The sequence below is a fragment of the Argentina anserina genome, chromosome 6, assembly GCF_933775445.1.
Source record: "Argentina anserina chromosome 6, drPotAnse1.1, whole genome shotgun sequence".
Classification (NCBI taxonomy): Eukaryota; Viridiplantae; Streptophyta; class Magnoliopsida; order Rosales; family Rosaceae; genus Argentina; species Argentina anserina.
The window spans coordinates 35,333,943-35,441,293 of NC_065877.1; the positions used below are offsets into that span (position 1 = coordinate 35,333,943).

The following is a 107,351-nucleotide window of genomic DNA, read 5'->3' on the forward strand; positions in this document are numbered from 1 at the left end:
TGACATGGCTCGGTGTATTCTTTTTAGTGCCCACATGCCTAAATACCTTTGGGGTGATGCTGTCATTACTTCCGCCCACTTTATTAATCGTCTTCCCTCTCGTGTCCTTCAAGGGAAAGTTCCCCATGAGGTGCTTGCATCTCATGTCTCATTACCCTCTTTTCATAATCTTCCTGCCCGTGTTTTCGGTTGTATTGCTTTTGTTCATCTTCCACCACATCAGCGCTCTAAGTTGGATGCCCGGGCGGTTAAATGTGTGTTTGTTGGGTAGGGAGGACATCAGAAAGGGTATCGGTGCTATCATCCCCCTACTCGGAAGTACTATGTCACTATGGATGTTACATTTTTTGAGGACATGAGTTATTTTCCCTCTTCTGATACTGCTCTTCAGGGGGAGAATTCATTTTTTGAAGAGTTGTATCATGGAGAGGGGGAGACAAGTGAGTCAGTTGATATGGTAATAGGTTTCGTTGAGATTACCAAAGCCACACATGCTCCACTTGAGGTCGTCACTCAAGAGATTCAGGCACCAGAAGCTGACAACACAACTGCCCCTCATGACTCACGTACAACTATTTATACCCCTGACCAATGCTCTCCTGGTACAGAAGATCACTCACCTGAGGTTAGTCATTCTATTAGAGCTAATAGTAGACAATATGTTTTGCCAAATATGTCTACTCGGGGTCAACCAACAAAAAGATATGAACCTACCCTTCAGACTAAAGCCAAGTATCCGGTAGCGAATTTTATATCTACCAAAAGATTATCTAAGTCATATAAGTCATTTGTGAATAAAATATCTATTGTATCAGTACCTAACAAAGTGCAGGATGCATTGGGAGATCCAAAATGGAGAAAAGCAATGGAGGAAGAGATGGAAGCATTACAAAAGAACAATACTTTGGAACTTGTACCTCCACCATATGGCAAGAAGACTGTAGGATGTCGTTGGGTGTTTACAGTGAAGCATAATCTAGATGTGTCAATAAGCCGGTATAAAGCACGCTTAGTAGCGAAGGGATTCACCCAAACATATGGCATAGACTATGATGAGACATTTGCACCTGTTGCAAAGATAAACACTATCCGGGTATTGCTTTCTGTCACTGCTAACTTGAACTGGCCACTTAGGCAGTTTGATGTTAAGAATGCATTCCTTCATGGAGAACTAACGGAGGAAGTATACATGGATCTTCCGCCTGGATACGTGGCCGCTTCTCCAAGTAACTCCGTATGTAGATTGAGAAAGTCTTTGTATGGTCTTAAACAGTCACCTCGTGCTTGGTTTGGAAGATTCTCACAATTCATGAGGAAGATTGGCTACAAACAGAGTAATTCAGACCACACGTTATTTCTCAAATATCAACAAGGGAAGGTAACAGCCCTAATTATATATGTTGATGATATGGTAGTTACTGGGAATGATATTGTTGAGGTGGATAGATTACAGAAACAGCTTGCCACAGAGTTTGAGATGAAGGACCTAGGTACACTCAAGTACTTCTTAGGCATTGAAGTAGCCCGGGGTAGTGATGGTATCTATCTGTGTCAGAGGAAGTACATCCTTGATCTACTAACAGAGACAGGTATGTTGGACTGCACTCCCATTGATACTCCTATCGAGCAGAACCATCGGTTAGCAGAGTATCCAGATCAAGTCCCTACTGACAAACCTCGTTATCAAAGGCTAGTTGGCCGTCTGATTTATCTATCACATACCAGACCAGATGTTGCGTATGCAGTAAGTGTAGTAAGTCAGTTCATGCATAATCCCAGCGAGGACCACATAGATGCTGTTGTAAGGATCTTGAGGTACTTGAAGTCAGCTCCGGGGAGAATAGTAATGTTCTCTAATCACAATAAAATCCTTGAAATTTGTGGCTTCACAGATGCAGACTGGGCTGGAAATATTACAGATCAGAGATCCACATCAGGGTACTTTACCTTTGTTGGGGGTAATCTTGTTACATGGAAGAGTAAGAAACAAAAGGTGGTAGCTCGATCTAGTGCTGAAGCAGAGTACAGAGGAATGGCTCAGGGAATATGCGAATTATTATGGCTTAGAAACTTGCTACAAGATTTGGGTATTAAACCTAAATGTGATATGCAGTTGTACTGTGACAACAAGGCAGCTATTGATATTTCACAGAATCATGTACAACATGATCGTACAAAACATGTGAAAGTTGATCGTCACTTTATAAACGAGAAGCTAGACGCGAAGATCATCAGTTTTCCTTTTGTTCCTACGGAAGAGCAACTTGCCGATATGCTCACAAAAGGAGTATCTAAGAAAGCTTTTTATGACTCACTTGGCAAGTTGGGCATGGTTGATATGTATGCACCAACTTAAGAGGGAGTGTGAGTGGAGGGTAGTAGGTATAGTGGAGGGAATCACGGGTAGTAGAGTGATTAGTGTGAATTAGTCTATATATACCATTGTAATCTGTATATGTATTCATCAATTCAAAGAGCAACAATCAATATCTTACCAATGGACTCTAATCGGATAATGATTGTTTTTAATAGCGGTTTGATGAACAATATGGGAAGAGGTGGAGTTTCTGATATGGTATGTGTCTTCTCTTCTCAATTGTCACACACACAAATGACACAATCAGTGATCTAGATCTCTCTTGACCTTTCTGATATGTTGTGTACACTATTACGTACAATTGGCAATTAATCCCGTTTTTTTGTGTCAATGACTGATGCAGAGCAAAATGATCCCCTTCTTCTACTTGGCTTGTGCATCATTCCTTGCTTGTTTCTTAGGTATAAGCTAGTGTGGTTTTCTCTTGTTTACTTCGCAAAAGTTAAATCATTTCTAATTCACAACTGAGTTCTATTTTGATCTTTTGTGAATGTAGAGGGGTTTTGTTGGACAAGAACTGGGGAGAGACAAGCTACAAAAATGAGAAGAAACTATTTGAAAGCGGTGTTACGCCAAGAGGTAGCTTACTTGGACTCTCATCACACAAGTGCCACTGAGGTTGTAATAAGCATGTCAAATGACATTCAGATCATTCAAGATGTTCTCAGTGAAAAGGTGATTCTCCTGTTTTAAAATTTACATTATACATGATTGAATTTTTTTTTTCCTTGTCAACCTATGTGATCATCGCGTATACATAATACTTTTTAATTAGATTCTAGTAGAGTAAGCACATAATCATCTAACCCTCATTTTCAAATTTGAGTCAGGTGCCAGACTTTGTGAGTAAAGCCTCCAGTTTCATTGCAAGTTACGTGGTAGCATTTGTATTGATGTGGAGGCTGGCTTTGGTTGGACTCCCCTTTCTGTTGCTTCTGCTACTTCCTGGTTGGATGTGTGGGAGAAGCTTAACAAGAATAGCAGGGAAGAGAAGGCAAGAACACATTAAGGCAGGGACAATCGCGGAACAGGCAATATCATATATTAGAACAGTTTATGCATATGTTGGAGAGAACAAAACTATTACACAATTTTCTGCAGCTCTTCATGGTTCTGCTAAGCCGGGGTTGAAACAAGGCTTGGTTAAAGGCTTGGCAGTCGGTAGCACCTACTCTATCTTTGCCATTTGGGCTTTCATGTCTTATTTTGGTAGCAGAATGGTCATATACCATGGTGCTCTAGGAGGGACTGTTTTTGCTGTTGGTATTTTTTCACTAGTCAATGGAGGAATGTAAGCTGTTATTCTATCATGTTATATCTAAATCAATGAGAATGTCGACTTATCTTTTCATGTCTACTTAGTTAAGTTGGTCGTGTGGTAACTTTCAGGGCAATGGGTTATGCTCTATCAGACTTGAAATGCCGGACAATTGTCACTGCTCATCAGTCATTACTGCCGGATTGTTGAGTGCACAACTTTTTTTTGTTTACCAGAGAAAATTAAGTTACTGTCCGTAAGTATTAAAGTGTACGTATCAATGGATTCATTGGATTGATTCTTTTAGCATTAGAAAGTAGTACTTTTAACTCTCGGGAGCTAGCTATAAGAACTACGTACGTACATCACTGGCTCTGAGTTAGATACATATATGTCATGATGATTGTTTTCCACTGGTTAAAGTGTACTTCATTCTTCATTTCTTCATGAACTTAATTGCTTAATTCGATTCATACCTCATCATGTCAAGCAATGAGAGCCTTGTAGGGTAAGAGAAGATTATCCATCAGTTGCAGACTGGCGGGACCTTCAGTTAAGCAGAATTCCATTCGTACTGATGACTCTTCGAGCTATGGTATCTCAGTATCTGGTTATTTTGGGAAGGTGCTGACTGGTGGAGATCGTTGGATGACTATTGAAACTCAACTTTCCCATAGACAATGATTAATATGCTGTCATCTGATCGAGCTATGGTATCTCAGTATCTGGTTATTTTGGGAAGGTGTTGTCTGGTGGAGGTCGTTGGATGACTATTGAAACTCAACTTTCCCATAGACAATGGTTAATATGCTGTCATCTGATCGAGCTATGTGTTATGGGCAAACACTTGTAAGGCCGCAAACAACCTTGTCCAAGGTTATGAGTCATGACTATAGCCGGTTACTTACGTGCTAGTGGTAGTATTGTAATTTATAATTTATGTAATTTATTTTACTTAGTAGGTTCATGGTGGGAGGTTCCATGTTCCCTTATGTCAAGTCTAGTTTTGCAAAATATGCTATTATAAAGAGGGGTTACTAGTCGGCGACAGTTAAAGTACATAACTAGTATAGGTAAGCATATGTACTTTTTCCTCCCTTACTGTCTTATCACCAATAAAGAGATGAATTATTCAATCAATAGTGCCTCGTGAGATCATTTCTTGTTGCCTACTCGATTATTCACTTGTTCATGAGAGTGTCCCTTACAATTATATTAATATCATGTGGTTTCATTGTCCCTTCTAAGGTACTTATTTGGCTAACTTGTTTCTCACTCAACGATTAACAAGTGCCGCACGAGCCTACTTATGCTTTGCAAAGTCGGCTCATGACACTATGGTATCTCAGTATCTGGTTATTTTGGGAAGGCACTGTCTGGTGGAGGTCGTTGGATGACTATTGAAACTCAACTTTCCCATGGACAATGATTAATATGCTTTATAGAGTGAGATTTTCCAATTTGGAATGTGAACTATTTATGGCCCTCCATTATGTTGTTGCCCTGATATTCTTGTAGCATCAGAAAACACTTGTACGTACACAAAATACCTAATGAAATCATACTAAGCCACATCCTTCACACGTATTCTTCTGTATTTATAGATTCAGTCGAGGCTGGTCCAAAATGTTAGAGGGTCCGGTGAGAAATTGTTTTTGGACCCTTCGTATTTATATAAAAGAATTCATATTATTATTATTATTATTATTATTATTATTAAAATTAGTGTTACAAAGAAAGTTGCATATATGCTTTTAAACATAACTACATAAGAATCATGATTGTCCGAAACTCTTAAAAGTTAAACGGTTATTAGACTAAAATTAACTATGACAATTTAGAGTAGAATTAAAAACTAGAAAACAAATGAAGGAGTTTTAGGGAATAAGAGGTTGATGAGATCACCTGGTCAGTGCAAAGGAGAGAGATGAGGAGAAAAACCAGAAAACAATATGAAAAAAGAAACAAAACAGTAGAGGGGGGACTCGAAGTCAGGACCTCTATATTGCACCAAACTTTTTGGAAACACCATAGCCAACTTCGTCGATGACCTTGCTTTGCTATTGTAGGATATTTTCAAAATTATATTTACACATTTGTTTTCCCACTTAAGAAAAAAAAAATTCAGGACCCTTGTTGGCTAGAAAGCCTTGTGCGGCCGCGCCGCCTTAACTGCCACAGAGCCGACACTAGATTCAGTAAACATTTTATAACCGGCACGTAGATCTATTTAGGACCAATAAGGTTAACAATTAGGGTTTATGAAAATGCTCGCATGCATCCTCTAGCAATTTTACCACAAGCACTGCTAGCTCAAAGTGACCATGTCGTCCGGTAGAAATATCATTATGTAAAATATCCACAAGGGCAATAGAGCCCGTGAAGAGCGTTGGGAGTATGATGGTGCTGCCATTGTAAGCTTAACATGATTGATGAGGACTATAACTACAAGAATTCAATAGTTTCCAATAATGTATATCCATATAATGCCACTGCACGCTGATTGCACTATACATAACTAAAGGATTTGGCACTCGCTGGTAGATAATTACCAGAAGCAAATTTGCTCCCCACCCTTATTTCTCCACCTTCATTCCCACCCACATATATGCATGACATGTGTCCATTTGATTTAATCACTCTAACCATGGCAACCTACCCCGGTAGAGCCTAAGGTGACATGGTTGATGTATGAGGAGTTGTGTGTTGAGTACACGGATGGGGAGATTAGGGCAGCGTTGTTTCATATGTATCCTACAAAGGCTCCTGGACTCGAGGGTATATCTCCAGAACTTTTTCAAAAATATTCGAAGACCAGTAGTCTTGACATTTGTGTTGCAGTGAAATCGTTTCTGACCTCTGATTCGTTGTTGAAGGGTGTCAATTTTACCCATGTTTGTCTCATTTCGAAGGTGCACTCACCTAAGCAAGTTTCTGACTTACATCTTATTTCTCTATGTAATGTGGTGTACACGATTTGTTCAAAGGTGATTACGAATAGGCTGAAAAAACATCTAGTTGAGATTATTTCACCTTTTCAAAGTGTTTTCATTCAAGGTCGTCTGATTACTGATAACTCTTTGATAACTAATAAAGTGTATCATTATATTGATATTGTGGATATTGATACAATTATGTCTCTCAAGCTCGATATGAGTAAAGTTTACGACTGTATGGAATGGTGTTTTTTAGAGGTGGTTTTTCTTCGATTGGATTTGATGATCAATGGGTGAGATTGGTTATGCAGTGTGTGACGATCGTAAGGTATTCCTTTTTGGTGGAAGGTAAACTATGTGGTTCAGTGCAACCTACCCGCGTGTTGAGGCAATGAGATCTTTTGTCACCTTATCTATTTGTGTTATATGCTGAGTTGTTTACCGCTTTGTTGAATAGGCAGATAGAGCTTGGTATCCTTCGAGGTGCTACTATTTGTATGGGTGCCCCAGTGATTAATCACTTGTTGTTTGCAGATGATAGTTTTTTATTTGGACATGCGTCTGTTGAGGCATGTCTTGCTATTCAGTTAGTTCTAGGTGTTTATGAGGTAACGTCAGGTTAGAAAATTAACTATGCTAAAAGTAGTATTGTGTTTAGTAAAGAAGTTTCTGAGTCCGATAACTTGTTTATGGCCAATATATTGGGGGTGGAGATTGTGGAAAAACATAAATATTTGGGACTCCCTATAGTGGTAGGGCGTAATAGAACATATACTTTTTCTTTCATTGAAGGTTGGCATGGAAAGATTCTTAGTGGTGCTGGGAAGGATATTCTCATTCGGGTGGTAGAACAAGCTTTCCCAGCTTATGCTATGAATTTTTTGTTACTTCCTAAATCATTTTGTCATGCATTACATCAGATGTGTGCCAAGTTCTGGTGGGAAAGTAAGTTAGAAGATCAAAAGATTCATTGGATGTCTTGGGAGAAGTTATGTCGTCCGAAAGAGGAGGGAAGGATGGGATTTTTAGGATCTTTATGCTCATAATTTAACTCTTCTAGCTAAGCAGGGTTAGAGAGTAGTGCATAATCCTTCTTCTCAAATTAGTCGCATATTTAAGGCTCGGTATTTTCCTCAGTGTGATTTTTGAAATGTAGCCAAGTCAATTAATCCTTCGGCTTGTTAGAAAGGTATTTTTAAAGCATGTGACTTGTTGGTTAGTGGTACTCTTTGGTAGATAGGAGATGAGGCTGATGTTGATGCATGAAAGATTCCTTGGCTCCCTAGGCTGTGGGACTTTAGGCCTCTGGTGAGGTTGAGTAGTAGGTGTGGGCTGGTGAGTGACTTCATCATAGCTAGTAGGTGTTGGAACCGAGTTTTTTTAGAGGAACATTTTCTTCATGAAGATGTGCAGTTGATTTTGGAGATCCTAATTAGTCAACATGGTACTAGTGATCATTTGATTTGACATTTTGATAATAAGGGTCAGTTCACGACCAAGTCTACTTACCAGGTTGCTCGGAGGTTGGTGCATGGAGATGTTCTTGGGTCTACAGCTGGTGATACTATAAATTTATGGAAGAAAATATGGTTTTCGACTGTGCCGTATAAGATTAAAGTTCAGTTCTAGAAAGTGTGTTCTTCGATTTTACCTATTTTTGCGTTGAGATCCAAGCAGATGTTTATTCCGAATGGATGTTACTTTTGTAATGACGAGGATGAAACTATGGAATATCTAAGTAGAGATTGTTGTTTTACCCGGGATCTTGTGTTGTCTTTCCCGGAGTTGAGATTTGTTTTCCAAGATATGATGACTCAAATGACTGTTGTTGATTGGATGATGTGGTGTGCCTCCTTGTTGACTAGCGATAACTTTGTGCTATTGTTGGTTATTCTATGGTTGGCTTGGAAGGAAAGAAATCAGAGGGTTTGGCAAGGTAAAGTCAGTCTGTTGTCGCATGTGTTCTTTCAGGGTCGTACTTATGTTCTATGTTCGTGTGAAGAAGGTAACATGGGTCTTGTTAGACAGCCTTGGACCCCTCCCCTACTGGGTGTCTGAAGGCTAATTTGATGATGCCTTTGATGTTGGGCGGAGGCATGGGGCATATGAGTGGCCTTTCGTGATTCTACCTCTACTACTGTGGGAGGTATTAGTTGTAGGGTGGATCATGTTATGTCCCCTGAGGTTGTGGAAGCTTTAGCAATGAGGATGGTTTGTTCATTTGCTGTGGAGAGAGGTTTGACTCCTATTATCTTTGAGTCAGATTGCCTCAAGTTAGTTCGGGCTACTCAGAGCCCATAGATGGATGTCTCTGCTTTCAGGGTCATTATTGGAGATATTTGTGGTAGTTTAGAGGGCATTTCCTCATCTTATTTTACTCATGTCTACAGAGAGTCTAATGTGTTGCTCATAAGGCTGTAGAGTTAGCCTTAAAGAGTGGTGATGCTTATAATTGGTTTGGAGATACCCCTCCCAACGTTGAGGTTCTCCTCAACACTATATAATTATTTGGTTCTTAATATATCGTCGATTTTTTAAAAAAAAACATAATTTTGTAATAATATATAAACTATTGTTTCATAAATCAAGTTCTTATTTGTTCTAAACAAAATAGTAAATTACATTATCATGAAGTACAGAAGAGACTCAAGAGAGCAGTGGTTACCCAGACATTTCAAAAAACAAAATCAAGATTTATGTCTTCTCAAAAAAGAAAAACACAAATTTTTTATTCTAAAACAGAGAAATAAAAAGGCTCTATATTTTAATATTGAATCTGTTCACAAGACTTTGTGAAAATTTGACAGAACTTGTTTCTCAGTTTTCGAAGAAAGGAAATAATAGAAAAATATTGATTTATTAGAAAGTAATTAATTTATTATTTTAGAGGTTATCTTGTTAATTATGGTTAGAGTAATTAAATCAGATGGACACATGTCATTTGTATAGATGAGTGGGAATGAAAATGGAGAAATTAGGGTGGGGAGCAGATTTGTTTCCATAATTACCACTACCACTCTCAATTGGCTAACGTATACATGCGCTTCCCTAACTATGATTGAGAAAGCCTCCCGACAACTAGAAAAAGATGCGTACATTGTGATGGAAAGAATATTGATAATTTGAAGTTACATGCATTGGAGAATTTATGTACATCAAATAAAGCTTAATTTGTATTATTTAGCACTGATTTTTCATGTAATTTCTCACGCATTATATTATGTGGAACTTAAGCATAGGAAAATATAAATAGCATCTACTTTAAATTACCACTCCAAAGTGTAAATCGTTATCATACTTAATTATCAGGAACTCATCTTGTTGAGAATCTCTATGATCGATCTTAAACAAAAATGTACGTCTTGATTCAAGATGTAAAAACCCTAGAAACATAATTAATCACATGAGCCAATTTAGAACTTGCTTCTACCATGCATGCAGAATTTTGGTCAGTAATATATCTGTTCCTTTTTTCCTTGTTATTATTCAGAATATTTTCTCCAATGGTCATGAATGTAATACTACTTTCGTTTTTGTTACGTGCATGAATGTAGCACTACCATATATAGTTTCTGGTCTTCAATTTTCCTTTATTGTTAGCTAACCAGAAGCTATGCAAATATTATTCTTATGTGCAGAGAATCAAAATGACATGCAAGCTAAGCTATGTTACATTGAGTTCCCATGTAAAGAAGCCAGCCATTAGGTAAAGGATTTTAATTGAATATATAGTTCGATCCGATCCGTAAAGTTTCCAGATAAAGAACCACATTATTGATCTATGAGTAAAGAACGACCTAGCTAGCTAGCTAGCTGTAATCAAATGAAAGTATGGAACTATATTGAAAATTTGAAATGACATTACAGCAGCAATCATATTCGCAGGCTCGCAGCCCACTAATTAATTTCAAAATATATATATGTCCAACTGAGTATATGATCAGTCACTATTTTCATGATGAAGCATCTATCCATAGTTTTTCTAAAAAGAATATGAGTACTACTCAAATTGTTTGCCGAGATCGATCTAGCTATCAAGTTGATACTGGCCGAACTACTAGATTAGGACTTATGGACTTTATATATTCCAAGTGTGCGCAGGTGCAGAGAGTTTACGTGCTGAGTTCCGGCTTAAACAAGTACCGATCTCGAAGGTGACTAACAATAACATGATAGATACAAGGCTAACGAGGTGAAGAATCCGTGCCTGATTCAATGATTCATGACATGCGCGCATAGCTTAGCTTGCTTCAAATTCCCAAAGTTGATCATCAGAAATTCAACCGTCTGCCATGGCCAGTAGGACAGTTGGGGGTGTGATTAGGATGGTATAGTACTGTGTTATCTTGTCATTGTTGTCAACCATGTGTGCGATGTCTAGTAATTGAACTGTGACATTTAGGATCAAAATCAGAAAGCAACAAGAACATATATACCAGAAGTTATTTTGTCTTACAAGCATATATATTAATACTCTTAATATTAGGCAAACTGCTACACTACTCTATTAGTAATATGTCGGATCACTACACATATATAATTCATATTTTTCGTAGAAAAGACCACGTCATATTAATTTATATATCACATAATAATCAGAAATTCTTATACAATTAAGACAAACGTAGACATGCATACTAATTTAAAATATATATATATAAATTTATGATTCATTCTGAAACGGTCTTTTATTTATTAAAATCCATAAATGTGCATGCACTGTTCCTGACATACAAACCTACATGCAGGAAAAATGAATTAGTTGATACTTGTTTGTTAATGTAACTTGTAGACGTAAATATAGAGCTTGTGATTGTCATGGAGGATGGAGAGTATGAAAAAATGAAGGTCATTCTCTGTATAATTTTAAATGTATAGTCATTTGTGTAGAATCGTATGCAAGTACGTCATTTCCTTTCCCTTGAAATCCTCTCCGCCTCTAATTCCTTGGGCAAGAAAAAGAAAGACTAGCTAAGCTATAAAAAAAAAACAGGAAGAGAAGGACTTGTCACACCAATGACACCATGTGAGGCCTGGAACTGCTGCTGCTTAGCCTTCGATCATGATCCAACAGAAAAAGAGTGAAAGGCCTTATTCTTTTACAGAATACAATTGACAACGATAACAAACGTGTCAATATCTGGTTATTGCATATTATGAATGCCACGCATTAACTTGCTTCAAAGCTTTTTACTATCGAGTAGCAAATGCAGAAGATCTCAAGATCTGAAACAGGGAGACCTCGATCTAGGGCAACCCCCTTTCTAAATCGACCACATGACAAAACTTGGCGGCCTCAACTCCCCCTCAAGTACATAAATATAAAAAGCACAATTTCCAGAGATATCAATTCGACCAGTTGTTTTCGATGTTAAATATCTCTGATGCGATTACAGTACTCTCGAATTGGGGATTGGGGAAACATTTATGATTTGAACCAGGTATCATAAAAGCCACATTTATTTCATATAATTTTCGTATACTTTAAATACTAGCATACGTACAAATGTACAATATAGCATTCAAACCAGAATATAGCAATTCGTACGAGTAGAAACAACGGCCGGCAAATGGATGGATCATGCTTAATTAGGGTTGGCAATTAAATAATAAGAAATTAGGGTGTGTTGAAATCGATTGGTTGATATTCACTCCACCTGTGACTTGAGCTCAAGCGTAAGCGCCACATCATGAGTTGCATGTTAGGGGTAGGGTTCAAAGTTTAAAAAATTAAGGGGTAGAAGCTGGATTTCGGTTTAGCTAGGGTTCAGTTTGATGGATGAAGAAAGGTGGCTTAGGTAGCTAGGAGCTAGGGCGTGCATAAGATAACAGCTTAATTAGTCTTTATTTTTAGTGAAGGATGGCTGGAAATAAATTATGTTATATTAAAGGTTTGAAAAAGCGTTAGGCGGTATACATGCAGACAATTGATTTTTTTATCGTCTAAGACTGCATATGAGCGCCTAAGACTACCTAGACGACCGTTTAATTCGTAAAACGCCGAGGATGACCACCAGGGTAAAAATCATGGCAGTGACCGGCCTCCTAGTACCTAGGCGGCCGCTTTTTAGAACAATGGTTATATCACTTATATGCATAATATATACAAGAAGAGCATACACCCGATGTGTGTGATAAGATATTTTTTTTTAATAATTAGAGATTTGTTGCAAAATAGTGGGAGATAATGGGTGGTTACACAATGTGAAAGTTATCAACAAAAGAAAATATTTTTTTCTGTTTTTAGTTTTATTTTTACATTTTTATTCCTGAACTATTTCAATTAATTTTAAATTAGTATATGATATATGAACCTATACGTATTTTCACATGATTTTTGGTTGACAGACTCTGTTTTGGTTATAATAGTATAGATATATATAGTCACACTCACATACTGACTGCTTTCGCAGAATAAAAATGAACCAATCATTCATTATAATTAGATTAAAATGAAGCATATCAAAGGGGTTGAAAGAACTATACACGTTATTGCCCATTTGCCCGTCCACAGCCAATTCATAACACATCTTCATTCCTTTTTTTCAACTAACACCCATCTTCATTCGTTGCTAATCTTATCAGCCTGTTAAATACCTGCAAGTTTACTCTGTTCATCATTCCAACCTTGATCACAAACCCATTTCTCTACTTTAAAACTCCTCTCGACATCTCATCATTCACTGTTTCTCTTTTGATATTGAAATTTTTACACTAAGTTTCTTAGTTTGTTGCATAATTGAAAATCATTCACCGAAAAATCGTGATTAAATTTCTATCAATTAGATAATTAAATTTCATAATTTGAAATCCAAAGAATCAATCTCATACTTAAAATTTGGGATCCAAAAATCAGATCAAAGTCATGATTAAATTTCAATATCAATTAGAGAATCCAATTTGTGATCTTTACAACAATCTTGGATAGTTTGAATCGGAAAAAGAATGAAATTTAGATTTTGGTTTAAATAGAATGCAAAAAAAAAAAAAAAGGAATTGAAATCTTGATTTTAGAAATGTTCATCCACTAAACTCAAACCCAAATTCTCATGAATCTTCTAAAATATTAATTGTTCATAACACCAACCTCATCAATTGAGCTGAGTGACCCAACTCAAAAAGATTAGCAAAGGGAGGGAGCAACGAGTGAAGATGAAGATGAGTGTCATAGACGTAACAGAATAAAGTTGGGTAGGAATTGGGGGTGGATGCAAAATAGTTAATAGTGTGTTATGTTCTTTCAACCCCTGGATTTGCTTCATTATAATCTAATTGTTGTGAACGATTGGTCCCTCTTTGTCCCACAAGTGAGCGGGACTATATATATTATACTTAGTACATACAAATGGTGACTGGTGGCTTAGCTGAGTTAGCTCATCGAACATGCATGACTTAAGATTATTAGCAATCCAATCTCAAGTAGCTTGACTATTTTATTTCTGAATTTAGCTGTAATAGGAACCACGCAAATTAAGGCAAGCTGTTAGTATGACTCACAATGGATGATATATATAATAGTTTGGAAGATTTGTCCACAGCTTATATAATTAATTAAGCAGCTAACTAGGCTAACAATACTGTCATATTGTTGTCCTGAACATGACTTAATTAGATAGCTTATTCTTAAAACTTTTATGGCATAAGGAGGCCATGATCGAATATGATAATATATATGAATTATCATTGTTTCTATAATTGTTGATGCATCCATCGGTGACTTTTTTTGGCATTGATCGAGCCATGTAGGTAGTATGCAATATGCGAATAAACTTGCTAAAAGCCTAAAACGGAAGCTGTCTAGCTATTTGAAATTACGTTGATCATGAGTGTTTTACCAATGTCTAGCCATCAAAATAATAGTATCCAAGCTAGTCTCTTGTAGTGTAGCTTAATCAGGTAAATCTCTACTATTATAAAGCGAACATCCTTCAAAAACCACCAAATTGTGTTTTGCCCAAATACATTTTATCAAACAAAATTACACAAAATAATTGTGTTGAAAAAATCAAAACGGATAAGTCTTCAAAAAATAAAATAAAACATGTAACGGCAAATAAAATCTGTTTTTTTTTTTACATCTTTACATAATAAACTCGTGCGATAAATTAACACGTGCATTGCACGGGTACGAGAATCTAGTCATTATAAAATGATCGATGTACTATAATGAGTTCGTAGCCTACACTTATGTTCTAAGAAAAATGCTATAGTGCACTGTTAGGGTGCCATAATATGCGATCTTGGTGCCCGTAATTAAATTGTTGCTAGCTGAACAGATCCATCCGACCCTCGGTTCAGTAGGGTCTCCACCGGCAATAGATCGAAAGCATATCATACAAGCATTTCGAATAGTTCTAAGTTCTAACCTAATTTAAATAACAACCATGGTGTTACAGAGTTACAGACCCACTTAATTGGTCACTCATGCGTTAACTACTGCAGTACTGCTCACTCGATCACTTCGATCTTTTAACTCACTTGTTGAAGATAATTAATTGGCCACTTCTATAAATTTGTAGCTGAAATAAGATTGCAATGCATATGTGCAATTAAGTTTCAAATTAAGATATCACATAACAATCGGGCTGTGATAAGATTAATTCTTCTAATTTGTTCCATATTTCCATCTTATAAATTATAATTCGGACGAAATTCCAAATATCAGATCAACATAACCTAGTTGCAATACCGCATAATTAACCTACAGATGCCTATCTACTAAGTATAATCAGTACTAATCAGCTAGCGGGGGAGTATTAGGTATGCTGATCTTGGTCCCCCTCCTCATCGTCACTAATGACGTTTTTTTGCAGTGGATTAATTTTTTTAAGTCAACCCGAGAATTTGTTTTCTCCTCATCTGACGATCATTGTTAAATCATCATCCAGATCAATTTTAAAGAAATAGACCTGTCACCTGTCCATATACAATACCAAACCCTTAGCATACACTAACCTCTGCACACGGCACACCTATATATACATAGCTTCTCTCTTCTAAATTTGTCAGTAGCAGGTTAGGTCAGAGCTCTGGCATAATTTCATAGCAATTACATAGACGTGGGTCGGTCTGAGATAGATTCTAACCATTACTGGGTTCCTCAGGGAAAAGGAAGTGCCCGTTCTTGGGTTCCTGAGAGAAAAGAAAGAGTAGTCGGAAAAAAGGGAGAGAAAATGGAGAGCAAGAATAAAGGTGGCTCTTCGGTACGCTCCGTTTTCATGCACGCTGATGGTGTTGATAAACTCTTGATGGCCTTGGGACTGTTCGGAAGCATCGGCGACGGCTGCACGACGCCTCTGGTCTTGTTGATCACTAGCCGCTTGATGAACAACGTCGGCGGCGCCATATCTAATGCTCAAGATGCTTTCTTGCATAGTATCAATAAGGTATATGATATATGCTGCAGTAATGGTATTGATGAGTATGCCTACATGTATACATAATATATATATATATACTTATATATGACTACATGAATATCTAACTTGGGTTCTGATTTTGTGGTGGACAGAATGCAGTGGCACTATTGTACTTGGCTTCTGCATCATTTGTTTGTTGTTTCCTAGGTGGGTTTTTCTTCTTATATCGCCAATATTATCTCTTTCTCTGGTGCAAGAACCAATTAATTTAAATAGACTTTTTTGCTTAAATTAGAGGGATATTGTTGGACAAGAACTGGTGAGAGACAAGCAGCTAGAATGAGAGTGAGATATTTGAAAGCAGTCCTAAGGCAAGATGTAGGATACTTTGATCTGCATGTCACAAGCACCTCAGAAGTTATCACAAGTGTCTCTAGTGACAGCCTCGTGATTCAAGACGTCCTTAGTGAAAAGGTTTGATATTTATTATCATTCTCAGTACGAAATGTAACTTTAATTTGTTTCTAATATGCTCTCTCAACATTTGATGAATTGCCACCTCCAGGTTCCAAACTTTGTAATGAACTGCTCTATGTTCCTTGGGAGCTATATTGCGGCATTCATAATGCTGTGGAAGCTAGCCATCGTTGGGTTACCTTTTGTGGTACTTTTAGTGATTCCGGGTTTAATATATGGACGGACTTTGATGGGACTGGCTAGGCAGATAAGGGATGAATACAACAAGGCTGGCACAATAGCAGAACAGGCACTGTCATCAATTAGAACCGTGTATGCATTTGTTGGAGAGAATAAGACCATAACAGAGTTCTCTGCAGCTCTTGAAGGATCAGTGAAGTTGGGGTTAAGTCAAGGCTTGGCAAAAGGCTTGGCCATTGGAAGCAACGGTGTCGTTTTCGCCATTTGGTCTTTCATGTCCTACTATGGCAGCAGAATGGTCATGTACCATGGCGCTAAGGGAGGCACTGTTTTCGCCGTTGGTGCTGCAATAGCTGTTGGGGGATTGTAAGATCTTGCAATCTTCTACATCACTAATTTCAGTTATGCAGTTTGAAAAATGAATGCAAGTACTAAATATTGTTCAATAAATTGATACAGAGCACTAGGAGCAGGCTTATCAAACTTGAAGTACTTCTCAGAAGCGTGTTCAGCCGCTGAACGAATAATGGAGGTAATTCGGAGGGTCCCTAAAATCGACTCAGACAACATGGAAGGAGAAATACTAGAGAACGTCTCAGGGGAAGTTGAATTCAAGCACGTTGAATTTGCCTACCCGTCAAGGCCGGAAAGCATCATCTTCGTAGACTTCAATTTAACAGTTCCGGCTGGGAAAACCGTGGCATTGGTGGGTGGTAGTGGCTCCGGAAAATCGACAGTGATTTCGCTGTTGCAGAGATTTTATGATCCCATTGGGGGAGAGATACTAATCGATGGGGTGGCCATAAACAAGTGTCAGCTCAAGTGGTTGAGGTCACAGATGGGACTTGTGAGCCAAGAGCCTGCTCTGTTTGCAACCAGCATACAAGAGAACATACTTTTTGGGAAAGAAGATGCTACCATGGAAGAGGTCATTGAGGCTGGTAAAGCTTCTAATGCTCACAATTTCATCTCTCAGTTGCCTCTGGGATATGATACTCAGGTTAGTCTATTATTGATCGATCTGCTGATGCTATTAGATATCTCTTTTTCTCAAACGACCAATTGCTGCTTTGCATTTAGTCAAAACTAGAATAATACGGTTCCCCACCTTTTTATCAATAAACAGAAGAATCCAATATGCATGCGCAGTTCTACTTCCAGTTATAAAATACTAATTAATCGTGCTCCATGAACACTAATTTTCTAATTATGCTATATTCTTTGCCTTCAAATTCGATGTATCAACACTGTTATATATATATATATATATAATAGATTATGAATCTATATATGAATGTTTTAACTTGTAAGCATATCGTAAGCTAGTAAATAAGAAATAAAATAAGGTTATTAACTCATAGCTGTCTTAATCTGTTCGCTAACTACTTTAATTGGTAACATAGTTTATTACTGAATTTAACAATGAACTTATGTTTGCCATTTAGTACATAGGACTTTTTTGTGGTGTATTATTACGTTGATACATTATTAGGTAATATAGATAAGTAATCCTTGCTTCTTATGAACAACACGATTCTGTACAGGTGGTGTTACTAATTAAGCTATACTAATAGTGGAGTTGGTCTACTTCTATACGTCAGAGCATCTCTTTATTTACTCTCCTACATAATACGTATGAATAAATAATTCATTATAGACTTTCAGCTAAGATGCGTGTTAGTATTAAACTGTCAACGTATGGCGCCAAATTCGGCGCTGGAATTCTATGTGGCATGTCACGTCACATTGACATGTCAACAATTACAATAATCACACAATGTTATTTTTAAATGAAAAGACAATCTTATCATTGTTAATCCAATCGTTCTAAATTATTATAAAATATTTTTTTATCATTTTTTTATCACAATAATGTTTTTAAAATATAATTACGACATGTGATATATACGACATTTAATTTATTCATTATGATTATTAAATTATGAAATATTTTCGTTTTTCTTAAAGAAATATTTTCATGGAGATATATAATTCGGATACCTTATTTATTTATTTTTAAATTTCAAATGATTTAGTTACCTTACAACATTTATTTAGATGAACATTTCTAGTAAGATTCTTTTGGTTTTTTCTGAAAGAAAATATTATTTTATTAGGGTATAATCGATTTAAGGGGATAAGTAAGGTAACATATGTTATTTTTTCTAGAGTATACATATCTTAATTAATATCATATTTATGATTTATGACTTTCTAATATTTAATTTATTTACATTTATGATTAATTAATAACTATAATTAATTAATAAAATTACCATATATGCAACCCATACACACATATATGTATAGATATATTTCACGCACACACATCTATATACATATAAAATGTATATATCTATATATTTATATATTTCAAGCATACTTTGTAAATATCAAATTTTTTATATTACATTTTTCAAAATGATATAAACAAGAACTACAATTTTTTTTATAATAATCTAGAGCCGTTGGATTAACTAGGATAAAATTGTTTTTTCATTCAAAAATGACATTTTGTAATTATTGTAAATTTGTAATTGCTGACATGATAATGTGATGTGGCATGCCACGTAGAATTGTGGCACCGGATCTGACGTCATATTGTTTCGCCAAAATATTTTCTGTCAACATATTTCAGCTAAGGATGGATAAATAATTCACTTTGCATTATGCACGTGCCACGTACAATTTGTAAACAACTGCACTAGATCAAGATAATTAATTAAGCATTCTTTTACTTCAGATGAAATGTCAAATTACTTGGAGTAATTAACATACTCAGATTTTGTTAGTTTTTTTCGACTAAATCTAAAAGTACTAAAGATCTAGAGAACGTACGTTCAAACTGCTGCAGGTTGGTGAGAGAGGTGTTCAAATGTCGGGAGGGCAGAAGCAAAGAATAGCCATTGCACGAGCAGTTATCAAGAAACCACGCATCCTTCTCCTAGATGAAGCAACGAGCGCATTGGACTCAGAATCGGAGCGTGTAGTTCAAGAAGCTCTGGACAAAGCAGCGGTGGGACGGACGACGATCATCATCGCTCACCGCCTCTCCACCATCCGAAACGCGGACATTATTGCCGTCGTTCAAAATGGGCAGGTCATGGAAATAGGCTCACACGAGGAGCTATTCCAACGTGATAATGGTCTCTATACCTCGCTTATCCGCTTACAACAGACAGAGAAGCAACCAGAAGAGCAAGGACATTACGCATCGTCGTCTATATCAAACCTGGACATTCGCAACACAAGCAGCCGTAGGCTTTCTATAGTCAGCCGCTCGAGTTCGGCCAACTCATTTGCCCAGGGTCGAGCTTCATCAGTGGTTGCTGGGGAAGATGAGATCGTAGAAGGGAAGAAGCTACCTGTCCCATCTTTCAAAAGATTAATAGCTTTGAATATTCCGGAGTGGAAACAAGCCCTTTTGGGGTGCTTCAGTGCGACAATTTTTGGTGCAGTTCAGCCAGTATATGCATTTGCTTTGGGATCAATGATATCAGTTTATTTTTTGACAGATCATGATGAGATTAAGGAGAAGACGAGAATCTATGCACTTTGCTTTCTCGGGTTGGCCATTTTCTCTTTGTTGGTTAACATTTGTCAGCATTACAACTTTGCCTACATGGGAGAGTACTTAACTAAGAGAGTTAGAGAGAGGATGCTTTCCAAGATCCTTACATTCGAAGTTGGATGGTTTGACCAAGTTGAAAATTCTAGTGGTGCCATTTGCTCTAGACTTGCCAAAGATGCCAATGTGGTACGTATACGTACTTTATCTCATAGTCTCATACTATATACATTAAGTTAATAAATATCTGAAGTGAAGGATGAAGTTGTCTTATAAACGAGTGTTTTGATTATATGTTTTCAGGTGAGATCTTTAGTGGGAGATAGGATGGCTCTGCTTGTTCAAACCATCTCAGCTGTGACTGTAGCCTGCACAATGGGATTGGTCATTGCATGGAGACTTGCCATCGTTATGATAGCAGTGCAACCAATTATCATTGTGAGCTTCTACACCAGGCGAGTTCTGCTCAAGAGCATGTCCAAGAAAGCCCTCAAATCTCAAGATGAAAGTAGCAAGCTGGCTGCAGAAGCAGTCTCCAACCTGAGGACCATCACTGCCTTCTCATCTCAGGATCGCCTGTTGAAAATGCTTGAGAAAGCCCAAGAAGGCCCACGTAAGGAGAGCATCCGACAGTCTTGGTATGCGGGTATTGGGCTTGGCTGTTCACAAAGCCTTACCACTATCACTTGGGCGTTTGACTTTTGGTACGGAGGCAAGCTCATTTCCCAGGGCTACGTCACAGCCAAAGAGCTGTTTGAGACTTTCATGATACTGGTGAGCACCGGCCGGGTTATTGCCGATGCCGGAAGTATGACTTCGGATCTCGCAAAAGGGTCGGATTCCGTTGCTTCTGTATTTGCAGTGTTGGACCGGTTCACCAATATAGAACCTGACGACCCGGAAGGTTGTGTGCCCAAAAGAATAACAGGTCACATAGAACTTCGTAATGTACATTTTGCGTACCCAGCTAGACCTGATGTGATGATCTTCAAAGGTTTCTCAATCAAAATTGAAGCCGGAAAATCAACTGCATTAGTGGGACAAAGCGGTTCTGGAAAATCAACAATCATCGGATTAATTGAAAGATTTTATGATCCATTGAAAGGGGAAGTGATAATTGATGGTCGGGATGTGAAATCATACCACCTTAGGTCATTGAGGAAACACATAGCACTTGTTAGCCAAGAACCAACGCTATTTTCAGGTACCATAAGAGAGAATATCATATATGGCGTATCGGATAAGATTGATGAATTGGAGATTATTGAAGCAGCAAAGGCAGCCAATGCTCACGATTTCATCTCAAGCCTCAAGGAAGGGTATGACACTTCGTGTGGAGATAGAGGAGTGCAACTATCTGGGGGACAGAAGCAACGCATTGCTATAGCAAGAGCCATATTGAGGAACCCGGTGGTGTTACTATTAGATGAGGCGACCAGCGCGCTTGATAGTCAGTCGGAGAAGGTGGTGCAAGATGCCCTAGAGAGAGTGATGGTGGGGAGGACTAGTGTGGTGGTGGCGCACAGGTTGAGTACCATACAACACTGTGATCTTATCACTGTCCTTGATAAAGGGAAGGTTGTGGAGAAAGGGACTCACTCGTCTCTTTTGGCCAAAGGGCCTAAAGGTTCATACTACTCATTGGTTACCCTCCAAAGGACTCCATCCGCATCAGAGCTTACCAAATTGCCATGATCGAACCCTTTTTTCGTTTCTCCATGAAAACGTTGGATTCTGAAGGCATACGATTCCTTGTACGTAGTAGTGTTAATTATCGTACGTATACCTAAGTACTGTGTATGTATGAATGTATGATGATGATCAGCGCGTGCGATTTGCTTCTCTTATTGATGATGGAGTAACAAAGTTTATAACTGTTGGTCTGATGCCATATATCAATACATGATGTTTCCAGCTTACTGATCATAAGCATGTATATATAATTATATTATGAATTGTTTTAAGAACAACTGTACATTGTAATTTTATTACGAAATGAAGCAAATTAGCCAAGCTACGTACAGATTACAATTCATATACGACTTGTGCAACACATCTTTCATACGTCCAATAAACTTAGGAGTTAGGACCTTACTGGGCATTATAATTAGTTTGTTAATTAAAAGTTTAAAACCCTTCGCAGACGACCTCTCTCGTCTTCTTTGCTGTGGAAATTACCAAAAACAAAAATTATCAAACAAGATATGCATTCATGAAGACGGGAGCACATCACATGTGCCAAGAGAACCATGTGCCAAAAATGTGCCTACAATAAAAAACCGACACGTGGAATTCCACTTACCATAACCTAACCAGAGTTAGTAAATATATTTTCATTCAACGAAGTAAAAAATGAAATCTTAGCAAAACTCCGGCCTTGACTTCAGGTCATAATACTCTTTTACTCTTTTTCTTTTTTCACTCACCAACACGCAGATGTATGCATTTCATGAGCCCAGAACTAGAATCATCTAATCGCCATGGGTAGTGACTAGTGAGGCACGCTGAGAATTTAAACTTAGACCCCCTTTGAACTTTTGTAATTAACTTCCCTTCCCCGGCGACTCCCACCTCAGAAAAAAGGTCGTTGGCCTCATGAACAAGATCATTGCGGCTTCAGTCGATACCCGGCTCGATTTATACGCGACGATCCGAAAGATAATAATGGGTGTCGACATTGATAGCTTGAGTTCGATCAAGACCGCCAACCCGATTGAGCAGGATATGGATTTGAGGAGAAGAAGATTAGGAGAGAAAAAATTGACGATGAAGTGGAGAAGAAGTAGAATTTGATTTGATACAACCCCGAGGATAGGGGTCATATAATCAATCCCACTTTATACTGGGAAAGAACAAAAACCATAGCCATCTATATTCTCTCTTTTGTTTGCAGATGATTATAGCACAAACCAAAATTTACGAGTTCAAGCATAAATATATGTTTCTCTGCTCCATATCCCGACCCACCCTGCTCCAAACATCTACATGCCATATCGCCTCCGCCAAAACTCAGAAGCCTTAAAAATCCACCCGAGAGTCAACATACCGGAGAAAGCCATGGCGGCAGCCGCGAAACCCAACCCAACTCCAAAGCCTTGGATAGTGGATGATGGGAGATGGTGTTTTTGTCTTTCTTTTATTCTTAAAAACAAAAGAAGAAAAGAAAATTCAAAACAAAATGATTTTAGCTTGACTATGGTTAAGTGAACGGAGTGGAATTCCACGTGCCGGGTTTTTATTGTAGGCATATTTTTGGCACATGGTTCTCTTGGCACAGGTGATGTGCTCCCCCATGAAGACATGTTCAAAAAAGTTTGTTTTGTACTACTTGGACGTCATTAGTCTAATGACTCTAATCACTCTAATGACTACGTATTCCACATTTCCACGTACGAGCCAAGTTATAACCTATTAGCCTAAACATCGATCAAAACACCAGACTCAGAGAGTCAGAGTTTCGATGTCTATTGTTGATTGTATATCTCTTTTATTAGAAAAATAATCTGTTGTTAACCTCAAGCTAGACCCAGATGCTTTTATTATCTGATTTAAAATTTTTAATCATAAATTAGCTGAACCGCCTGAACGTACTGGATCCTCGTCAGTAATGGCTTAAATATTTATAGTCAATTAACCGTGATTAGTTTTTAAACATCCAGATTCCTTTTATGCAAGGCCTGTCATCTTCATGCTATATGAATATCATTGAGCTGACGAGATCTAGTCACTCTTTGATTCCTCAGAACAAAAAAGAAGTGTGGAGTAAATGGGGGAAGAAATAGAAGTGAAGAAGAAGACATGTGCATCATCTATCCGGTCTGTTTTCATGCACGCCGATGGTGTCGATAAAGTCCTGATGATCTTCGGGTTGTTGGGAGCCATTGGAGATGGCTTCTCAACTCCTTTTGTGTTGCTAATCACTGGCCGCTTGATGAACAATATCGGCGGCGCCTCAAGTGACGCTCAAGGTGTTTTCTTGCATAACCTCCAAAAGGTACTCTTTAGATTTGTTTCAGCTTAATTATACATGACAGTTTTGTGTTTTTTTTCTTTAACTTGATTTTGATTTTGTGGTGGACACTGGATCCGGACAGAATGCAGTGGCACTATTGTACTTGGCTTGTGGAACATTGATCAATTGTTTCCTAGGTGGAGTTCTTTTCTTCTTCTAGTTTTACTAAAGATTGATTCATGTTTTGGAGAAGAGCAGATCAATATTATTAGTTTGAATGGACTAATTTGTGTAGAGGGATATTGTTGGACAAGAACTGGTGAGAGACAAGGAGCTAGAATGAGAGTAACGTATCTGAAAGCTGTTCTTAGGCAAGATGTGGGTTACTTTGATCTGCATGTCACAAGCACCTCTGAGGTGATAACCAGTATCTCTAGTGACAGCCTCGTGATTCAGGACTTCATCAGTGAAAAGGTGAATATATAGCATCATTTTGAAAGGGAATTTGATTTGGATTATGAAGCTCGCAAATCTCAAAAAATGTTTGATGATGTATTATTATTGCCACCTTCTTAATTAGGTGCCAAACTTTATAATGAACTGTTCTTTGTTCTTTGGGAGCTATGTGGCGGCATTCATAATGCTGTGGAGGCTAGCCATCGTTGCATTTCCGTTTGTGGTGCTGCTGATAATTCCGGGTTTAATTTACGGTAGGGTTTTGATGGGACTTGCTAGGCAGATTAAAGACGAATACAACAAGGCTGGCGCAATAGTAGAGCAGGCACTATCATCAATCAGAACTGTTTACGCCTTTGTTGGGGAAAAGAAAACAATTTCAGAGTTCTCTGCAGCTTTGCGAGGCTCAGTGAAGTTGGGTTTGAGTCAGGGTCTGGCAAAAGGCTTGGCCATTGGAAGCAATGGCATTAATTTTGCTATTTGGTCTTTCATGTCGTACTATGGCAGCAGAATGGTCATGTATCATCGCGCGCTTGGAGGCACTGTTGTGTCAGCTGGTACTGGAATAATACTCGGTGGATTGTAAGAACTTGTTTCACATCATCAAACTCATATAAGAATTTTAAGTAAAATTCCAAATGCATGTGTTTGATAAATTGTTTGAACAGGGCATTCGGAAGAGGGTTATCAGACCTTAAGTACTTCGCAGAAGCGTTCTCCGCAGCAGAGCGGATAATGGAGGTTATTCGGAGAGTCCCCAAGATCGACACAGACAACATGGAAGGTGAAATGATAGAGAACGTTCACGGAGAAGTTGTATTCAAGCACGTTGAGTTCGCATACCCTTCAAGGCCAGAAAGCATCATCTTCAACAACTTCACCTTAACGGTTCCAGCTGGGAAGACTGTGGCATTGGTCGGTCGCAGTGGCTCCGGAAAGTCGACAGTGATTTCTTTGTTGCAGAGATTTTATGATCCAATCGGGGGAGAAATACTCATTGATGGGGTGGCAATAAACAACTGTCAACTCAAGTGGCTGAGGTCCCAGATGGGGCTTGTGAGCCAAGAGCCTGCTCTATTTGCAACCAGCATAAGAGAGAACATACTTTTTGGGAAAGAAGATGCTACCATGGACGCGGTTATTGAGGCTGGTAAAGCTTCAAATGCTCACTATTTCATCTCTCAGTTGCCTCTGGGATATGACACACAGGTTCGTACAGTTGAGTTAGTTCTCTTCTTGTCATTATCATGATCGATCAATACGTTATTTTTCTACGTTACGTTAACACTCCATGTAGACAATTTCCATCAATGTTTGTAGAGAAATGCAAGATTAATTGTTGCGAGCCGACCTAGAAATTAGAGAGCAACCATGCAAATTACTTGAAAGCTATACATGTTAATTTTCTTCTTTCCATTGACCCAAAGATCAGATTTGTCTAAAGGTGATGAGAATTCATTTACGAATTGAACATTTGACAATTTTCTTCATAATTGTTTTTTAATTACGAAATAATTTTTCATGACATGCACGAACCTGATCATGTTTTGTTAACAACAAATTACTGTCACAGTACGTACCCGGTTTTAGTGCGTTCATTTGATGATTCCAGTCCAATGATCAGGGTTGAGAAAGTGCTAAAGGTAAAGTTTTATTAACTGCTGCAGGTTGGCGAAAATGGTATTCAAATTTCGGGAGGACAGAAGCAAAGAATAGCCATCGCTCGAGCAATCATCAAGAAACCACGAATCCTCCTTCTAGATGAAGCCACCAGCGCATTAGACTCCGAATCCGAGCTTGTAGTCCAAGAAACTCTGGACAAAGCAGCCGTGGGACGTACGACGATCATCATCGCCCACCGCCTCTCCACCATCCGAAACGCCGATGTCATTGCTGTTGTTCAAAACGGGCAGGTGAAGGAGACAGGCTCACACGACGAGCTATTGCAACGTGAAAATGGTCTCTACACTTCGCTTGTCCGTTTACAACAAACAGATCACGCACATATAGCATCATCCTCTATTAAGGACATGGACATTCATGACACGAGTAGTTGTAGGCTTTCAATGGTTAGCCGTTCGAGTTCTGAAAACTTGCTTGCGGATGGTGGAGCTTCTTCGGTTCATGTTGGGGAAGATGAAATCACAGAAGTTAAGAAGCTGCCGGTCCCGTCTTTTCAAAGATTGATGGCCTTGAATTCTCCGGAGTGGAAACAAGCGCTTTTGGGGTGCTTTGGTGCGGTATTGTTCGGTGCAGTTCAGCCCTTGTTTGCATTCACCCTAGGGTCAACAGTGTCTGTTTACTTCTTGGAAGATCACGATGAGATCAAGGAGAAAACGAAGATATATTCTCTGTGTTTTGTTGGGTTGGGTATCCTCTCTTTTCTAGTTAACATTTGCCAGCATTACTACTTTGCTTACCTCGGAGAGTACTTGACTAAAAGAATTAGAGAGCAGATGCTTTCAAAAATTCTTACATTTGAAGCTGGGTGGTTTGATCAAGATGAAAATTTTAGTGGTGCCATTTGCTCTAGACTTGCCAAAGATGCCAATGTGGTACGCATATTTAATTTTACCAACTTTTACTTAATTGGTTAGTATCCTATATATGCATGTCGACTTTCAATTGGCAGATTTTTACTAGATTGTGTTTTATACATGCATGCATTTCATAATTTACAATTGAGGAATGTACGCCTCTTCTTGCAGGTGAGATCTTTAGTGGGTGATCGGATATCCCTACTTGTACAAACCTTCGCATCTGTCACTGTAGCAGGCACAATGGGATTGATCATTGCATGGAGGCTGGCCTCAGTTATGATAGCACTGCAACCCATCACCATTGTGTGTTTCTACACCAGGCGCGTCCTTCTAAAAAGCATGTCAAGTAAAGCCATCAAAGCTCAAAATGAAAGTAGCAAGCTAGCTGCAGAGGCAGTCTCTAACCTGAGGACCGTCACCGCCTTCTCTTCTCAAGACCGCCTGCTGAAAATGCTCGAAAAGGCCCAACAAGGGCCGCGTAAGGAGAACATCCGGCAATCATGGCTGGCTGGTATTGCGCTTGGTTGTTCTCAAGGTCTGAACACTATTATCTGGGCTTTTGAGTTTTGGTACGGAGGACAGCTCGTTGCCAAGGGCTACATAACTGCGAAAGCACTGTTTGAGACGTACATGATATTGGTGAGCACGGGTAAGGTCATTGCGGAAGCAGGAAGTATGACTTCGGACCTTGTGAAAGGATCGGACGCAGTTGCGTCCCTGTTTGCTGTGTTAGACCGGGTCACAAAAATTGAACCCGAAGAAGGTTGCGAATCTATAAGTATAAAGGGTCAAATAGAACTTCGTGACATATATTTTGCCTATCCTTCTAGACCGGACGTACTGATCTTCAAAGGATTCTCAATGAATATTGAAGCAGGAAAATCTACGGCATTGATGGGACAAAGTGGGTCGGGAAAGTCGACAATCATTGGATTGATCGAAAGATTTTATGATCCAATGAGAGGGGAAGTGATAATTGATGGTCGGGATGTGAAATCCTACCACCTTAGATCATTGAGGAAACACATAGCACTTGTTAGCCAAGAGCCAACGCTATTTTCAGGTACCATAAGAGAGAATATCATATATGGCGCGTTGGACAAGGTTGACGAATTGGAGATTATTGAGGCAGCGAAGGCAGCTAACGCTCACGATTTCATCTCGAGCCTCACGGAGGGGTATGACACTTCCTGTGGAGACAAAGGAGTACAACTATCTGGGGGACAGAAGCAACGCATTGCTATAGCCAGAGCTATATTGAGGAACCCGGTGGTGTTATTATTAGATGAGGCGACCAGCGCGCTTGATAGTCAGTCGGAGAAGGTGGTGCAAGATGCCCTAGAGAGAATTATGGTGGGGAGGACTAGTGTGGTGGTGGCGCACCGGTTGAGTACCATACAACAGTGTGATCTTATCATTGTTCTTCATAAAGGGAGGGTGGTGGAGAAAGGGACTCATTCGTCTCTTTTGGCCAAAGGGCTTAAAGGTTCTTACTACTCACTGGTTACCCTCCAAAGGACTCCATCAGTATCCGAGCGAGCTCACGAAAATGCGGTAAACTGAGTACCCATGAGCAGGTAACCACCCGTTACCTCACATGCAGTACTAAGGCAGACAGACTAGAGCTCTAACTGTATCGTAACTTTCGCCCGGCCAAAGGCTAGGTTCCGACTTGCCAAACACGTACAATAATCTCACATCATATTGTACCAAATCACGTCCGAAGACAAATCAATATTTTAACAATCTCAATGTTAAAATCACGTACAATAATCTCACATCATATTGTACCAAATCACGTCCGAAGACAAATCAATATTTTAACAATCTCAATGTTAAAATCATGTACAATAATCTCTCATCATATTGTACAATTCAAATCACATGCTCAATACATTCACAATAAAATAATAACAGTATATTATATAGCAAACTATATATATTCGTACTTATTTACCATTATACAATATATATATATAGTCCACTATATCTTATACATGTCATATTTCACAACACATGCTCAATACACAATCTTCCGCCATCAAAATGATCATTTCTAATGAATTAATAACAGTATATAATATAATGAACTATATATATATGCAATTATTACCATTATACAGTATATATATATAATCCACTAAATTGTATACATGTTGTAATTCATTATTAAATACTTTTGCAAAATCTTGAATCACCGCGAGGGTAGATTCGTAAATATGTGAGATTTTACTCACCTTATTGACTTGAGCGAAATTCCACAATTCCCGAAGATAATTCCTTTCCTTGATTTAACGATCACCTTGAAAAGATAAGAAAAGAATTTAGAATCGTTTCGTAAACCTTTAAATGCCGAAACAGTAATAATCGGTTACTGTTCAGCAATTTTCGGTTTTACGAAGTTACTGTTCAGTGTTAATGTTACTATTCACGGTTACTGTACAATAAACAATTAATACGTATTTTCTGTACGTATAAATACTATATACGTATTTCTGTATGTATAAATACTATATGCGTATTTCTGTACGTATAAGTACTATATACGTATTTCTGTACGTATAAATACTATATACATATTTTTGTACGTATAAATACTGTTTAAATGTAAATACAATCTCAGTAAATAAAATTTACTAAATTACCCTTTTACAAATTACTTTTTACATTTACTGAAAGTAATTTATATTTATATTTACCGTAAGTAAAATTTAATTACATTTACCGTACGTAAAAAAATTTACATTTACATTTACCGTACACCGTAAATTACCAAAATACCCTTCTGTCAAAACTGTTCACACCGCCGCACGTGGCGGCGCGTGTGGCACACGCGGCACCTCCAGCAGGCGGCGCGTGGGGCCCACGCGCCGACGCCCCCAACGGCGCGTATCACGCCACCGCCGGGTCCAATCTCTTCTCCCCCTCCTCCTCTTCCTTCCTACAACATCAGACCCTTTCTAAACTCATCCACGCACTCCCACGCGCCGCCTCTAGGCGGCGGTAACCCTAAATCTCCTCCCCCTCCGATTTCTCCCAAAACAACTCTGATCCAACAATCAAGCACATCAATCGATCTATCTATCAAACCCTTACCTCGTGGGGGTGCAGCGATGCCGTGAAGACCACCGGAGAGGCTCGTGAGCACGGGGGAGTCGAACCGAGCCGAGGGCGTGATGGTGTCTCGATCTGCGCCTTGCTTGGTCGCAGGTGGTGCCAAGTAGGAGAGGCGGCGACAGTGAGCTAGTCCCCGTGCCCTATCTTCGCCGGTGACGATGCGTGAAGCGGCGGTAAGCTCCGATCTTGGTTCTTGTCGAAGCTCGTGGCGGCGAGGCACGGTGCGGAGGACTCGGGGTCGTTTGCGGGGGAGCTCGCAAGGCCGTAGAGAGCGGCGGTGCAAGCCACGAAGGACTGAGGGCGGTGATCGGGGAGAGAGCGATTCGGAAGGGAGAGAAGAAGAGAGGGTCGGGTGAGAGAGAGAGAGGGGGAGGCGGAGAGAAACTGAGGGGTTTCCTGTTATGGAAACCCTAGTTAAAAAAAATTCCTTTTTATACTAGTTTCCAAATCGGAAACTAACTTCCGACGTGAATAACTTTTACGTACGATGTCCGTTTCGAACGCGTAACATATCCACGAACTCGTATCGACGAGCTCTACAACTTTCGTGAAGAAAGTTTTTGAAACCGAGCGACGGAATAACAGTCGATATAATCGTTCGGAAACGTAACGTTTTCTTATTAAACGTTCTCGGAACGTTTCCGTTTCCGTTTCGTAAAGTTTGCAAACAAACAATTTCATTTTAATTGAATTTCATAACTTTATAGAATTCAATTCAATTCAATATTGTTCTAAAAATCTAGGGTTATTACAATACCAAACTGTGACAGAGGAAGATATATGAGTAGCTGAGCCTCAGCCCCCCACTTTTTTCTTTTCGTTTCTAAATGATATAAGAAATGTAAAATTCTAGTATACATTAATGTATGTTATATATCCTACATCAAATGGTCGATATTGTTTTGTGACTGAGGTCAGAAAAATAATATTCGTTGTCAACCATTGGATGTGGGATATATAACATACATTGATGTATAGTACATTAACCAATAAGAAATGAAATAAAAGAAAGAAGAGCAATTTGGGCCTAATTAATTAAGCCCAACCCTAATCAGACTCTCTTTAATCTAGGGTTTTTAACTGTAACCGTGAGAGGTACTGTTCGTATAGAGTTTAGAGGCACGAAGTCGAAGTAAACGAACAAATCTGTGGGGCATATTAGTAATTGAGTCTTGTGCAATACTTGAATTCTATGTAGCACGGACACGGACACGGACACGATTTGATACGTAGACACGACATATAGAAATTTTTTTGGACACGTCAATTAAAATTATTTTAATATATATTTATTTATTAAAAAATTAATTTAACAATTTGAAAGTATTTAGATATATATATATATATATATATTAAAGTGTGCATAAATATAACAAAAACTGAATATGTTGGAATTGTTGAGGATTTGTTTGATTCTTTGGATGACCAAGGTTCGAATCCCACCACAAACATTCTTATTTTTATCATGAGTTTCTCTCCTTATATATATTAAAGTGTGCATAAATATAACAAAAACTGAATCTGTTGGAATGGTTGAGGAGTTGTTGGGTGCCTTGGATGTCCAAAGTTTGATTCTCACCATAAGCATTTTCACTTTTATTATGAGTTCGCGTGTCCACACGGACACGCACTACGGACCCTTGTCCGCGTGTCCGTGCTTCATATCTTGAATTCCTCTTGAGTCTTTACCTCTAATTTGTTGAAATGTGATTTTGTATTTGCAGGGATGAGACAACCACTTTCTTCTTCGACGAGGGGCTCGTAAGTTTTCAACGTACTGCATTATCGAATTATTGCCTGATGTTGGAGTAGTAGATTGGAAAGACTATATACAAGTAATATTATTCCAGTACGTTGGAGAGCACGATGAAAAGTTTGATAAGTTATATATTTTTGTTTACGGGATCTATTAGTTTGATCAAGGAAAGAAATCTAATCTTCCTGTGGTCGAAGCAAAAGAAGATCGAGTTGATATCGATCTTCCATCTTTTTTCATTAATGTTGTTGGTGATTACTGATCAGGCATTTAGGCGTAAGAACTCATTGTCAAGACTGAAGAGCATGATTTATTGTCAATTGTATTGGCAGAAATGAGCCTCCCCAAGTACCAGGAGGAGGAGGCGTGATAGGTGGAGTAACTACTGTGGGAGTAGTTAGCGTCGGTGTAGGACTGTAGGTGCCTCACGTAAATTGACGACGAATGATGCTCTTACATACCTCAAACTACTCTCAAAGAAGTGAAGGACATGTTTCACGTGAGATTTTTTAATGAGAATTAAGACTATTATCATTGTACGTGTTATATGTCCATCATTTGCCTTAGAGATAATTTTTTGTTTAACACCCATTTTCAATCAACAATTATATTGAAATTTGGGAATATGGGTCATAGCTTCATAGGGAAGCAATGACAAACTGATGAATCAAATTTTTTTGGTGCATAATTTCAAGCAGCAAAGTGTTTGACATGAGCATATGTTAATCCTTCACCAGTTTAAACTCGTTATTGATACATATGCAAACGCTTCTTTGCCAATGATGTTGGTTTTAAGTTCTCCCTTCGTTTGTATCGATCACCAATATTATTGTTTTTACCCCATGGTAAATTAAATATTCCATGTTTCTTGGATGATAATTAAGGTTAAATCATGAATTAAAGTCTATTTAGCACATATTAATCAAACATGAAAATTTGATTTTTTAAAGGCTCGAGCAAGATGGGGTTTGGTTTTTCAGATGTTGTCTCAAGGACAGTTGGGATTAGATATATATCTTCGTACAAATTAATATGATAGGGATCTGGACATAGGTAGGTACAACATGCAAATAAGGGTAACACCATGCATATGAGGGTTTTCACGGTTTCAATGAGAATTGTGGTACAATCTTATTGTGAATTTTGACAAGGATAATTATGATTTTTCCTCCTTTAATATGGTCATTTTTCATTAGTTTGTGGAAAGATGGTTCAAAATCAATTCGAATACCAAAAAATGGTTCTTTCTCATAATTTCTCATAATGGTTGTGATCAATTAGAGTACCAAATGCTTGAGGACCATCTTGTTGAAGACTAGTTGAAGACCAAAATTGTCAAACATGAAGAGTAAATCACATTTACGAATGTCCTAACTTTTTCAATTTGAACAAAAATTTGACAATTACTAAATTGGCTGAAAATTTGTACAAGTAATCTACTTAATTACTACTAATTTGATCTACTTTGATATTAAATCACTATTAAATTGGCTGAAAATTTGTACAAATAATCTACTTATATAGACTTAAAATCTAAATGGTTGAGATGAAAAAAATATAACCTCTCTTTATTTTCTTACTTGTATTTCATTTCAATAAACCCTAAATCCTATTATGACAGGGCCTGGTTTTGATATGTGGGTAGTGTTCATTTGCTTCCGTGTCTTTTGTTTTTGTTTTTGGTTACATGCTTCCGCGTCATTTCAATTACAATAGTTTTCATTTTCAGCTTTCCCCCAATTCATGCTATTGGGGTGAATGCAGCGCGGAATATTCATGATGGCAGTAGAAAAATTTCTCGCGATATATAAATATAAAAAAACGAAAAACTTGGTCTCGTCTTCTCTCAACCTCCTCTTATAAATTTAAATTCTCTCTCACTTTTTTTCTTTCTCTCTTTATTCTTTAACGCCGAGAAAAAGATAATCAAAATCCTCTTCATAATTCTCTCTTCTTTTTCTTCATCTTCCTCTCCATATGAACCGATTAGTGTTGGTTTTGCTACCGGGAGAGATTTGCTCACAGTAAAAAAGTAACTATTTCTCACAATTCATCTGCACAGAAATGGCGTATTTGAGTTGATTTTATTCGATTGTAATTTCAGATTGTGGGTTTTTCAGTAGGGATAAACAAAATTAGAGACGATGTTTACGCTGGTGGTGGTAGTGGCGGCGACGGTTCTTCTGAATTGAAACTGTTGTTGGCTTCTTAGCGTGGGGAGTCGTGAATCTCTCTCTCTCTCTCCTTGCTCTATGCATGATTTAAGAGTGTTGAATTGCTTAGGTTTTGTGTGGATTTATGGCATTGTTTTGTGGTTTTGATGAGCTTGATTGATCATTGTGCGGTTGTTTTTAATTAGCTGGAGGTGCTTTGGTGTGGTGGATTTGATTTGATTGCTTGTGACTGATCGTATTTCCGACGCTTGAATTAGAGTGCTTGCTTTCGGGACGTGAAATTGAATAAACGCTAGGGCTTAGATTACTAGGTATATGTGTTGTTATAAGTAATTAGGCGTGAGATTATAGTTGTCAAGAGCATGTAGGTAGCATATGCATTTACATGAAGTTGTATTGATGTGACTGCATTGAAATTCTCGATGTCACATGTGTTAGGGACTAAGGCAATCATGTTGTGTATATGTATGTGCTGATTTTTTGTCAATTGTTGGCAGAAATTGGCCGCCGCAAGTACAAGGAGGAGGAGGAGGTGTGATAGGTGGAGTAGCTACGGTTGGAGATGATTCTCATATGTCAATTTAATTGGTTGAGCCTCCACGTCGGAAATAACCGATCAGCTGGAGTTCCTCTTAGATGTTATTTATGACTATTACGTTGTAAAATTTTTTGGCTCAAATTTGAGATAATATTTATGAAGATCAGTAAAAGTTCCTATTTTTGTTATATGATCACGTACTGCAAAATATCTAATTCTTTTGTGACCGGATGATCATCATATCAGTCCAAATCAAGACACATGTGATTACAATGTAATTAATTCTCTTTTGTTTCTACTATGGTAACACTTGTTTCTTGCACTCTCCCATGGTTTAGGAGCAAAACTTTAGTTGACAGTGTCATCTCTATCGAACATATTGATTGATGCAGACCTTTTCGATGTGTTATTTATCAGATAACTACCTATCGAGGCCAGTGCATGTCACTTGGGCTAATTTTAGGGACATATCTAGAATTTAATGGGGCGGACTACAATTTTGGGCGAAATCCAAAATTTTTTTGTTCAAGTTTACAATATACAGTGTATAAAGTTCATATAATTAAAAATAAATTAAACTTAAATATTCCTACAATTCCCTATAATCTTAAGTTCTTAACTAATCAACATAGACAAATGCTCAATCTCTCATTCGGCCATTCTCTAACATACCACCAAATTTCCAATCATTTCAAATCGATGGCACTAATTCCCTACAATGTTACCAAACTCAAATAGGTAAATAAAATACTCAATCTCTGATTATAATATATTTAGCTATTCAATAAGACAGTAGCAAGACTAACACATTAACACCCAATTTCATATAATCATATTCCAAATTTACAATAAAATCTGTTTAACCAACAAAGTGAACAAACCCATATACCCACCAAATTTCAAAATCTAATAATTTCATAATTAGTATCTAATTATTCTAATCAGTATCTGATTCAATTTTAAAAGAATTTAGAAGAGAACTGGAGAATAGCTAAATTTGTAGGTTATACAGTAAAACGGTAGAAGTATAGATGAGAGCAGAGAGACTTCGTACAATCGATTGGTTAAAATTTTTTTTTTTAATAAAGAGTTTTTTTTTTCTGGATAAAAATCTCACATGGACTGGATCCGCCCTGATCGTGGCGGCCGTGATTTTTGAGGTTTGCATGGAACATATCACTTCACTCCATTATGATGTATAACTGTGTGTTAAGATGGCCACTTTTGCCGTATTAATGATAAATGGGAGTCTATTGTGAAGTGAAAAGTTGTGTTCAAACATATCTACCGGCCATAGTAAAAAGTGAAAAAGTAACAAAAACATCTCGATACGACCGAAGAAAAAGGAAAAAGAAAAGAACCATGTAATTAATTAATGCAGGAACATTAATGTGAATATATAATAGACCACCGGCCAGAAACAAAAACCAAAATTAATGTTGTTGGGTTTTGTCTGGCAGAGATGGCGGGAATACCAGACGATGTTCCTGTTGATTCTGAAACCAAAGCTCCCTCTGGTTCTTCAGCTACTCACTCGTGAGTCTATCTTTGTCCTCTGCATGATTTCCCTTCTCTCCTTGATTAGATTGTATTTGTTGGCTTTAATTTTGTATTGTTTCTTGGTTTAATTTCATCACCAATGTGCTGTGTAAGATTTTGGTTTTGTTCCCATGTATGAGAGTTCAAGTTTTGTTGATTGTTGCATTCAGAAATTTGGGCTGTAATTTATATGTTAGGTAATGCTTTGAAGAGGAAGCTTTTAATTTTGTTTTTGTGTTATTGGGATTCTGAGTTGAAATGAGGAGTGATTTGGGTTTGGAGGGTTGAATTGGAGTGATTGGTTTTGATTCTAGCAGATTTGGTGTTGAGAGAGATGAAATCACCTAAAGAAGTTTGCTTTTGTTTTAGGGCTTTTCTTGATTTGGTAAAGAGGATGTTGAGGAAGTAGTCTGAGAGAAAGTTTTGATCTTTCATCTTCAGTTATTGAAAAAAATGTAATATTTTTTCCTTTTTTCCGAACACAAGGATTGTTGAAAACTTATAAGAACATATGGCGGTAGAAATAAGAAGTGTAACTTGTAGTTTTTTGAGGTTCCTGAATTTATGGTGCTTGCCTTTTGATCATCTATTGAAACTCTGTGTTGTCCTTCAGTTTAACACTTGGCTTAATTGGTGGACAGAATGCTGAGGAGTTAGTGTTGGGAGAAACTTTAATCTTTCATCTTCAGTTTCAGAAAAGTTGTTATCTTTTTCTTTTTTAGAGGACTAGGTCTGGCAGGTGTATTTTGTATATATGTATAGTATTCACATTTTTATATACGAGGTTCCACAAAGTTAGGGTGTTTCATTGGTTATATACTGAGTTTTATCATTTTGTGTTGGCTGTGGAGAGATAGGCCACCTCAGATATCTGAAGGACGAACTGCAAGACGTGTCGCACCAAAATTGACCAGTGAAGATGCTGTAGCATATCTCATAGCAGTGAGGAAAGCGTTTTCCGAGAAAAGAGATGTATATGAAAGGTTTCTTGAGATCATGAAAGATTTCAAAACTCATAGGTATCCTGTATCTCTTTGCCACCTTGTAGTGCACATGGTTTTGTTGAATTATATGCTGATGTATTTCATGATTATGTCTTTGTCAGACTTTGCAGAGTAGATGTCACTGCGAAAGTAAAGGAACTATTTGAAGGGCGTAATGACTTAATCATGGGTTTCAATGCTTTCTTGCCAGAGGGTACTGAGATAACCGTTGATGAAGATGAGCCTCCAAAGAAGCCAGCTGAGTTTCAAGAAGCTATCGATTTCGTAAACAAGATAAAGGTGAATGCTTCTTCTTTTGAAGGGAAGTGATTTTTACCACTCCATATTTGTACATTTACACTCCTTTTGGAAAATGACCTTTAGTTTCAAATTGCTAAATTACTTAGGATATTATTTTGCAACACTACCTCTTGCCTTTCAGTCTATCAACTTCTTTATATTAACATATCAACATGAGGGGAAATGTTCAGTAGAGGTGCAGTTTTATTATCCAGTGTTTAGCTTGTAATTTGTAAATAATCTTCATCGTTTGCGAGAGGAATATAGCTAGGTGGGGTGGGGGGGGGGGGGGGGGGGGGTATGCAACAGGAGATGGTTGGCTTCACCACCAGATCTTGTAACCCTACTCCGTCTTTAATCAGTACCCAACACGAAGCCAACTATCTCCTTGTCGTTTCAACTAGAGAACCAAATGCCAAAACAACTATAGTCCCTCTAACTTTTACATCCCCAGAACCAATATAGGCTTTATACATAACTAGGTCACTTCATAAGTACAATTATGTTTATCAATGTGGAAGCAGTCGGTATATTGTTCCCTCTGGACCGAGGATCCCACTTTGAGCTCATCACCCATTTCCCTTTCTAAGAATTGTCAGTTCCCTCATCAATGGACACTGTTATTCTCTTCTCCATCTGTCATAGCTGGTTGATAGAAGGATAAAGTTTATGTTTCCTCAGTAGGACTAAGCAATTTGGTAAAAGAACGTGAGGAGCAGTGTGGGTTACCGACATGGTAGAATTAGCTTAAGAGAACAGGAGTGTGAACTTCGTGGAGTGCTAATAACAGCTCTCTAACCTTTCCAAAAAAAATAACATAATAACAACTAGTGTGGTGTGCTAATATGACGTACCTATTATAAATAAAATATGATGGTATTACTTGCATTTTTATTGATTGTTTGTTATACAGTTGCGTTTCCAAGATGATGATGACCGTGTTTATAAGGCATTCCTGGACATACTGAACAAGTATCGGAAGGAGGACAAGCCCATTTCTGAGGTTTACCTTGAAGTAAGTATATGTTATTTGTCACTTTTTGAGTCTGGTAGTTATTATAAGTAGTTCTTATTTTATATTTGTTTTTATGATTTTATCAAAAGTAATTTTCATATGTTCTGAATTATTTACATCAATCTTCAGGTTGCTGTTTTATTTGATGACCAGCCAGATTTGCTTGACGAGTTCATTAAATTCCTACCGGATTCAAATCCTATTTGATTTGGACCAAAGGTTAATACTTAATTATGATTCTTTTGAAGGTTCATGTTCCTGCTTTGTTATAATGTGTTTAATGGTTTGCTGGCTTCTTTCCTGCAGCAGTGTGTATGCGGATCGTAAAAAAGCAGGGGCCATGATCGTAGGCTTGATCATTCTGAACCGCATGGAGCAGTAGTAGGAAATTGGGGCAATGGTGATGGAGAAAGTTTGTGAGAGTAGAATAGGGATAGGAGAAATTTGGAGTGTAATCTCAGAGGGTAGAGTAATATTACTCTAGGAACTACAGCTTAGATTGGTGGATTATCATTTCTTACCTCACCCCTTGTATGCACATCATTATTTTTGTAATGGAAAATGCAGTTAAGTCTTTTTTGTTTTGTTTGAATAATTAAGATTTGGTTTAATGCTGTCATCTGTTACAGACTTACAGGTGCTTTAGCATTAAGATTTTTCCATGTTTTCGATCAAAATCTTTGCGTTTTTAATTCTCCTTTTTTTTTCTTTTTTTTTTCTGGTGCAACCCTTCCCCTCTGTCCTGTGTTTTTTTTTTCTCTTCCATGTGTTCAAGCTGATTGCTGACCGAAGGTCCATTGCGTCAAGTAAAGGGAATTAACTATCTTTTCAGTTTGACTGCATCTGCATTTCTGGTGTTAAAGCTAATATATCTGTGAACGTATGAAACTGATACTGGTAGGTTCAGTTTGATGTAGCATGTATACCTGTACATCATGTACTGCAAACTCCCAAAGGATGCCATCAGTTACTACTTACTACACCTATTTTATAGGGCAGCTTGACACAAGATCGATAGGGAAACAAGAAAACATGGATTATGTTTCTAGGCAATTCCTGCCTTATAGTCCATGTTCTATGCTTGATGATAACTAGAGTATATAAGTACTTAATCTTCAACCCAAAATCCCAAATGAACAAAAAAGGAAAGAAAAAAAAATGAATCTAATAAATCAAGGAATGAGAAAAAAGAACAATAATTAAGAATTCTTGCAATACATGCAAATGAGGCAATAACGAGTGTAATATTATCAAATAATAATCAACATAGCATTTGTCTGCCGCGTCACTTATCAGTAAACTACGATATTGTACGTGTAACATGAAGTTCACATATAGTACCCATCCATGGTTGTTTTGTTTGAATGTCATGCAACCAAAAATCAATCCACCACAAATTTCTAATAATTTGACTCCTTAGTTGGTTGCTATTTTTTACTTTTATTATGGTAAAGTTTCTTCATAAAACTCATTAAAGAAAGTCTAGATACACATGATCCAAAATTTCCTTCATCTTAAATTCACAATAATTATAGGGTCATATCCATCTAACTATTTGCTAGTCGTATCCAATCCACAAGACTCACACGTTTCTTTCTTCTCCAAAGTGCACCAAATTCGCCTAATCCGTGTTCCAAACAAAAGAAAAAAAAAACCCAAACTATCTCGCAAATCTTATTTTCAACACATAATATTATATATATCCACCATGAGATCCATAACTTGTGAGAAGAGAGTAGTCTCATCTCATGTTCCTTCCAAACCCTAGTTCCATGTACCTTGAGTAAGTTGAATACACTGTCACAATACCACTTCCAGAAACAAAGCATCATCAATCCAAAACACCAGTCTCCTCCCCCCCCCCCACAAAAAAAAAAACCACTAAAATAATCTCTAAAATCCGGGCTACACCCGATCCGCCCCGGCCCACAGAAACACAGAGACAACAGAATTAAACTCCGGAGTTCCACGTACTCAAAAAGAAAAAAACGACGCCATTTTTTCTTTCTTCCGTAAAATTTCTCGCGTTATATAAATATATAAAAAATCGAAACGACGAGACTAAGTTTCTCTCGGCCTCCTCTCACAAATTTTAATTCTCTCTCACTTTTTTTTCTCTTCCTCTCTTTAACGTCGAGAAAAAGATAATCAGATTCTCTTCTTCTTCTTCTTCTTCTTCTTCTTCTTCATGTGAAGCGATTAGTGCTGGTTTTGTTACCGGGAGAGATCTGCTCACAGTAAAAAAGTAACTATTTCTCACAATTCATCCGCACAGAAATGGCCTCTCTCAGTTAATTTTATTCGATTCTGATTTGAGATTGTGGTTTTTCTTTTCGGTAGGGATGAAGAGAATTAGAGACGATGTTTACGCTGGTGGTGGTGGCAGTGGAGGCGGCGGCGGCGGTTCTTCTCAATTGAAACGGCCGCTGGCTTCGTCGCGCGGGGAGTCGTGAGTCTCTGAATCTCTCTCTCTCTCTCTTTGCTCTATGCATGATTTAAGAGTGGTGAATTGCTTCGGTTTTGTGTGGATTTCTGATTTTGTTTTGTGGTTTTGATGAGCTTGATTGATCATTGTGCGATGGTTAATTTGTTAATGAGGTTAATTAGCTGGAGGTGCTTTGGTGTGGTGGATTTGATTTGATTGCGTGTGACTGATCGTTGGATTTTGTTCAGTTCTCGAATTAGAGTGCTTGATGAAATAGGTGCTTTTGTTTTGAGCAGATTTGGTTTTCGGGAGATGAAATTGAATAAACGTTAGGGCTTAGATTCGTAGGTTTCTGTGTTGTTATAGGTAAGTAGGCGTGAGATTATAATTGTCAAGAGCATGTAGGTAGCTTATGCATTTACATGAAGTCGTATTGATGTGACTGCATTGAAATTCTTGATGATGTCACATGTATTAGGGCGAATATGTTGTGTATGTGTATGTGCTGATTTATTGTCAATTGTTGGCAGAAATGGGCCGCCCCAAGTACAAGGAGGAGGAGGAGGAGGAGGTGTGATAGGTGGAATAGCTACGGTTGGAGTAGTTAGCGTGGGTGTAGGTGCCTCACAGAAATTGACGACGAATGATGCTCTTACATACCTCAAAGAAGTGAAGGACATGTTTCAAGACCAAAGAGAAAAGTATGATATGTTTCTTGAAGTCATGAAGGATTTCAAGGCTCAAAGGTAGAACTGTACCCATGACATTTTACCGTGTAATAGACTCGTGGTTTGTTGATTTAGTTGCTGATGGATTTCTGCATATTTACTGTCTCCTGCAGAACTGACACGACAGGTGTCATTGCAAGAGTAAAGGAATTGTTTAAAGGGCATACCAAGTTAATTTTGGGGTTTAATACTTTCTTACCAAAGGGTTATGAGATAACTCTTGAAGAAGTGGAACCAAAAAAGACGGTTGAGTTTGAAGAAGCTATCAGTTTTGTAAACAAAATCAAGGTGAATATACAGTATGGTGTTCTTCTTCTTTCCCTTAATCACCTACTAAAGTATATAACTTACTGTTTAATGTGGGATTTCTGTTCGGCAGAAACGTTTCCAAAATGATGAGCAAGTATACAAGTCATTCTTAGACATACTGAATATGTATCGAAAGGAGCACAAGGACATAAATGAGGTTTACCAGGAGGTAGATTTGATTGTTTAGTGTCTCTGAGTTATTGTCCTCTTCTTTTTGGCCTTCAGAGAATATCCCACCCCATTTTCTTAATAGTTTATGTGAACTTTCAGGTTGCTTCTCTATTTGAGGACCAACCAGATCTGCTGGATGAGTTTACTAGATTCTTACCAGATACATCAGCAACAACTTCAACTCTTCAGGGGCAATATGGCCGCAATGCATATGCTCGTTTTAATGAGCGGAGCTCTGCTACACCAACTTTGCGGCCAATGCCTATTGACAAGGTAATTACTCCAACATAATGTTTTCTTCTGCTTCTTTTATATATAGTAATTATTAATGCTGCCATGGCTTCTTTCTTTACAGCAACGGAGGCGGGATAAAATTTCTTCTCATGGTGATCATGATATTAGTGTTGATCGTCCTGAGCTAGATGATGACAAAGGAATGATGAAAGTACTGAAGGAGCAGAGAAAGCGTTTTCCTGAGAAGGAGACTAGGGATAGGAGAAATCGTGACCATGACGATAGAGAAGTGGAGACTGACAACAACAGGGACTACAACTTGCAGCGTTTTCCAGAGAAGAGAAAATCTTCAAGGAAGGTTGAAGGTTTTGGAGCGAATAATAACTTTGCTCCTTATGATGACAAAGACACCTTAAAGAGTGAGTCAGTCTTGCTATACAATGTTTGTAGTCGCTTATTGACAATTTTTTTCTTTCTTTCTGAAATTGGTGCCATGGTATCTTTCTACTCTTGTTGACATATCATAGGTCAAAAGATTTGATAGTTATTGGACAATGGATGTTGACAATAGTTCAAAATTCACATGGTTCATGTTCTTTTGGTGTGAAGGAAAAAGATACCATAAATGTGAGACTGATACCCTGGCCTGAGAATTTGTTATATGGTTATCTTGTTTGAATATTAGTTCATAATTCAGAACTAGCTCTTATTGCCCTTTTTGTATCATAAGAGCAGCAGTTTTCAAATGGAGGTTGATGTCCCTCTTTGCGTACTTTTATTAATCCTCAGTATGCCATTAGGTGGCAGCTTTTCAAAGTTCTAACAATTTAGCATTTGTTTACGAAGCAATTGTGCTCATGGTGGTTTCTCATCTTCTCTCAGGCAAGTACAGCCAGGCATTCAGTTTCTGTGAAAAAGTTAAGGAGCGCTTGTGCAGCCAAGACGACTACCAGGCATTTTTGAAATGCCTTCATATTTATAGCAATGGGATTATTAAAAGGAATGATTTACAAAATTTGGTATGTGCTACAATGCTACACTCAATTGAACTATTTTGATACAGCATTGTGTTTTAGCCAAGTAATTAGTATCCATGAGGATATAGCTTTGTTAGTTTTTTGGGGCTAAACGTCTTGCCTGTCTCAGGTGACTGATCTATTGGGGAAGTATCCTGATCTTATGGAGGAATTCAATGAATTCTTGGAGCGCTGTGAGAATATCGGTAGCTGTTAAAAACACCATTACTTCAACACGTTTTCTTGTGGTTTTTTATGGTTTAGGTTGTATCTAATTTGAATATATTTGCAGATGGGTTCCTTGCTGGTGTAATGAGAAGTATGTATATTAATTCTCCCTTTCCTATAATATTATTTAGAATTTATATATCTGTTGTTAGAATTATTACATTTTCTGAATGGAAACTCTTTGATTTATCAGGAAGTTGTATTTCATGGTAATTGGAGATCTAATGTTTAAAATGTTTATTGCAGAATCTCTGAATAGTGATGGTCATTTATCGCGATCGGTGAAGGTGGAAGAAAAAGACAAGGAGCCAAAGCGTGAGACAGAGGGAGTTAAAGAAAAGGAACGATACAGGGAGAAGTATTGGGCGAAATCTATTCAAGAACTTGACCTCTCTAACTGTGAGCGGTGTACTCCAAGCTATCGCCTTCTTCCAGAAGATGTATGACTTAGCTGTATTCTCATATATAGGACTGTGTATCATATCTCTAGTGGGAAATTCACTGGTGCTTGTCACTTTGCAGTATCCAATACCCTCAGCTAGCCAGAGATCGGAACTTGCTGCTCAGGTCTTGAATGACCATTGGGTATCTGTGACTTCAGGAAGTGAAGATTACTCTTTTAAACATATGCGCAAAAATCAGTATGAAGAAAGTCTTTTCCGTTGTGAAGATGATAGGTAAATGTAGTATATGTGGTTTCCATAATATATTGTGATAGTACAAGTGAATCAGTAACCTCTCCTGTTCAACATTTTGGTATACATTTTCATGATGACCAGCTTGCATACTTTATTTATCACACATTCATGTAGATTTGTTTCAACTTTGTAATGTATGTTTTTTTAGCTTAATTTATGTAATCCCAACTCATTTATGGTGATCTGTTCTCATTCGTATTAAACTTCTAGGTTTGAGCTGGATATGTTGTTGGAGTCAGTGAGCTCAACTTGTAAGCGAGCAGAGGAATTGTTGAACAGCATGAATGAAAATAAGCTCAGTATGGAAACTCAAATTCATATTGAAGACCACTTTACCGGTTAGTTTATATAAGCTGTTCTACAATTCTTTAATTGATAAGTTAAATCTGGTAGTCAGCTGTGCTGGTTTTCATTTCTCTTTGCTGTTTGTTGTAGCTCTGAACATAAGGTGCATTGAACGATTATATGGTGACCATGGTCTTGATGTGATGGACATATTGCGGAAAAGTCCTACGCTTGCTCTGCCTGTCATATTAACTCGCTTGAAACAGAAACAAGAGGAATGGACAAGATGCAGAGTAGATTTCAACAAGGTGTGGGCTGATATATATGCCAAAAATCATTACAAATCACTCGATCACCGAAGCTTTTATTTCAAGCAACAAGATTCAAAGAACTTGAGCAGCAAATGTAAGTTTTTTATTTTATTTTGGATGTTGTGGTCAGCTGCATATATAATCATATGCTTTTGTGATTTATTTGTAATTTCTCGTTCATATATACTAACCCCATTGATGAATAGATTTGGTGGCTGAAATCAAGGAATTGAAAGAGAAAAAGCAGGTAGAGGATGATATTCTTCTGGCTGTTGCTGCTGGAAATAGGCAATCTATAGTTCCACATATAGAGTATGAATACCTTGATATCGGCATTCATGAGGACTTGTATAAACTTGTCGAATATTCAACTGAAGAGCTTAGTTCAACTAAAGAACAGTTGAATAAGACTATGAGACTTTACACTACCTTTTTGGAGCCAATGTTGGGTATTCCTTCTCGGCCTCATGATGCAGGGGATGATGAAGATGTGGACAAAATTAGGAAGGGGGCTATGGATTGTACTACATCAAGTAATGGAGAAAGTGATGGAAGTCCTGGTGGTGACACTACCATGGTAAAGCCAAAATCTGGGGGTGATGAAGATGAAAACGCTTTAGAAGATGTGGCAATATCTAGGACTAGTTTGGCTAATGGAGAGGCCTCAGCCAAAGAAGATGGCAGTTGGGACCCGGATAATCCCTGCAGAGATGACTTAATCTGTAATGACATTCGGGTGGAGAAAGAACAAAAGACTATGGGTACCTCTGATAAAATGCTTGGATCAAGTAAACCTATTGCCTCCATCGATCGATTAGGCAATTCCAGTGCATCATGTGCAATTGGAGGAGAAAATAATCATGGCAGAATGAGCTTGGAGGTGACATCAGGTCTGTATTTCGTTTCTTAGATTCCTGTAATTTAAGTTTTGTCATTCGTTTTTTCTTAAGCCATCTATGGTTCAATATACGTTTGCTTCTTGAGTTGAAATTGCAATGAAACTTTAAGTTTGTTTTTGATTTTAGGGTCTGTTGCAACTACCTCAAGACCATATGAACCCATTACTGAAAATGAGCAATCAAAGAAGACTAGTGCTGATACTGCTGTTCCTCCATCAGAGGTATGATTACTGAGTTTTGCATCTTTGAGGCTCTTAGTTTGGTTGAAATCATCAACCGGTTTTGCATTAGGTACTGATATTCATTTTGGTGCTTCAGGGTGGTGCCATTGCAAAACCTGCTGCATTTGGTAATGGAGTGTTTACAGAAATCACTAAAGGCAACAGTGGTCATGAAGAGTCTGTGGGGCCCTCTAAAATTGAGAAGGAAGAAGGTGAACTATCACCTGTTGGTGATTATGGGGAGGATAACTTTGTTGTCTCTGGAGATGCTGGGGTGCAGGCTTTGCCTAAGGAAAATCATGGTGCTGAAAGGCAATATCAATCTGGAAACAGGGAAGAAATAGGCTCACAGGATGCTGGAGAACATGATGCAGACGCTGATGATGAGAACAGTGAAAATGTGTCTGAGGCCGGCGAAGATGTCTCTGGCAGTGAGACTGCTGGTGACGAGTGTTCCCGAGAAGAGCATGGAGAGGAGGATGCTGAACATGATGACGTTGATGGTAAGGCTGAGAGTGAAGGTGAGGCTGAAGGGATGGCTGATGGGAACCTTGTTGGGGAAGGCTGTTCCTTGCAATTACCCGAACGTTTTCTTATGTCTGTGAAACCACTTGCAAAGCATGTATCCACACCTTTAGTTGATGACAAGAAAGACTCTCGTGTTTTTTATGGAAATGATAACTTTTATGTGCTATGTAGGCTTCATCAAGTAAGGATGCACCTTTTTCTTTTCTTTTCTTTTTCTTTAATTGTTTGCATTTGAGTTTATATTCTGTATTCAGGTGTTAGAGACATACTGTACTTATAGCTGTTTTTGTTTTTGGAATTTCGCCAGATTCTATACGAAAGGATTTTATCTGCAAAATCAAATACAGTAGGAGCAGAAACTAAGTGGAAAATTTCTAAGGATGGCAGCCCTTCAGATGTTTATGGCAGGTATATGCACTCCAACTTTATCATCTATATGGATTATAATTGTGGCAACTGCCCAACACATTTTTATCTTGTGATTTATACTGTTACTTTTGTGCAGATTTTTAAGTGCACTGTACAATTTGCTGGATGGATCTGCTGACAATGCAAAATTTGAGGATGAGTGCCGAGCTATTTTTGGAAACCAGTCGTATGTCTTATTCACATTGGACAAGTTAATTTATAAATTTGTTAAACAGGTATGCTCACATAATGTTTTTTATGGGTTGTGGAAAGTTTATTTTTTGTGAGTCTCTTTTTCTTTTTCTTTTTCTGCCAGTAGTCTGAATTGGATTTCCTTATGCAGCTTCAAGCTGTTGCAACTGATGAGATGGACAGTAAGCTTCTTCAGTTATATGAATACGAGAAGTCTCGGAAAAAGGGGAAGTTACTTGACTCTGTCTATTTTGAAAACGCACGTGTCCTTGTTCACGAGGAGAATATTTACAGATTGGAATTTGTAAGTCATCCGTTACTTGACTTCCCAACCCCAGCCCTAAAATTTCCTTTTTCTTTATGGTTCGTTTTAATGATCTATTTTCTTTGGCTTACATTTGTAGTTCTCTGCACCCTCTCGCTTGTCCATCCAGCTGATGGACAGTGTGAGTGAAAAGCCCGAGGCAACAGCAGTTTCTATGGAACCTAATTTTTCATCTTATCTACACAATGATTTCCTGTCACTTTATCCTGGCAAAAAGGAGCCACATGGAATTACCCTGCAGAGGTAAAAATGTGCACTTCAATTAGCCACATGGAACCTAACTGTTCTTATCTCGCAAAGATTGCAAGAAGAGTTGATACATTCTTGAATAATTTTACTTCTGGAAGAAAATAATGGCAAAACAATTAGGTCCTCATCTTATAAAGATATTACATGCTTAAAATTATAGTACTTGTTGAAGTAAATAGTAATAAAAGATGACGTATTTTAATTGATGTAGGTCCTCTTGCTCATATCGTTTCACCTAACTTGCTGTTTTACTCTTGTCTAGAAACAAGCGCAAATGTGCGGGGGATGATGAATCCTCTTCCTTTTCCAATGCCATGGAGGGCGTGCAATTAGTCAATGGGTTGGAGTGTAAGATAGCTTGCAACTCATCCAAGGTATCTCATAGATTGCCGTAGCATGCTCATTAAATTACCTATCACCAGTTGCTTGTTATCAATACAAAAAATCAATTTCAATTGTTTTTGAAAGGACTTGTCACTTTTAAGCATCATTTCATGTTCTATAAATATGGTCATCCAGGCAACCTTTTAATATGCCCCCGTTTATATGTATTGTCTAACTTTAAAATCGTGGTCTGTAAGTACTCCAGCAGTAGAAGGAAGAGTAACTGCACAAAAACCATGAACAATTTGTGTATATTCTATTTTCTTCTTGGGGGTGGGGGATAACGTAAGAGTATATGAAAGAAAACCATGAACCAGCTGAGGAAATTATATTTGTACATTCATGCATGTTATGTTCACAAGGAGCTCTATTCATCAAAGTATCATGTGGCAGATCTCTTATGTCCTTGACACAGAAGATTACTTCTTCCGTATGAGAAGGAAAAGGGGAAAGTCATCGGAGTCCAGATCACCATATTGTGATCAGACGAGGGTACAGCGGTTCCACAAATTCTTGTCCGTCTCATTATAGCTTAGAATTCCTTTGAGACTGGAAGCTCAAGGTAGACCCGAGTTTGAAACTCTTGCAGAGGATGTGTTTCATCATTCTTCGTCTGCTACAGTTGATCAGTGTGAGATCTAACCCCTGCTTTCTTTGCCTGTAGAAGCCGTGGCTGCAGTGAAACCAGAAACACTTCCCTGAGGTGACAGGTACTTTATTTCTGACAGACCGGAGAAAGAGAATGGTCTTGTTCTGGTCAGAAGAGTGGTCTTTGAGCCATTGTTGTGTATATAAGGTTGGTGTATGATAATTCCGTAGAAAGGTACTGTTGTTGATCTTGTCGTAGATAGAACCCTTCATAAGCACACTGTAAGTGTAACAAAATTGGTGAAATAGCAGAAAGCCCCAAGTTTTAAGGAACCCCAAGTTCTCTACCTTCCAATACAAGTCAGCTTCATACCCAGCAATTTGCAGGCATTTCTGCATCACTATTCTTTTTACACCAGAAAGTTGTTTTTGCAGATCAGGTTATTTATGTTCCTATGTAAAATAGTGTAACAATGTAACATTATTGTATCAGTAAGTAGTTCAAGAACTCAACTCGGTTCTTCATCTAATATATTGTACGTTTTGCTTTGGAAAAATCTGTGGTTCATGGTAAATTTGATCTTCCAGTTTTTACAGTGATAGAGTAAAATCAGTAAATAGTTAAACCTGTGGTTCATTTACCGTCTTCCAGGTTCAAACTCCGACACTGATAGGATTCTCATAATCAAATTAGGTTTCCCAAGATCCATGTTGGATTAGGTTAATCTAAGGATTTATACTTATATTAGGTTTCTTTATAATCCAAGGTTACCTACACTTACGCTATAAAACCTTAGAATCGGCCCGGACCGGAGGTAGGATTATATCTCGGCCATAAGTCCATAACGAACTAGATCTCTTTGTTTCACGGCATGTCTTTCGAAATACGAGCTACCTCCACTTTAGGTCTTTAGCCATGCCTACCTTCTCACTCCAGTTGTGAGGTTTCAGCTCCGCCACACTGCTCATATCCCGGTTTACAAAAGTGCCCTTTGCTCCTTCAGAATTAACAAACTAAAAAATTGTAATGTTTGGGATGGTTTTAGGCTTTTAGCTAGTGTATTCCCCTAAAATGTTCTAATTGCCTCAAGAATGATAGCTGCTACAAAATTGTTGATTTCTAAAGCTTTCACTATGTTGATAACTTGGTATCCTTATCAGCTTAGCTACTAACAAATTTATGACGTGTCATTAAGTACGAAATATTTTCAATCATAATCCAGACCCATTTTTCAACACTTGCATAAACAGCAAGACAAGTGGTTTGTGGTCATTCTCTTTACTACTTTTAGTTTGGGTGTAAGTTTACACTACCTAGAATTTTCGTGATACTTCATATTCATTTTAGTCCATACTTCCTATATTTACTTATTACAATTTGAGGGCTATTTTGATCTCTTTACTCTTCTGCATCAACCATTAATTTGCAGAAGATGTGAATGTGGCCTAAACGTAATCTCTTAAGACCATAAATATGGTGGCTTGATGCCCTCACCGGTGCATGCCGAACCCTATTGAATCTCCATCATTACTAATAAAACCATAAGCTAAAGCGTCCAACTTAAGACGCAAAACCCGATCTCTCCAAAATCTCAAGACATGGTAAATCAGTAAATCCCCAAAACCCCCAGGGGCATTATGGGAACATAACGAAATATATAAAAGCGGCGGAGAGTGTGTGCTGAAGCATTCGTGGCATCCACTCCCTTCCTATCCATCCATAAGAACTCGTTTCCCTTCAATTTCACCAATCCCAATTCCTCAATTCTCTTTTATCTCAAGTTAGGGTTTTTTTTTTTTTTTTATCAAATCAAAAATCACAATGGATTCTATCTCATCCTGCTCTCCTGTTATCCCCAAAGACCTGGCCAAGAAGAAGAGGGTAAGCTCCACCGCTTCCACTCAATTTGCCCTATCTGTGGTTGCATGTCTGCTTTGAATTGAAAAGATTGGATTTGGATTAGGAATTGGCCAATTTGTGTAATTTTGGATTCAGGGTTGTATATTTTGGGAATTGAATTTGTTGATGCTTATGAGGTTTATGTATGACAGAGGTTTTTGTTTTAACAGACGAACCGGTTAGCGAAATTGAAGCAGAGCAAGCTCGATGTTCGCCGTGAGCAGTGGCTTTCACATGGTATGAGTTTGCGTTCTCTTCAATTTAATCCAATTCTCTATATTTTGGTGGAAAGTTTGTATTTTTTGTTTTTCGTGTCTTTCGATTTTCAATAGAGACATCTGTCTGTTTAGAGTAAATCGACATGGTTTCTGTGTGAAATGAAGATGATTTAATTGCTAGAGGTGGAATTCAATTTATGTTGCTGTGGAAAATGGTATCAGGTGGAACTGTATGTTTATATCCACAATGTTAGCTAGCATATTGGCAATGTCTGCATATGTTATCCAATTGGGGGGATGGATATAGATGAAGAGGATATTGGGTTGATGGTCATAAACCCTAAACAGTGGAATAGAAAGAGATCTTTGGTGGAAGGGTTTAGGGTTTATACCTTTGTTCAGTCCAAGTAAGGGCTGGTCTCTTTAGCTAGAGTTAGCGTTTGATGGTCATTTTTTTTTTACCAGTGAAATGCAAGAGTTCAGGAGTTTTTGATCATGATGAACCCTAAACATTAATCACATGGAAAAAAAAAAATCTTTTACTGTTCAAACTTTTCTTCCCCTCCTCTGAAATGGAATTGTTTTCTATTTTCTGAATCCTATATAATCAATTTATTTGGTTTGTTATGCAGTCAAGAATAAAGGGCACAAGGTGAACGCTGATCGGAATGATGGATCTCCTACATCACTTGTGCACGTGGATAATGAGCGGAAAATATTATTGGACAACTTGGATACAAGTTCAACAAGAGGGTCGATTGATAATTCAAGCATCCATGATAGTGATGTGGAGTCTCTAATGAGCAGCCCTTGTGGAAGCAGTTTGGATCGTACTGATTCAGTAAAGAATCTAAATGAGAGCGGCACCAGTGGTTGCTCGGAAAATGTGATCGAGGTCACCGACGATGGGTGTCTGGATGACTGGGAGGCTGTGGCAGATGCTTTAACTGCAGAAGAGAATCAACATAACAATCTGTTTGGTTTTCCTGCCACAACCGAATTGACGGTTGAACCCACGAGTCCAGAAATCTGTATTGAGAATCCTGGAGCAGAGTTATCAACACCAGAGAACGAAAACAAGCTTTCTGAGTCATGGGTGAACACTTGTGCTTGGCGACCTGACGATGCGTCTCGTCCTCAGGGTCTGCCAAACTTGTCAAAGGAGCATAGTTTCATGGTGCAGTCAGACTGGCATTGTGGTCACGGAGCCATCACCTGGACATGGCAAAGTATTGTTCCGCAGCCTTCGTCTTGTCCTATATGCTATGAGGATTTAGATATCACAGACTCGTGCTTTCTTCCATGTTCATGTGGTTTCCAGCTATGCCTTTTCTGTCACAAAAGAATTTTAGAGGCAGATGGGAGATGTCCAGGCTGCAGGAAGCAGTATGATCATGTAAATGAGGTTATGAGCTTTAATGGAGGAGCTACAACTTTTAGAGTAGCTTGATCTTGCACTGTGAGTACTTATATCGATCCTAGAAAGAGTTTGTTTTTTTAATTGTGTATATTTCGGCTTCTCTCTTTACATTAACGAGAATAATGAAAATGCTGAGTATAGTGATAGAACTGAACTTGAATCTTGTCTGAAACCCATCTCCTGTATGATGTTGCATATGTCAATTAGGAAACTAATGCAGTTATATGAATACATTGGGATATTATAGACTTCCTAAATAAGAAATTCAAGTTCATCTTCCTTCTTACTTGTCCTGCTCGATTCTTTTTTACCTTCTGGCAAACTCATCACCTCGGATTCTCGTTACTTTCAACTCTGGAGCTGCCAGTTGGTGGTGTCGAGGCAAGTGCCTGATGCTATTGTTCTTGTTCTTGTTCTTGTTGCTGGGGTCCGTGAGTTGCCGCCCTTGATTGGTATTTCTACAAGAATTAGGACCCCAAAATATTCGACTTAGCTACTAGTCTAATTTACCACAGGAATTATTCTCATGTTCTTGCTTAAATATATCTGTTAACCAGAATAAAGAAAAGAGAAACAGGGTATGTTCTGTAGAGCTGTCACAGCTGTCCATGTGGCCTCTTAATATTCTTGGCAATTAAGCTATCTTGTTTTTGTTTCCCTTCCCTTTCAAGACATTGCTTTGGAACTTTCTTTAAGCTAATATTTATAATTTTTGATTTCGTGTGTGACTGCGTGATATCACTCTCATAGGTTTAGTGAAAATAGTTCGCTCTGTGCTCAACGCATTAGCGTAAACAAATACGCGGCTACGATCCCATGTTAGTCTTTAACTTTATTAACAAGCTATGTCTTCTCAAGCCTCTCATTTCCATTTGTCCATTACTTGTTAATACCATGAAGAGTCAAACAATGGCCTTGGTTTAATCTAAGAGAGGTTTACAAGTCCTTGAATTCACATAAGATTCTAGAAACTATTATAAACTTCTCCAACTTCCCACTCGCACCTATTAAAAATCAATAATTTCTTTGTTTATATGGTCAATAATAACGTATATATACAAATTTAGTGTTCTTAATAGAATAAATATACGTTTCGTAGCATGTGGTCACATGTCCATAAGTGATCGGAGCCCTAATAAGCACACCAACCTGATCAAACCACGTGGTCACATGGCTCTCTTTGTTGAAGCCACCTCGAAGCTTTCCAGCAAATTCTTAACGTTCAAACTTGAAAAATACAGACGCGTTTCTTTCTGTTGAGCTCATTTTCTATAAGCCGTGTTGGGTTTTCGGTTCCTTCTCATTGACCATTTCACTACTTATAGTCGTTCCTCTCCTCTTTCTTTCTCATTTACATTCCCCCCATCATGTTTTCAAGAACCAGTTTCTTGGTTCTCTTCATCTTCTTCTCGCTCGTCACTATTACTCCCACAAATGCAATCCGATCGTTCCCAGAAAGATTAGGGTTTTCGTTCTTGCACCAATTCTCTGAGGCCCCTGAATACACAAACGGATACAGCTGCCCTGTTTTGGTTGTCGACAGTTTTCCAATGGCGTGTGATCCCTCTCTTGTTCATATCGCAATGACTATTGATTCCGAGTACTTGAGAGGCACCATAGCTGCAGTTCACTCTGTTCTCAAACACGCTTCTTGCCCTGAAAACATCTTCTTCCACTTCATCGCTTCAGATTCTAGTCCGGTCAGTTCTGATGATCTTACTCGAGTTGTCCGCTCCACTTTTCCGTCGCTCAATTTCAGAGTTTATCAGTTCAAGGAGAGCCTAGTCAGTCATCTGATCTCATCTTCCATTCGTCAAGCTCTTGATAACCCCTTGAACTACGCAAGAAGCTACTTAGCGGATTTGCTAGACTCATGTGTGGAGCGTGTGATCTATTTAGATTCGGATGTTATAGTCGTTGATGATATAGAGAAGCTGTGGAGGACAAGTTTGTCAGGGTCCAGAGTTATTGGTGCGCCGGAGTATTGTCACGCAAATTTCACCAAGTACTTTTCCGGTGGATTTTGGGCGGATACTGAAATGTCCAAGGTCTTTGAAGGGAAGAGTGCTTGTTATTTCAATACAGGTGTGATGGTGATGGACTTGGTGAGGTGGAGAGCGGGTGATTATACGCGAAAGATTGAGAGGTGGATGGAAATTCAGAAGGAGAAGAGGATTTACGAGCTGGGTTCTCTACCGCCTTTTTTGTTGGTTTTCGGTGGAGATGTTGAGGCTATTCACCACAGATGGAACCAACATGGGCTTGGTGGTGATAATGTGGTGAATAGTTGCAGGTCTTTGCATCCAGGTCCTGTGAGCTTGTTGCATTGGAGTGGGAAAGGGAAGCCATGGTCAAGGCTTGATATGGGGAAGCCTTGCCTGGTTGATTTTCTTTGGGTGCCGTATGATCTCTACAGACACCATGATCATCATCATCTTCACCACCACCATCATGAACAGCTATTGGCAGTTTTGTAAAAAATGATTCTTTTGTTATTGATTTTGATTCAATTCATTGATAGCTAGGATATGTATATAGGGAAGAGACTGAACATGTAAACAGGGAGAAACCGTGGAACACATTGTTCCGTTTAGCCAAAGTAACATATTTTTTGACATCTTATGGTTTTCATGGTTTTATTTGGGCAGAACTGTTCATTAGACAAAGATGCTTGCGCAAGGTGTCTTTCAGTCTTTGATGAGATGAGATTTGCAACAGCCAGTACAGAAATCTTTCTAACACTTCTAAATGTCTCAATCAACTAATTATTGGCAATAATGTACGGAGCATGCCAGAGAAAACAAATAACTTCTTATGGGCATTTCCCCAAAGTTGGTCAAATTATGAGTTCTTCTTAGATACTTCCACAAAACAGACCATTTGAAATTTTGAATGACCAATTTCAATTTATTGGGCAGTCTATAAGATTTTGTTTTGTATGCACACTGCACTGCCCTCTGCCTCCACAGTAAGGGCTTAACTAGATCTAGATTCAAGAGCTCTCCAGATCTGAATTAATTGAAACTCACAAAATAATATAGGGTTAAGTGATCAAAGCAGCGCGCACCAAATTAAGCTTGAGGCTAGAAGCCTAAACCTCGTTTGCTTTCTATACGAGCATCATGTATCCAAATGTGTTATGAGTCATGACTAACTCGATCAAATTTCGTAAACTATTAAATTAAAAGATTACATGGCCTCGAGAATTTGGATCGATTTCATGACAGTTGATTAAGTTGAGATTTTCGGTTTCCGGGTTTTAAATTTACCTTTCAAGGTATGACGGATAATAATCTTGCTCATCACAATTATTTTTCGTTGGATCTGAATCCACTAGTTACACAAGGAAACATATAATTGCCACATTCCTTGAGGGTATATATTATTTCCTTTTTGAAAGGAGGATAGTACTTATTTCCTAAATTAATACAGATTTTTTATTTTTACACCTTGGACGGTAAGGAATGTTAAAGTCCACAAAACCCTATATAAGGGACTTAACTCTCTCAAACAACACAACCCTAACAATTTAACCCAAGTTTTTTTGGTGCAACTTGACAAACCAAACGTGGCAGCAATAGCAACCGCGAGAGGGAGCGTGGTTCCGATGAACCCAATGACTCAGGGCGGTGGCAAGCTGCTGAATGAGAAGCTTGAGTTTTTACCGTCGGATGATGTAGAGCCGATCATGAGCTTTGATCAGATGAACCTCAAGGATGAACTCCTCCGAGGCATCTACAACTACGGCTTCGAGAAGCCCTCTGCCATCCAGCAAAGGGCCATCAGACCCATAATCGAGGGCCACGACGTCATAGCTCAGGCTCAATCCGGCACCGGAAAGACCTCCATGATTGCCCTAGCTTCTTGCCAAACTGTCGACACCTCCTCCAGAGAGTAAGTTCCCCAGCTAGCTAATTTGTTTGATTAGATTTTACTTTGAGTCTATAGAGTTAGGGCTCATAAGCTTTTAATCCTTTTATCAGTTTATGATTCCCCAAGTACATGTTAATGATAGAGTACGATATACGGACACTACTAATTAAATTGCACCGGAAATAAATAACTACCTGAACCCTAGAATGCAATCGACTCAACCACAATTGGATTGTTAATAGCAGACTTTTCCTTTCAGCAATTATAGAGCATAGCATTTTTTTCTAAGAATGATAAAGTTTTCATAGCAATTTTGTTATTTGGATTACTAATACTATCTATATATGATGAAGATTAGGGATAATATTGGGGCATGTTGTACGTTATGTGTTTAATTAGTTACGTTCTATTCTAGGGTTCAGGTATTGATACTGTCTCCAACGAGGGAATTGGCTGCACAGACGGAGAAAGTGATACTGGCAATGGGAAATTACATGAGTATTCAAGTGCATTCCTGCATTGGCGGCAAAATCGTGGGTGAGGATATCAGAAAGCTAGAGAACGGAGTTCAGGTAGTGTCTGGAACTCCCGGTAGAGTCCGTGACATGATTCAGAGGGGAAGTCTGCGCACTCGACACATTAAATTACTAATTCTTGATGAATCTGATGAGATGTTGAGTAGAGGATTCAAGAACAAGATTTATGAAGTCTACAGACATCTAAGAGATACCATACAAGTTTGTTTGATCTCTGCCACGCTGCCTAATGAAATTTTGGAGATGACCAACAAGTTCATGACTGATCCTATTAGGATCCTGGTTAAACGTGACGAGCTGACATTGGAAGTAAGTACTAAGTACACAAGAGAATAATGTTTGATGTTTTTGATGGTGAGGCATGTGCAATTAGTGATTTAAATGCAAATTTGTGTACTAAATGTGTGTATTCATGGCTGCAGGGAATCAAGCAATTTTTCGTTGCAGTTGAAAAAGAAGATTGGAAGTTTGATACTCTGTGTGATCTCTATGATACGCTTACGATCACACAAGCTGTTATTTTCTGCAATACAAGGCGAAAGGTGGACTGGCTTACTGAAAAGATGAGGAGTAGTAACTTTGCTGTGTCTGCAATGCATGGAGATATGCCTCAGAAGGAGAGAGATACTATTATGAACGAGTTTCAGAAAGGTCTTTCCCGAGTCCTCATCGCAACCGATGTTTGGGCTCGGGGCATCGATGTTCAGCAGGTTTCACTGGTCATTAATTATTTTCTTCCAAACAATCGAGAGCTGTACATACATCGGATTGGTCGTTCCGGTCGATTTGGCCGCAAGGGTGTGGCCATAAACTTTGTCAAGAACGATGATATCAGGATCTTGAGAGACATTGAACAGTACTATAGTACCCAGATTGACGAGATGCCCATGAATGTGGCTGATTTACTTTGAGCTTAGGTTGGTAGTAGTTGGCTCGTAGCAGATTTGTAGTGAAACTATATCGAAAACATACGTCACACTTTGATTTACCCTACCCATATCTATAGTTCCTAATAAATAACGCTATTTGGATGCCACTAGCTAATTTTGTACTGAATGGAAGCATATATGAACCATATCCTGCTTAATGTAATTGAGGAAGAAGTGATGAATAATTTATCGTTTACTTATATGGAATACAGTTTTATGATCAAACAAAAGAGCTCAGTATTAGGATATCCTCTATATTGTATCAGTATTAGGATATCCTCTAATTAGTATATATCCTTATTTGTACATGCAAAAAAAACATATCCTCTATTTAGGATATATACTAATTAATACGTTACAATTGTATTAGGACTCTCTTTGTCCATGCACAAAACATATCCTCTATATATATGCGCTTGCTGAAATGCGAACGAGAATCTCTGGAGGCTAAAGCAGATCGATGGAAGACGATGACCAGCTAGCGGGACGCGAATTTCCCATTCCAGACGTGATCATAGTTGAGATTCTCTCGAGGCCACCAGTAAAGTCCTTATGCCGCTTTAGGTGCGTATCAAAGCCTTGGCGTTCTCTAATCTCCGACACCAAGTTCATCGCACTGCACGACAGGAAAGCCCTAGAAGATAAACATGCATTCTTAGAGAGGCGACGAGTAATATTTACAGTGGCAAGAGAAAAACCATGCCGTTGTCTTTACTCTTTGGACGTAGATGATTTTCTCTATCATAATGGTTTATTAAAAGCCACCGAGGTCGATTTTCTTGTAGAAATATTTTCTGCAGAAGATCGTATATCCCGAAGACCCCTTATCGATATGTATCGCACTTACAACTTGGTGTTGTTTTCCTGCAATAACTTCTTGTTGTTGTTCGATAGGAGATGTGGGTTTTATTTGGTTAACCCCGTAACCAGGGAGATGAGAAAAATACCAAAGATGTCATGGTGGACACCTAAGCTCGACCGGTCCTATATTACCTTCAAATCATGTGGATTTGGACTTGATTACTCCACGAATGAGTAAAAGGTGGTTACCGGAGCATTGGTCCATAGCCGTTATAAAACAGTAAATTATGGAGTCGTGTTTAGTGTCTAAAGAATTCTTGGCGACATAGAGGCACCCCTACATGCTTTTCTCTTTTAATGGGGGGTTTTTCTAAACGGAGCTGTCCATTGGTTGGGGTGGTCGACGATGGTAATTGGAGGTGGCCGTCGACCATTTCCACCGGTAATATTATGTTTTCTATTAGCAGAGGAGGAGGTTCACGAAATTCAACTCCCCCTCTTATTGGATGAATATCGGCCATGGTCAATAAAATTGGGAGTGTTTAGAGATTGCCTATGTATAACTTTCATGGCTTATACCCCATGAGTGGGATCGTGATTATATTGGTCTGCAGTCATATAATGAGTTTTGGGTCATGAAAGAATACAGGGTGCGCGAGTCTTGGACAAGAATGAGGGTCTGCATGCCTTATCATCGATTGTCACATTTCGGTTTCTCTACAAAATCTCATGATTTGAAGGTGTGTAATCTCAAGAAAAGGAGGACGAGAAAGAGAATAAATAGACCGATTGTGTACGACAAATCGCTCGTTATGTACGACTTCGAAACGGACAGTTTTTGGAACATTTTAACTCTTGATAAGCCGAATTGTATACTGAGGGACTTATACTGAGGGACTTTTTCCAACTTATTGATCAAGAGCAGAATGGGAGCCATATGGCGAGTTTGGCCCCGATTTGATCAACGTAAAATCAGCTTTAGCTGTTGTGAGAATAATTTCGTGTTAAAGTGTTGTGAGAATAATTGTGTTAAAAGTGTTAAAGTTATAAATCTTTCGTAACAAATGTATCTGCAAAATTTTATTTTACGCGGTTCTACATGGACTGAGGTGGCAGAGTTCGGACTGTAACACTGAAACCATCATTAAGGTGCTACTCGTAAGAAAGAAACTAAGAAGCTTTTCATTTGATAACAAAAAATAGTAATACAGATGAACATGAAAACCAGAAAACTTCTTATAGATGAACATGAAGAATATACACGCCTTCTATCTTTTCTCTCTTTACAACAATCCGACAACACAACTCAAATGTAATCTGTTCTCCAACCCTCTCAAATGATGACCTAACAACATACACCTGCCAAACAGTAAGAGAAACAAATAGTCAACCTTAAAGAGTCTGAGTGAAACTAGATCCAATTGTAGGAATGAAGAAACTGCACATGGTTACAATGTGGAGCATGTGCCTTTCCCTACGTGGACTTCCAGAAACCAATTTCAAACGGGAGCAAAATCCACACACCCATCTTTCACTCCATACTCTCTAAAGAACGTTTGCTTTCTTTTAGTTTTTTCAACTCTTACAAGGACAGTTTGTAAAGTAGGAGGGCGGATTGGGAAGAAGAACGATGATAAAGTTCTTACCAGAAAAGAAGCTTCGCTAGGTAATCTCGTGAAGTCCGTAAGGTATCACAAAGTTCGCCATCAGAATCTAGAACATTCTCTATATTAGCTTTAACTAAATCTTCCTCAAATTCTGGGGATTCTCCATCCTTAAAGAATCTCTGCAGTATATTTTGAACAAGTTGATGTATAATCTCCTCGACCTCTAATGATGACGGCCGAGATAGCTCAGTCACCTGTTTAAACAATAACCAATAGTGTCATAAGACTGGAGCTTGGACAAAAATCAACTGCAAAGGCCGCAAAAGAACAGTGATTAATTCATAAAGGGTTTAGCTATTTTACCATATTAGAATCCAAGAACCGGAGATAATCCAACAAATCATTTCTGTGTCCTGTGTCAGATTGTAATTGCATATTTTCCTGCTTTTGAGCTTTGAGTTCCTGAAACAGCACAACAACACATTAACACGTTGCAGAAAGCTTAAGAACCAAATCCCAGACTGTTAATTTATCTCATACAACATTTAAGTTCACAAGGCCTTTATGACAGTAATCAATTAAAGCAGAGTCCTATAGCCTTACATCTGTGGGGATTCTAGGTGCATATCAAAAATGTGCATTGCATACATGAGGGCCAAAAGAAAGGCACATTACAAAGTGTTAAAAACAAGATGTAAAAACTCAAAGTTGGAAGCTCACAAAATAAAGCACAAGAAGCTCTGATCATGCTTTTCAAACGTAGAATGAACAAGTCATCCAACCCCAAACCCACAAAAGAAGAAGAAGAAGAAAAAGACCGGAAAAAAGCTTTAAAGCTAAAACTTGGAAGCTCACACGGAAAGGAAACACAAGCTTTATAATCCTGCACTCAAAACTAGAGACAGCAAACCAACAACAAGGTCCAAACTTGAACACAAAATTCTTCTTCATCACTTCACACAATTCAAGCAAAATGAACCAAAAACTCAACGACATCAAACGAGTATGAACATTTCCAGAGAACAAGCTCACCTCCTTAACATTAGTTAACTCCGACTGCAACCTCTGGATGTAATTCAAAGCCTCCGGCGACAAATCTCCGAAAACCTGAGGATTTAATGAATCCAAGTACTGATTACTCCCCTTAATTCCATTCTCACTATCTCCTTCCACACCATCAACCATCTCGGGACTCTCATCGAGCTTTGAACAATCCAAATCCACAGAATCATCAATAGAAATGTCAAAATTCCTCATCAACGATATCCTATACTCCGCGTTCCACAGTGTATACCTAAATTCAATATTCCAATTCAATCAAATTTTGTTCTTGAAATGATCGAAATTCGGAAATGAATGAATATCGGAATGTGAATTACCCGGTGATGATGGAAGAGGCGAGGAGGCGATCGAGCGGCGCTCTGCAAACCCTAACGGTGACGGAGAACTGATCGGACGGAAGCAATCCGAGCATGGTGGAGATCGTCTGCTTCATCGAGTCCTTAGCGGAATCGGAGACGCCTTTGGAGATGACGGAGCTGTCGAGCGGCTCAATCCGCTTGAGCATGTTGGCGATGACGGAGAATCCGCGGTCGAAGCCGGACTTGCGAGTCGAGACGAACTCGTCGGAGACGCCGCCGCCGTCGACGCCGGAGATGAGGCATAGGACGGGGGAGGAGACACGGCGGCGCTGGGCGAGGAAGGAGGAGGGGAGGGAGGGGCGGGCGAGGAGGTGGTGGCGGGAAACCGGAGGCGGTTGGTGGTGGAAGCGGCGGGGATTGAGGGAGAGGTCGGTGATGCGGGAGAGAGTGAAAGCTCGAGCTGCGGCCGCCATGAAACAACTGGCTGGACTACTGAGCTCACAGGTTCCTCGGCGAATCTTTAATTATCTTTTCGCAGCTTGACCATTTTTGGTTTTGTAGCTCGCGCGTTGGTTGGCAGAATTACCCTGCAATTTGAAGAGAATTACGGATTCACCCAAAAAATAATTGTAATTTCACTGTAATCGGAGGCAAATCCAAACACCATTATTATCTGCACAATGAACTAATTTGTAGTCCTTACAACTATGACTGTATGAGCACACCAATTCATTTGCAAACTTAAGTTAGCTTCAATGTAGTTTTAAAATTCTCCATTCAAAAAGAATAAACGGGTCAATTGTAAATTTCTAACAAATTTTGTGAGTCGAAATTCTATAAATCATATTTACAATTAGGTCGAAAAGCAATTTAATTCTCTAAGAAGTTTTACCGTCCACATTGTTGTTACATGCTGCACTTGGAAAGAATAAGCGGGGCAAAGACGTAAACAAACTTTTGATCAACTTCTCTTAAGTGGGGAAAATGCCTAAACCAATGTGTGATCAACTTCCTCATAAGCATGTGGGTTTGGTAGTAGCTACCAACTACCAAATAGATTGATTTATAAGTGATGAATTATTAGCGTTATACGTGGTTCACATTGGGTTTAAGTAAAATGAAGTGCGTTCATGGTTTGTCATAAGATTAATAAAAAGAGATTAGATAATCAGTTGATATAATAATAGTAGCGAAAATCATTTTAGATTTGGCATCTAATTCCTAATGACCAAACAGAAATAGAGGAATGATAATCGAGATTTGAGAACCAAGTATGAAGAATCTGCGGTAGGTCCAACTAAGCTTCAACAACACAGGAACTTAAAAGTGGACCAATTTTTGGTGGCAACCGGGGAAAATTGGGTGTGGATCAGAGACTACCTCCGACGTCGCTCCAAGACCACAAATGGAGTGATTTGACCATTGTAATTCAATTGTAAGTAATGACAAAAGATCTGTATCGCGTTTGCGGTAAGTAGGAATTCAATTGAGATGCATAGATGTGATCAGATTTCATTGAATCCAACCGAGATCTCCGATTCTGAGAGTGACCTGATGATTCATCCATGGAAATAAGCAAATCGCAAAATGGAGAAACCATAACGAGGGGAAACACACATTGGACTGACAAGCTCCATCCGGATACAAGTTTACAACACCAAACCACAATGTCTCACATCAGATAAAAGGGCTGACCAATACAAACCGAAAGTATTTCAAAATGAAAGCAAGAGAAATGTGTCCTAAGATACCGGCAGTCTAGTTCACAAGAAGACTAATGACATTAACTGGAAAGTAGTAATTAAAAGAGAAAACCTATGCGTCAACTCTGCTCACTTGTTGCCACTCGCCATCAACAGACTCCTTCCACAATGTTACTTCGTTCATTCCATCAGCCACGGCCAGTAGGTTTCCTGTTAGAGACCATGACACTCTCCAAACCGGGGTGTAAAAATTCTTCAAAATCTTGCCCTGCCATTGATCGCCTTCTTTGGCCACAGTCCAGATAATCACTGTTCCGTCCTCTGAACAACTTGCAATGGTGGACTTAGGAAGTCCCAAGTTGGGTGCCCAGGCTACATCTCGAACCCAATCATTGTGCATATGAAGAGCAGGGAAGCAATCCATCTTCCACGTCTCGTTGTACAATTTCCACACCTTCACTGTATTGTCACAGCCACCAGAGACCAGCTTATAAACAGGTTCAAGTGTGTCAGTTCCAACTAAAGAACCAGGAGCCATTGCTGGGGCCCATGAAATGGAGGTTACTCCAACAGGGTGTGCTTGGTCTATCCTAGTGGTGTCCCAACCACCATCTGCCCTAGCAGTGAAAACCGAGATGTTCCCATCAGAAGAACCACAAGCTAAGATGAGGCCAAGTTCGTGAGGCGCCCAACAAATGGAATTCACAGATGTACTATGCTCATTAAAAACATGAGCCTGTTGCCACTCATTCGGATTACCCTCCTTCCAAATTATCACCTGGCCATCATACGAGCACGAAGCAAGCATCGGCCCGAACTTGGGATGCGCCCAACCCACCTGCCATACAGGACCTCTGTGACCTGACAACGTCGCAAGGTGCTGCGAACCGGCATTGCTTCCGACACCAATTATCTTAATAGTGGTATCTGACGAAGCCGATGCCAGACGCTTTCCATAGTAATCCATTGCAACATCGTGGACAACATCCTGGTGACCCGTTTCAATCTTCTGCCCCGGCATGATCAACTTCTTCTCTCGTCACAAGTCCCAAAACCCCACTCACCTACAAACCCTTGCCTGTGTCAGTCTCCTTAAATACTTCCCCTGCATCCCAATTTTCGCAATACCACAATTCAACATCGTTCAGTTTATATAGTATCTCTTGGCAAATCACAACACAAAGCACAAATCATAAACAAAGAAAGCTTCCACGATTGACTTTGAACACTCAAGCACAAAGAAGCTTGAGTTCTAATCATATAATTATAATTATACCAAGCAGAATTCCAAACTATACAAGGTCACATATAAACTTAAAATCATATAATTCGAGGTTGATTATAGCCATAAGATAAATTCTGTTAACTAACGAGTTCAGAACAATTAGGGATACTTAATCGAAAGATCCGAAAACGAAGTCAAATAGATCTGAAATCTAAAATACGAGTAATCAGAAACAGAAACTAATAGCATAGAGTCGAGAAGGAAGAGACGATTTATACCAGAGGCAAGAAATATAGAGGAGACGGCGTCGTTTCGTATCGGATCGGAGTTGAGTTGAGAGAGATGGAGCTGCTGGACGAAGAGTGGGCTATATTTCAGGCTGGGGCGAAGCTCAAGGCGTGCGTTCTTATTGTGAGGTAGCGTTTGGGGACGGGCGGTGTTATTGTGATGATGTTTTAGAGCCAATCAGGATGCAGCATCAGTAATATGGCAAATGCTAAATGGTTTAATCTCGGACCCAATAATAAGTTTATGATTGATATGGTAAATTTACACCTGAATTTGTTATTATTTCAATTTATCTCTTAAATTTAATAAAAATAACGGATTTAATCTTTATTGAATTAAGTTTTTTCCTTCTTTTAAAAAAATAAAAATAAAATTTCATTCAATACATATGATATCTTCATTTACAATTGAGTTAAGGATGAAGGCGTTCACATACAATTTTAAAGGTCGTTCAAATAATTAATTATTTTTTCAAGATGGACAAGATGCTAATTACCTCCACACACCTCAACCATTCCTGACCTAGCTCTTAATTGATTGTCTTCAGCATAAATCTGATGTACCTAGGAGGATTTATAGTTTCATACTCTAGTTCATGATATCTTTCATCTGACAATTGAGTTTGGTTCCATCAATTTTCCCCATGTCTTAACAGGATCCACTATATATGAAATAATAAAAATCAGTAGCACAATAGACAATTGGTACTTAGGGCTACTTTCAGCATGGATATGACCTTTTTTGCCTTAGCTAATTACCAACCTGATGTTTTGCGAGAAAATTATGAGAGGAGATTTTTCTGTTTAGTTTACACTACATTACCATTAGAGGCAAGATAGTTGAAATAGAAAGTTTAGTTTTGAATCATTTTTTATCCTTTCATATAAATGGATTCAACGCATAACCTAATTTTGGCCATGAATAAATAGCTGAACAAGCTAAATCATTTTATGTTCGATTGATACTTTTTTAGTTGTAATATGCTAGATTCTTCTAGGTATAAGGCAAAATAGATGTGTCTAATTTTGATTGTGTTTCCTTATAACATAATGATTCATATTTGATAGGGCAAATTTGATTAATGATCAAACCTGAGATGGTCAGATTTGAATTATGTGTGGAAATAAGTCGCTAGTGTTGGACTTTCAATTTTAAAATGATCCTAAACTAGCTAGTTCTGAGTTCTTCAAAACTGGTATACAAGCAAAGATTTTGTTTTCGCTATTGATTTACATTTGTTGTTTATTATTTAGTTATTTTATTACCCACCAACCGGCCGCTTCGTTATGCGAACTATTACTCTGACTCGAAATCTTTCATGCAAGCTCCATATATCTTGTTGTTATTTTATACTTTTTAAACTTGAAATTCTTCGTGCAGGCTCCATATTGGTGTTATATTCACAATAGGAATAGGAATGATAAACATTGTGTGCATCATTTGGAGAATGTTCCAAGCTAGAAGACAATTGGAAATGGAGGTAGACATGCTTCAATGATAGTGAATAAAATGTGGATACAATACCAAATTGGTCGTGCAACTTTTTTGTCAAAAATTGTTCAAATTTTCAACTACGCTATATTGTCATCTACTTTGTTGGATGAATGAACCAAAGGGATACTAAAGTGGTACTTCTCACCCTTACTGATCAATTGTCAGTTTTAAAAAAAATAATCTCATTCATCCGTTCATCATAAGTCGCTCTTACTATTTCATGCTGAAAAGATACCATATCTACATGCTTTCTCAAGTACAATGCATGCACACAAATTTTTTCATATGTTGGAACTATGTTAATGTGAAGATTTTGATTGATTGTTTTCTAGGACAAACTTTTTTATCATTGTTTTTCATATTTGATTCTTATATCTTATTGATTATTTTGGTATTTTTTTTAATGTTTGCTGCATCTTTTTTTTTTTGAAAGAATATTTTTATTTTTGTTGAGATTGAATTATATAAAGTAATATCAGTAGCCATGCTCTTATCTCACAGTTATATGCATAACGAATGTTGGTATCATGAGTATATAATCATCCAATACCATGCTTGATTTATACTCATATTTTATAGAGTAAAATCTAATCATCTCAGATCAAAGTAAATGGAATGAGTGAAGATGAGGTGGAGTTGGTTAAGTTAGAAGAACTAGAAGAAATAGTTGTGTTACTCACGAAAAGAACTTAGGTAAAATTAATTATTACTTCTCATCTAAATAAAATATTTCATTAAAAAAAGAAGTATCTTACTTATTGATATTCTTTACATTTTGATAATTGTCAACGATGTTTGATGATTTGTGGAGCTGAAAATACAATTGTATACATGACAGTGAGAATTGATGATCAAACTTGGGACATGTCATATGTGAATTATGTGTGAAAAGCTGATCGTGCTAGACATTCAATTGAGAAAGATCATAAAAAACCTAGTTTCTAGTTCTTTATAGCCTATGTACAAGTAAATCTGGTTTTTATTGTTATTGTTTTAAATTTGTTGTTTGTTAGTTAGTTATTGTTTTACATTTTTTTTATCGAAATTATTGCATTACATTTTAACTTGAAATTTTCATGCAACCTCTATATTATTATTATTAATGCTGCAATGATGGTGAAAAAAAATATGGACAAAATAGGAAAATGATGTAGCTTCTTTGTCAAGGATGATTCGAAATCTCAATCATATATGTTTTTTTTCGGATAAGTGATCCGGAGGAATACTAAGTGATATTTTTCACTCTTATTCAATTTGTTTTCCTTCAATTTTTCCATAAGCCCGTCCATCATAAGTTGCTCTAACTATTTCATATTGAAAAGTACAATATCTACATGCTCTCTCAAGTACTATGCTCATGTTAACTTTATGCTGAATTATTGAGTTTTGCACATCAACCCTTTCATCATATCACTCTTATAATGTACATGCTCCGACAAATACTTGCAAAAGAAAATATATGCAAAACCTTTTGTCAAACAATGCATGCACACAAATTTCTTCATATGTCGAAATGATGTTAATGTGAAGATTTAAATTGATTCTTTTTACGACCAATTTTTATGCCTTGTTTTCTCATATTTATCCTTATAATTCGTTGGTCAAGTTGGTATTTTCTATGTTTGCTGTATCTTTTTGTTGAAAATAACTATTTTTGTTATTAGTAACTAGGCTATTATCTCTCAATTATATTTTTTATATGCATTATACGACCAATTTTTATGCCTTGTTTATCAGATTTATCCTTATAACTTCACTGGTCAATTTGGTATTCTTTATGTTTGTTGCATCTTTTTGTTGAAAGCAATTATTTTTGTTTTTAGTAACTACACTCTTATCTCTCAATTGTATTATTTATATGCATTATGAAGGATGGTGTCATGAAATCATCTAGTACATGGCTTGATTTATATATCCTCGTATATAAAACTAAAATCTAGTTAATGTCAAATCTGCTCGTGTATCGAGGTCAATGTATTAGGTGAAGATAAGGTGAAGTTGGTCAAGTTGGAGGAATTAGAAGAAATGATTATGTTATTGTTATACAATCGTTAGTGTTGTGTTTGGATAGAGGAAAATAATGGAGAATTTAATTAAATTTCAGAAAATTGATATTGCTCATCTTGTTTATGTTGAAATTTTAAAGAAAGTGTAAATTCTATTGGATTAGATAAATGAAATTTGAAGCTTGTTTCTTTTATTTTACATTAAAAAGAGGTGTCATTTTTCAATTCTTAATTATTTATATGCAATTCTAACTAATTTTAAAAATACAGGGAATAATAATAATAAAAAAGAATTATCAATTCATAAAATTTTCTATTCCTAAAAATAAAATTATCATGAAAATAAGATTTCAAGCAAAGTAAGATTACTCTGTCCCAACACAACACAATATGCTGGTGAAAACTATACGGGTATTATAGGGATTATAGGCGATCAAGAAATGAAAACTAGGCGGGAGCTAGGCGGTTGAGAAAATTACGCTAGGCTTAAACTTATGCTGGGCGGGATTTAGGCGGACTTAAACTTGTGATGGGTGGGAATTTAGTGGGGGGGAGGGTTGATTTCTCCTATGGTACTCGAAGTATGGCTACTTGGGCAATTTAGTACCTGATGTATGAAAACGGACAATTTGGTACATGAAGTTTTCATTTGTAAGCCATTTTAGTACCTCAATCAATTTTGATCATATTTTAGGGTTATTTTCGTCATTCTAGCCTTACACTCATTAAATTCACATTTTCCTTCATTTCTTCCTATAATTGTGGTCTATTTGGAGATAATTAAATTGATATATCTACTCCACTTAACATTTACTTCGCATATATCAAAAATAATTTTTTTTCATATACTTATTGTATCCTATTTTTTGCAAAGGAAATAAATTGCTTTTATGCAATTGTAATTTTTATTGAAATATATTTTTAAAATTACTTATAATCAAAATTATTTTAGATTGATAGCTACATTATGAAAAATTATATACGTAAATCATCACAGATACTAAGTGGATGAGTTATCAAAATTTTAGTGATAATTTAGAGGAAATTTGAAGGTATTATGAAAAAAATGAAGTAAAAAATTAGAGATAAGATGATGGAAATAACCCTGAAAATATGGTAAAAATTGACATAAGTATTAAAATGACTTAAATTTAAGAACGTTAGGTACTAAATTATCCGTTTTGATATATCAGGTACCAAATTCTTGTAGTGGGTGCGGAGTTTAGAAAAAGACTTTTCCACTTCAGCGGGCCCCACCCCACCATCACTAAACTCTCACAGTCGCACTTGACACTGGAGACTCGGGTCAGTCTCTCAGAAAATTCAAGATCCCTATTTCGCACCAAACAAATGGCCTTCTCGTCCTTCAGCGCTCGCCGCGGAGGCGCGTGGGCCCACTCGCTCCTCCCCTCCACCACCACCGCCGCCGCCTCCCCCAAATCAAAACACTCCCGGAAGCCCCGCCGCCGCCTCCTCCTCCGCGACTTCCTCCTCGCCAACTTCTTTACCATCGGCCTCTCCGTCTCCGTCTTCTTCTTCCTCCTCCTCCTCCTCCGCTACGGCTTCCCCCACCCCATCACCGCCCGCTTCTCCCCCTCCTCCAAGTCCTCCCGGTCCCCGATCCGCTCCTCCAAGCCCCGCAAACCCCTCACCCGACGACCCGGCCCCAACGACTCCTCCGGCGCCGCCGTGGACATCACCACCAAGGAGCTCTACGACAAGATTGAATTCTCCGACCTCGACGGCGGGCCGTGGAAGCAGGGGTGGCGAGTCAAGTACAAAGGCGACGAGTGGGACTCGGAGAAGTTGAAGGTGATCGTGGTGCCTCACTCGCATAACGATCCAGGCTGGAAGCTCACGGTGGATGAGTACTATGAGAAGCAGTCTAGGCATATACTCGACACCATTGTTGATACTCTCTCCAAGGTCTGTGAGCTTCTGAATTTCAGTGAATCGTGACCTTTCAATTTGTTAAATATCATTTTTCGCTGTTCGAGTTTTAGATAAGGTCGGTGTTGTAATGTACTTAGAGGTGTTAATGGTTGCGATGATCGTTGAGCTTGTGAATGAATGGAAAGCATGTTAGAGCTAGTTTTTGTGGTTGTTGTTGTTTAGAATTTGGTAGCCTTTAGGGGATTTTGAGTGGAGTGGATTTTTTTTGGATGTGTAGGATGCTCGGCGCAAGTTTATATGGGAAGAGATGTCGTATCTGGAGAGGTGGTGGAGAGACTCGGCCGATGACAAGAGAGAAATGTTTACCAATTTGGTGAAGAATGGTCAGCTGGAAATTGTTGGAGGTGGCTGGGTGATGAATGATGAGGTAATCGTTTGTCGATGTTTTGTAGAAGTTTATTCGATTGCAAAGCTTAAGGTTCTGTTTATGCACATTTACGACTAGATGTGTGTATGTTGTTACTGGATTGGAGTTTAATACATTTGTTCCTTGTGTTGATGCAGGCTAATTCGCATTACTATGCCATAATTGAACAGGTATGATAAGTTTTCTTTCATTTAGTGATGATAGAAATGCATTTGCTCTAATGGTATGCATCTTTTATGTCACTAAACTGCTGCTTTGATTCTTTGGGTATTGGATGGTCAGATCACGGAAGGAAATGTGTGGCTGAATGAGACTGTAGGTGTTATTCCTAAGAATTCTTGGGCAATAGATCCATTTGGTTACTCACCTACCATGGCATATCTTCTGCGCCGTATGGGTTTTGAAAATATGCTCATTCAGAGGACCCATTATGAGCTCAAAAAAGAACTTGCACTGCACCAGAATTTGGAGTATATTTGGCGTCAGAGCTGGGATGTGGATGAAACTACTGATATTTTTGTCCATATGATGCCCTTTTATTCTTATGATGTTCCACACACTTGTGGGCCAGAACCAGCCATATGTTGTCAGTTTGACTTTGCTCGTATGCGTGGCTTTATGTATGAACAGTGTCCTTGGGGAGAATATCCAGTAGAGACCAACCAAGAAAATGTGCAGGGGCGGGCACGTCTACTACTAGATCAATATAGGAAGAAATCAACACTATACAGGACTAATACACTTCTTGTTCCTCTTGGAGATGACTTCCGCTACGTTAGCATAGATGAAGCTGAAGCTCAGTTCAGGAATTATCAAAGGTTATTTGATTATATCAATTCTAATCCCAGTTTAAATGCTGAGGCGCATTTTGGAACTTTGGAGGACTACTTTCGGACCCTTCGTGAAGAGGCTGAAAGAATTAATCACACACGTCCTGGGGAGATTGGTTCTGGTCAGGTTGGAGGTTTTCCTTCTCTGTCGGGCGACTTCTTTACTTACGCTGATAGGCAGCAGGACTATTGGAGTGGTTATTACGTATCAAGGCCTTTCTTCAAGGCTGTTGATCGTGTACTAGAGCATACGCTTCGTACCGCCGATATGATGATGGCTTTCCTGCTTGGGTATTGTGGGAGACCACAATGTGAAAAGTTGCCTATCGGGTTTTCATACAAGTTGGCAGCTGCAAGAAGGAATTTAGCTCTTTTTCAGCATCATGATGGTGTAACTGGAACTGCTAAAGATCATGTTGTCCTGGATTATGGGACCCGGATGCACATTTCCTTGCAGGACTTGCAGATTTTTATGTCTAAAGCTATTGAAGTACTGCTTGGAATGCGCCATGACAAATATGATTCTTCTAACCCTTCTCAGTTTGAGCCAGAACAGGTGAGATCTAAATATGATGTTCAGCCTGTTCATAGAGCGATCATGGCTCGTGAAGGAACCCGCCAAACAGTAATCTTTTTTAATCCCTTGGAGCAGATAAGAGAGGAGGTTGTGATGGTTATTGTTAACCGTCCTGATGTTACTGTTCTTGACTCGAACTGGACATGTGTCCCAAGCCAAATATCCCCTGAATTGCAGCATGATAAAAGCAAAATCTTCACTGGAAGGCATCGTGTCTACTGGCAGGCTTCTGTTCCTGCACTGGGGTTGCAGACATATTATATTGCCAATGGGTTTGTTGGATGTGAAAAGGCGAAGCCAGCAAAACTTAAATACTTCTCAAAGTCTAGTTCTTTCTCTTGCCCCACTCCATATCCTTGTTCGAAATTAGAAGCTGATGCGGCTGAAATCAAGAACAGGCATCAAACACTCACTTTTGATGTCAATCATGGTTTATTGCAGAAAATAAGCTACGGCACTGGATCCCAAACTGTTGTGGGTGAAGAAATAGCTATGTATTCTAGCTGGGGAAGTGGAGCATATCTTTTCAAACCTGATGGTGATGCGCAGCCTATCATCACGGCAGGTGGGCAGATGGTGATCTCTCAGGGACCATTGGTGCAGGAAGTATATTCTTATCCAAGTACACAATGGGAGAAGAGCCCCATTTCTCATAGCACCCGTCTCTACAATGGAGATAATACTGCACAGGAGTTTCTCATTGAGAAGGAGTATCATGTTGAGCTTCTCAACCAGCAGTTTAATGACAGGGAGTTGATAGTTAGATACAAAACAAATATTGACAACAAAAAAGTATTCTTTTCTGATTTAAATGGCTTTCAGATGAGCAGAAGAGAAACCTATGATAAAATCCCCCTCCAAGGCAATTATTACCCTATGCCCTCTCTTGCATTTTTGCAGGGATCCAATGGTCAGCGGTTTTCTGTCCATTCCCGGCAGTCATTGGGTGTGGCGAGCCTTAAAGTTGGATGGTTGGAGATTATGCTTGACCGTCGGTTGGTAAGAGATGACGGACGTGGTCTTGGACAAGGAGTGATGGACAACCGTGCAATGAATGTAGTCTTCCACATCCTTGCAGAGTCCAACATTTCTTCTGCATCAAATCCAGTTTTGAACCCCTTGCCATTGAATCCATCTCTTCTTTCCCACCGTGTTGGTGCTGGCCTGAACTATCCACTGCATGCATTTGTTTCCAAGAAGCCAGAAGATTTGTCAGTGCAACCACCCTCGAGATCATTTTCACCTTTAGTTGCACCCTTACCGTGTGATCTGCATATTGTAAGTTTAAAGGTTCCCCGGCCTTTAAAATTCTCTCAGCCGCCACTTGAAGATTCAAGGTTTGTCATAACATTACAGAGACGAAGTTGGGACCCTTCATATTGCCGGAAGGGCAGATCTAATTGCGCTAGGTTTGCTGAGGAAAGTGTGAATTTGCTTAACATGTTCCGGGAGCTCACTGTATCAAATGCGAGAGCCACTTCCTTGAATCTTTTACATGAAGACACGGATATGCTTGGTTATATTGAGCAGTTTGGAGATGTTGCCCCAGAAGGTCAGGTCCTAATTTCTCCCATGGAAATACAAGCTTACAAGATGGAGTTACAGCCACACCAATGAGTCTGCTAGTTGCTGATTTCATTATTCGCAGTCTCCTGGACAATGCTTCAACGGGGCTCATAGCTAAGAGCAATGACACATCACAGGCTTACAAGTTGGAATGGCTACAATTGAGTGTTGTGACTTCTCAGATCCCACTATTAACATATTCAAAAGTGTGGGATTATATGTTTGCTGCCAAAGACTCGGGGCAAAGATAGTAAATACGGAGTGGTGATGCATCGGCAAGTCTACCATCCAGGTTTAGCTTAACAAATACCTAGTCTATTGAGATACATGAGCTTGGAATTCGTTTTGTTGAGACTTGTCTCGTGCTTACGAATCCCAGAGTTACAGGGTTTGAACTGTTGTGGCTTGATCTATGCACTGATTTTTCGATTGAAAACATGTATTTTCACACATTTTGTACTAATCAGAAGTTCAGAACAGGTGAGACTTTATAAATATGATCACCTGGAGATGTTAACAGTTGTATTTTTGATTGCACAGTATGAGCCATTTTTCCTTGTTTAATTTGGTTTATAACATGTTAGGCTCCAGATTGGCATGAAAATACGAACGGATGATCGAAATATTAGTTAAAATCTTCAATGTACTCGTTGCAATGATGGCTTAAGGTAGACATGAACTCTCTAGTAAATACTCATTCCTAAGATACAAGCTAGATAGCTCTGCTGAGTTAAAGAATTCGATTCTTTAAAAATGCAACATTGCAGTGATTGCACTGTTCTTAGCTGAGGATTGAAGCGCCAGAGCAGCTAGTTGTCTTGCTCGGTTTCTTTTAACGACACCGGCATTTTTTATGATCGGAAAAACCCAGCAAAACAGAAACTGGAAGCTTTCTATTGCCAGTCCAGTACTCAATACAAGTTGAGTTATCCGAAGTAAGGGAATCATGGAAATTTTTGTAGTATAAAACTTGACAAACCAACCTGACCTGTTCCGAAGAAGATAATAGACCTGTCGCATTGCTAATCCAAGAGATACGACGTGAGCTACCATGACGCAAAGGTCACTCACACTCCCCATTCTCCACTTCTTCTCCTTCAAAAAATAACCATCATCAGCTCCCGATCTTCCTTCGCCATTAACACCCTTTAAGGATTTGAAATGGTAGAGAACATGGCCGAATTCATCAATCACAGGATGACCTTTGAATCGAAGAAGAACAGGAAACATGTGTGCTTCCTCATGTATCGTCATTGTTGGTGGAGGATCAAGAAACGGAGAAAGATGTTGGGCTGCAACTACACCCCCCTTGGAGGCTATGCGATGTTCGATCAGCTTCCATCTCTCCTCTTCGATCTCGCTATTTGGATTTTCGAATTCAAATTCCCTTGCCAAAAGTTCTATAGATCGAGTTATAAGGCTCTGAACTTTGCCTCCAACTCCACTAAGGATACTCTCTTCATCTCTCTTCTTCGATCTCGTCATCCTACTCCGAGCAAAACTTTAAAGCAATTGAGGAAGAGAACTCTGTAATTTCTTAAGATTGTGGACTTTGTGGTAGCGAGGATCTATGGCCCTTTATGTACGCTAGCTAGTTGTATCTCATGCAAAGACTACTTCATCCAGGACTCCTCATGTGCAACGTTATCATCCGAGTTGGTCTCTTGCATTATCTTCTATCAGCTTATCTCATTCTTCCCTACGTAATTATCTAGTCAGTTAACACTTCCTCATTATGTTATTCACAATTTCATACCATGTGTTCTATTGTGCATGATTATTTACACGTGATGATGAAATTCCGGAACTGATTGCAGAGAAATCTGTTGATGGTGGAGTAACCAATGTGAAAGAGATTGCAAAGACTGCTGCTGCTGCAGTTGGTTTTGGGATTTTGATCAAAGATTAACAGATGATTCTTTCATCGAAATATAAATTTAACTATCAAAATTGCTATTATATAAGTTTATAAGTCACAAAAAATGATCCTCTTTCTTTACGGGGATGACTGTACCGTCGAATTATATTGCTGAAAAAAAAAAGTTGCCTATATGTTACTTGTGACTCAATTTTACAACATTTGTCTAAGCAAAAATGATACAACATCGCCGTTAGCCAGAATTATTCAAGCATAGAGGCAGGGCTGCAGACAGAACTAGGAGGCCTTTGCAATCTCTCTCTCTCAACCTCTACAGAATGATCTCCTCCTGTACACTAACATTAAGAGTCTTGTGTGGGAGAACAATGCTGTTAATCACCACAACTTCGTCTTCAACTGTTACTGCTTCTCCTGCCAAAAGAAAAGGAGAGCTAATAGTTTAATACAATGATCTTTATTAAAGTGCACATCAACAGCATAGGATTATAGAAAGTAAAATATTAAGAAATTGGGCATGCATACCAAGGATGGTGATTCCAAGCTTCGCATTGTAGTCTCCTTCGGCCTGAACCAGTCAATACAAGTTTAGTTAGCAGCACAAATTAGGAGTGATCGGGACTAAATCTTAAGTAAATAACTCAACAGAAATAGTAAGCTACTTATGTTTTCAAGCTAATTCACTACTGCTTCCAGCCTTCTACGTAATGAGTCTCCAAAAACATCTTGGAGATAAGTTTTTCTATCATGTCAAAACTGTAGTTTTGGTCATCTAGGATTTCCGACTTTTCAAGATGTGTTTTTATCCGACTATTTCGGTTTAATTTCTCTTTTGAATCTAACAGAATTTTGTTTATGCCGTGACTAGACTTGCCTGGACACGTGACCATTTCCCAATAGATGACTTCCATCCAACTATAGAATGTATAACAACTGCATTTTCCTGCCATTAAGAAAAAACCTTGAGTTCCCAGCATGGAATAAAACACAAACTTGAAACTGTGGTTCTAGGATACTGTATCCATGGGCACAGCTTTAATACCTTAATTTCAACATCATCCAAGACAATGCAACTTATAAGCCTCACTCCCGCACCTATCCGAACATTTGCTGATAGAGATACATTGGGACCAATCTGTGCACAAAAGTGAATCAAACTTTAGAAGGAAATGCCACAGAATTAAATCCATATTATCAGTAATGACTAATGAGTTGATATATCCATTCATCCAGCCCTACTTCACCCTAACATATGCATGTGCTACTGTAATCAGGTTACAACAAAATGGGGTATGCCATACACATATAAAAAGACATGACATGGAAGTGACACTACCTTAGCACTAGGATGTACTTTTGCTGATGGATGAATATAAACATCACCAACAATGGTGGCATTCTTGACTCCATCTCCACTAGCTAAAAGATGTGAAGAGGTGTAACGAAACTGATAAAGATACAAAGCCGAACACTTCAATGCCATTCTGTAATGTAAAACAACGATTTTAAGACTTGATAATGATACTAAATCATAAAGTGGAACAATCAAGTTATTAGGAAACACACTACCCTGGAGTCTTGATTTGTTCCCAGAAATCTATGGTCTCAAAAGTATATAATTGCTTCTTTCCAGCTAGAGGCGACAAAATATCTTGATCCAATCTGACAAAATCTGTAGGAAGATTCCTGTAGAACAAAGTGTAAAGTAAGATCAAAACTGCCACAAGGCTAGTAATAATCCAAAGATGTGAAGTAAAGTACCATATAATTGTGATTCTTTTGTGTGTGCTCAACAATGTATGTCCTCGTCATTATGACACAGCACATAGCAGTGACACCATTCACTATGAATACATGTTGCAATGCTTTCATGCAACAACTAGAATTTTTCTCGGGTTTTATTAAGAGGTCGTTAATTATGGAAACTTGTACAAAAAGATATCAACTCTTACAGAGGTAGTTAACTGGATACTATTCGGAACCCTGGTCTACACGCATGACAGGTAAACAGTTCTTCAATGGAAACTCACACAAGAACTAGTTATAAGTTCAATATTTGAACCCTCTAAGTAATAAGCTTGGAGAAAGAGACAAACCTTGTAGCAGACTGGAGGGCTTCAAAACTGGAAATACGGCGTAAATTAGCTGCATGATAAAATATAAGTCACTGTGTTGAAAGGGACAAACATCTTATTGCATATGGTAGACTGAAAAAAACAATCAGATGTGGAATAGAAGTCAACAAATCATTAAACCACATAGATCTTACGACATATGACACAGGTGAAGCAAGACTTTTGCAGTTTCATTGCATCTTAGCCAACAGATTAACTTATCAAAGCTACAAATAATTTTATCAGTCACATGGCTATTTAATTTGCATCACGATTCAAGCCCCGAGACATGATTTTGATATATTCTTTGAAAGTCTGATATTTGCAATTAGAAATAGTAAACCAGAACATACAAGTATTATAAAGGGTTGCTGACATGCTACTATCTCTTGAAGTACTTCATATAATGACAAAGATGAATGCAGAAAAACACCAAGACCTTTCATCTGGCAGTTGTAACTCAGTTTACAGATACATCTTTACTTGATAGAGGAAAAGGAAATAAAAAGAGAAAAACAGGGTGAGGCCAAGATTATTTCTAATCATCACACCAAGAAACTTGACAATACTTGCTAGAAATTAACCCAAGGTACAAACCAGCTGACATGTACTGAAATGGACTAACCTCTACCTTCCCGGTGACTAGAGACATCTTCAACGGCATTAAAAACATCAGGGGTGAATACATAAACACCACAGTTGATCAAATCACTCACCTGCATATCCAGAGATATTTAAGGTTTAGAAATTGCGACTGGGAACAAGCATTTAAAATTGAAGTCATCAAACAAACAAAAAAGAACTGTGTACGTACAAAAGTCTCTGGTTTCTCGGTGTAATGCAACAGTTCTTTGGTGATTGGATCAGCAACCAACTCACCAAACTCATTGGCAGATTCGGCAGAAACCTGCAGACACAGTCGAAAAGAAAATAAGGAATAATAATAACATCACCATACATGAAGTAGAAGAATTCATCAGTAGGGATTGAAAGCAGCTTGTCAAGATACCAACCTTGATCACTAGCATTGTACCCATTCCACCATATTTTATATGAGCCTCTGCAAAATCAAACAACATCCGCAAGCAGCATCATCAATTACTCCTTCTAAGTCCTCATTCATTATTCTAAACAATACTAAATTCTATTTGACCAACAAATAGCTGAAACAAAACATACCGAGCATTTCTGCAAGCGGAAAACTGCAGCACACATCACAATTCAGCAAAAAGATATGCGACTGCCAAACAAACAACATACATGTAAGTACAACATTATCACACACACAACACTACAATCCAAGACAAATCAAGCAGAGAAGCCATACCGGGCCGTCTTCCATGATCAAATCTTTAAAGTAATAAATCCCACCAGCTGAACCATGTGGTTTATCCTCTTTCAAGTACCTCACAGGCACTTTAAGCTCATTCGAAATCGAAGAAACATAGAGTGCAAACTCACGCTCCTCATAAAACCCAATCAGAAATATCTGAGCCAAATTGGGTATCTACAATACAACAACACCAACAATTCAGACAACCTAATCCAGCAATGCTTGCAAAATCAAAACCCCATTAAGAGAAAAAGCTGACCTTTTTACAAGCTGAGATTGGATGATGAACCATTGCTTGCCCTGCCAACGGGAAAAGCGGTTTGGGCGTGTTGAACGATAGTGGCCGGAATCTAGTACCTGACCGGAAAATCAAAAAGCTCAGAGAAACTTGATAAAGATCAAAACTTTGAAGATTGGAGGGAAATTGAGATTACCCAAGTACCTTTGGTGGGGCCTCCGACCATGATGACGGCGACGACCTTCTCTCCTGAGCTCTCCATGCCGGAAATGGAAACCCTAGATCGTGAGCTCCGGAGTAATTGGGATTGGGATGGAAGCAAAGTTGGAGTTAAAGGTTGAAACTTTGAAGAGAAGTGAGAGAGAGTTGTGTGCTATTCAGTGTCCAAACTCGGATGAGATTTGAAGTATCTGTTAAAAGACTTTGATAGTACTTCTAGTTCTCATGTACTTGGGATCCCGAGAGAATATTATTTGAAACCAAAGGCAGTGACCAAAACGACGTCGGGTGGCTCAATTTGTGTGTACGTGAAGATTCTGAGAAGTTGATCTCGTTTTTAGAGAATATGAAAGTTTGATCATGAAATAATTTCACTTAGTTAGGAAGTGAGGTAATAATGAGAGGTAAAATTCACAAAGCTGTTGACATTCGATCATTTGAGTGTGTTTAGAGAACGAGGTTACATATTATTGTTTGATTGTCATTCTATTAAATTATTTACATCGAAGAAGAGAGTTTAAGCTATATAATTCAGCCCTGGCAAATGTTTTAAGGTTTGTACATGTTTTTGGGCCATGAGTTGCATATATATGGTTTTAAGGAGACACATATAATCATCGGTGATCGTCATGATTCGCAGTGAAGTATATGTGATCTTGAGTGTTGACATGAATCTAGGTATTACATCCTGAATGCAACATCATGTTCTTGCTCTCTAGCTTCTTGGTTATTTGAAGGTGTTTTTGTTTGTTTGTGTGTACTTGACTTGGCACGTTTTCCATTGTTCATTAGAATTAAGAACCAAACACCTCGGATTTTATAAGCCTGAGCACCTATTTAGCACTAATCACAACCAATAATTCACCTATTTTATTTGGTTTTTGAATTGACGGTTAGTTATACGCCTAAGGCACAAGAAACAACCAAATTCCGGTAACGTGATGCATGGGCGCATACCAGCTCGACCTCTGGTGCAATTCAAATACGTCTCCAAGCAATGGCTCTCTCTTATCTCCGACCCAAATTTTGTCACCGCCACACCCTTCAAAACCCTCACTCCTCCATCTCCGGTGTCTTAATTTCCAAGTACATCTTCTTAGGCATTGCCTTTTCTTCCATCCCTATTGATCTTGATCATGACCGTAGAAGTATAATGAGTTTGGCTCCTGTGTGATGAAACTACTTGTCGATCTGTTTGCTGTTGACACGGCAAGGATTGTAATTAGGTAAATTGGTAATCATACATTGTCAAAAAGAAAGTTGGCAACAACTTAACGTAACTCTTACATGATGTCCACGGATGAAGTATTTCCGACATGCTTTGAGCCACGTTAAGGCGGCCACCATTCTCATTAGCACCGTCTAACCCGCGTTATCAAGGAGCTTGAATTTAAGAGAACCAATTATTCCATTCCTAAATTTCTCTAAAGAAGGAACCAAAAACCTTCGTGATCGAGTGATCTGTAAGCTGCTTGATCGGCAAGGATTTTTTATTTTTATTTTTACTTATTAATGAAAGTTCTGATAAGGGAGGGGCGGTGAGTTTCCGGTTGTGGCGGTCTCATTCAGACATGTTTGGGCCCATGTCACTCTAGATTGCTGCAGAGGAGCTGATATCTCTTCATCTTTATCAGTACAGAAAAAATGTATACATGTACACAATTTGATTTTTTAATTTCTGTTTCATGTATTAATGCGGATTCGATCTGGTGGTTTCTGGAACCATTAATTATCATCATGATTCATGAATGCATGTACATTCAGTTTCCTGAGTAATCTGTGTGATCGAGAATGAATGAAACAAAAACACAAACGCATATAATGTCATCATCTTAATTTGATTGACGTAAAGTCGTAAATTAAAACATAATGTCGACATGCATATCTCCTTCGGTTTACGTAAAGAAAACATGGAGCAAGTTAGTGTGATCAAAAGCTAATATGCGATCAAAAGTCGGTCTTTTTTCTTTTATTGTGGCAATACGTACGACCTAAAGCTGATCATGATAGAAAGCAAGCTTATTGTATATATTACAACTTTACGCAACTCAATTGAATTATCTTCAACATTGAAAACTACACAGATTGAGTTCTTCAATTGACGTTTGTAAAAAAGGAAAATCAGACAAAGCAGATGTACTTCCATCGATCTAAAATACATATGTCTTTCCTCTCTCTCATGTATCATCTGTTTTCTAGCTCTTGCAATATAGTGACCGTGAATCACACCAATATAAGCAGGAAAGCTTAACTACTATTCTTCACTACACCCACTTCAACATTCTCTTTTAGTTCCCGACCTCCCGCCACGCGCTATCAACAGACTGACCATGCCACCGGATCAACTTTTATATAAAATTTCAAGAAGGTCGCCTCATTAGTTAATTGATCGAACGATGGCGCCTCAGCACTATTACCTTCGAGGTTCCACAGTGCAGAATGACTAGAGAAAGAAGTGAAGTTGATGACAATTGTAGCTAGCCATGGTCAGTGGAAAACATATGCAGCCGTGGAAAAACATTTCTTGCACATATGAAACCTCCTGGCTCCTGGGCATGCAGGAGCTCATAATCATGCGTAGATCATTAACTTCATAACTGTCTATGCATGTATAGACTACTTTCAGTACTTTGTAACCAACATACAATACACACGACTATGTCGATCTAAACCTAACCGGACCAAAGCCATCGGCATGCGTCAGTGGTCAGTGTCTCTGAGCTGAAGTACTGTTCCGGAATGCATAATATAGTGCGTACTAGTTTCGGATTTTCGGTAAGCAATATATTAATTGTACGTGCGAATACATGTGAACTTGACCTTAAATGTTTTAAGTAAATAAATTTGTGCAAATAGATGTGAGTTTTTGAAAGATGTATATATAAGTTTCATAAGCGAAATACTATTTAGGTTGTTTTGTGCACCAAGTGATGACCGATCGAACCAAAGAATATTCAAGCATTGTGCGCACTCATGTCTCTGGATGTTGCTTGCATACGTGTGTCAACTCAAGAGAATAAACCCACACAGATTGATAGGATTAGTTTTACACATTAATGTTTGCTCGATCTATAATGCTCTAAGTCGCTCCAAAATGAAGAAGAATTAAAGTAGAACACTAGTAGTCGTACTAAATTAAGTTGAACAATTCGGCACTACTCGATAACAAGCTCGGCCCTAGAGATCTATCATGTCGTCTGCTGTTAGTGATTAACCTCTCCAAAGACCTTTCACTATACTACAAATCAGTAAGTGGCTTAAATAGTAATCCATGCCATAACCATAAAGAAATTAAGTGCTATCCATCACAGGAAACAACTCACCGCCAAATGATCACCACACGTTCCATTAATTCCGGGACTGTATACGGACCAACCCACTTATCCTTGTCACCGAGCACTGCAATTCTTTCCGAGTTTCTTCTCCGGCTAGCTCAGCCCTATTTTTCCATGCGTTCTCCTAGAGCTAGCTGTGTGCTAATTGTGTGTGTGGATGATGTGGGATGTGTGGAGCTGTGTGCCCTATGCATGCTAATTTGGCCTCATCAAGTCATCATCCATTTATGCATCCTGCTGGTGGTATTAGATCTCTGTCAGTTAGCTCCCTAAACGTAACACATCAAAACCGCATTCAGGCTTTGTTTGCCAGAAGAGAGAAAAAAACAAATGGTAACAAACTAGATGATAAAACTCATGCATGGTTCAGCAAATTCTGAGTAAAGATATCGATACGAAAAGGAAAAGCATGTGAAAATGGTAAAAAACTTGTCATGATTCTGGGTGAAAAAGTGGAAATCGTATACGCATGCATTGCCGAATGAGGCCGGTTTAAGCTAAATGGAGCTCGGGTTGGACCTTCAGACAAAAGTGGTAATGGTGCGTAGGATGAACGATGCTGCTTAATTTGCTTTCTATCCAGGCCTAGCTAGCTAGCTTTATTATCTAATTATCTTGTGGCAGCTTAAATAATAATCATACTGATTGATTGAATGTTTAGAATTGGAGAAAATTGCGTGTACAAGAGTCTCTAGTGTCATACATTATTTGTGTGAACCAATTTTGATGATGAGAATCGAATTCCGCAGGTAAGGATAGTGCATGCGAGTATTTTAACAAGTCATTCTTCGATCAGTTCCTGTTCTTTACTTATTTTTCAGAATTAACGAAATAAATATGTCAAAATTACAGTATATGATGACTCGCTCTATAAATGTTAATGAAAAAACTCGTAGTATTAATTTGCGGATATGCATGATATTATAAGTTCGTAAATAATGCGCGAATTAAACCAACTGATTTCATTTGGCATATTCATCCTGGTGTCCTTGCAGTTCTGTGGAGTAACCAGAGCCATCCTACCTTCCTACGTGTCGAAGGATAACTCCACACGTACGTGTACCTTTAAGTGTCACATCCAGGTGATTCAGATCCTACAATAATGAATTTGCAGAGGCATCTTCTTGATCCCTTCTTGTTGTGTTGCGTCCATTAATTAGACGTACATTATTTTCTAGCTAGCTACATAATACTTGGGATCAGCTTTTCATTTACTTATAAATGTTGCCAGCATCGGAGGAGAAGCTTAGTGGATTTGCCTTGTGTGTCCATTAGTCCAAGTAAATCCTCTTTGATGATTGTGTGTTGGCACTAGATAGTGTTTTTGTTGGTCTCAATAAATTAGAAGTACAAACAGTGATCTGCAGCAGCTGATAACAGTACGTTTATTTTTCCTTCTTCTTCGTAATCTCAGACTCGTCACCTTCATTCTCCTTCACTTCGATCCCATGGCTGGCACAACAAGAAAGAGACTCGGCAACTCATGCATTCTTCTCATAGGTATTCATCATATACCCTCCCGTTTCTTTGTTCTTCCATTAAAACTTTTATATATGAATACCACTCAGATATATATTTAAGCTCACTAGCTAGCTATGATGACTAGAAAGGACCAAACTAATTTGGTTCTGGATCGATCTATCTCTGCATGTCCAAGGTGACCAATATTAGTAGTATACTCTTTGCTAGAATAGATTAGATTGAATGATAAAATGCATGATCAGTTTTAATTTTGTTAAATTTTGGTTTCTGTTGTTCTTCTGATGACAGTTATTTCTGGGATGGAAAGATTTGCATACAAAGGGGTGGCATCAAATCTGATAACTTATCTAACGGATGTAGTAAAGATGAGCAACTCTTCTGCGGCGAAGACGGTGAACAGTTGGTGCGGATTCACATCCATGGTTCCACTCTTAATTGCACCCTTTGCTGATTCTTACTGGGATAGATACTACACCATTGTAGCCTCTTCTTTTGTCTACGTTGCCGTAAGTACTAACCACCTCTCTTTTCTCTGTCTTTCTTTTTCATTTTTTGTGGCCCATTAACTTTGTTTTTTGGTTGTAAAGTTTTTTTTGTGGTCAGTAAAATTTGTCCGCTGAGTGCTAGTAAGTGGGAGTACGATTAGGAAAACCATTATAAAGATATGGATAATGAGTCATCATCATCTGCAGTTCTGCACTAAGAACTGGCGGGCCGGGTCAAAATAAATGCATTTTCCTAAGATGAATTAGCTAGGAGATTGAGTGAATAATATGAGTTTTGGTGGCGCAACGGTTGCCTAACATAGTATAGAGCGCTGTTCGTTAAGGATCTTATATTAACTGCATTCTAATTTGCGCCATGCTAGTTGTCCATTTGTAACAACGACATGCTCCTGTACGTCACGAAGACTAACTGATCGTCTATTGTTCTGGATTTAGGGGCTTGCGGCATTGACGTCAACAGCATTTATATCCCGGGGATCCTCCGGTCAAGCAAACAAAACAAGTTCATCTTCATTTCTGTTTTGGTCATTGTATTTGATTTCTCTTGGTCAAGGTGGGTATAATCCATCTTTACAAGCTTTTGGAGCAGATCAACTTGACAGTGAAGAGGAAGAGTTGCCTACTAGCAAAGATGACAAGAAACCTAACAAAAAGAGTCTGTTCTTTCAATGGTGGTACTTTGGTGTTTGTAGTGGCACTGTCTTGGGTATCAGTGTTATGTCTTACATTCAAGATAATTTTGGTTGGATACTAGGTTTTGCCATCCCCATGATTTCGATGGTCACGTCAATTGTAGTTTTCTCATGCGGAAGCCGAATTTATACATATAAACAGAGGAAAGAGGCCATGGATTATAAGCCTGTTGTGAGCATGATTCAAGTTGTTAAGGCAGCTGCATTGAAAGTACTGAATTGCACAGTCAAGTTACCCAATGAAAAAGATGTCACTGAGCTAGAGTAAGTTCATTTCTTTTTTAGTGTTGTTAAAATTATTGTACATAAACTTTGTTCTGATGCTATCTAATTTGCTTAGGCTTCAAGGGAAACCGCTTTGTCATCAGAAATTTAGCAGCAATGAGGACATGAACAATGAGCATCCCAAAAGAAGCGTCTACATGTTCGAAAATGCAAAAGTTATTCTTAGGCTTTTGCCGATATGGTTTATGCTGTTAATGTTTGCAGTGATTTTCCAGCAACCTTCAACATTCTTCACCAAACAAGGCATGACAATGAAAAGGAACATTGGAAGCAAATTTCTTATTCCACCCGCAACACTACAGAGTGCTATTGCACTTTCTATAGTCGTGATGATGCCTCTTTATGACAAAGTTTTGATCCCAATTACTAAGGTTCTGACTTGTAACGAAAAGGGTATCACCGTAATGCAGAGGATGGGGATTGGGATGTTCACTTCAGTCATAGCACTGATCATCGCGGCAATTGTGGAGACAAGAAGGCTCCATATCAGCAGAAAGATGGAAATGCTAGGATCTCCATCTGAGACGGTTCCGCTCAGCATATTTTGGTTGCTGCCACAATACATTCTTCTAGGCATTTCAGACATTTTCACTGTCGTTGGGATGCAAGAGTTCTTTTACTCTGAATTTCCCATTAGAATGAGAACAATGGCCTTTGCACTGTACACTAGTGTTTTTGGGGTTGGGAGCTACTTGAGTGCCTTTTTGATCTCCACAGTTGAAGCCATCACAAGTTCAAATGGAGGTAAGAGCTGGTTCTGTGATGATATGAATGCAGCTCGGCTAGACAAGTATTACTGGTTTTTAGCAGCATCAAGTGCACTTAGCTTTTTGTTTTTTGTGATTATATCATCATGTTACACTAGAACAAAGGATTTGGACTTGGACAGTAATGAAGGTTGTAAATAAGCTGTTTGTTTTGAGTTTAATGTACAAAGAGCATTTGTATCAAAAAAAAAAGTACAAAGAGCATTTTGTTATTCTTCTTCTTTTTTATTTATTTTTAGAATGAGCATTTTGTTATTCAAGATTCAAAGTTCAGATAAGTTTGAGTTCTCTGGTTATATTAGAAGTTCATGTAATACTCATGTTATTAGATAGCTTATAGTCTATGAATAAAAATTGATTTATCTGAGGCATTGATTTGCCATTCTAAACATGCATGTTTCTACTCTTAATTTTCAGAGTTTGTTGAGTAATAGTTGGAGACCAGTGTTCAATATTTCTTCCTCATATGAAAGATTGGTCTTTTTTTTTTCTTGGAATTTGGCTATATATTTAGCTTATGGTGTTACTTTTATTTAGTAGAGCATCTAGCTGAATCTTCAAGGTTAATTACCCTTTATTAATCAATGTTGTACACAGCCACATGCAGGTACATTATTTTTGTTTCAACTGTTGAACAGTACGTACATTATTTGATGTAACAAGAAAGATTCGAAGTTGATTTCGGGGGAACATAATCATCATTAAAGGTGAAACAATCAAAAATACTTTAAAATATCTGATCGAGCACTACTCTACTGTTGTATAAAGGCGTTTGATTCCTGTCGTCCTCATGCAAATTAGGTTTGGCATGAGCCGGGAAAAAGCTTGAGCCAGGGTTTCCCCAGGCTTCAGAAACGGATTCCCGCCCCCATGATCACCGTGTTGAAAATTAATCTTCAAATCCGCACTCGCGCGCGTAGTTGATTTTGAGCCTGGATGAAAGTGAAGTGACTGTTCTTAATTAGTGTATGTTGCAAACGCCTGTACGACAGCACCGTACCCCTGGCTTCGGATGGGTTGTGAGGAAGAAAGCGTAAGTGAGATCGATGGTATTTAAAGGGAGACCATTTAGTCTTCCATATTAGGAAATGCTTAGCGAACAGAGGTATGAACTGAACCTGAAAAACAATATCGAGTACTTAAATTCGTTAGACGTAATGATCAAGTCTTTGTTTATGGGGAGCTACTGTATTCAAGCTTTGAACTATTTTGATTTATACTTAGTCCTATACAAGAACAGAAATATTTTCATGATATCGGCAATTGATCAATTGGAAAAACACTACTGGCTAGTAAACTGCATGAATTTATTATTAAGACGATAATATAATCGTCTAGTAAGATGATTACGTACGCTGCTGGCGATTCATCTTGGCTGATCTCATATGCCATTGATGATGTCGGGCGCACCACAACAAGGCGTCATCACATGTGATATCGTTTTCTCGTCCAACGTTCCAGTGGATTTGAAGTGGAAATTGAGCTGGCCGGTAAGTCTTGATGGCTTCCTCCAAGAGTTTGTCGAAATAATGTCATCATAATGGATGTGGGTTATTGTACCAGTAACCGAACTTGTGAAGGTACTTCTTGAGGTTATTGATGCCTTTAACCTTGTCACCTTTGTGACAACCCTTAAAAGCTCGATGAAGTCAAACGGAGATGAGTTTTTGCCATCGCCGGCTTCTTTGCCGTTGCATTAGAGAGGACATGCAAAAAAGAGGGCGAGGAACAGGAGGAGGAGAGTAAATGTGAAAACAGAAAGATCTGATTTGGATGGCGTTGCTCCAAGTTAAAAGTACGGATGTTGCAGAAGCCTCACATTTTGCAATAGAATTTATAGGCAATAGTACGTATCGATCTGTAATTCTGTAATTGTAAAGTGATGTTGTGTCAATTACGTTTTACTATGGTGTTGTTACGTCATGCATGTGGACTTGTTGAGCTTAACAAACAGATCGAAATCATATAAAAACCAGAACTTGATTGATGAGCTCAACATGCATGTGGCAATGTTCATCATCAGTTGGGTTTCTGTTAGCGGTTAGGTTTATATTATTAATTAAGGCAGAGAATTTTGGAGACGAAACTAGCTTCGACAAGAAGACATTCGATCTGATGATCGACTAGGTCATTGATGCAAGAATTGTCAAATTATATATTCAAAACCGTTTTCAAGCTAGATGAGTTAATAGTATATGATGATGCTATTTATTAGATTATTATTACCAAATATCTGTTTTTCCAACATATTAGTTGATATATTATACGGTTTTCACTTTTCAGCGTACCTGATAAGTTTCTACAGAAATGATCTTTTAAAAGCTAGAGATCTATCTGATGGTGCAGTATATCATATTTTCCACCGTGCTTAATTAACCTCGCTTAAAAACTGAATTAATCCCAACGATTGAAAACTGAATTGAAACTACGTACAACATATATTTCTTCATATAAATTGAAATTGATAACTCTCAGACGTTTTATATTCCTTGAGTCTCCATGCAAACCCTAAGTTGCCCCAGGACGGATAGTACTACTTACAGTAGGGTAAGAGCTCCCTCAACTGAGCAATGAGCCTATGATCAAGTCCCAGAATTGAAGGTGTCTAATCTCATAAGCCACCGTCTGCAAAGGTGCAAATCCTATATAAGAACCTTGCTTAGGTCCAACAACCACAACTCATTGGCATCATATATTTATAGGATTTTTCTTAGCTAAGGAGTTCCGCACCAATAGTTTTAGTGCGGATTTTCATTTGTTCATTACTTTTTGATCCAATTTCGTCACCATATAGTATCTAGATAATACTGTGTAGATTATCTCTGCAAAATTTCAGCCAATTTGGAGATCGTTAAGACCCTCAAAATCGAAAAACAAATGGACGGACTGAATTTTGTCAAACATGAATCGTTCATATTTTTAACAGAAAACAAAATTTTGAGGGTCTTAACGATTATCAAATTGGCTGAAATTTTGTAAAAATGATATACACAATATCATCTAAATATTACATGGTAGAGATGAGGAAATTCGATCAAAAAGTTATGAAAAAATGAAAATCTGCACCAAAATATTAGTGCGGACTTCCGCATCCAAGAAGGACTATATATATACATATATGAAAGTTTTTAGGTGTGAATATCCACACCGTACGGATTCCGCGATTCCGACCAATGACACGCAACGAAAGCATGGATGGTGTCGGCCGTGCTTCTATCCTCTCAACGCTCCTGTCTGTGCCGGCCGCAGCTGTAGTGCCGGCTCACGACGGCCAGAATCTCAAAATAATGTCTGTCTCACGGAGACGTCGAAGCCCTTGGCGTAAGGTTTCAGGGAGAAACACGTACTGTAGGTAATAATTTCTGCTGATAATGGTACGTACTCAGATGAAGGCCATATAATTACGATTTCTGCCGATAATTGATTAGTGGGTACGTGGTGGTATGAACTGATTAATTAGTATTGAACTATTGATCAGCACGTACGTACATCCATATGTTACTCTTAATTTCTAATGTCGATATATGTAGTGCATGCATGTTAATCTTAAAATGTAATAACCCTAAATTTCAAACATTTTAGTTTGATTTGGAATTCTATAAAATTTCGAATTTTATTAGAATGAACGTAATTGGTTGCGACGTTAGTAAACGAGAAAAGGAAACGTTCTCGGAACGTTTAAATTGAAAAACGTTACATTTCCGTAACGTTTATATCGACTTTTATTCCGTCGATCGGTTGCGAAAACTTCCTTCACGAAAGTTGTAGAGCTCGTCGATACGAGTGCGTGGACATGTGACACGTTCAAATCGGACGACGGATGTAAAAGTTATTAACGTCGGAAGTTAGTTTCCGATTTGGAAACGAGTATAAATAGAATGATTTGTGATTAGGGTTTCCACTTTTGGAAACCCTCAGTTTCTCTCCGCCTCCCTCTCACTTTCTCTCTCTCTCACCCGACCCTCTCTTCCTCCCTCCCTGCCGAATCGCTCCCTCCCCGATCACCGCCCTCAGACCTTCGTGGATTAGACCGCCACCCTCTACGGCCTTGCGAGCTCCCCCGCGAACGACCCCGAGTCCTCCGCTCCGTACCTCGCCGCCACGAGCTTCAACCAGAACCAAGCTCGGAGCTTACCGCCGCACCTCGCATCGTCACCGACGAAGATAGGGCACGAGGACTAGCTCGCTGTCGCCGCATCTCCTACTCCACCTGCGACCAAGCAAAGTGCGGATCGAAGCACCATCACGCCCTCGGCTCGATTCGACTCCGCCGTGCTCACGAGCCTCTCCGGTGGTCTACACGGCATCGCTGCACCCCCACGAGGTAAGGGTTTGATTGATAGATCGATTGATGTACTTGATTGATGAATCGGAGGGGGAGGAGATTTGGGGTTACCGCCGCCTAGAGGCGGCGCGTGGGGGTGAGTAGGGTAGCGTAGGAGGGATCTGAAGCCGTAGGAAGGTAGAGGAGGAGGAGGGGGAGAGTTTGGAGGCGACGGTGGCGTGATACGCGCCGTGGTTAGCCTCGGCGCGTGGGCCCCACGCGCGGCCCGCCGGAGGTGGCGCGTGTGCCACACGCGCCGCCACGTGCGGCGGTGGAAACAGTTTTGACAGAAGGGTATTTTGGTAATTTACTGTGTACGGTAAATGTAAATGTAATTTTTATTTACTACGGTAAATGTAATTAAATTTTACCTTCGGTAAATGTAAATATAAATTACTTTCAGTAAATGTAAAAAGTAATTTTGTAAAAGGGTAATTTAGTAAATTCTATTTACTGAATTTGTATTTACATTTAAATCGTACGTATACGTACAGAAATACGTATTAATATTTATACGTACAGAAATACGTATTAATATTTATACGTACAGAAATACGTATTAAATATTTATACATACAGAAATACGTATTAATATTTATACGTACAGAAATACGTATAGAATATTTATACGTACAGAAATACGTATTAATATTTATACGTACAGAAATACGTATTAATATTTATACGTATAGAAATACGTATTAATATTTATACGTACAGAAATACTTAGTAATATTTATACGTACAGAAATACGTATATAATATTTATACGTACAGAAATACGTATTAATTGCATATTTGTACAGTATCCGAGAATAGTAACAGTGAATAGTACCACTGAACAGTAATTTCGTAAAACCGAAAATTGCTTAACAGTAACCGATTATTACTGTTTCGGCATTTAAAGGTTTACGAAACGATTCTAAATGCTTGTCTTATCTTTTCAAGGTGATCGCTAAATCGAGGAAAGGAAATATCATCGGGAATTGTGAATGACGCTCGAGTCGATAAGGTGAGTAAAATCTCACTTATTTACGAATCTACCCTTGCGGTGATTCCAAGATTTTTGGAAGAGATTTTAATATTGAATTACGACACGTATACAATATAGTGGATTACGTATATATCGTATAAATGGTAATAAGTACATATATATATAGTTTGCTATATTATATACTGTTATGAATTCGTTGGAATTGGTCATTTCGAATGACGAGAATTAAATGTTGAGCATGTGATGTGATTTTTGTACAATATGAGGTGTGATTATTGTACGTGGTTTTAACATGAGTTTGTTAAAATGTTTTGTCTTCGGACGAGTTTTGTCTTCGGACGAGTTTTTGTCTTCGGACGTGTTTATGAAATATGACATGTATACGATATAATGGATTATATATATATTGTATAAATGGTAAATATGTACATATATATATAGTTTGCTATATAATATACTGTTATGATTTTATCGTGATTTATGTCATTTCGATGACGAGATTTAAATATCGAGCATGTGATTTTGATTTGTACAATATGATGTGAGATTATTGTACGTGATTTTAACATTGAGTTTGTTAAAATGTTGATTGTCTTCGGACATGATTTTTGGTACAATATGATGTGAGATTATTGTACGTGATTTTTAACATTGAGATTGTTAAAATGTTGATTTGTCTTCGGACGTGATTGATACAATATGATGTGAGATTATTGTACGTGTTTGGCAAGTCGGAACCTAGCCTTTGGCCGGGCGAAAGTTACGATACAGTTAGAGCTCTAGTCTGTCTGCCATAGTACTGCATGTGAGGTAACAGGTGGTTATCTGCTCATGGGTACTCGGTGTATTTTGGATGTTGGGTAGCGGGTGGCTATCCAATATCAACGGTGTATTACGAGAGGGGTAACAGATGTGTACCAGCGTTCTTGGTACCCGTATTATAAATGCATTGGGTAACCAGAAGGGTTACTTAATTTCCTCATGAGCGTTTTATTTCATATTTTTTGGGTCAACCAGATGGGCTGACCATTGGCTCATGAGGGCATTTATATTTGTTGTTTTGTGATTTTTCGTATATTTTGATATGCGAGTTATATGTTTTCATTTTACTCATACGAGCTGTAAAGCTTACCGGGTTTGTGTTTACAATCCCGGTGCACCAATTCGATGGTGTAGTGGATGACTCCGCAGGTGTAGATTAGCGGGAATTGACGGACCGCTCAGAGGACTTGAAGTGATTTACCTCCAGCTTGTGTGAGGATTTTGTGTGACTATTTTGTGAGAGATTGTGAGGATTATTACATTCCAACTTACGTAATGTAAATTATAAATTTGGGTTGTAATAATTGTTTTTTTTTCTGAGTTGTATTGATAACTCAGTGATGATCCGCTGTGCACTTAAATGATTTCGATTTTATTGAGATTATTTTGTGTTTAACGACTTTAGAATTTTGAGTTTTTAAGCTCGAAATTTTGGAGTCGTTACATAAAATTAGTTCTCTAACTAATGTAGTGAGCTCTTATTCAATAATGTAAACAAGTACATAATTTTTAAATTTTATCCGTTTGAAGAGCAGGTACATTACATTATTTGATAACAAGAAACATTAGAAGTTGACTATGGGGGAACATAATCAGTACTCGAAAAGTAGAAGGCCGATGATGCAATTAACCATGCTTTAGATTATTTGATCGATTGCAGTCCTCAAACCTTGTATAAAGCTTTTATACCTTGAATATCGTCCTGATGCAAATTTTTATAAGCCACGCCCTCAGTGACGGTTGGGAACATGACAGCTCCCTCTACTGAGCTGTGTCCAAGTCCCAGAAGGTGCCCTATTTCATGCAAACCAACACTCCCGTAGTCTACTGCACCTGCTTTAGCACCTGCAGACCAAGTCTCCTCTGCGTCGTAGTGCAATGTTCCAACCGTAGGGTACGCAGCGTGGGCGAGCTGTCCACCAGGCCCATCAAATGCATCCCCGTCTCCATGATCACGCTTGTGAAAACTGATCTTCAAATCAGCATTCTGGGCAGATTTGGTGTTATGGCTGAACTTGAAGTGAGTGCTCTTACCCCATATTGCGAAAGCCTGTGAGATAGGAGCCATGGCTCCGGCTGGGCAGCCGGGGAGAAAACCGTAAGTGAGATGGTATTTAGAGGGAGGCCATTTATAATTTCCATCAGGTAATGTATAGTGAACTGCCGTATGAAGTTCAGCTGTAAAACAAGTAATTAAATTCGATCGTTAGAGGTAATGATCAAGTCTTGGTCCAAGAGTACTATAACTATATGCATGCTATAAAAAAATTTGATGTACCTAGAAGTACATTCATGTTCTGATCTTGATCAGTAACTGACCGGTAAAGCGTTAATAACAAACTATATAAAATTAAAATGATGATCTCATATATTATATTTTAAGTTGAAATATCTACGGTGTTGGTGCTGTATCTTGGCTGCTCGCATGGATGTGGTGCCATTGATTATATCGGGCATACCACAGCGAGGCATAATCATCTTTATTATGGTTCTCTCATCCAACGTTCCAGTGAACTTGAGGTGGAAATTGAGCTGATATGTCTTCACGGCTTCCTCCAAGAGCTCGTCGAAATCATTGTCATCGTAATGAATGTGGTTGTTATAGTTCAAGTAACCGAACTTTTGAAGGTACTTCTTGAGGTCATTGATGCCCTTGACATTGTCACCTTTGCGACAACCGGTAAGATGCTGAAGGAAAGCTACTGGAGATGAGATTTTGCCATGGGCTTCATTTGCCGTTGCATTAGAGAGGAAAGGGAAGAGGATAATGAGAAGGAGGAGGAGAGTGATTGTGAAAGGAGAAAGATCAGACTTTGGTGCCATCGCTCCAAGTTAAGAGTATGGATGTTGCAGCAGTCTCTTATATAATTTATAGGCAATCGTATTGATCTGTAAATGTAAGCAGATGGTGTGATTAATTACGCTTTCTATAGAGTTGGTGTACGTATGTCATGCATATATAGCCGTTGAGCTTAACCAGCAGAAATCATCTAAATAAGTAAAAAAAAAAAACACGTCCTTGCTAGAACATGTTGATGAGCTTAATATTTGGCAACATTCATCATCAGTTAGGCCTAATTTGTCAAAACTGAGAATTTTGAAGACAAAGCTAGGTTTAACGTGAACATATAATTCATTGCCGATTTGATCATTCACTACAAGAAATATGGACATCGCCCACGTCGTTGGATTCGTGGGTATTGCTCACTTTCCCACGTAATTATGTGGGCATTGGGGTTCGCCCACGGTGCAGCGATATTTTTCTGATTCGTCCGTATTACTCCCGTGGCTAATGGCCAATTGTATCACATATCCAAAGGATTCGTGGGATTTCTCCATCAATTGGACCCACCCACTATGTGAGTTCAATTGTCCCACGATTAGTTTTGTTTCGTGGCTCCATTAATATATTTTTTTTAAAAACCCGGCAGTCAATTGACTGTCTTGATACCATAATCACCAGATTTTCATATACCATATGAAACTATATAACAGTGAAATTCTCATTGAACCCATCAAATATAAATATCATTGATACAAACACAACCTAATTAGCATCAAACGCTCAAACTCTAACCTTGTTAGCTTATCTACTAACAAATAAGCTAATCCCTAAATTCTTGAGAGAGCAGACCATCAGCTATTGTGGACATACACCAATTTTCCTTCACTCACAAACCTTTGATTTCACTTATCTTTTATGCAAATTTAAACAGAAACATTTCATCATGGTATTTATGATCTTTTTGTGGCTACTTGCAACACATATGAACATCTATTTTAAAATTAATTGTAACTTACATCAATCCTCAAGTGTTATTGATATTTAAAATACTAAAACCGAGCTTAGATGCAAGGACTCACCTGCCGTTTCAAGTTCCGATGCTTAAGCTGTTGGCAACTGAATTACTACAAAATTGACAAGCCAGAAAACTCTCTATGTAAGCTGTTACTAAGGAACTAGATATTTGGTATACAAGTAAGGTAAATAGAATTACTGATTAAATATAAACCTTTCAAATGTATCTTAATAGGCAATCAGATTAGTTGAAATTTTTTAAAAGAATATAACTATTAATTCACGTACAAGTAACTGAAGTAAGCGATCATAAGTGGCAAACTATCATGTTTTTCAGTATATATACACCTTTAGCTAAACATGTGGTCAAAATACCTCTAGTAAAGTCATGTCAACAAACTATGGATTCGCAGCTCCTATCAAGAAAAAAAACTATGGATTCATAGTAGAGTAGAGTAGAGTAGAGATGAGTAAATAATTGTAAACTCAAAACTCTAGATGGTTGTTGAACAATGCAGACTGATTTTACCTCTTACTAACCATTAGAATCACACTTTCAAACTTTACTATCAATAAGTGGTCAATAAGTAGACATAATTTTATTAACCTGTATAAGGATATAAAATTTTCACTACCTTGAAGATCATCGGCGAGATTCCCTGGATATATTTCTTTAAGAGATGGCAATATTGCAGGTGTACATGTCTAAAAAGAAAATTAAGAGATTATAAACTAGAAGCAGGATGACAAAAATACATATTGCATAAAACTGATTTGTACTTATTCTTACTACATAGAAGTAAGAACATGACACTGAAACAAATTAATTTCAAGTATTATTGGGTAACGGTAAGATTCAGCCTGGTAAACACGACATAACACATAATCAAAATTTTCGCAAGGAACAAAAATGAAAACTATATCATATATCTCTGATGACTCATTAAAATATGGAAGGTCGTAAACTATAGCGTAAAATTAGAAAGGTTGAAGAGGTTAAAGATCCACATAAGTTAGCTATTAGCACTTTAATTCTAGCAAACCACATTGCTATAAATTAACCAAGATGACAAGAAAATAAAGCTAAACAGTCTAAAATATTTCCTCCACCTCCTCACTGCTTGTTAACACCATAAATAAAATTTGGAATCACCTGAAAGTGGAAAATCACAAGCAAAGTGAGGGCATATGAATTGAATGAACCAAATATGAGATTCTTCATGTTTTGTGATTTTCCCATTCTTTTACCTACACAATCAAGAGTATATCGTATAATAACATTTTAAAGAACATTGAAATCTGATTTGCTACAATACTATCATACCAAGTAATTGAATTATGTCTTGTTTGTATTCGTGAGTGCCCCAATAATTGTATTAAAACTTCCAAGCCGTATGTAATTGGTTTAGCTCATTGTCTGGATAATATCCTAATCATTGACTACTTAAAAAAATAGCTATGTAGATTACATTATATCAAGTCTCAATGCACCATAAGAAATGACGAAGCAATATGCAATGGGTATGAGCATATATACCTTCCATATCTTTATCCACTCTATGGCCAAAGACAACTGCGCCAAAAATGCTTATTTGGAACCCGACTGTCCGGAAATTCCTAAACCACATTTACAATTAGCCACATTTACTCAAAACGTTCATAAAAAACTATACATTTTTCTTCAAAATAAACAAAACCATAACGAATTGAAAAGCAATAGCAAAGTTTGTATTTAATTGGGTGCTAACACAATAGAAAAGTTGTTCTATTTTGTGGACCATTACTGTGTTTTCCTGAGAAGACTTTGTGAACCATGGAAAATGTTGAGCTGTAACAACACTTCCATGTGTCATGATCTTCTTTTGAACAAAGCAGAGACAAAAGTAAACTATTAGCAACTACAACAAGACATAGATGAAATTGGTGTGTCAAATATAACCATAGCAACAGAGAAGGCGAGAAACAACATCAACTTGAAGCTGAGCATCAACCCCATTCTCACAATTTATGAATAATTAACTAAACTCACTAATTACATCACAGAACAAACCCAAATGTGATCAAAACATTCATCTTTTCTCATTGCACATAAACCTTACAATCCACAAAAAATTGAATCCCAAATACAAAACAAGAAACTCACCTGCCCAGTAATCCTATCAAGCTCTTCAATCAAGTAAACCTTATTCTCGGAATCCTGCCACAACCTGCACTTAATCCATTCAAAACCCTGTTTTTCAATCCGAGTAGAATCAATTTGAACAAAACAGAACCAACCGTCCGGCGACGTAGATTGAGACGAAGGTGGCGAACATTGCGACTAGAAGAGTCAGAGGAGGGGCGTTCGATTGCAGGAGAATTCTTTGTGTTTGCTGTCTCTAACAGCAGTATCTGAATTCAAAAAAAATGAGCTATTTCTAGGGTTTACGAAGCCATAGAAAAGGAGATCTGTAGAAATTGAAAGAGAGAGACTACCTATTTGCAATTTACTAAGGGTTTTTAGCACTCACGAATCCGCACAACAGTGAGAATTCACTGTACAATTGCAGCATAAAAAGAAAAAAAATGTAAATATTGCGATGATACCCACATTTTGTCCCAAAACGTGAAGATATAAACATTTCAGAGGTGGGGTTGGATACCCACAGTGCAAAACAGTAATTTCTCTCACGATTCATTTAATATATGTGCCCAAATTGTGGCTTTTGCCAACTTTTTTTGTAGTGATTGATCGATGCAAAAGATATCCAGATACGTTCCGCCTTCTGTTTTCAAAACCAATTTCCAGATGGATGAGTTCATACTATGAGATAATCTGCATGAGATATTAACTGTAATTAATCTTCTAGTCATCAATAGCATTAATATATTACCGATCCATTTTCATTTGCATGCATGCACGATGCGCTTTCTTCATTTGAAGTTAATTTGTTTATTGATTATTTCAATTAATCAATTTGCTTATGAGTATCATCACGTACACAATAGATTTGATAGATGACATACGGTTTTTGATTAATTTAATTAATTTTCTGCACAGAAGTCCTTAAAGAGAGACCTACTAATTTGGTCGATCTGGTTCTTGTACTTTACGGTGAATGTGCATGCATATATACTGATTCCGCGTATCTTTTATCTCTTTTACTGTTAGATGGGTGATATATGAACGAGGGGTAACAAGTAACACCATCTCTCGTCTGTTTTATATCAATTGAAGAAGACGAGGAATAGTATAGGAGTATAGGACTGTGACTATCGGTGGGGCGTATCTTTTATCTCTTTTACCAAAACCAATACTTCCGGCCAACAAGGAAAGACTATCAAAAACGAACTTGAACAGAAAATAAAATTGGTAGATAGATTTATATTAAAAGAGTAGGTACATATATCTTACCGCACCAACTCGAATTTAGAAGAAAATGTACCAAAGTTTACCAAAGGATCGGCTCTTGATACATACAGCTCTCTTCATTATTTTATTTTGAAACTATGATCAAGGATGGAGGATGATACGAAAGTTAACTGTGGGGGCCTGGGGGGGGGGGGGGGGGGGGTGATGATCAACAAAAGAGTGGTAACAACAGTGCCTTGAAGCTTATTCGATATGATCGAGATGCAGCTGCTACGGTGACTTGGCCGTCAGAACGAGTGTTGGGAGCAAAACCGTAACTGAGAGATGAGGCAGGCCATTTTGGATTGCCACCGAAAAATGAGTAGTGAGCAGTAGAATGAATTGAACCTGTAATTCAGTATCGAGGCTTAATCGTTAGACAGAATGTTCAAGTTGTAATTCAACATCTAGTGCTTGATTGCTTTGAACTAAAAATTTTGAAACTCAATTATACATGAGAAATGGTAATTTTTTCTGTAATTGTACATGAATGTACTCAAATATTTGGGTGAAATAGTGTAAAATGTATATAGTAACGTAGGACAACGTAAGAAAGTCAGAGTCTAGCTATAGGACAAAATAAGAACAAATAAGTAAAACAATTTAGACGCCAACGTAAATAATGTAATAACCCTAAATTTCAAACAATTTTAAGTTTGATTTGAATTCTATAAAATTTGCAATTTCAATATGAATGAATGTGATTGGTTGCGATGCTATAAAACGAGCGACGGATACGTTCTCGGAACGTTTAATTTAAAAAACGTTACGTTTCCGCAACGTATATATCGACTTTTATTCCGTCGATCGGTTGCGAAAACTTCCTTCACGAAAGTTGTACAGCTCGTCGATACGAGTTCGAGAGTATGTGACGCGTTCTAATCGGACGACGTACGTGAAAGTTATTAACGACGGAAGTTAGTTTCCGATTTTGGGAGGGGGTATAAAAGGAAATGTTTTGGAGCTAGGGTTCCCATAATTGGAAACCATTTCACCCCTCACTCACCCGCCTCCCTCAGTCCTCTCTCCCTCTCATCTCTTCCCGAGCCCCCCCTCTCTCTCTCTCTCTCTCTCTTCACGGTTCCTCCCTCTTCCGAATCGATCTCACTCACCGATCTCCACCCCTGTCCATCGTGGCTTGCACCGCCGCCCCTACGGCCTTGCGAGCTCCGCAGCAAGCAACCCCGAGTTCCCCCACACCGTGCCTCACTGCCACGAGCATCGACAAGCTCGGAGGTCATCGCTGCATCACGCGTCGTCACCTACAATCGGAGGGGAACCAACCGCCGCACCCCACCTCGTCTTGACTCAAGCACGATCGACTCCGACACTCTCAAGACGTCGATTAGGTGAGGGCTTGATTTTATTTGGTTTTGTTGATTGTTGTTGTGAAATTGGTTTGAATCGGAGGTGAATTGATGGAGGATCGGAGGAGGAGGAGGAGAGATAGGGATACCGCCGCCCTGGGCGGCGCGTGTGGAGGTGTTGGGTGGCGTAGGGGCTGTCTAGGATCGGAGAAAGGAAGAGGGGAGAAAGGAGGATAGTTTTGGGGTGGTGGTGACGTCACACGCGCCGGATTTGGGCTCGGCGCGTGGGCCCCACGCGCTGCCTACCGGAGGTGGTGCGTGCAACCCACGCGCCGCCACGTGCGGCGGTGTGACAGTATTTTCCGATAGGGGTATTTTGGTAATTTACTTAAATGTAAATGTAAATTTTATTTACTACGGTAAATGTAATTAAATTTTACCTTCGGTAAATGTAAATATAAATTACTTTCAGTAAATGTAAAAGTAATTTGTAAAAGGGTAATTTAGTAAATTTTATTTACTGAGATTGTATTTACCTTTAAACAGTACGTATATGTATATAATACGTATATAGTATTTATACGTACAGAAATACGTATATAATATTTATACGTACAGAAATACGTATATAATATTATACGTACAGAAATACGTACTAATCGTGTATTTGTACAGTAACCGTGAATAGTAACAGTGAACAGTAACTTCGTATAAACCAAAATTGCTGAACAGTAACCGTTTATTACTGTTTTGGCATTTAATGGTTTACGAAACGATTCTAAATTCTTTTCTTATTCTTTTAAGGTGATCGTTAAATCGAGGAAAAGAATTTCCATCGGGAATTGTGGAATTGCGCTCAAGTCAATAAGGTGAGTAAAATCTCACTGAATTACGAATCTACCCTCGTGGTGATTCAACATTTTTGCAAGTGTGTTTATCAAATGAATTATAACATGTATATAATTTAGTGGACTACATATATGCAGTATAATGGTAATAAGTACATATATATATATTTCATTAAATTACGTACTGTTATTAATTCATTAACAATAGTCATTTTGATGACGGAAAATTGTGCATGAGTATGTGATTTAAATGGTACAATATGATGTGAGAATATTGTACGTAATTCTTCAGGTGTTTATGAAATATGACATGTATAGGATATAGTAGACTATGTATATATTGTATAAATGGTAAATAAATACGAATATATATAGTTTGCTATATAATATACTGTTATGATTTGTATTGTAGTGATATCGTGAAAGTTTTAAAACGTACAATATGATGTGAGATTATTGTACGAGATTTTAACATTGAGATTGTTAAAATGTTGATTTGTCTTCGGACGTGATTTGGTACAATATGATGTGAGATTATTGTACGTGTTTGGCAAGTCGGAACCTAGCCTTTGGCCGGGCGAAAGTTACGATACAGTTAGAGCTCTAGTCTGTCTGCCTTAGTACTGCATGTGAGGTAACGGGTGGTTATCTGCTCATGGGTACTCAGTTTATTTTGGATGTTGGGTAGCGGGTGGCTATCCAATATCAACGGTGTATTACGAGAGGGGTAACAGATGTGTACCAGCGTTCTTGGTACCCGTATTATAAATGCATTGGGTAACCAGAAGGGTTACTTAATTTCCTCATGAGCGTTTTATTTCATATTTCTTTGGGTCAACCAGATGGGCTGACTATTGACTCATGAGGGCATTTATATTTGTTGTTTTGTGATCTTTCGTATATATTGATATGCGAACTGTATTGTGATTTTACTCATACGAGCTATAAGCTTACCGGGTTTGTGTTTACAATCCCGGTGCACCAATTCAATGGTGTAGGGGATAATTCCGCAGGTACTGATTAGCGGAGATTGAGTGACGACTCCGGAGATTCGAAGTCGTTCGTACCCTGTTGTGGTGAGATTTCTGGCGTGGATTTGTGTGAGAATTTGAGTGAATTTATTTGTGAGATTTGTGAGTGATTTGTGAGGATTATTACATTTCCATTTTATGTATGGATTATAAATTTGGGTTGTAATAATTGGTTGTCTGAGTTGTATTGAGAACTCAGAATTGATCCGCTGTTACACTTTAATGATTTCGATTTATTGAGATTATTTTGTGTTTAACGACTTTAGAATTTTGAGTTTTTAGGCTCGAAATTTTGGGGTCGTTACGATCAAATAGATAATTGTACCATTGTGGCCTCTGGTGGCCTGATCGCATCGACAAGGTGCCATTGATAATATCCGGCATACCACAACGAGGTTTCATCATCCTTGAGGTGGTAATTAATCTGGTAAGTCTTGACGGCTTTCTCTACAAGATCGTCGAAATCATCGTTGTTCAAATTACTGCGGTTCTTGTAGTTCAAGTAACCGTATTTTCCGAGGTACTTTTTGAGGTCATTGATGCCCTTGACCTTATCACCCTTGTGGCAACCCTTGAGATGCTCAAGGAACTCAACTGGAGAAGCAGTTGCGCAAGAGAGGAGAGTAAGAAGGGCAATAAGCAGAGCAAAAAGACAAAGGGAAAGATCAGATTTGGATGCCATTGCTCCTATTAGTTCTGCTAACTCTGCTGTAAAATCCTCATATTTGTACTGTTATTTTATAGGCTTGTTATTTTCTCATATTGCGGTCTTGTTTAACTCTACAAGTTGTTACTTTGACAAGTATTACTAGCTAGGTAAGGTCGAGACGTGCAATTGGGATTCGGGAGTAAATGAGAAGATACATTGATTACCGGACTAATCTGTATCGGAGAATACGTTAAGTACTTTTAAGTGGTCATCAGTTGTCAATTCCGACACCACCCGATAACATGACTCGAAATCAGTACGAAATAAAAAAGGTTGAACTCGCACGATTAAAAAGCAGTCAGCGGCAGGTCAACCCGCCATGACATATTTAAATAAAAGGGTCAACGACGGGTTAACCCACTAACACAAAATGAACCCGCATGACACGTTTAATAAAAATATCAAACTAAATTGTATATAACATACACGTATACAAACTATTTAAAATGGTAACATTATATTTATATAAGGGTTTAGTAAGTCTTTTCTCATTTTGAACTAGAATTTTGGGTAATACATTGAATTTTTTTATTTGAGTCTTGCTTGAGTTGGTCATTTAAAATGACATGATATATTTATCAAATGAGTTAAATGAGTCGGAAACGGGTAACCCATTTAATAAATAGGTTGGGTTTAAGTTTAAATTTTTGACACGATTATTAACTGAGTTGAGTTTAGCTGTACATTTTATGACATGCGAGACACCTTGACCCGACACGACTCATTGACAACCCTAGTCATCATTCGATCTTGGTCACCATTTGCTAGAACTAGTCTTGCAAATTTCCCTTGCTCCGTAGATTACATTGCTCCGAAACTTCTAAGTTGCCTAACTCTAAGTTTCTAGACAGTTTTTTTAGTAGCTTTCATCCAAAATACGGACATTATACTCCAAAAACTATAAATCTATAATATATATATTCGATCAGATACATTATGTTTTATTTTGAAAAGGTATATGTACACTGATTATATGGAGTTTTCCATTGTAACTGACTAAATGCATATATAAGACGTACCAATAATCACTAAAGAATCAACACACTAAAATAAATAAATAAAAATTATTTATAGTATTTATTTGGTCAAATCCTACTTATATAATATTAACAATAACACAAAAATCTTCTAGCTAAATCCTACTTATTGTTAGAGTTTAAACTAACAAAGAGCTAGAAAATTATAGTTTATGTAGAGCATCTCCAACCGTTCTAAAACCTAAATAATCTCTATTATAGAGGAAAAATATTAATTTTTAGCTCTAACAGTTCATTTAAACCGTAATCTATAATTTTTAAAGTAGAAAAAGTGATAAACAAAATCTCCTTGTATAATTTTTAAAATCTGTATAATTTTGAAAACAATCTCTAAACTTTATTTCTCACAAGAAAAAATTCACTCTCCATCCTAAAAAATAATCAAAAAAGAATGAATGATTTATCACTCATTCTCTGGTCTTGGTATAATTTATGATTATGAGATTCAATTTAATTTTCATTTAACTATACACATTTTTATTATATTTTATATAATATAATAGATGAGTCGTAGGAGTTAATTTTTTTTTTTTTGGAGAGATTGAAAACACCAATCCTCTATAATATAGAATTGAGTTTAGACTAGCGGGGACTCTAGTTAAGTTTAACTAATTCTGGCGGGAAACTAATTGAGTTTAGTTTAACGTCCCGATCAACTATTAGTAGTTAATTAATTGATTTAACTAATTGAGGGCCAATTATCCAAACTATACATGGCCATCCTGCATATTATTGGGTTAAATAATCTACTGTACGTAGGACGACTAGTCTTGCATTAGTTGCATATGCGTGTAAGTTGGGTAAGGACTGGTCAATTGGGGAGAATCAGTCAAAGCTAGTTTGTGCTGAAAAATGAAGAGCCGCCGTCCACCATATGAACAGAGGTGTAATATCGGAACTACTATTCGTAGATAGAGCTCTCAGTTGTAGCGTCTATTAAACTGGTATCTTACTACTGTGGATATTTATTGGTCTTGTTCTGTGGATAAGCGAAGAGAGTAATTTGATCTTAGAGAAATTGCGACGGTTACATAAAGCTATTTAAAGTAGAACATTGAAGCCAGAAGCTTAGAACCGTAATCTGTTTAGAGTACGTGTAGGACGAACATTCATCCGTAACATAAGATTTTCTGCAGAGATTACAGAATATCTAGCTAGTCGAATTTAACCCATACAACAACAATTCCAACGCAGCTTTGTAGTAACAAGGGGTCGTCAAAGCAAGTCTTGATCGATGCCTTCCTCCATGAAATAATCAGACTCATGGCTCATCGTCATTAAAATTAATGAATGTGGATGTTGTACTTCAATTCCAAGTAACCAGACTTTTGGAGTTGATTAATAGTTTTGAGTTTTGACCTCACCTTGGTGATGTTCTGTAATGATCCGATTTTTCGGAATCGAATTATTTGAATTCTTAGACTCTATTAACTGTGTAAATTTATTAAACCGCATTTGTTACACTTCGCGACGTTGTAAAATCGAAAACGAAACCGTCTTCAGAAATCTAATCGGAAAAACGTTACTTTTTCGTGACGCAGGAGTCGACTTTTACTCCGTCACTCGTTTCTGAAAACTTCCTTCACGAAAGTTGTAGAGCTCGTCGATACGAGTTCGTGGAAATGTCACGTGTCCTAATCGGACGTCGTACACGAAAGTTAGCTTCTGATTTTGAAAGTGGGTATAAAAAGGAAAATTTGAGAATTAGGGTTTCCATTTTCGGAAACTCCTTCTTTCGCACCCGCCTCCCTCTTATGTCTCTCTCCCCGACCTCTATCTCTCTCCCTCAGAAACTCCTCTCCGACGATCTCCTCCTGCGCCGCCGTGAAGCCCGCGCGACGTCCCCAAACTTTTGCGTCTTCCTCCACCATCCAAGCGTAGTCGCCGGCGAGACCAAGGCATGGAGACTAGCTCACCATCACCGGTCCTTACCCCCGGAGCCACCTACGACGCGATTGGAGCTCGATTTGGGTATTAAACCTAAATGTGCTATGCACCTGTACTGTGACAACAAGGCAGCTATTGATATTTCACAGAATCCTGTACAACATGATCGTACAAAACATGTGGAGGTTGATCGTCACTTTATAAAGGAGAAGCTAGACGCGAAGATCATCAGTTTTCCTTTTGTTCCTACAGAAGAGCAACTTGCCGATATGCTCACAAAAGGAGTATCTAAGAAAGCTTTTTATGACTCACTTGGCAAGTTGGGCATGGTTGATATGTATGCGCCAACTTGAGGGGGAGTGTGAGTGGAGAGTAGTATGTGAACGGAGAAATAGTGGAGGAAATCACGGGTAGTGGAATATGTAATGGAGAATGTAGTGAAGAACACTTTATATGTGTATATATAGATGATTATTGTGTAATAAGATCAATAAGCAAGATTAATTTCCTCGGAATATTTAACCCATACAACAACAACAACAACAACAATTAATGCCAATGTAGCTTTTTAGTAATAAGGGGTCGTCAAAGTCTTGATCGATGCTTTCCTCCATCTTCATGAAATCATCAGACTCATCGTCATTAAAATTATTGTGGATGTCGTATTTCAACTCCAAGTAACCAGACTTTTTCGAGTTGATCGATGGTTTTGACCTCACCTTTGTGACGCTCCTTGAGATGATTAAGGAACTCGAATTGAAGGGGATGATGTTTTGTTGTCAGTTTCTTCTGCATTTGCGCAAAAGAGGAGAGTACGTAAAGAGAGTGAGAGTACTGAAGAGAGATACCAGACTACACTTGGAAGCCATTGTGGTTTATGATGGAATATGTGGCGAAAGCCTCATAATTTGATTGCTATATTTAAGACGTTACAAAAGCAAGAACTACAGATCAGAGAAAGGAAGAAGACGTTGTTGTCCGCAGAAAAAGATAAAGGAATAAGATGCTGGGGTTTAATTAATTCAACGCGCGCGGTAGTCTTTCTAAGGGACTGTTGTAGGAAATCTGGTCGTCAACCATTAAGATACAGAAGATGGAACTCGTACGTCAAAGTTTCGGTGAGTCTCAACAAGGACTAAAACATTTATAATTTTTTTGATATTTTCGTAAAATTTTCTATTTTTCGGTATATGGATATATCCGTTATATATCAAGAATTTTTCAATGAAAATTTTCGAAATTTTTCAATATTTTCCCGATATATCCGGAAACTTTCGAAATTTCCCGATATTTTCATAATATCGCCACGTGTCAGACCAACTATAAATAAAATAAAAAATCACTGATTAGGAGAATCAAACCTCCGATCAATCGTTTTGCAAGCAAAAAGTTATAATCAACTATACAACACCAATTTATTGTTATATATGGCTCTTTTTATTATATATTACATTTCATGTCTCAATATTCATCTAAAATTGAAATAAAACCGAACTAGTTGTGAGAGGAATCAAGCCTCTTTGGTCTAGGAGGAAGCAATGATGGACCTTACTCTTCTGGGTGAAATTCAACATGCATTATCCACCATATTTATTCTCTAATGAGATGCAATCAAGTGAAAACATATTGACACAATTTGATGCACAATCTTCACAAAGCTATGGTTATGGTCAAAGTTGAAAAATACTTGATCTGAACGAGAACTACTAGTACCACAACCCACAATCAATCACTCACGACCCCTATGGTTGACATAT

General features: G+C 38.2%; 14 protein-coding genes and 1 pseudogene across 18 annotated transcripts; 10 read left to right on the plus strand and 5 right to left on the minus strand.

Annotated features, from left to right (window-relative positions):
- Positions 1-2,497: 2,497 nt before the first annotated feature.
- LOC126797426 (ABC transporter B family member 15-like) lies at positions 2,498-3,845 on the plus strand. The gene is made up of 5 exons (XM_050524060.1): positions 2,498-2,575; positions 2,721-2,778; positions 2,874-3,052; positions 3,208-3,668; positions 3,767-3,845. Exons 1-5 carry the CDS (start codon positions 2,498-2,500, stop codon positions 3,843-3,845), a joined length of 855 nt encoding a protein of 284 aa, XP_050380017.1.
- An 11,755-nt stretch (positions 3,846-15,600) lies between these two features.
- Positions 15,601-22,144, plus strand: LOC126797506 (ABC transporter B family member 15-like). Its single transcript, XM_050524134.1, has 7 exons — positions 15,601-15,957; positions 16,083-16,137; positions 16,226-16,404; positions 16,496-16,953; positions 17,047-17,587; positions 19,442-20,344; positions 20,459-22,144. The coding sequence occupies exons 1-7, from the start codon at positions 15,745-15,747 to the stop codon at positions 21,848-21,850; spliced, it is 3,741 nt and encodes a 1,246-aa protein (XP_050380091.1). The 5' UTR covers positions 15,601-15,744; the 3' UTR covers positions 21,851-22,144.
- Positions 22,145-23,921: 1,777 nt separating this feature from the next.
- LOC126797428 (ABC transporter B family member 15-like) lies at positions 23,922-28,666 on the plus strand. Its single transcript, XM_050524061.1, has 7 exons — positions 23,922-24,149; positions 24,250-24,304; positions 24,403-24,581; positions 24,688-25,145; positions 25,232-25,772; positions 26,231-27,118; positions 27,272-28,666. Exons 1-7 carry the CDS (start codon positions 23,922-23,924, stop codon positions 28,664-28,666), a joined length of 3,744 nt encoding a protein of 1,247 aa, XP_050380018.1.
- A 7,451-nt stretch (positions 28,667-36,117) lies between these two features.
- LOC126800328 (paired amphipathic helix protein Sin3-like 4) lies at positions 36,118-39,100 on the plus strand. 3 transcript variants are annotated; one of them, XM_050527681.1, is made up of 6 exons: positions 36,118-36,224; positions 37,079-37,246; positions 37,333-37,510; positions 38,424-38,525; positions 38,655-38,744; positions 38,832-39,100. In XM_050527681.1, exons 1-5 carry the CDS (start codon positions 36,151-36,153, stop codon positions 38,730-38,732), a joined length of 600 nt encoding a protein of 199 aa, XP_050383638.1. In that variant the 5' UTR covers positions 36,118-36,150; the 3' UTR covers positions 38,733-38,744; positions 38,832-39,100. The 3 variants fall into 3 exon arrangements, with proteins under 3 accessions (XP_050383638.1, XP_050383639.1, XP_050383640.1); XM_050527682.1 differs by having other exon boundaries at positions 38,835-39,100; XM_050527683.1 differs by having other exon boundaries at positions 36,140-36,224; positions 37,085-37,246.
- A 1,510-nt stretch (positions 39,101-40,610) lies between these two features.
- On the plus strand, positions 40,611-49,254 carry LOC126800324 (paired amphipathic helix protein Sin3-like 2). 2 transcript variants are annotated; one of them, XM_050527675.1, is made up of 24 exons: positions 40,611-40,770; positions 40,866-40,974; positions 41,481-41,696; positions 41,792-41,966; positions 42,058-42,156; positions 42,258-42,431; positions 42,514-42,811; positions 43,275-43,411; positions 43,539-43,614; positions 43,701-43,727; positions 43,883-44,076; positions 44,159-44,313; positions 44,545-44,672; positions 44,770-45,024; positions 45,137-45,820; positions 45,956-46,050; positions 46,148-46,759; positions 46,886-46,986; positions 47,084-47,222; positions 47,330-47,482; positions 47,583-47,746; positions 48,015-48,126; positions 48,530-48,698; positions 48,801-49,254. In XM_050527675.1, exons 2-23 carry the CDS (start codon positions 40,868-40,870, stop codon positions 48,665-48,667), a joined length of 4,239 nt encoding a protein of 1,412 aa, XP_050383632.1. In that variant the 5' UTR covers positions 40,611-40,770; positions 40,866-40,867; the 3' UTR covers positions 48,668-48,698; positions 48,801-49,254. The 2 variants fall into 2 exon arrangements, with proteins under 2 accessions (XP_050383632.1, XP_050383633.1); XM_050527676.1 differs by having other exon boundaries at positions 48,804-49,254.
- Positions 49,255-50,469: 1,215 nt separating this feature from the next.
- Positions 50,470-52,530, plus strand: LOC126800327 (uncharacterized). Its single transcript, XM_050527680.1, has 3 exons — positions 50,470-50,606; positions 50,795-50,861; positions 51,475-52,530. Exons 1-3 carry the CDS (start codon positions 50,547-50,549, stop codon positions 52,290-52,292), a joined length of 945 nt encoding a protein of 314 aa, XP_050383637.1. The 5' UTR covers positions 50,470-50,546; the 3' UTR covers positions 52,293-52,530.
- A 1,083-nt stretch (positions 52,531-53,613) lies between these two features.
- LOC126800325 (probable galacturonosyltransferase-like 10) lies at positions 53,614-54,907 on the plus strand. The gene has a single exon (XM_050527677.1). The coding sequence runs from the start codon at positions 53,630-53,632 to the stop codon at positions 54,737-54,739; it is 1,110 nt and encodes a 369-aa protein (XP_050383634.1). The 5' UTR covers positions 53,614-53,629; the 3' UTR covers positions 54,740-54,907.
- A 956-nt stretch (positions 54,908-55,863) lies between these two features.
- Positions 55,864-57,582, plus strand: LOC126800329 (eukaryotic initiation factor 4A-3-like). The gene is made up of 3 exons (XM_050527684.1): positions 55,864-56,156; positions 56,551-56,980; positions 57,094-57,582. Exons 1-3 carry the CDS (start codon positions 55,870-55,872, stop codon positions 57,580-57,582), a joined length of 1,206 nt encoding a protein of 401 aa, XP_050383641.1. The 5' UTR covers positions 55,864-55,869.
- A 1,978-nt stretch (positions 57,583-59,560) lies between these two features.
- LOC126800326 (uncharacterized) lies at positions 59,561-61,876 on the minus strand. The gene is made up of 5 exons (XM_050527679.1): positions 61,388-61,876; positions 61,041-61,302; positions 60,372-60,470; positions 60,048-60,262; positions 59,561-59,760 (listed from the first exon to the last, which is right to left on the minus strand). The coding sequence occupies exons 1-5, from the start codon at positions 61,840-61,842 to the stop codon at positions 59,685-59,687; spliced, it is 1,107 nt and encodes a 368-aa protein (XP_050383636.1). The 5' UTR covers positions 61,843-61,876; the 3' UTR covers positions 59,561-59,684.
- A 1,092-nt stretch (positions 61,877-62,968) lies between these two features.
- On the minus strand, positions 62,969-64,720 carry LOC126797738 (protein transport protein SEC13 homolog B). The gene is made up of 2 exons (XM_050524446.1): positions 64,576-64,720; positions 62,969-64,177 (listed from the first exon to the last, which is right to left on the minus strand). Exon 2 carries the CDS (start codon positions 64,091-64,093, stop codon positions 63,185-63,187), a length of 909 nt encoding a protein of 302 aa, XP_050380403.1. The 5' UTR covers positions 64,094-64,177; positions 64,576-64,720; the 3' UTR covers positions 62,969-63,184.
- A 4,682-nt stretch (positions 64,721-69,402) lies between these two features.
- Positions 69,403-73,920, plus strand: LOC126801174 (alpha-mannosidase 2). Its single transcript, XM_050528642.1, has 4 exons — positions 69,403-70,011; positions 70,256-70,405; positions 70,543-70,575; positions 70,688-73,920. The coding sequence occupies exons 1-4, from the start codon at positions 69,436-69,438 to the stop codon at positions 73,427-73,429; spliced, it is 3,501 nt and encodes a 1,166-aa protein (XP_050384599.1). The 5' UTR covers positions 69,403-69,435; the 3' UTR covers positions 73,430-73,920.
- A 1,388-nt stretch (positions 73,921-75,308) lies between these two features.
- LOC126797835 (uncharacterized) lies at positions 75,309-79,370 on the minus strand. Of its 2 annotated transcripts, none has more exons than XM_050524564.1 (14): positions 79,144-79,370; positions 78,961-79,058; positions 78,696-78,875; positions 78,548-78,608; positions 78,382-78,428; positions 78,183-78,275; positions 78,000-78,084; positions 77,351-77,399; positions 76,824-76,940; positions 76,591-76,738; positions 76,297-76,389; positions 76,129-76,197; positions 75,780-75,822; positions 75,309-75,668 (listed from the first exon to the last, which is right to left on the minus strand). In XM_050524564.1, the coding sequence occupies exons 1-14, from the start codon at positions 79,199-79,201 to the stop codon at positions 75,568-75,570; spliced, it is 1,242 nt and encodes a 413-aa protein (XP_050380521.1). In that variant the 5' UTR covers positions 79,202-79,370; the 3' UTR covers positions 75,309-75,567. The 2 variants fall into 2 exon arrangements, with proteins under 2 accessions (XP_050380521.1, XP_050380520.1); XM_050524563.1 differs by having other exon boundaries at positions 77,994-78,084; positions 79,144-79,368.
- A 4,383-nt stretch (positions 79,371-83,753) lies between these two features.
- Positions 83,754-86,526, plus strand: LOC126799019 (protein NRT1/ PTR FAMILY 5.8-like). The gene is made up of 4 exons (XM_050526127.1): positions 83,754-83,993; positions 84,264-84,481; positions 84,917-85,437; positions 85,514-86,526. The coding sequence occupies exons 1-4, from the start codon at positions 83,942-83,944 to the stop codon at positions 86,364-86,366; spliced, it is 1,644 nt and encodes a 547-aa protein (XP_050382084.1). The 5' UTR covers positions 83,754-83,941; the 3' UTR covers positions 86,367-86,526.
- Positions 86,527-86,972: 446 nt separating this feature from the next.
- On the minus strand, positions 86,973-90,532 carry LOC126797429 (metalloendoproteinase 2-MMP-like; annotated as a pseudogene).
- Positions 90,533-93,248: 2,716 nt separating this feature from the next.
- LOC126799922 (metalloendoproteinase 2-MMP-like) lies at positions 93,249-94,408 on the minus strand. The gene is made up of 2 exons (XM_050527185.1): positions 93,982-94,408; positions 93,249-93,763 (listed from the first exon to the last, which is right to left on the minus strand). The coding sequence occupies exons 1-2, from the start codon at positions 94,406-94,408 to the stop codon at positions 93,249-93,251; spliced, it is 942 nt and encodes a 313-aa protein (XP_050383142.1).
- Positions 94,409-107,351: the final 12,943 nt, after the last annotated feature.

Excerpts from the sequence above, each read along its gene's own strand:
- LOC126801174 (XM_050528642.1), top strand. The coding sequence starts at position 69,436 with ATGGCCTTCTCGTCCTTCAGCGCTCGCCGCGGAGGCGCGTGGGCCCAC. Across the intron at positions 70,012-70,255 it reads TTGTTGATACTCTCTCCAAG|GATGCTCGGCGCAAGTTTAT; the intron begins GTCTGTGAGCTT and ends TTGGATGTGTAG. Across the intron at positions 70,406-70,542 it reads GCTGGGTGATGAATGATGAG|GCTAATTCGCATTACTATGC; the intron begins GTAATCGTTTGT and ends GTGTTGATGCAG.
- LOC126799922 (XM_050527185.1), bottom strand. The coding sequence starts at position 94,408 with ATGGCACCAAAGTCTGATCTTTCTCCTTTCACAATCACTCTCCTCCTC. Across the intron at positions 93,764-93,981 it reads CAAGATACAGCACCAACACC|CTGAACTTCATACGGCAGTT; the intron begins GTAGATATTTCA and ends CTTGTTTTACAG.
- LOC126797835 (XM_050524563.1), bottom strand. The coding sequence starts at position 79,201 with ATGGAGAGCTCAGGAGAGAAGGTCGTCGCCGTCATCATGGTCGGAGGC. Across the intron at positions 75,823-76,128 it reads GGAAATGGTCACGTGTCCAG|GCCGAAGGAGACTACAATGC; the intron begins GCAAGTCTAGTC and ends TGACTGGTTCAG. Across the intron at positions 75,669-75,779 it reads GCTTGGAATCACCATCCTTG|GAGAAGCAGTAACAGTTGAA; the intron begins GTATGCATGCCC and ends TTCTTTTGGCAG.
- LOC126797428 (XM_050524061.1), top strand. The coding sequence starts at position 23,922 with ATGGGGGAAGAAATAGAAGTGAAGAAGAAGACATGTGCATCATCTATC. Across the intron at positions 24,582-24,687 it reads AGGACTTCATCAGTGAAAAG|GTGCCAAACTTTATAATGAA; the intron begins GTGAATATATAG and ends CTTCTTAATTAG. Across the intron at positions 25,146-25,231 it reads GGAATAATACTCGGTGGATT|GGCATTCGGAAGAGGGTTAT; the intron begins GTAAGAACTTGT and ends TTGTTTGAACAG.
- LOC126800329 (XM_050527684.1), top strand. The coding sequence starts at position 55,870 with ATGAACCCAATGACTCAGGGCGGTGGCAAGCTGCTGAATGAGAAGCTT. Across the intron at positions 56,157-56,550 it reads GTCGACACCTCCTCCAGAGA|GGTTCAGGTATTGATACTGT; the intron begins GTAAGTTCCCCA and ends GTTCTATTCTAG. Across the intron at positions 56,981-57,093 it reads GTGACGAGCTGACATTGGAA|GGAATCAAGCAATTTTTCGT; the intron begins GTAAGTACTAAG and ends TCATGGCTGCAG.
- LOC126800325 (XM_050527677.1), top strand. The coding sequence starts at position 53,630 with ATGTTTTCAAGAACCAGTTTCTTGGTTCTCTTCATCTTCTTCTCGCTC.
- LOC126797738 (XM_050524446.1), bottom strand. The coding sequence starts at position 64,093 with ATGCCGGGGCAGAAGATTGAAACGGGTCACCAGGATGTTGTCCACGAT.
- LOC126800326 (XM_050527679.1), bottom strand. The coding sequence starts at position 61,842 with ATGGCGGCCGCAGCTCGAGCTTTCACTCTCTCCCGCATCACCGACCTC. Across the intron at positions 60,263-60,371 it reads GGTTCTTGGATTCTAATATG|GTGACTGAGCTATCTCGGCC; the intron begins GTAAAATAGCTA and ends TTGTTTAAACAG. Across the intron at positions 59,761-60,047 it reads CTAGCGAAGCTTCTTTTCTG|GTGTATGTTGTTAGGTCATC; the intron begins GTAAGAACTTTA and ends ACTGTTTGGCAG.
- LOC126800328 (XM_050527681.1), top strand. The coding sequence starts at position 36,151 with ATGGCGGGAATACCAGACGATGTTCCTGTTGATTCTGAAACCAAAGCT. Across the intron at positions 37,247-37,332 it reads AAAGATTTCAAAACTCATAG|ACTTTGCAGAGTAGATGTCA; the intron begins GTATCCTGTATC and ends TGTCTTTGTCAG. Across the intron at positions 37,511-38,423 it reads ATTTCGTAAACAAGATAAAG|TTGCGTTTCCAAGATGATGA; the intron begins GTGAATGCTTCT and ends TTTGTTATACAG.
- LOC126797506 (XM_050524134.1), top strand. The coding sequence starts at position 15,745 with ATGGAGAGCAAGAATAAAGGTGGCTCTTCGGTACGCTCCGTTTTCATG. Across the intron at positions 15,958-16,082 it reads TCTTGCATAGTATCAATAAG|AATGCAGTGGCACTATTGTA; the intron begins GTATATGATATA and ends TGTGGTGGACAG. Across the intron at positions 16,405-16,495 it reads AAGACGTCCTTAGTGAAAAG|GTTCCAAACTTTGTAATGAA; the intron begins GTTTGATATTTA and ends TGCCACCTCCAG.
- LOC126797426 (XM_050524060.1), top strand. The coding sequence starts at position 2,498 with ATGGACTCTAATCGGATAATGATTGTTTTTAATAGCGGTTTGATGAAC. Across the intron at positions 2,576-2,720 it reads GAGGTGGAGTTTCTGATATG|AGCAAAATGATCCCCTTCTT; the intron begins GTATGTGTCTTC and ends TGACTGATGCAG. Across the intron at positions 3,053-3,207 it reads AAGATGTTCTCAGTGAAAAG|GTGCCAGACTTTGTGAGTAA; the intron begins GTGATTCTCCTG and ends AATTTGAGTCAG.
- LOC126799019 (XM_050526127.1), top strand. The coding sequence starts at position 83,942 with ATGGCTGGCACAACAAGAAAGAGACTCGGCAACTCATGCATTCTTCTC. Across the intron at positions 84,482-84,916 it reads CTTCTTTTGTCTACGTTGCC|GGGCTTGCGGCATTGACGTC; the intron begins GTAAGTACTAAC and ends TTCTGGATTTAG. Across the intron at positions 85,438-85,513 it reads AAAGATGTCACTGAGCTAGA|GCTTCAAGGGAAACCGCTTT; the intron begins GTAAGTTCATTT and ends TAATTTGCTTAG.
- LOC126800324 (XM_050527675.1), top strand. The coding sequence starts at position 40,868 with ATGAAGAGAATTAGAGACGATGTTTACGCTGGTGGTGGTGGCAGTGGA. Across the intron at positions 42,157-42,257 it reads TAAATGAGGTTTACCAGGAG|GTTGCTTCTCTATTTGAGGA; the intron begins GTAGATTTGATT and ends GTGAACTTTCAG. Across the intron at positions 44,673-44,769 it reads TATTGAAGACCACTTTACCG|CTCTGAACATAAGGTGCATT; the intron begins GTTAGTTTATAT and ends TGTTTGTTGTAG.
- LOC126800327 (XM_050527680.1), top strand. The coding sequence starts at position 50,547 with ATGGATTCTATCTCATCCTGCTCTCCTGTTATCCCCAAAGACCTGGCC. Across the intron at positions 50,607-50,794 it reads ACCTGGCCAAGAAGAAGAGG|ACGAACCGGTTAGCGAAATT; the intron begins GTAAGCTCCACC and ends TTGTTTTAACAG. Across the intron at positions 50,862-51,474 it reads TGAGCAGTGGCTTTCACATG|TCAAGAATAAAGGGCACAAG; the intron begins GTATGAGTTTGC and ends TTTGTTATGCAG.